Here is a 128461-nt window from a genome sequence, read left to right as displayed (position 1 = left end):
CCCTTATGTTTTTTTATTGCTTTTTCTTTTAACACCTCTTGTACTTGGGAGTTTTTGCCTCTTTTTTTTAAGGAAAAATTACATACATATTTATTATACTTTACGTTATTATGGATACATCAAATAGTTTCTGTTATTACATGTATGCCCGTTTTTTATCTTTTATAACGTAATTTTTAAAAAAAAAGAAAAAAATTTACCTTTTTTGGGATGTTGAACATCCGAAAATAGGCCAAAAATTTAACGTTCACATTCCCATTTTCAGGCGGTGAACATCCGAATTGAAGGGTTTCTCGGATGTTCAACATCTAAAAATAGCCCGAAAGTTAAACAGTCACATTTTCGGTTGTTGAACAGTCACATTTCGCAATCACATTTTCGGATGTTCAACATCTGAAAATGTCAATATATTTTTGGATGTTCAACATCCAAAATGGTTTCGGATATTGGACATCCAAAAATGTCATATTTTCGGATGTTCATCATTCGAAAATGATTACGAAATTCCAAAGACCTTCTGGAACTTCAAAGTCATATTTTTGGATGTTGAACATCCGAAAACGTGAACATAAACGTTAAACTTTTGACCTATTTTCGGATGTTCAACATCTGAAAAAAGGTAAAGTTGTCTTTTTTAAAAAATTACGTTACAAAAAGTAAAAAACGGACATACATGTACTATTTGGTACATCCATAATAACATAAAGTATAACGGATATGTATATAATTTTTCCTTTTTTTAATGATAGTAACTGTTAACAAAATAAATAAATAGTCAAGCTTATGCCTTTCTCACAAATCCTACTCTTATTGACATATCAATCTCTTAAGGGTCATTTGGATACCTAAAAATATATTGTCTGTAAAATATATTATTGCCATAATACATTACTATGTAATACATTAGATGTAAATGGATGGTTACTGTTTGGGTAGTATTTAGATGCAATATAAGAAATACATTACTCTTACTTGACACGGTTTAATATAGAATTGTCTACACTACACCTTAAATTTACTCTTATATTGCTCTTACTAGACATAACAATTTAATATGAAATTGTCTACAAAGAGACCATTTATCTTTTATACTCACAATCATTCTTGTCTTTTAAATTTCAAAATGGGTGGTTGTAGTGTCATTGAATAAATACAAAAATTTCAAAAACGAAATTCACTTCATGACTCACCTCAAGCCATCCAATTTGACATCTAATATTTGAGAATGATTGTGACCTCCATTCATAAAAGATAAATGGACTCTTTGTAGACATTCCTATTTAATATTGAAATGCATATGTATCTCTTTGTAGATAACATGACTATACGATGTTTGTCATGCCTCAAAGAATACTAACTTTATAGTGTGAATTAATATTGATCAAAAAAATTGAGTAAACTATTTTGGTTACAACATTTAAATATCATTAATCTGTAGTTTAAATAGTAAATGATGATATATTTAAAAAAAATTATTGTGAAATGGTAAAGTATTTTAAATTTTAGATTGATATTTATGTGTATCTAAACCCTAATCCCAAAAAATCATTTTTTTTCTAAAGAATAATCATTATAATTTAAATAAAATATAATTTATCATTTTTTTCGATCTAAACCCTATTCTCAAAAAAAAAAAAAAAAAAATTCAAAAGATTTAATAATCATTATAATTTACCCATACGGCTTGCTTGTAGAGAGAGCACATATACGGGAGTTTCGAAGAAGAACTCAGACAAGGGAGATTCGAAGAAGAACTCTCGCAAACATATAACTTTTGGTTGTTGAGATCAGAAGAAACTTGGAACATTTGGTTTCCATGAATAGCTTTGAATATGATGTACGACACGAAAGAGGGAAAATGGTTTTTTAAAGTCAAAATGGTTTTTAAAGTCGCTCAATAGATTACCCGTAAACACGTAAAAGATTTTCCAGGGCTCCTGTATAATAGATTTCACGATATTTGAGGAAATATTGTAAATCCTAAATTCATTTTTTTACTAATAAATGCACCCATACGGTGTAAATGTCATATTTCCTACTAATCTATTTTCTATAATATATTTTTAGATACCCAAACCGCCTCTTAGTGTTCAGTTTTTCAAAATCCTCCTCCCCTCATCGACTATTCGATACGCTACTGAGTACGTACGTTACCGGACGTAGTGAGCTCCTTGACAACAACAAATTCAAAACCTCAAAACTAATTTACTACTTATTGGAAATCTGATTTAAGATACGCATATGCCTAAGAAAATCATCCAAGAATTTATGAGAAACCAAAGAAAACCCCAAAACCGGAAACATAATTAAAGTAGGCAATATATGAATCAAGATATATTGTTAAGTTTCAAACATGCATCATTGAGCTTCTAGATCAAATACCAACCTCCCACCCAAGATTGTCTATGTAGCTAACTAGATATGAAATAAATAATTATAAATTATAAATAAGGCGAAAAAAAAAAACAAAAGCAAGAGCATATCATATTCACAAGATTTAGATCATTTAGGATGCATCTCTGAGCAACTAGTAAATAGAAACTGTTAATTCAATGAATAAATATATATTTTGAGTTATAAGATACCTGTTGAGCAAAGTTTGCCAATCATCTCTTCTAAATCCTTTTTCTTCACAGATAACATCTACCAAGCTGGCTTCCCTCTTTCCCATGCTAAAGCGCGCTGCTGTAAATAGCATCGGGATACATTCTTTCTTTAGGGTACATTTGGTAAGCTTGAAAATACTTATATGAAAGTAGTTTCATATCAAAAAAAAACTCCCCATGTGATTAGATGTAAGTTTTTTTACACCAATAGGCTACCAATTGAAATGAAAAAATTTGATGCAAATCATTAATTGAGGTAAAAAAAAGTCCCACACCTAATCACATGGGGGAGCTCTGTATGTGCGTGAGACTCTTGGAGTTTGATTTGTACTGTGAACCAAACATGAAACACTGTTGCAGTAGCATAAGTTACCATTTAAACATTGGCTCTCTTGAGATGAGCAAAAAATGAACCATTCATGATATGTTGTGGAAAAATAAGTGAACGAAAACTAAGAAAGGGTTGGAACTCCAAAACTATGACTATTTTTCTTTATTTTCTAAGTATTACTCAATACCATATTATTAAACAATTTCCAAAACGAAAATGGTATATGTGTTGATCTATTTGACATATATTAAGTTATAGGAAAGGATAGGACGTGCTGGTCCATTTAAACAAGACCCTACAGTGGGAGAGTAACTTAAAGTAGTGTTAGGGTATGAATTTCAAAGGAGTTTAGGACAATGATGGATCCCCTAAGCATCTTGGCCTACCTCTCTTTACTTGAGTATCTCTAAATCCTTGACAGTTGACACTATCATGTCAGATCAGTTGCCCTTAAATCACTCACTCAAAAAGAGGAACTTCCACCAAAAATTACCACTGATAATTCACAAACTCTAGTTGAGAAAAGGAAGGAGAGGATAGGGGCAGTCTTGTTTCAAATGGCAGGGGAGTTTCAAATTAACCACTTGTTCGCAAATCCAGATGATTCAAATCTCTACTTGATCTTGTGAGCAATCTACAACAATAAATTCTAACACCCAAACAAACTACCCAAGAATAATAATATGTATAATATATTTAAGAAAAATATAAAAACAAAGAAAACCAAGTAAAATGAAAAATCACCAAATCACAACGTACGTATAAATAGAATGAGGTTTACCCAAATGGGTTATATCTATGGGCAAGGGACAAAATCAAAAGAAAAAATTTATAAATTTGGAGTTTTGTAGAAATTATTTCATACATTGGCAACAAAAAAGAAAAAACAAAAAAAAACTCAAATAAATATTTCCTATCACAATACCATCATCAAGCTACTCATCTCTTCCTCATAGTCGACCAAGACCACCGCCGTGAAAAAGTGCCGATAAAACACCGGCTCAACGCGAGGTCACAATAACACCAGAGTTTGTGTAGAAACCCCTATTTGTATCCCTCAAGCTTCTATGCAGCTTTTCTTGTATTTTCTCTCTCTACCCATGCACTTTTATGGGCCTCCATTAAATGATTTTTTGTGTGATGAAAATACCCTTCTAGAAAAAAGAAAATTTCAAATGGGGTGATTTGCATCACCATCCCAACAATTTATACCACACGACAAAATCATAATGTTTCTTGGCAATGGAGTGAGCCAGCCTTGGCCTAGTCCCATAGAACCGGGCCCGATCAAATAAAATCGTCAAAAATAAAAAGGAGAAAAAAAAAAAGCAAATAAAAAGAGGGTCGGCCCAATCATGGCCCACGGCAGGCCTGGTCCTACTTTCAGGTCGTGGTTACCCGGCCCTTTGGGAACATTTTGTGTCCTAGGCTCTAGTTTTACACGGTCGGGATGACTTAGCCGGATCACCCGGCCCATTGCCACCCTTAATCTGATGTTCTTAATTGATCATTTAAAGAAACAGTGCCGAGCTCCTGACAACTGAAACAACTATCTTTACATACGATGGATGCTCATGGTGAAATAAAGCGTGAAAATGAACATGATTCATGTCATCATGAAAACATGGAAAGATGAGAGACAGAGAGAAAAAGAAGTATAACTAAAAATGAGAGAGAGAGATGTATAAGTCAAAATGAACTCATACATGATTTATGGCAAAGAAGGCCTAAAAGGGCCTTGGGGGCTTCTCTAGCACAGCAGAGAAGAACACCTCATCCCCTTCTTTATCAACCTTTGGCACCACAAGCCAACTGTGTTTCTTATACCTAAATTGCTCAAACATATGCAAGTAGTCATTCAAATCCCCCCTAGAACAAAAGAAGCTATCAATCCACAACAATCCCCCTGGCCTGAGCACCCTGTCCCAATCAAACAACACAAAATCCAACAATTGGAAATCGATCCAACCGTCCAAAAACCTCGTCGTGTGGATAATATCAAGCGTGTTATCGAAGAACGGTAGCCGTTGATTCAAGCTTAGGTACAGAGGAACAAGTCCTCTTAATGCTATCATTTCATTGAATGGTGCACCAAGGTTTAATGTAGCGGAGACTATGGTGACATTGAATTCTCTCATTCTAGCTGCAAAAGTTCCGGTGCCAGCACTGTAATCTAAGCCAATTCTTATCTCTCCAGGCTTGATGTTTAGAACATCTGAGATTAAGAAGTCGGGGCTCGGATTTTCAGTTGAGTTCTCTATCTTGATCCATCTAGGCTTCTCATGACCTGGAAGAGAAGAAGCATGTACGGTCATAATTTGCAACAAGGTTTTTAAAAAATGGATTGGTGATCTAGATTGCCTCTGTGGACTTCTTACTTGATTTGGCAGATCAATGATCTAGATCAGTGATCCGGAAAAATTAAAAAAATTAAGTGGGGCCAATTCTGTCAAAAAACTATCCAAAGTTTGCCAGAATAGGCAAAAACTGGTCGGTTCAACAATTAAAAATTTAAAAATCCATAAACAATCGGTTCGTAGGGGAAACCAACTGATTCCTGATATCTTACAGGATCCAGATCGGTCCGACCAATTCCTGTTCTAGATTGGTTGGTTCCAATCTGAATCACTTGTTTTTTAAAATATGGGCCGACTAATTCGGGATCGGTCACTAGTCGATCCCGATCTGGCCCGATTCCAACGGTCATATATATAGCAAATTTTTTTCAATGCACTTATCGGCCGACTAATCAAACTAGATGGCACTAATCGACGATTGATCTAAAAATCGGCCGATAAGTGCAATGTCATTGTGCATAGTCTGTAAATTTGTCCTTATAACATTGTCTATATATTTCTCTTTTTTTTCTTTTCCTTATTTTTCTATGGACACGGTTTCTGTATGGGCAGCCCACATATTGTAGAAGTGCGGGCTTGGCAATAAATATATATTTTAAATATAATTTGATCCTAATTTTTAGAGAATATATAATCTTTAACATGGGGATCATGAATATAAAATAATAATAATAATTTGAAAACAAGAAATAATAATTATATTAAAAATATTTAGACCCTTAGTTACACTTGTTTTTCGATGGACTATCTATTTGCATCCATCTTTAAGATGGATGCATTATACTTCTGGACCACATATTGTAGAAATACGGTCCAGCCCCGCATGAAACAATTTTCCTTCTTCTATTTCTCTACTTAAAATTTAATGTATTATTACAAATGTTTATTTGCTAACTGTGGGGTTTGCCGACTTGGGTGAGTAGACTTAGATGCACCAGAAAGGGTGCCAAGCCCGTAGGTCCCTCAACTCGTGGGATATAAAATATATTTGTTGTTTATTTGATTTGATATTCAATCTAATACCACATAGACATAAAGAGATGGAAATTTATCAAAATTGTCACAAAGAGACGAATAATTTTATATTCTACCTATATTTTTAATTGAATTCTAAAATACCCAAAAACCTCTTGAGTTAAAATATCATAATATTTTATAATATTATATCATATGATATTATATATTTATTTATATTATTTAATTAATGTAATTTATATTATATATCATTGATTACATATTATATATAATATATAATATTAATATATTTATTATATATTGACCACTGAAAAAATATTGCTTCAAGTACCTAATCATTTTCTCCGAAACCCAATTATGCTTATGCTATTTATTTTTTTACGTGCCAATATAAAAAATAATGCATGTAAATTTCAAACATTTTTTACAATTTTTTTTAGCATTTTTACCAAAATTACATTTTCTAGAAAAAATCGAGACATTAATCGACCAATCCAGTCAGAATCGGTCGAACCAATCCAATCACAATCGGTTGAACTAATTGGATCGGGCTGGGACTGACTAGTGGGACTGATCCATTGTTTTGAACAATGCTTAGAACAAAACACCAAGACGCAATATGCTCCCAGCGTCTTCAAGGTGTTAAACGCCTCGATTCTCAGTATGCGAATCAGATGGACGCAAATACCTCTAGGAAACAACTAAGTACAATGAATCATTGCGAAATCTTTTGAGTTGCATGTTCAGTAGAATTATCTAAAAACACAGTGACTGAATTTATTTGCTTTTTACATTTTAATCTATAGAAAATCAGCTCGGCCAAGGTACTTGGCCTTTAAGTACTTTGGCCAAGCTGAATAACCCACCCGAGATAGATACACCCCAAAAAAAGTGAAAAATATAAAATAAAAAGGGCGAAAATAATTCCAAAAAAATATTTCAAAAGTTTAAATAATTAAGTAAATCGTTAGAAGATAAAAAAAGTGAATTTATACATCGAATATCTCTTTTTTTTTAAAAAAAAAAGAGATATGAAAGTTTCCAAATGAAATTAAAAACTAACAAAATCATCTAAAGAAGTATTTCTACCATTATGCTAATGTTCTTTTATTTTTTATAGTTTATATTTTTCTTTTAGCATTTATTTAGGCCTGGGTTGTTGAATACTTAACACACTAGGAACTTAACTTGCCCAATGGTTGAGGCTGAGTTATTCTGCTGAGTCCTGGCACACTGCTATATTCACTTGGTTCAAGGTTGGTTTTTATTCAAAATCACAAGGGAACAAAATTTGAAGGATAAATTCCCAACTAAATGTGGACTTCTTACTTGGTCACAATAAGAAATTGCAGGTTAACATATAACCATTGCGAGAAATTGCAGGTTATTAGCGTGGTTGGTGAGAATTCGTTATAATAAGGGTTTAAACTGAATTCAAACACAAATTGGGGTATTTATAGAGAATTATACCAAGGGTGCAGTTTGCATACAGACGCCTCTGTACGTTTAAAGGTAAGGTGCCCTTCAAAATTTAATCATGGTATATATTTTTGATGTTAAATGTTCTTAGGATTATCTCAAAATCTATTTTTATATCTAATTATAAAATTTGAAATTTTAAAAATGGTTGAAATCAAGTAGAGCTGTAAACTTATGAAAATCTTGAAAATGGACGGTGTAGATAATATATTCTAAAATGCACTATTTCTTAGACTTAAAATCTTTCCATTTTTCATAGTCATTGCCAATCCTAAGCCAGATGAAAACAGGAGAAGGGTTGTGTATGGTTGCGAGCAGAAAATTTTGGCCACAACCTTGTCATGAATCCTGATCCGACATTAACACAATGATGGAGCAGGATTCGAGTTACTCGACTGAGTCCTGGCACACTGCTATATTGGTTACGGTTTGGTTTTGATTCGAAATCAAAAGGGAACAAACTTTGAAGGAGAATTTCGCAACTAAAATGAGAGATTACACGTTATCAGATAACCATATAGAGAAATTGCATGTTATTAGCTTACTTGTTGATAATTCGTTATAAAAAGGGTTATTCAACATAAACTGGGGTATTTATAGAGGATTCTAACAAGGACCGGTTTCTATGCGGTCAAGCCCGCATATGTAGAAATTCGGGCCAATTAATTTATTTTTGAGATGGATTTTTAGATTTAATTTATTTAAAATACGGGCCTATTAATTTATTTTTGTGATGGATTTTTTGACTTAATTTTTAAGGATATATAATCTCTAACATAGAAATCATGAATATGACAAAAAAAATAAGTAAATTTTAAAAATTAAAAATAACAATACTAGTATGAAAACATTTGGACCATTAGTTTCCATTGTTTTAAGATGGAACACCTACTTGCGTCTACTCTTTTTGGACAGCATATGTAGTTATGCGGTCCAACCTGCAAGAAACAATTTTCCTTATAAAGGAAGAGGGTTTTGTTAGGACGACAACGGGCTAGGTCGGGGCCGGGCGGACCTAGACCTAACCCAAAAATCACAATATCTATGTATTTAACTATATTTCAATATATTTCGAATATTGGGACCCAGAAAATATTACTGAACCTAGACCTGAGTAGTATTCTGGACCTGACCCATCGGGTCCAATTTTTGGACCCATATCCGGACCCGGATTGGGTCTAACCATCGGGTCAGGTCCTGGTCCATTGCCATCCCTAGGTTGTGTAAGGTTTGCAGCAAACAGAAAGCTTTTGCCACATCCCTATACATGATTCTAAAACCTAGGTTTGATTTCTATTTATATAGAAATTCAGAGAGATGAATTACCTGGTAGATCAAAGCAAGAAGCACACTTGAAGAACCCCTTCCTGGTCTCATTCCTGGCCAAACAGGTAAAATTCTTGCAAATGTACCCATTCCACCTCACATTCCTATCATCAGGCACCCTCCACATTGACTCATTGATTGCAAATGGCTCTGTGTACCACCTTGGTGCCCTAGCCAAGCACCTCCTCCTGGGCAACGGGTCGCACCCACCCACCATCAAACGCTGACCCACCCTCCAATCATCTTCACATAACTCACCAACATCATAATCCATGTACTCCTCCATCTCTCTCTTCATGCTCCAGCACCAGTGGCCCATGCTCAAAAATGTCGAATTAGCCCCCATGAAATTTTTCCGGTTGCTTCGGTTTGGCCGGCCGGACGAATACTTGCGGAGCTCTTCAATGAGGAAGAAATCGGGGGTGGAAATGCCGGAGTCTTTGGGGTTGGCGCTGTCGGAGATCTCGGTTGCGCCCTTGAGGTGGGCCTCGAGTTGGTGGGAGAGATATTGCAGGAGGTGGATGTGGGAGAGGGTCTGGGGGGAGGGGGACGGGAGAGAGAGGAGGGAGGAGAGGGTGGTGGAGATGGAGGCGGAGACGGGGGAGAGGGGGTGACTTTGGTGGGGAGGAGAGGAGGATTGACGAGAGAGAGTGGGGATGGTAGAGAGAGAGGGGATGAGGGCGAGGAGGGCGAGGGAGAGGAGGAGGCATGGGATGCATCTCCTTGTTCTTGACCGGGTGAGGAGAGAGAGAGTTTGCTGGTTTTGTTGCATCCCCTATCTCTCTCTACTGTGATGGGTTGTGTCTCGCACTCTATGATCCTTCTCTCTCACACTGTCAATGAAGATTGAGCACACAGGCACAAGCCTTTTGCAGAGAGTGATCCTTCCCTCTCACACTGTCAATGAATATTCAGCACACAGGCACAAGCTTCTCTCTCACACTGTCAATGAAGATTCAGCACACAGGCACAAGCCTTTTGCAGGAATGACGAAATGTTTTAGTTTTGATTAACTAGAAACCCAATCACAACTCCACCTTATAATTTTATAGATTTTTAACTATCTTTATTTTTTATTGTTAAATTAAACTCTATTAATTTCTCTAAATATTAGAAATAGGCTCCCAACTTTTTCCTTTACTATTAAAATCTTCTCTCTATCTTATGTTAAATAAGCAGGCCTACCAATTATATTTTGAGTTAATAATGAATGGGGCAATATTATAAAATGTGTAGTAGTCATATATAAAAGGAAAAGTCTATAGAGAGGTTATTTATTCTTTATTTATTATTGGTACTAGGAGCTTATAAACACTTTTGTTCGTCAGGTGATTGTAAGAGTGTAATTTAGTAGACTCGAAGCTCCAATAATTATTTCTCAATCTTCGTGATACACCTCAAGCCATCTAATTTGACATCTAATTGTTAGGTTTAATTGTGATCTATTTGTAATAAAGATAAGAGAAAGGTTTCTATACTTTCCCTACAACATAGAAGATATATGCTTCCTTTACCATCCAGCCGTTCAATTTTGATCAAGAGAGCCACTCACCGTTTGATCTTAAATCCGACATCTCAAAGTATTTTATTTTTAGTTTTTTTACATAAATTGTATGAATATGAATTTGGTACATGTCATCTTCTCATTAGGGCACACCTATAAAAAAATATTAAAAATAAATTTTCGATAAAATATAATAACCAAAATACCCCTTGAATCATTTAAGGGTATTTTGATCATTTTATTTTATTAAAAATATTTGTTTATATTTTTCACTAGTGCAAGTTTAATAAAGGATTGGACGCTCAAAATTTGGTGTCAAAATAGTTTATAGAAAAAAACTTTAAAATAAAATAGTGGAGAGACGTGACATTGTGATTGGGACAATATTAGCCCATTCAAAATGGAAGGCTGGATAAGGAGAAGTATATAAGTTTTATGCCGTAGGGGAAGCATAGAAAGCTTGTTGTGAAGATAAATGGCCCTCCAATACATAATGCTAGTATAAAAAATCAAAAGATTTCATACTCCTGCAAGAGCATATTATCTATTTACTCCCGTAGGTATGACACATGCTAAGAATATTTTTTAGTTCTCAAATTTTGGGGATGCAATCTCTACAACCCATAAACTAAACTCATTTAAAAAAATTTCCCAAATGAATTCTCTATATACTAAAAATAATAATGCTTCAAGATTGAATAGAGACTATCCAATTGTTTTTAAAAACTAGATCCAAGTGACAAACTCAACATTCTAACTTTTTTTCTTTTAAAAATATCATATAATAGATCTTATGTGGTTCCTAAAATTGTAGACTAAAATAAATTTTCTAAATAATAAGTGCTTTGTACTACGGAGCAGACGCATAGCATACTCTGCAGGAGCATAATATACATGAGAGTTGAGAATTTTTTTGGGATTTCCCTTATAATTGTGCCATTTTTTAATTGAAAATGGTCAATGCATTTACATCACATAGTTTTTTACTTGATTTCGCAAGCTGCGGGTCCGGTCTCATGCATTTCAAACTCCGATGAGCATAGCTTAATACTTTGATCAAACGCATTCTAAAACGCCCGTTTGAGTTGTGGAAATACCACGATTGCCCTCCGATGCATGTTATGAGTGGATGTTGTATGTATGTATGAATACATGCGCAAATATTTTTATGTCTTTTATTAACTTATTAACTAACTCTAAATAGCTAAGATAAGGCGCGAATGATGATGATGATTAGCCTATTAATTAGGAAGAGTTGTAAATAGGTGCAATGGATTATGAAGACCATCCGGTAAAAAACTAAAAATATGCATCTCAAAAATCTAATGTTATAAACACTCAGAAGGATGAAGATTTTAGGAGTGGAATAGAACATGAATGGCTCAGATTAATCTATCTTAACTGGTGGATCCGATTAAGAGATCTGGATGGCTAGATTAACAATATAGTGGGAGTATTTTGGTTTTATTTAGTATTCTTTGTGTATTTTTTAGTGTGCTTAAATAAGGCACATTATACCTCCAATGTTTTATCTAATAGATGTATGAAAAATAAATTAAAACAAAAGAGTTTATGGACGGTGTCAACTTTATATTACTAAGGTGAAGCTTAAAAGCCGACATAAAAAGGTTGTTTCGACCCTGAAAAACCCTCAAGTTGATTATATCGACCTCCATATGTATGGATATGAAAGAAAAAATGGATTTTGAGTTCCAAAAATGGTGCATCTTGTTGCATATTATCAAGATAGTATATTTTCAAATTTAGAGTACTTATAGATCCTGTTTGATTTACACCATTTTTTAAACTTAAAATTTTATATTTAGGGGTGGATATAGATGTTTAGCTCATCATAAAGTTTTTGGTACCGGATCTACATATTTTGGCAAACTTTAAAGATACATGTTACTTTGATTGATTAAGGTGAAAACCTTATACAAACCTTAGATTAGCCATCATATTTACCTCGATTGAATCTGATCCGTCCAAGCGATAGGAATAGGCCCAGCTGCTTCATTTAAAAATTGATGCTTAATTGCCCTACTCGGAAGTTGGTTTTCCCCATCCCAAACATTAAAAAAAGGGGGATTGTTAATTTATTATTAATTAATTTAATACTTAGTAGAGGTTTTAGGATACATGACTGATGTTTTGTGGAGTCCAAGAGCTTGTGCACGCGGATTGTTAGACTTCCATCTCTTGGTGCTGAAGATTAAACTACAGGTGACAGAGAAGTGAAATGGAAGTCAAAGAAACTGGGTTAGTCTCTAACGAGCCCATAGAACTGGCCAGGGCCTGGGCCTGGTCCAGCCTAGACTGGATTGAGGAGGCCGTGGCCCTGGCCCTATGCAAGCTAGACCGGGCAAGTAAACCCACATAAAAACAAAAGAAAAAAAAAAAAAACTAAACAATAAAAGGCTAGGTTGGGTTGGGACTTGGGACAAATAGGGTTGGCCCATGCCCAATCTTGCCCCGGCCCTACCCTCAAGTTGTGGTAGCCCTACCCTGAGCCCATATTTTGTGGCCCCGGCCCTACTTTTTCAGGGCTGGGTCGATTGGGCTGGGCTAGGCTACCCGGCCCATTGCCACCCCTCTTTAGGGTAATATTTTATGATTCCAACATTCAAACGAAAATTTAAAAGTTACATCTAGTCTGAAATACCGGGTTTTTCTTTCTAAGTTAGTCGAAACCTGAGTTTTCGGCATATGATATTTGGAGTAGCCCAGTTTTGTAAAACTTAGGTTTTTCCCTGACATTTTTAACGAATACTTTACTTTTTGCTTTTTTTAAATACATCCTCTTTATGTCTATCTTTCTAATTAATTTTTTAAATTGTGAGGCTAATTGCTTTTTTCATATTTTTTGCAGTTTTATTTTTTTATGATCTAAATTATTTCTTTGAAGATGGATAGTTTGCATGGCTTACTATTTTAAAGTGAACGAATTGGACATATACAAAAAATTTATCAAGTTTGAATCCTCTTTATGTAAAATATAAACTTTTACATACAATAAAAAAATTAAATTGACCCGAGTGAGGCCCATTGGTCACCAGCAAGCTCAAGCCAGCGCAAATCAAAAACTTTGCAACCACGGTAAAAACTTGTCCACCATGATGAAAATGTTTTATGTGGCGAAAAACTATGATCTTCGGGTGACTTCCTTAAAGTTGTAAGGAGTTCAATGGATTTTGATTAAACTCAATATTGAGTAATAGGGGACTAAAATTTGTGGATCCGGATGCATAAGAGAATTCGCTTTCTTCAAAATGTTAAACTATGTTTATTTGGCGGAATTTCGAGGTGCAATTGGACCCATCTAGTATACCCCCGGCCCCAAAATACAACCAAATCACTTTTATTTAGTATTGGACTACTTGGCTACTCGGGTTCTCCAAGTGGGTTGGTGTTCCACTTGGGTATATTAAAAAACAATTGAAAAATATAAAAATTCTCAAAAAATGAGGAATTAATTTATGATTTTTTTTATATGTTTTCTATCATTTTGGCAAAGATTGACCACGAATACTTGTCTGCAACACCTCCCCCCCTTAATTGTGAAAGACCTATGTGATCTTTTATCAAGGAATACATTTTTTTTTTTTTCCTTTTTTTTGGCAAAAGATTACGTACAGGTGGTCTTTATTATAATAAGATAAATTTCAAAATAAAATCAACATAACAATAAAACCAAAATCTTATCAACTTGATGTCATTAAAACAACTATGCACTATGCTTGAGAATAAAAGATAAGATTGCAAAAAACAAAAGGAAGAGTGCCCGAGATTACGTCAACCGGGTTTATTACACCCAACACCGAGTCACCACCATCCAATGGTGCTGGATCAACGGTCTAACTTCAATCTCAAACCGAGAAAGCAAATTTCGACCAAGCCACACCAATGGAACATGAACCCTTTTGATCACAAACTCAAAACCCTAGGTGAATTCTCTTAGCAACCTAGTTTGAGAGAGATAAATTCTCTTTTTGCTAAATCCTAAAACCCTTAGCCGTAAATCCATATTTGAGAGATAGGAGAGAAAAACTCCATAACCTAAACCCTTAAGTTCTTTCACAATGTGGAAGAGAGAAATCAAACATCTATATTTGAGAGATAGGAGACTAGAACTCTATAACCTAAACCCTTAGGTTCTTTCACAATATGGGAGAGAGAGATCAAACATGAGAGAGATAACCTTTCTTGTTGTCTCTTAAGAGAGAGAGAGAGGTAGAAATATAAGGTGTAGAGATTTTTTGGTAAAGACAATCCTTTTTTATAGGTTTTGAATAAGATTTTTTAAGGTTTTCTTTGGCTTGCTTCTTCTTGTGAGATTGAACATAGACCGTCGATTAAGGGTGACTTGTGGGGTGAGAGATCTTAGTCATCCATTCCATAAATGGGCCCTCAACATTATGGAAAGTGTATGAACCATTATCCCCCTTTCTTAAACCATTTTCCCATTAATATATTTAAATAAAATAAATATCATGCATTCTATATTTAAATAAAATAAATATCATGCATTCTATAAAATTGCACGATCCATGTCACATATTCCATAAGGATATGTCAAATAATATCAAGTAGATAAATACTACCAAATATAAATAAGATAAGATCTATATCAATTCAAATTGACCATATCTCTTTAAAACAAACTTGCTACAAAATAGATAAAGCCATGGTCAATATATACGTTCCAAGATTTGACCACATGCCACAAATCAAACTAACTTTATCTTAAAAGCAAACAAGAGAATCCAAAGAGGGTGGGGGCGTGCCACCCTTTTGTGGCACATGTACGCCCCCACTTACATGCCATATGTTGGGCCCATGTGCACTATGGGTTCCCATGGAATATTATCAAAAATATGTAATTTTTAAAATTGAATAAAACAAGTTAAAATGTATATTTGAATTTTTATAACTTTGTAAGAACAATAACTGTATTTTTAGAAGTCCAAAAAACACAAATAAAATATTGAGAGATTCATAAAAATTCAAATAATAAAATTAAAATCATTTCAATAATAAAATGAACACAATTAAATTAATATGATGGGAAAAGAATCTATATGGTTTTAGGAATCCCATCTGTAATAACGGGCTACTCCACCTTCAACTGTGGACTACATACCACACTAGCTTTATCGAACCGACCCAATATTTTCCATGACCCACAGTCCAAGCAGTGGCTCATTAGCGGGTCACCAAAGTCAAGTCGATGAATCAAAGGGTCGCAATCCCAGTCTGTGGATTACAGGTCCTCTCCTAAAGACGAGTCAAGGTCACCACGACCTGATGCACCACAGCTCTATGGCGCATAGGGGTATCTCTCGCACATGCATACGCTTCACCCAAAGGTGGATATTTGGCTTTTTCGAACGATCTATCAATATACATGCCGTGTGATGACACATGGATGAGGCTTTGGCCCTCGTCTCTATAAGCCACCATCATACACAAGGGCCACACATCCATCGGCTCACTCATCCGGGCATGTTCTCGGACCTCATCAAGGGCTAACTCATAAACCCTCATCGGTTTGTTTTTCATGCCTAGGTAACATGGGTTTTTCCCAACCGACTGGCCTAGATCGTTAAGCACATATCGATATCAGCATATCATCGTTTGCTTAGTATTATCCACTAGGGACCACACTCCCACTGAGTTCATGTTCTACTATATCATTTCATTTACAAACACTCATAAGGCCTTTAAAGGCCACATAAACCCAACAAATTGGCACCTGAGATCAAAGAAATGGAGAAGCAGCTAACTGGTAACAACATTCCGTCTCCATCTTTATATTATTTAAAAAATATGCCTGGTCACAAATTGATTTTTCAAAATCTATTTTTTTACTAATTTTTTAACCTCGTTTAAATTTTTTTTTTTTTTTGCTATAGTACTCAGCCCTTGTAGTGGTTTCAAACACTAGGTTTTTTTTTCTTTGTAAGTCTCAGTTTCATGCTCAAGAAACTCGCCTAAAAGTACAACCAAAACACCGATATATTTGCCAATTGATAAAATATCAATAAATAATGATTGGAAACAAAATTCTGAAATTAAAACCAATATCTCTCTCATTGTAAATACTTTGAACGCATAATAACATCTAGAAGACTTTGATTGGGTATGCGTTGCATGAATAAATTTGTTTGTATCTACTAATGGATGATATAATAAAAGATTCAAAAAATTGCATCGATTAATGGATAATACAAAAGGATTTCAAGCCATCACAAAGTTCCTAACATTGAAACTACATCTCCAAACAAATTTTAGAAATGCTCCTTACTTCTACAATATAAGGCAAACACCTTATGCAAACCTCACACATATAAGACTGGAAAAGTGTTTGGCGAGTCGGCCGACTAACACTATTTTTGTGCAATCTCCCTACAAAATATATCTCAAAGATGTATTTTCGATTCAAAATTTTAGAGTTCTATAATCTCAACCATGACAATGATATAAACTTAGAATTTTTCTTTTCAAAAAATATAAATGTTATTTATTGAATTCCTTTCTTCGCCATCCATTTTTAATTTTTAGTAGATGTAATATGTTTGCCAATTGGTAAAATATCGATAAATAATGATTGGAACAAAATTCTGAAATAACAACCAATATCTCTCTTATTGCAACTACCTTGAACGAGTAATAACATCTAGAAGACTTCGATTGGGTATGAGATGCATGAATAAATTTGTTTATATCTACTAATAGATGATATAATAAAAGATTCAACAAATTGTGTCGATTAATGGATAATACAAAAGGATTTCAAGCCATCACCAAATTTATGTTATTGAAACTACATCTCCAAATAAATTTTAGAAATGCACCTTACTTCTACAATATAAGGTGAACACCTTATACAAACCTCACACACATAAGATTGGAAAAGTGTTTGGTGAGTCGGTTGACTAACACTATTTTTGTGCAGTCTCCCTACAAAATATATCTCAAAGATGTATTTTCGATTCAAAGTTTTAGAGTTTGATAATATCTACCATGATAATGATATAAACTTAGAATTTTTCTTTTCAAAAAATATAAATGTTATTTTTTGAATTCCTTTCTTCGCTGTCCATTTTTTATTTTTAGTAGACGTAACATTTTCTTAACATCCATCTTAAAGATGGACGTTCGACATATAGTAGTAGGTGAGTTGGCTGACTTACCAAAGTTGTGTCCATTAAGAATTGCACTTTATGTCCATGACTCTTTGGGTTGAGAATTTACCCGGTTTGGATCCAAAACCCGAATTTCGGACCCTATCTGGATCCGGGTACAGATCTAAGATTTGGATCCAACTGGTCAGCTTTGGGTCCAAAATTTGGATTGGAATAGTAATTCGAATTGGATTTGGGTACAAGTGGATCTTAATTAGATCTGACCCAATTATTAAAGTGTTACATATTATTCTATAATATTCATATATTATATAGTATTATATATATACTATTTTATATATTAAAATAATATATAAAATAATTTTGTTATCCGATTGGGTCTGGATCCTAATCCAGATCCCGTGTATACTTTTTAGATCCAGATCTCAATCTGAATATTCTATATCCAATCGGATATGGATCCAAATCTAGATCCCATGTATACTTTTCATATCCAAATCTGAATCCCGGTGGATCTGACCCATTCTCAACCCTAATGACTTTCCAACCAACTAATTGAATCGATTTAATTGTATTGAGACAAAAAAGTAAGAGTCATAGTCCTTGACCCCTTTATCCTCCTACCCACTTCTAGAGAAGCCTATACCTAGCCTAAAGCAGGGGTGGGGGCACCTTGAAACCAGTCTTCACAAAATATAATAGGAATGATTAACTAGACATGGGGCTGGGAGCTATTAGAACCAGAATCGGGCTAACTAGTCAATTAACCAGACCAAACTGGTTCGGTTTTTTTAAAATGAGTCAAAGCCCCAAAAAAAACGAAAAGAAAAACATATATTAAGTGTATACTATCTTATTAGCTTACATTTGTCTTTAAAAAACAAAAATGAAACAAATGTTTATATAAATTAGTATATAAATACTATGGAGATATGCAAGACAATTTATAATTTGACATTAATTCAATTGAAGGAGTTATAAAGTCTAACTAACAGTGGTTACTAATAATGAGAGTGGCGAGGGGGGTCAGGGTACTGTCGTGTCTCACTATCAGGGTTCACTGAGCGAAAAATTTGAGAAGGACCTAGTGGATTATGTAGTGCTACAACTGTGCCCCCTTGCCCGTCAGGAACATTTCTCGTGGTACCCCCTTGGCTAAGGTCTCCTAGACTCGTCCAACTTTCGTGGTATCCCTCCACCTTGTTCTGTGTTATGGCCCTCAGCAGCTTCATCGTCATCATAAATAACGGTATCAACTAAGGCTTCATCTCTTCCTTGCCGAGTAGCTACTACACCTAGATGCCTGGACTTCATCCCGAGCCAAACTCAGTGGATCATCTTCTTGTACATCAGACACCTTATCATATTGTATCCCTTCACATTCCTAAACGTCTGGACCTTGCCAATCATTTTCCATTATCTCATATGTCTCCTTGTCATCCTGCTTCTCATCTTCGTCATCTGTGTACTCATGATAGTCAGTGTCCATGTCCAATATTGTGTCTCCTTCATTGGGTGCTACAATGTCTGCATTATCATCCATATTAGCAACTGCCCCTCTAAGGAAATCTAAGTTTAATACTGGGATCCTTTGTGATACCCACTCATTGGTGAGGTCCTTCCAAATGATGTTATAAAGGTTGATCGGAGTGTAGTCTGTGGGGGTCTTCCTTATTTGCCTCTCGCTCAATTTCAAGTTTTAGTGGATGTACACTAGGTTATACAACTTTTGAGTATTTAACCTATTTTGCCTCGGAGTATGTATCCACTGGAATGTACTTCAGTTTCTCTCATATCATGAGGAAGCACAGGTTTGACTCAAAACTCTAACTGTAATATTTTATAATTGTTTTGTTTGAATTCAGTATAATGTTCATCATTGTGCTGACATGGACAAACATAGAAATTTTTAACAATAGAAAAATATTAGCTTTTAAAAACCCACAAATAATATCGTACTAAACTATTATAATTTATAGCTTATGATTAACCTGGGGGCAATTTTGCAACTACTTTTTTGTCATTCAACAATGCAAATTCCCCATTTTTTTTCTAAGGACACGACAAGCTACAAAGAACAAGATGCACATACAAGAAATTAGTACAACAAAGGAATGCAATTCGTTATTCTGAATTAAAATTTTTATTACAGACATGTTTTGCTTAAGGTTTACTTGCGCCATATACTTCATTTGAATATCATGATTAGGCTCAAACCTGTAGATACAGTTTCTCACCCCCTCCATGATATATGGATCATCTAAGGTGGCATTGGAGTACAAGTTATGTGGGTTAAGGAAAAACCCTGCACATGGTTTATTATATTATTAATTATAATAAATTTACTCAGAGTTGAAATAGATTCATGAATTGCAACGATGAATCATAAATTACCTGCCGTATGGATATCACGATGCAGTTGGTCTCTCCACCTACGATCAACGATCGCCAATATCTCATCAATCCATATGTTATTTTGAACTATGGCTTCCCTTGCGTGACTGTTTGCATCAAATAGAAACCACATTGCTAGCTTATCATCAGAGTCAACTAACCTCAATACTTGTACTAGAAGTTCAATTACTAAAACAACATAGTTGCATCAAGCCTAGAACCTTCAATCAACAATGATGCTTTCAACCTCCTTTCCATGTTGACTCGTTGCTACCCTATCAGTTTGCCACTCGTTAGAGCCTATCATTGATCTCAATCATGGCTTGTTGCCCAACATTGACTCCCTGAGAATCTCTCGCTTGCGATGCTCCCTCATTAAAGCATTGAGGTACATGTGATTGTATATGAATATTGTAATCAGCTTGCACTTCAAAATACAATTTTTAATCCTCTTTAGCTTCCCTATGTTCTTAAGCATCAAATTAACACAATGGTTAGCACAAAGAATCCAATAAATATTAGGTATTCTCTCTATTAGCAACAAGCATGTTTTTCTATAGTTCGCAACATTGTCAGTCACTACTTGGACCATATTTTCAGGCCCAACCTCATCTAAAATCTTATTCATGTACGTGCTTAATAGTCTTGCAGTCTGTTTTTTTCTTGATAGGTCAATGTTAGAGTGGTAAACAATCCTCTTAGGGGAACCTATTAAAAAATTGACAAGATGTATGTGGGACGTGTCCTTCCAACCATTTGTCATGATGGGCACTCATATGCCTGGTCAGCAAACTTGAACTGCGCAATATACTTATCTACATCATGGACAACAACTTTTAAACATGGCCTTGCAAGCTTCTTTGCAGTGGGGCCTATGACGTTCGGCCCTGCATCAGTTATAGCAGATACCATCTGCAGGTAGTAGTCTGAGTTTGTATAATTAAATCGCAATGCATTAACATACCAAAACATGCTAATACACTTTCTCTCATTTTCTACTAATTTCCTTGCTGATGGAAATTTTATTTTTTTCTGATGGTATTATGGCATGTGGGGGCCAAGTCTAGCGGGTTCGAGGGTCATTGGTGGCACATCTATGGGTTCAGGTAGGTGAGTAGTAGATGGCTGACACTACGGGTTGTTGAGGCTGGTGGCTAGTGCTTGCACCATCCCTTCTACCATACATATCTTGAATTTCCATTTGTCTATAGTTCAGCTCTTGGAGACTGGCAATCCTAGCCAGTTCCATTTGTACCTTGAACTCTTTTTCTTCGTCATCAACCTCATCTATGAGAACTTTCGTACCCCCTCCCTACCTCGTCCGCATCCTTTTGTCTCTACACCTTTTTTCCTTTTCCATCTGTAATCAATTTTAACATTTTTTCTTTTACTGTTGGTGGCTCATCGTTATAACCTATGACATTACCTTTTACCTTAGCAATGTACTCTTTTAGGCATTAAACATCGCCACCCATTTCCTTGTTATAAAAATTATATCTAACTTTGTCCTTGTAATTCACTTTTACGCCATATTGCCATGTCAAGTCTTCCCCTCTTCATCTTTTTATTTTATTGTAAATTGTCCTAAACATAAAATTTCGTTAAAAAAGTATTACCATTAAATTTTAGTTTTCTTGTACATTTTACCATAAATATCAAATCTCTTTGGGATATGTTTGCCTCAATACTAAGCATCATTTCAAATGGCATTTGACATTGTTGTACCTAGGAACATCATTTTTAATAAGTCATACTTCACAATTGTTTTTCATGCCATTGGCATTTTCATACTACCATCATCGTTAAACTAAGATATCTGCAACTTTAAGTATATATTGTCTTATTACCTACAAAAGCATACAAGTCTGGGCACCATATTATGCATACATATGGCAAGAAAGTAGACTCCAGCAACCAAAAAACAATGTTAGCAAGTTGAGTTCTTTGAAGTAGAAAACTTGACAAACATTAATACCTCATAATAAAATGGTTATTTTAAGATGGGAAAAGTTTATATATAGCCGAGGCCCTAAACAATCAAATTAGAGCCTTCCTCAAAAATTTCAGTAGAAGAGGTTGTTTTGATGCCCACATATCCTCAAATTGATCATCTCGATATCAAGATACATGGACATGAGAAAAAATGAATTTCAAGTTTTAGAAATAGTATATTTTGTAACGTATTTTTGGACTGTCAATTTTCAAGATTTTCAAGTTTTCATAGATATGTTGATCTACACTATTTTGAAGCTTTAAACTTTATAAACAACGATGAAAATATATTTTAAGGCTATGACGAAGATTTCGAGTATTGAAACTACATTTCTCGAGAATATTTAGAGGTAAGCTCTAATTTGATTGTTTAGAGCCTAGGCTCTATACAAACGGCACCCTTTTAAGATAGATTAAGTATTGCACAAGTTACTTCAAAACAAATACATGCATGCTTACCGTCTATCAAACCAGAAGCACCCGAAATTACTCAAACTAGGCTTTTCCAAGCCCTTGGTTACTTAAATCTATGCTACCTGATTTCCCAAACGAACATGATTCAAGCCTTCAATTCAATCTCTCTTTCAAGAACATTTCAAGATGCTTATTTTTTTGCTACAAAATATATTCTCACCGAAGGCTCTAAAAAACAAAGTATAGTTGTCTTTCCATGACATTCCAAAAACCTTGATAGCGAAATGAAAAAAAATAAAAAAAATTTGAAAAAAGAGAAGAACCAAGCACATACAAGACAATGATGTAGTGTTTCATTGAAAAGAAGGTAACAAAAAATTTTACATGCACTAAAAAAAAAACAAAATGTCTCATTTCCATTAGGACAAATGGAATTATATCATGCACTTAAGAAAAATAATTTTTAAAAAATCAAGCATATCTTACATCAATAGATTTAAACACCTTACAAATCTTACCTCAATAGATAATCAAGAGAAAATCAAGTGGTTGATAAATGATGTTGAAAGGAGCTATTGTGTCATTCTATAGAGATTTGTTTAGAACTTTGACATCCATTTGTATTTTGTAATGAACATGGGATGGGGTTTAGAATGTATTGAAAGCCTAACAATGAAGGACAGATTCTTTTCATTGATTTATAGGGATAGATGTTATTTTGCAAGAGTTATCTAATGTTGGAATTTGGCAGTAAGGATGTGGCCTTGGCCAATACTTTTTCATAGTTCTTTTTTGGAAATTTGAATTAACAACAAGATTTGATAAATAACATGAAAAATTCTAACATAAAATCAAATATCTAGGATGATGATAATTTGGATCAAATCCAACCCAAACAAGTTCTAACATAGAATCAAATATCTAGGATGATGATAATTTGGATCAAATCCAACCCAAACAAGAGAGACACAATGTAAGTTTCAAAAAGAGCAAGAAAACTAAGCACTCATCATAATTATATGGGAAGAGAGAAGAAGGGGGTTCACTGAGTAATTAAAAAAAATCGAGCAAAAAAAATCGAGCAACGTTATCATGTACTATATCATACACTTATTTTTTTTGTTAGAAACAAAAATATAACATTAAAAAAATAACAATCGATTTTTTTGTTATATTCATCAAAAAACCATATTTTTATCAAAAAATATATTTTATTAAGAAAAAAAGAAAAATACTTCCCATATTCATCAAAAAACATAATTTTATCCAGAAAAATAAATTTTTTTTTTAGAAAAACCAATTTCTCAAAAACCTTAAAATCGAGCAACATTTCAAGCAAGAAACGACCCTCAATGTTCTGATAGTCGAACAAATCAACACACATGCATTGTAAAGGCTTTGATCGTAACACACCAAATCTCAAAAAAAAATATTCGATATTTTTTATTGCATTGAACAAATGGCAGAAATTTTAGATCTAAGAAATTTTCATGACATCGAGCAAAAAAAAAAATCTTATAAAAACATTTACTCTATCATAAATAAACATACCTATTTTATTTGGTAGATGAAGCCTTGATGATCAAAATCCACAACTCAATTTGATGAAGAAAATGAGCAATAAATTGATCAAAAACCTATTTGGATTGAACAAAAGTTCTTTGAGCATCAGCATTTCAGGCCAAAATCAGCCCGCAATCTTTTGTTGTTTGAACAAATTGAAACATGGATATAGTAAATGCTTTGATTATCTATCAAAGCCCCTAAATTTCATAAAGGAACATTCAATATTGAAGATATGATTGAAAAAAGGCATAAATTTTAGAAGTTGTGAAAATCTGTCATTTCAATCCACAAAAAACTCTTTCTTTTTCGATCTTTCATTCGAGATTCTTTGTTTCATAGAATTTAAATAACGATTTACAACAGTAATGCATGAAAAAAGCCAAAAAAATGACAGGAAAATGATTAAAAAAATAGCGAAAAAGTAGATCACAGGTGCCTCCAATATATAACGACTTCCATTGGAAAATAACTCCCATTATATGTTAAAAACGCCTGATATATCAGCTAACCGGTCTGGTTAGTAGAAAACCAGTCGATTACCTATAAAAACGGTATGTTCGACCCCTAACTGGCTAGTTTTGGGCCGAACATTTTAGGTGGGTGTCCTAAGGTATACTATACACTCGAAACCTGCCTAACTGAAGTCGGGACCCTAGCGGTGCCGGAACTAGCTGGTTTTTTTAACACTACTTGAAAGGTGGCTTGCTTACACCACTGTTATAAAGAATTCCCTCCATTCATTGCAAATAAAAAAGGTGGCTTGCTTTCTTTCAAGCCACACTGGAGATAAGGAGTGAGCATATCGGGTCATTTTCCGTTATACACGTGTGTAGATACTCCCCTCGAAATTCTGGCTGAGGGAATTCCTAAAAACCTCGATTCTGAGCTAAAAGGACCACAAAAACCCTAGTAGACCATAAAAAACCTAGACCCAATATAATTGCCCCAAAACTGACCAAAACTATCCCAAATCAAAGTAGACCCGTAGAGCTTTCCAACGGTCTAAGAATTCCCCAGTTTTTCCTCCTACCTTAGGAATCTTAGATCTAGGTTAAAATATATTAGATCTATTGATTCAAGCAAGCATATGCATCCAAAAGGAGATGGTAGCGCAAATCAGAAGAAGGGTCTGATCCAAGCGCGAAACTCTAAGTTTCGTGTCCCTAGAGGTAAGTCTCATTTTCTTATTCAATTTTAGTTAATTTTCCCATCTAATTTAGTTTGATTTTCTATTTTTTCTTGATTTATAAAGTTTTAAATGCAAAATGCACATATATAGAAGCTGGCACTGCCAATAGACCCAAGAAATAATCACATCTGAATATATCTGTACCATTCTTAGGACCATAATTTGAGCGACCCCACTCTCTATTTTTTACAAAATGAACTAAATTTTTACTAAGAGTTTTGAGCAGATCTCACCCCAGAGATCGGCATGGATCGGACTGTAAACAAAGTGTCAGAGTTTCTTGTATAACAACACATGGTTTATAGCTAGTACCACCATACGAACACAACATTGACATGTACGGAACGGACTACAGAAGGCATTGTGGTGCACATATTTACACCGTTACACCATGGTGTATCTTTCCCAAATGAGAAGAGACCTATATGGGCTAGCCTTAATTTATGGGATTGTATATTATAAGACTATTTATTTTAGGAAATTATAGAATGAGACTATTTATCTTTGGTACAATGTGGTCACTATTAATCTTGACCATTTGATATGAAATTGGGTAGTTGTATCTATTTCATTGACCAAGCTCAAAGTTCATAAGAAATTTCTGGAACTTTGTAACACATCCAAGCTATCAGATTTCACATCGTAAAGTTGTAAGTATGACCACCTTGTACCAAATATAAATGGTCTCATTGTATACGTTCCCATTTATTTTTTGTACAAGGAGATCACAATCACTTTTGACCACTAGATGTTAACTCGAATAAAGGAAATTGTGCCACAATAAGTGATTTAAATTACATCGGGTCGGCATGAAATCATCCGGTCCGCTCGAGAATCACCTCATGCCGATTATATCAATATATCGGAAATCGTCGAGCTTTAGAAGAGAATTGGCGATTTGCTACTATAACAATACTAAACTTTCAAAAAAAAAAAAAAAAAAAAAAAAGAAGGAAAGAAACTTTTAATAAGTGATGGTCCATATGAGCATGATGGTCCTTAGGGACCATCACTACTTTCAAAAGCTTTTACCTTCATTTGGTTCAAGCTTTTGTTGCCTTGCCCCGTCCTTTAGTGGATATGGTTTTAAGGTGTTAAAGGCGGTCAATTACGCGATACCTCATACATGAGATGGAGGCATTTTAAAGAAATTAAATAGGACGAAAGGTAAGACGTCGCCTAATAACTCCTTTTTCGCTCTTCCTCTTACAAACGTAGTGAGCTCCTCTCTCTAGCCGAATTTTTATCGGAAGCTCATTCTCAAATATTTTAGGTAAGTGACTTTATTATCTTGAAAAAATAATCCGTTCTTTTTAAAAATGAAATGAAATAATTACTTCTGCTTATTATCATAAATTTTAGGCGCGATAAATTTTATGCGCAAGAGACCTCATTATTTTGAAAAATAATCTTTTTTAGTAAAATTGTGATATTTTATCTATGTTAAAAATTTTAGATACTGTAAAATTATTAGAAATAAATGTGATATTTCTGCTTTTAGTAAAATTGTGAGATTTCTTTCTACTGTTTTTTAATATTTAGACATTGTAAATTTAATGTGCAAGTGGCTGCCTTATTATTTGAAAACTGATATTTTTGCAGTTAATTATAGCATTGTCTGTGAAGTGTTTATTGGCGAATTGACATTCCATAAATTGTGATAATTTCGTATTCTTGAATTTCTATAAGAGGTTTTCTATACATATTAGATTGGCAATTATGCTAGAATGTCTTTATGAACTGCTACTTTCCTAAATTTGAGCCCAAAATATTTGACTGGTTATTTTTGAAATGTTATTGAAAGTGACTGTTATTAATGGTTTCAGTGAAATTCATATTAATAATTTCAGTGATATGTTAAGTACATGATATTGTTGCTTTCGAATATTTAAAGAGATTTAGAAATACTTTAAGTATGCAAGTGGACTCATCCGGTTCGCTGGTGAGGTATAAGTGGATCTATCTGGTACGCCGGTAGACATTAAGTGGACTCATTCGGTACAGCGGTGAGGTATAAGTGGACATGCAGGGATTAAGTAGACCTATCTGATACACCGAAAGGGATTAAGTGGACCCATCAGGATGCTGATGGGGTATATAAGTGACCTACTTGAGACGCCGGTAGGGTAATTTGTGAAATCCTTTGAATTATGTACTGCCGTTAAAATATTATATGCATTTCAATTATTCGGATTATACTTAATTATGCATTTTTGAAAGTGAAACTGTTAATGCATTTCTGTTAATAGATCTTCTTTTGAAAATATTGATATCTTTCAACTATTATTTTTAGGATTATGATGATCACTTATTGAGTAGCCAAACTCATCAAATTATGGTAAACATTTTTTTTTTTTTCAAGATAACTGCGGTTTCATTTTGAGTGCTTGTTAGGATCAATTCTGGAATATATTGTAGTTGTGCTTAAACTTTCTTTTGTTACTTTGTAAGAATTTGCCATCGTAAAGATATATATATGTTTTGACTGTCACATCTCAAGAATATCATTATTGTAAATTCTTGGGGTGTGACAGCTACAGTAAAACGAGCATTTTCCCATAGTAAAAATGCCGCCTTGCTTAGTAAAACATCGATGCACTGATGTAGATGGGTTTTTGGTGGGTTCACTATTTTATGCATGTGTTTTTTAGCTGGTTCGCCTTTTTTTTTTTGTGCAGTAAAATAGCGATCCAGACCGCCGATACAACAATCCATACCAATTTTTGCGATGCCTAATCTGAGTCATCAATCCGATTTTTAAATTGATGGTCACAACATTTAAGAAAAATTGTTTTGGATACTGTGGCGGATCAATGACACATGTTCAACCACCCTATCTCAAATCTAATAGTCGATAATCATTGTAGCCTCCTTATATAAAAAATAAACGGTCTCATTGTATATATTTTCTATTATTGAGTAGAGCCCCTCAATAGAGAAGCCCTTAAATACATGGTTACAAGGTTCAGATTGAACAAAGCTTCATCCAACGGTCACAAATTAACTATATTTATCTAAAATTTAGTGTGTTGATTCATTTTTCCATCATATTAAATAAAAGTAATAAAAAAATAATTTTTTACTGAATATTTGACCAGAATTCCCTTAAAACAATTTAAGAGAACTCTAGTAAAGTTATTTCAGTTAAAATAACTTTATATCATTTTATTTAGTGCAGTAAAGTGCAATTTACACCCTAAATTTTAGATAAATATATATTTTAAAAAAAAAACAAAACAAATTTAGTTTGACTGTAGATGAGACTAGGTTCAATCTAAAACGTTGCGTCCACATCATGCGGATGCTACCCCATCCCTTATTTTTTATAGGAAGTTTTTAAAATCATCTTTATGAAAAAAAAAAAAAAGAAGTTTAAATTCTTGATATCCTAGACCTTTAATCCCAATAATTGACGATCTAGAATTCGTCATTGACTTGGAGCATTTTTGCGCTCTAAATCAAGATTTTTACAGGAGTCTTGTTCTCCAAATCAAAATTTTATTACTCTTCTTTTTTGGTGGAATTAATTTCCAGAGGTTTCTTGGTAAAAAAACATTTCCCTAATTATGCTCTCGAGGGACAAGACCATTTAATTTATATGGTCTGGTTAGACTAGCGCCCATTTGCTAACATGGCACAATTTCCTCAAATTTTTGTTTTGCCACCAAAAACATGGTGTACCATCATGCATTTTAAAACCTATATTAGTTGGGGTGGATCATTCACCTACATATCTATATCGGATTGCTGGATTGGGGGTCTGAATAAGATTTGGATCAAATAGAGTCAAATTCAATTTTTCAAAAAATGATGTTTCGGATCTCATAAAATATCGAATCTAACTGTTTCCCATATGAAAATGATCCCACTACCTTTATACTTCGCACTTTTGAAACTCGTTGGATCATTCACCTACATATTTAAACTTGTTGGATCATTCACCTACATATTTATATCGGAATGCTAGATTGGCGGTCTGAATAAGGTTTGGACCGGATAGAGTAAAATTCAATGTTTTAAAAAAGGGTTGCAACATTAAACTATCCAATTAAAGTGCACCTCCAAATTTTATCATAACAGGTAATTTTGAAAAACATTCTTAGGATTATCTCAAAATCCATTTTCATATCTAGTTACAAATTTTTAAACTCAAAAAATGGTGCAAATCATGTAGATTTATAAACATATGAAAATCTTGAAAATGGACGGTCTAGATAATGTATTGCAAGATGCACTATTTTTGAGACTCAAAATCTTTTTTTGTTTTTTTTCATATTCATACATCTCAATATCGAGATTACATATTCATATATCTCAATATCGAGATTAGAGGTTTTTTCAATATTAAAACAACCTTTTTCAATGGATTTTTTAGGTGCATGCGTAATTCTACATTTTAAAGTTGCAACTTTATATAAACTATGGTGGTCCGGATCAGCTAAGCCATGGATTGATGATCCAGATCAACTAGGCCATTTCGAATCCCATAAAATATCGGATTGGATAGGTTCCCATTTCAAATTAAATGTTTTAAAAAAGGGTGCGGTTTGTATAAAGACGAGGCTGTAAACAATCAAATTAAAGCCCACCTTCAAATAGTATCAAGAAATATGGTTTATGTTGGAAATATGGCCTATCAGGCCCTTTTTATCCTGGGAATTTATTTTTCAATAATGATACAAAAGCCATATTGTATAGTATATCTAAAATCTCATGTAGTTGACATGAGGCAATGCTATATACTAAGATCCATTTTGGAGTTTTTATAGGACGGTACACTGGAGGGCAAACCCAGTGATGTATTTGGATTCTTTATAACAATTGTTTTTTTGATATATATTATAAATGTACAAAACTATTCAATTTTTAAATATCTTTTATCAAATTGTAGGAATGCTTGGATGACATCCTATTGTGTGAGTCATTAATCACCAATATCATGCTTAGCTCATTATATAAGTTAACAATTTGGTGACAACTTGTTAATCCTAATTGGCTACACTTAAGGGAATTAAGACATGAGTTATACTTGGATCTCAACTCCTATAGACCATGAATGTGAGAGTTACAAAAAGACGAATATCTATAAATAGAGGTTAACCCCTCAAGTAAAAAAAAAAAGAAAATGATGGAAAATTGGTGAAGAAGATGTACAAAAAGGACTCTCAAGGTTGTGTGTCACCGGATGGTTTGGTCTATAGGATTTGGTATTGAACCTTAGGTCCAACGTGTGATTTAAGGACAGATCTGAATAAGTTGTTTGTTGATTTTTATTTATTTATTTATTTTATTGGGACTAACAGTTTCAATGCTAGAAAGTTTTGTGATAGCCTTAAACTATATTTTTATCTTTAGTTATAAAATTTAAAACTTCCAAAATAGTGTAGATCGAGCAGATCTATAAAAACTTAAAAATAAAAAAAATTGGCAATCTAAAAATACGTTACAAAATACACTATTTATAAAACTTGAAATCCATTTTTTTTTCTCATATCCAAGCATCTTGATGTGGAGATGATCAGTTTGATGATATTTGGGCATCAAAACAACCTCTTCGAATAAAAGTTTTGAGGTAGGCTCTAATTTGATTGTTTATATCCTAAGCTCTATATAAACTTTCCCTTTAAAAAATGATATCGGATCAGGTCGGCGAGAATCCTATAAAATATCGGATCCGAGGTTCCGATGTGAGAATGGTCCCGCGAGGCAAAAGTAGCGATACGTCATTGCAAGCTCATCGTTAAGTCACGTGCATATAACGGAATATGCCCGTTATACGTGACAAATGGGGCACATGTGATTAAATCGGGGATTAAATGGGGTGTGATCAAATATGGGTGATTGAATGAAGTTGGTAGAATAATAAATTTTGAGATAAATATATGGGGGTGATTTAATAGGGTGGGTAGAAGAATAAATTTTGAGGTAAATAATGAAATATAGTAAGTTTGTCAAATAAAAATTTTTTGAGGTAAATAATAGTTATTTACTTTTTATTTTCATTAAAACATGATTACAAATTTATATTTTGAGCCATAAGCATATTATATTTTATTTATAACTTTATTTGTATTTAAATTATATAATGTAGTATTTTTTGTTACAGTTGTACATAAGATTTTTTTTTGAATTAGATGATATTATTAAACAATTTAATTTTATTCTTATTGGTATAGTAAAATAATTACAAAATATAAATTAATAATTTCAATTTTATTATATAGTATTACAATTGGTTAGGTTGTGATATTTTAGGATGATTAGAGAGAATTAAAAAATGTTTGATGTGATATTAATTTTTTTTTATAAAGGGTATTTTTTTTTTAATCTTATAATATGTAAATGTATTTTAGTATTTTTTGAATCATATTTAATGAATTATCATAATATTATATTATAGTTAATTATTATACAGACATCCAAATAAGGAAACAATGTTTCAATATTCATGTATGTTTTGTAAATAATGAAAGTACATAATGCAATCACTCTTAATTTCTTCCAGAAACTAAAAAAACACTGTTTTTTTTATATTGATAGTGATTTTTTAAAAAATTTTGAGACAGAATTTGCCGATTCGTCTGATTCTCTGATCTTCGATATCAAGATGTATGCAAAAAAAAGATTTTGAATTAAAAAAATAATGCATTTTGTAACACATTATCTTGACCGTTCCATTTTCAAGATTTTCATGTGTTTATAGATCTACTTTATTTGAATTAATTTAGGTTTTTAAAATTTTATAATTACGGATGAAAATAAATTCTTAAGCCATCTTAGTAAATTTTGAAATCTTTTGATAAAATTTAAATGTGTGCAATGGCATTGAATGTTTAATGTTGCAACTTTGTTCAAACCACACCAAAAAATTATATATATATATATATATATATATATATATATATATATATATATATATATATATATATATATATATATATATATATATATATATATATATATATATATATATATATAGAGAGAGAGAGAGAGAGAGAAATGATACTACAAGACCCTCTTACACCTATGTAAGTAGGACCTCAAAATATCACTATTAAATTTAGACATGGATATTTAGAAAAGTTACCAACAAACATATTCACTCAAGTTTCACACCTACATGTGATAACCTTTTTAAATATATGTGTAAAAATTTAATGGTGATCTTTTGAAGTCCTACTCACATTAATGTGAGATGTCTTATAATGTCGTTACTCTCTCTTTCTATATATATATATACAAAACACACCAAAAAATTATATAAAATAGGACTTGAAAGGGATTTTTATGGAACATGGATTTAAGGAGACGTAAGATAAAACTAAATAAGTTTGAAAAGATAAAAAAATAGAAAATAAAAAAGCGATCCTAAGGGGAACTTCGGCCTCCTCATTCGGACTATCTGGATTAGAAATGAATAAACACTTATACACCGTGTTCCAATTGGACAAGTGCGACATCTGAAGCTCCGTACTATATGCAATTTTACTAAATTATCCTTGGCGATTTTAGCGTCTCCACCAACCCCAGCTGCCGGCCCTCGATTTCTCTCTGCACATGCTGCTGAATTCAGGGAAAGAAAGTCAGAAATAAAGTTTTAAAGAGAGAAAATTAAATGGCTGGAAAGTTTAGACAGAGACAGAGACAGAGACAGAGACAGAGGGGAAAAAATGATGAGTGTTTGAACTTTGAAGAGAGAGTTTCAGAGTAAAGTTTTTTCCATTTCTCTTACTTTTGAACTGCAGCGATGCTTTAGGATCAAATCCAGCCATGAAGAAGGCTCCACTGAACAAGCTGCCCCTGACGCTCTCGCTTCCTACACCGGAAGTCTCCTACTCCAAATTCCTGTACTTCTCCTTCTTTGCCATCTCAATTTCGAGGGTTTGTTTTCGCGAATGCTAAGTTTCAACCGATTCCGAGGCTTGTTTCGTGTCACAAGTGCTTGAATTTCTGTTCATGAGCTTCATGCTTGATGTTCCAATGGTTTTAAAGGTTTTTTAGGGTTAATTGTGAAGTGTTTCGTTAATTATGGGCAAAATATGCCTCAATTATGTTTAAATTTAGGATCCAATTGCTATCATCTCATCCTCGCTTGATGAATTCAGGATTGAAATTTTAGTTCGCAAGTTGGTTTATTTAAATCTACCTTTTCTGATGGGTAGACCTTATGCCTTTCATGTTTTGATAGTAAAGCTTATTTCTTCTTTGATACCACTGTATTTCTTTTACAGTACCCATTTTCAGTTGAATTCCAAATTAGGCAGTAAAAAAAAAAGAGTGCTGTTATTGCTATTTCTTTTGAAGTTTTAGTTTTCAGCTGAATTTCACTCGAAAAGTCAAATTTAAACTTTTTTTGGGTAATTGGACTTATTTGGTTGGATCTTGTGTTTAGCACTGCAAGTGGAACTTTCAGGGATGGGGATCTCTTTGTAAACAAGGACGGTCTCCGCATAGTCCCTCAAGATGAAAATGATCATGTAAGCCGTTTAATTTTTAGTTTCTTATTTTTCATATTTCAATCTGGTTTAGGAAGGCAATTCTTACAATTTTGTAATGGGACAAATGATCATGACTGGGCTTGACTAAATTGAGTATCACTTGGAGTGATGTCGATATGGGTTCATTTAAATTGGTGGTTAGCATTTTGTCTCATATGATGGATGGGGTGAAGAATAGAAGCATAGTTACTTTTGGTAGTTAAAATTTGCTTGAGTGCACATTCTTTTACTTTCTTTAGAAAGTTGATATAGTTTTGTATCTCCACATTTTAAAGTTTCCATGCTATTAAAAAACTTGTGAAGCATCAAAATATGGCCATTGAAACTTAACATAATTTTTGGGAGCTAGCTTTTTTTATTTAATGAGTTTGTGGTCCAAGTGATTTTTCAAAACTCATTGGTTCCCTCTGTTTTAATGACGCTTAGTGGCTGATTTGGTTCCCTTTTGTATTTGTCTTACAAATAAGCAATAAACATTGAGAAAGGGTGTTTTAGATTTCAGTTCAAATTATTGCACCATAAATGTACAGACAACATGATTGCCTCTTTTACGCTGATGGATTATACAATTACCGGCACACCATTGGAACCTTTTGTCTAACTTTCTTTTATCAGTTAATGTTATGTAACTTTAGGGTGTAGATGAATTTCGTCGATGTTTGATTTTTGTGCATTCATGGATGCTACACTGTTTTTGTTCCTTTGTTTGATAATTTCTAATATCTCAGAAGAGAAAGGGTACAATATCCAGATTCATCACCCAAAATATAGGTTTGACCATTATATGATTTAGAAATTCTTGGATTTGTCCACCCAAAATATAGTCATATGTGTTCCACTTTGTTGAATCACTCCAGCCTTTCACTAAGACATCTGAATTTCATGCCATTCTTATTTCTGATCATACATGTCTTGAACTGTGCATGTTTAAATATCATCCCCAGAGTGCAAATTTGTTCCTGTTCCGCATGTTAGCAAAAATCAGGAATAATGTAGCTATAATCACTGTTTTACGTGCCATTTGTCTACAGCCACCGCCTATCCAGCCATTGGACAACCAATTGACATTGGCAGATTTAGACACCATTAAAGTGATTGGAAAGGGTAGTGGGGGCATTGTGCAACTTGTTCGCCACAAGTGGACAGGGCAGTTTTTTGCATTAAAGGTATTATTCGAAATTACAGGTGGATATGTTTTTTGGATTTAAAAAACTTTATCGTTCCTCAACTATGCTGATATTTGAGAGGCAACATTCTATTTATGTTAAATGAACTGAATTGAAATATGTTTTGAGCATTTATGATTGCTCATTATAAAAAGGAATATCAGTTGAATTAACTGTTAAATAAGAATGTACGATCTGTTAAAAGAAAATGCATGATTTGATTCCTGACACAAAAGACTAGATTAATCCCTTAAAATCTCTCAATGACTTCAGCTGCTTTAGTTATGCCTTTACGAGTAAACATTGAAGAACAAGAATTATGTTAGAGATGGTCCTGGCCAATAGTTACATCCATTATTTGATCATGGAACATCGGCCGCATAAATATGGTTTTCACACAGACTTACCTTTCTGTAGATGGCGAGATTGAAAAGACTGTGCATTTAAATAGCCTCGTATGCACTGCATATCTAGTGCATTTGTGTGTCAGTTTGCGTTCGTGTGTGCATTTATATAACTGGGAAACCATTGCCACAACTTCACAAGCTAATACAACTTATGAAAATTTAATAGTGGGACCTGAGAATGGTTGTCACTACACTAGTAGGGGTTTTTATGGGAACCCCACCAATGAATTAAGATTGAAGAGTACGTACATAAGGTGAATGACTACGAACTCCATAGTCTTGTCGTTAGTATTAGTACAAAAAAGCATGTCATGATGCCTATCTCTATACTCTAATTAAGTGATTCTATGTTGCACTATGGATGTAGACTTTTTGTCTTCACTGTCATTTCGGTCCTCCTATTCATTTCCTTATTGAGCTTCCAATTGTGCTACCCTTTCATCATCTGACCTGAAAATTGCCTGAGTTATTTGGGAATTATGCTCTTCAATATACTTGAATCAGTGTTAGCTTGTTTCCAGATTGTTAATGCTGTGTACACTTGGCTTGTTTTACTGACTTGGATTCTGTGATTTTATCTTCATGTTTTTTTTGGGGGCATAGAAGTAGTGTGTAGGGCAGATTTTGGTGCTTCGACATTACTTCGAAATGGAACAAATGACATAGTAATGAGATTTAGAATGATCACCTTTTAAACTTCTAAAAATATGCCCATGTTGATTAAAAACAATGAAATTCTAGTGGTCGCATAAGTCCCTCGTATCTCTGTTGATAAATACTATTAATCTAATATTTTTATTTCTTACTGTTCATTCCATTGAGGATCATCTCACATTTGCGGATTGATTAAGCAGATTCTCAGTGGTATTCCCATTGTTTTCTAATCCTGCAGATTATTCAAATGAACATTCAAGAAACTGTTCGGAGGCAAATTGTGCAGGAGCTGAAGATAAATCAGGCTTCTCAATGTCCACATGTTGTGGTGTGTTACCATTGTTTTTATGACAATGGTGTCATCTCTATAGTCTTGGAGTACATGGATGGTGGTTCTCTTGCTGACTTTATAAAGAAAGTTAGACGTATGCCAGAGCCATATCTTGCTGCCATTTGTAAGCAGGCCAGTTCTCTATTTTTTTAGCTACTGAGATACTTTGATTTAAACATAGGCTCCTTCACTAACGAGTTCTATATTTGTTACGTGCAGGTTCTTAATGGTATGATTTATCTCCATCATGAGAAGCACATCATTCACAGGGACATAAAACCATCTAACTTACTGGTCAATCATAGAGGTGAAGTCAAGATAACAGATTTTGGTGTCAGTGCTGTGTTAACAAGTACCACTGGCGAGCGTGACACGTTTGTTGGGACGTACAGTTATATGTCTGTGAGTGCCTTATTGCCTTCTGTACTCATTCTTCATGATGATTTGAAAGGTTTTAGACAAATGTAAATGTTCATTGAACCTTTATAATTCATGAATGAGTCTTCTTATAAGATTTTTGTGGTCACTAGCCAGAACGGATCAGTGGGGGCTCATATGGTTATAAAAGTGATATCTGGAGCTTGGGAATAGTCATGCTGGAGTGTGCAACTGGCTCTTTTGCATATGTACCACCTAATCCAGAGGAAGGATGGACTAATTTTTATGAGCTTTTGGAGACAATTGTTGATGAGCCTGCACCATGTGCACCTTCTGATCAGTTCTCACCTGAGTTCTGTTCTTTCATTTCATCATGGTAAACATAGTGTAGTATGTCTATCTGCATTTCAATATAGTTAAAAAAAGTGCAGTTTTTTTCACTGAAAATATTGAATTCCATCAATGTCCATGTGAGAACATGCATCTTTTTTATTTCTACTTTATGGCCATCTAAGGTATGCAGTGCTTGGTATGGGGCACACATTAGTTTTAAGGACCATAGTCTTAGTTTTAAGGAGTCCTACAGTATATTGCTTTATGATAAGAGTGGAATTTGGTTATAGTGGGTAACATTGCTTTGCTTGTGAGCTATGAGATATTGGCGGAGTTTCTTGGTTCTAAGAGCCTATAACAATGAAACTAGCTGTAACTGTTTATCGATTTTGTGATGCACTTGCCTGAGCTCCTCATGTCACAACCTGCGAACTTTGTGAATGCTCATACCAAACTCGTACATCTCATTCAAGAGCTCATATCTTATTAGCATAAACTTTCCAGAAAGCATTTATGAATGAAAATTCTCAGTATTTATTTATTAACTCTATAGCCACCCCATACCAGTTTGATATTGTAAATGAAGTTTCTGATGGCCTTCCATTCTATTCTGTTTTCAGTGTACAGAAAGATGCAAAGGATCGACCATCTGCTCAAGAGCTCAGGGTACGGATTCTTCTTTTCTAGTTCACTCCTTTTTGAGTCACAGGTTCTATCACACACACCACACATGCATGGGGACATGTCTGTTTGTAAGGATTTTTATATGGCTTTGTGTATCTATATATATATATATATATAGAAAACTCTTCCCAATGCCTATAGGCGAAAATGAAGAGTGATTTTGCTTACCCTCATCACCATCCAAACTTCTATCGTACGGTCACAGTTGTCCGGTAGTGTTTCAATTTTCATTTTTTTTTCTATGAATCCAAATTACTTGAAATTTGGAGCGTGTGTATATCTTAGTGAGGCGCACCTAATAAAAATATAAAAAAAATAATTCGTAAAATATAAATTGACCAAAATAACTCCGTAAATTTACGGGAGTATTTTGGTGAATTTATATTTTGAGAATTAATTTTTTCATATTTTTATTAGGTGCGCCTCACTAAGATGTACATACGTTGCAAATTTCAAATCATTCCGATTAGTAAAAAAAAGTTGAAAATTGAAACACAACCGGACAATTGTGACCATGTGATGAAGCTTGGACAGTGATGAGGATAGAAAATCACTGTTTATTATCTTATATATATATATATATATATATATATATATATATATATATATATATATATATATATATATATATATATATAAAATATAGAATGCGACCATTTATCTTTGATACAAGGTGGTCACATTAATCTTGACCATTGGATGTGAAATTGAGAGGTTACAATTATTTAATTGACCAAGCTCAAACTTCAAAAGAAATTTTCTCGAACTTTGTGACACATCCAAGATATCAAATTTCATATCAAATGGTTGTAAGGAATTGTGACCAACTTGTGTCTAAGGTAAATGGTCTTATTGTATACAATCCTATATATATATATATATATATATATATATATATATATATATATATATATATATATATATATATATATATATATATATATATATGAAGATACTATAAAACGCCTATAGGTGAAATCGAACAGTGATTTCGCCGACCTTCATTACTGTCAACAATTCATCACACAGTTACGATTGTCCGGTAGTGTTTTATTTTTCTTTTTTTTTTCCTACAAATCGGAATGACTTGAAATTTTGAGCGTATATTCATAAAAAATAGACAAATCTACGAAAAATATCAAAAAAATATTTTACATGAAAATATTAACCAAAATACCTTCGAAAAGTTTTGAGGGTATTTTGGTCGATTGTTTTTTTGAAATTTTTTTTTTTTTTTTATATTTGTTTTAGGTGCGCCTCACTAAGATGTGCATACTCTCCAAATTTCAGATCATTCCGATTTGTAGAAAAAAAATGAAAAATGAAACACTACCAAACAATTGTAACCATGCGATGAACTTTGGACGGTAATGAGGGTAGGCAAAATCACTGTTCATTTTTGCCCATAGGCATTGGGAAGATTTTTCCATATATATATATATATATATATATATATATGAATATGAATATGTACCAGTTATGTGTATATATGTATTGAGCGTTTGTTTGCTTATATGTTTTCAGGAGCACCCTTTCATTGCTAAATATGATGATTGGAACATTGATCTAGCCTCCTATTTCACTAGTGTGGGATCTCCGCTAGCTACGTTCTGAACCTCAAATCTGTTTTTTATGTATTGCCATCTGTTTTTGATGTAACCAACCTTTCGAGTGAGACTTACATTTGATATTAGCTCAATAAGAGATGAGGAAGAACATATTGTTTGGTTCATGCTCAGATTCTTTATTAATGATGCATGTAACTTGGTGCGGTTATCTTTCTATAGTTTATAAGTTTTTGCTATTTTGCGACAAGGGCAATAATATTACATCCTTCTTGTTTTTACTGTAACAGTTCACTGGGAAGTATCTACCATCTTTTCTGCAAAGAGTTGTAACCATGGTTATCACTTTATTTCACTAGAACTACGGTTCCTCTCCTTCATTCATCTTCTGAATAAATATTGTTCAGTGGAGGTATCTCTTAGAAGGGATGTGTATGCTTGTTGATTAGCCTCTATGTTAATTTTATGACAGTGAAATAGTTGTTGTACTAGAAAAATTTCTCCAATTTAATTTGCTACACAAAACTACTATCCATATACAATTAGAGTTTATAATGTACTTGAAAGGTGATATTAGGTGATCTGCGAGATGATAGAATCATTTTAGCCCTTGGAAGCTGAAATTCTTGGGCTAGAAGGCATGTTAATTAGGGCAGTGCAATCGGGTTGGTCGACCAATAGAGACCCGACTTGGGTTTGGCTTCCTGTCCAGCTTGTGGACCTGGGCAGGTCAGCTCACGGTCCAGAAGTATGGACTCAAGATTCGGTTTAAAAAATGGTGATCGCAATCGAAATGTTGTTAAAAAATTATAAAAGATTCTTAAAAATAGGAAAATATGTTTAAAGTAATATTAAACAAAACACATCTTAAAAATGGTAGTAACAAATGGTTTGTGACAAAAAAAATCAATTTGTGAATGAGGGTATTTTAAAAATAATCCAAAAAAAAGAAAATGTGAGGAAAAAAATTCATGTCTTTTTACAAGGAATATAATAAGCACATTGATTTTTCATACAAAACATTCCCATCACCTCAACTGTCGGATGTCAACAAAAAATGGTTAAGTTGTATTGTTCCTCGGCAGCATGTCTTTCAATTTTTTGGACAGAAAAAGTTTATATAAAGATGCTACCTTATAATGTAGAACTACGGATACCCTTCAAAAATCCATCTGAAAAAGTAGTTTTAATGTTGAAAAACCTTTTGATTGATCATCCCGAAATCGAGATGTATGACTATGAAAATTAAAAAGATTTGAAGTCTCATAAATAGTGCATTTTAGAACATATTATCTATACCGTCCATTTTCAAGATTGTCAGATGTTTATAGATCTACTTGATTTTAACCATTTTGAAATTTAAAATTTTATAATTAGATATAAAAATAGATTTTGAGATAATCCTAAAAACATTTTACATCAAAATTATATACCACGATAAATTTTGAAGGTGCACCTTACCTCTATACCTACGGGTGTACCCGTATGCGAACTGCACCCTTTTTTGACAGACTATGTGAGGAGCGATATGCCCCAACCTAACTATTACTGGTTGACATTTAAAGACTTAGATAATGTGAAATTACTGTAGGAAAACCAGTGTGTTCAAGGAATATATTTTCTGCCGAGAAGAAAGGAAAAGAGGGAGATGAATCAACAATAATGAAAAGTGAAAACACTTGCTGGGAGACATGTGCTTTAAAATATTGAAATCTCAAACAAGTGCTTGGACAAATGAATTGCACTTTAGCCCATGGTACATAGAAAATGATAAAAACCAAAGGGCAATGCACATTTTACCCTAATGTCCATTGCTACTTGTAATGTAATTTTCATTTATTCTTGAGAAATTTATCAAACTAACTTTAAGATGCACTATTTTTACATTTCACCCATTTCCTTTTGTCCTAATTTAAAATGCCAATCAAAGGGCATGCCAACATGATAGGCAGTTTCCAAGTTAGCTTTTACACATCAAAATGAAAGTAATTTTTTGGAAAACCACAAAATTGGTGTGCATTGGGAAGGATTTTGATTCAAAAATAAAGTTTTAGAAAAAGCACATGGGGGGTGCTTCGAGAAAAACGAAAAATTTGGGGATTTGTATGAGACAATGGGGATGCCTATTGTATAGATTATGATTTAGAGGGGAGGGATATAAATTTATCTTTTTCCTTCTTATGCATTTGCACAACAAAACAATGCTTTATATGGTTATATTGTGAAGTTGTGGCACTATATATAGTAGGAGTTAGCATTGCCTCCCATTTCTTTTGTTGACAAAAATCACAATTAAGAAAGCAATGACCTGCAAAAGAAATGATATTTTTTTTTTTTTTTTAACAAAAGGCCTAAAAGAGGACTCAATGCCTAGTTTTGGTAAGTCTCACCTTCTACCTATTATTGCACATCCAGGTGGTGCTTACACTCATGACCATAGATGTCGTGTAAGCCATTTGATCATAAGTCATGTTGGTTACAGTACATTTTCTCTTTCATGAAATACAAAGTGGTTTATCTTGTAAAAGACGTTTTGGACTGTCTATTTCATGTATTCATAACTCTATTGGCTCTATACCATTCTTGAATCTTAAAAAATGATGTATCTTGTAACACATTTTTAGATTATCTATTTTTAAGTGCTTGCAGCTCTACTAAATAAGCAACAGTTTGAAGCTTTAGATTTCATAATTAAGGGCTGAATGAATTTAGAAACCTATTCACAAAGAGCCTTTAACTCTTAGCAAGATATGACTTTAAGAAATATTGCAAGGTTAGGAACTTACAAAAATTACACCTCTAAGGGGAAAAAAAAGTATTAAGTCATATTATGAAAATTTTAGGAAAATTTATCAAAATAACCATAAAAGATAAACAATTTAATATTTTACTCATATCTTTCGGTATAATTACAAAAAACCAATAAAAAACACATGGCAGTAGGTTGGAATAGTTGCAAATAGGTAAGATGTTAAATTGTTCATCCCTTATCACTATCTTGATAAAGTTTTATTTCAAAGATAATTATATGTCTTGGGCATGAGATTTGAGAATTTATTTCCATGTCATCGATTCGGGGAAGGGATGCTTGAAATACTAACAAGTAGTATGAGATGAGATAGCTTCTTACAATTTTGGAAACCAGTTCAATGGTGGTCTGATTTTTACCTCAGTGTATCTATCTAACAATTTCCACCACCATTCGAGGTTTTAAGTGGATCATCATCGAAGGTGCTCAATAGCTACTTTCACAGCTACTTATAGAAACAAATTATGTATATGTATGGACCAATTTTTTTACCAAAATTACAGTAAGGTCCATATTTTTTGACATTTTATGTGAAGGTCTCTCCTTTTTTTGCTTTTTTATTCTCGTTTGGCCTTCAAGTTGATGTTGCAAATATCTGACTATTTTTTATATTCTAAAAAAAGCATAAAAGATATCCACTCTTTTTTTCTTTTCTTTTTTTTTTTCTTCTAAAAATTCATTTAAAAACCAACTTCTTCTAAAACTATGTCCATACCCACTTTTCTCTATTTTTATAGATAAACAAGTAGGGTTCTTCAATGAAGAAGGCTTTACTTTGAAATAGATAGATAGATTTCTAAGAACCTTTTGTACATTCTCCCTTAGTAGATCAGCTACCAATTCACAACCCATAAGAGCCCCATATAAAGACAATTAAAGCTTTGCATCACAAACCCCATGATGAACAAGCGCTGCAACCCAAGCTTTACATCACAAACACCATGAAAGCTCTAAAACCCAACTTTCACATATCCAAGCATCAATACAACTCACCAACATGTAACGATTCAAAACCAACTCGTTTAAAACCCAAAACCCACTTACTTGAAAGAACAAAAAAAGAAAGGAAAAAACAAAATGCAATATTCAAAAAAGAGAAAAGTTTATATACAGCCAAGGTTCTAAACAATCAAATTTGATCCTATATCAAATTTTTCACTAAAAGAGGTTATTTTGATGCCTGAATATTCTCAAATTGATCATTTTGATATCAAGATGCATGGACATGAGAAAAAAATAGATTTTAAGTTTCAGGAATAGTGTATTTTGTAACACATTTTTGGACCGTCAATTTTCAAGATTTTCATAGATTTATGGATGTACACTATTTTTGAAGCTTTAAACTTTATAAATAAAGATAAAAATATATTTTAAGGCTATCACAAAGATTTCCAGTATTGAAACCACATTTTCTCGACACTATTTGAAGGTAGGCTCTAATTTAATCGTTTAGAGCTTAGGCTCTATACAACCTGCACTCTTCAAAAAAGGGAAAAAATTTATATAGAGCCGAGGCTCTAAACAATCAAAGTAGAGATCATCTCAAAAATTTCACTAAAAGAAGGTGGTTTTGATGCCCAAATGTCTTCAAATTGATCATCTTGGCATCAAGATGCATGGACATGAGAAAAAAATAGATTTCAAGTTTTATAAATAATGCATCTTGTAACGTATTTTTGGACCATCAATTTTCAATATTTTTTTCAGTTTTCTCGATCTACACTATTTTTAAGCTTTAAATTTTATAATTAAAAATAACAATATATTTTAAGGCTATCGCAAAGATTTCCCGTTTTGAAAACACATTTCTCATCACACTATTTAAAGATGCATTTTACTTTAAGGCCGTGTTTGATAACTAGAAGATACTTGCCAGAAGATGAAATTTCCTGTTTGATATAACAAAGTAAGTTAAAAAGGTAACTTACTTGCTGTTACCTTTTTTTAGGCTTAAATAAAAAGAAAAATTGCATAAAATCCCACAAATGGGCTTTCAAAGCAATTTACCCCAATGTAACTGTTCCTAGCAACTTTTTTCAAATACCCCCAACTAAAATAAAAAAACCTAAAATTACCTTTCCTTTTGAAAAAAAAAAATGACTAAAATATCGCTTGGCACTTCACCATGGCGGTCTCACGTTTGGAAGAGGTGTTATGACACTTAAGTCACACATTTTGAACCGTCCGGCACTCCACCATGGTTGTCTGACACTTCACCATGGCGGTCTAGTGTTTGGAATAGGCAGGCCGACGCTTCGAAGAGGTCGTTTCGGTATTTTATAAGTGCAGTCTGTTATCTGTTTCTGGATTAATGAGCGGTCCAGCATTTGTGAGCTAGCTACGGCTGGAATAGGTGGCCCGACAGTGTACAGTTTCGATCCGACATAATGGAAGGGTCTGGTAATACATCGCAATTTACCTTTTTTTTATTGGGATCCGAAAATGATTTGTTATGTATAAAAATAATATTTTTTTTAAAAAACAATTATTATTATTATTATTTTTTTGGTATGGAGCTATTTTGCTATAAAACTTGATTTTTTTAAAAAAAAAACATGTTAAAAAGCATTAGAGTAGGAAAAGTGCCTAAACAGTCAACGGGTCTATACAATTTTCCCGATATAAAAACACGTCACTGGAAAAAGCGTACCTCGCTTAAGGGTAAAAGTAAGTTACCCACCCCCCACTGCTCAGCGAAGAAGAGGGTGCTTGCTTGCCCCAACTGCCCTAGCCGCATAGCAGAGACCATCTCGCGTTTTCTCTTTGCGCGTACGAGCCTCCTTACAAAGGTACATCTCAGTTTTTTCTCTCTCCTGCTTTTTTGTCTCTGATTTTTTTCTTTATCCCATGTTTTTTTGGTCTTTGATTTTTTCTCAAACGTTCCGAACATGGTGAAAATGGATCTAGGGTTTTCTCTGAATATTATTTTGTGGTAAATTGTTCTATGTAAGGGAAATTTAATTTGGCTGTTTTTTTGGTAAACAGTCTTGGCCCTCATCCCTCCCTTGAAGCCTTCCTCTCTCCACTCGATCTAAATTTCACAGTTCTCTCATTTTCTAATTCTTTTTTTCATCTGGTTTCTTCTACTACACAGGTGACAATCATAACCATTTGGTGTCCCCTTTTTCTTTTTTCTTTTTCGTGACTGCTATCAACTGAAAATGAGATAATCAATGAGATTGCTTACATTTGATTGATGGTTAGCTTTTTTTTTTCTTCATTGATAGTTCTTTTGTTGGTCGTGAAGAAAAGAAAGAAAAAAATTTATAGTATTGCTTTCCTTTTTGCCATAGGTTTAGATTAAACTTACTTTTTATTTTTCAATATCAGGCATTGGGTTTTATCTGACCATTGAGATTGTCGTTATAGAATCAGCGAACAAAAAAAAAGAGCACAACGTGTTATAGATTGACTGGAATTTTTTGCAAATAACAATATTTCTCAAGGAAATCAGCAGGAAATTTGTTGAGTTTGTGGTGGAATTTTAGTACAGGAAATAGTTGAAGAATCCAATAGTCAATTTAATTAATCCTGACTATTTGATGTATAGAATAGTTTTTCTAGGCCAAAGAAAACAAATCATTGCCAGATATATATATATATATATATATACATTTATTGCTTCTAAAGTTTGTATAACTACTTCATATGACTGAACTATCCTATATATATATATATATATATACATTTATTGCTTCTAAAGTTTGTATAACTACTTCATATGACTGAACTATCCCATATATATATATATATATATATATATATATATATATACATTTATTGCTTCTAAAGTTTGTATAACTACTTCATATGACTGAACTATCCCATATATATATATATATATATATATATATACATTTATTGCTTCTAAAGTTTGTATAACTCCTTCATATGACTGAACTATCCAAAAAAGAATGTCAATGTTGCTCACCATTATAATGTCAATGCTGCTCACTGTTATAAAGTTTATAGTATGTTATCAGTTGAAAACTGGCCATTCATATAGCTGTATTGGACTTATTTTCCTCACGAATGAATATATTGATGGTAACATAGCTTTAGATGTTTGATGCTCTCTTTTGGTCTTTTCTAATGATGTTTGATAAACACATAATAATAATAATATGGTTATAATGTATATGTGTAGACTACAGAGTAAGGCCTGTTATGTAACTGATTAAAGAGTATTTTGTCTGTGTGTAGACTACAGTGTAAGGCCTGTTAGGTAACTTAGAACTTCCTTATATTCCAGTAGATTATCAAAGAGAGACCTATAACTTCTTTAACGTTCCAGCAGGTTATCAAACATAGAAACCCATGACTTAATTAAGATTCCAGCAGGTTATCAAACACAGAAACCTAGAACTTCTTATAGTAACTTCTTTCTTCTTAGCAAGGAAGAACTTCCAAAATTATCAAACACGCCCTAATTGTTTAGCGCCTCGGCTCTATACAAACTGCACCCTTCAAAAAACCAATGTCATCATAACTCTGCAACTCAAATAGTGCATCATGACCTAACAGTGTTGTGATGCCTCATCAAGTCACGGACTTTGAGTATCATAACCTGATGGCTCAGCACCACACTAATCATGCCCTTATGCCTCCCATGAGGTGCTTGTCAATAATGAGGCATTATAACACTGTTAGTGCCATGATAAAGATGAAGGGATCCTGGTTCTATGACACGTGGTTCGACTATCATGGTTTATTAAAATTGTGATTGTCCTTTTAGGACCATATGCATCAAGGGGCCTTGGAGTATAATGGTTCTAACATAACTTTTAAGGGCATTTGGAAAAATAAATAAAAAATCATCTGATGAATGGGTATGGACATAGATTTTAGAAAATTTAAGTATGTTTTAATTTTTATAAAAAACATACATTTTTGTTAATTAAAATTTTAATTTTAGTGAATCACAGGGCAGTTCGATGCCCATGATATCAGACTATCCCATTTTCAAGGTGGTCTGATAGTGGAAAAATCGGACAGCTCAATACAAAAAAAATTTCTTCCTTTTTTTGTTTTAAGTATGGATCGGTCAATGTTTTCAACATCAAACTGGATTTAAAATCAGAAAAATAAAAAATTTGGAAGGTCTGATATCTTTAACATTGGACCGCCCCTTCATTTCTTTTCTTTAATAAGTGCTAGTTGGATTATGACTGTTGCATGTAAAAAAAAACGAGGGGAAATTACAAAAAAACCCCCAAAATATACTTTTTATGCAACTTACCCCCCAACTAATTTTTTCTCTCACTTTTTTCCAAACAACAAGCTTTTTATGCAAATACCCCCCCCATGGAAAAAGTTCATTTTTTTAGACGAAAATGCCCTCCCCATAGCACATTGTCGGAGCGCACTTAAACAGTGCCAGAGCCTTGTGACTCAGAATGCTCCACTGTCGGAGCGCACTTACGTAGTGCGGGAGCGCTGTGTTAGACTGCCGGAGCGCTGTGCCCTTCCCATAGCACATTGACGAAGCACACTTAAATAGTGCCGAAGCCTTGTGACTCAAAATGCTCCACTGCCGGAGCGCACTTATGTAGTGCCGGAGCGCTGTGTTACCCTGCCGGAGCACACTTACGCAATGTCGGAGCGCACTTACATAGTGCCGGAGAGAGGCACGGGTAAAGGGTAAAGTAAGGGTAGTTTCGCCTTTTTTTTAATATTTGGGATGGTTGGGGGGGCATTTGCTAGGAAACATTATTTTGTGGAAAAAATTGAGAGAAAAAGATTGGTTGGGTAAGTTGCATAGTAAGTTTAGTTTGGGGTTTTTTTTGTAATTTTCCCAAAAAAAGATGCAATGACGACTTTCTCATACATATCTATGTGTCTTCTTAATCACCTCATGATCTATCAGTATGCTATGCATATTCTATAGAAAGGCGGTGACTTATTTTAACTAATTGTTTTTTTTCCCCCTATTCAGCTCCTATAACCTGATCAACTTATGAATAATAAACAATTGACAATAGTATTGTATCATATTTATAAGGATGATACATATTAGGTATTAAATGAAAATAAACAATACCATAACAAACAACTTTGTAATAATCAACACCAAATGCTTAATAAGTTGTGTGCTTTCTTATGTCAAACCCATATTACACATTTGATATGAAAGACAAGCAAACCATACTAATAATAAAAAATCTTATTATTATATTAACTATAAAAGATAATGAGAGAAGAGTGACCCAGAGATAAGCCAATATACACTACATTAATATATTTGAGAGAATAGATAAGAAACTACTTTAATTTTCTAAAAGATGAACTCAATTTTTATGAGTTAAAACTCTTGAAAAGGGAAAATTTGTAAATCCACATATCTCTTTATCTCTCAACTTAAAGATGGGTATATCTCTCTCTTGCTAAGGATGGGGGATCCTAAACTCTATCTTCTAAATTAGACAATGTAGATCTCTCTTCTTTCAGCCATATCTGTCTCCCAAATTAGACATTGTAGATCTCTCTCCGTTCTGTTTTGTTATGGAATTGACCGATCTCACACCACTTCTTATTTCCATATTTTTTTGAAAATTTTTCCCATTTATTTTTAGTTTTTTCCTAGCCGATTCACTCAGCTGGATCACTGATTCAAACTGTTGATCTGCTGATTGGGACTAGTTTTTCTAGATAGGTGATTTGGGTCACAATGCCATTTTTTTCAACATTAATACCATCAATCTCATCCCGATAAGCCTTTTTGTCTTGCATACTCTCTTAAGATTATCATTCTCGAGTGTGATGGACTATGAGAGAAAAAGACGCGATGTCAACTGTGATCCTCCCTTGATCACTGTTGATTGTTGTAGTGGACGATGATAACACCGAAGGCTATGGGTTTAAAAGATTACAGTCCTCATCACCATGGATTTTTACAGAGGCTTTGAATTGCAAACTTGCATCCATTGTTTAAAAAAAAAGGTCCGCTTGGTGCCTAGGCGTTTTTTTAACAAAAAACCGCACGCCTCATGAAAAGGCACCTGAAATGGGCGTTTTTACTTGGGCGAGCACTCAGCGCCCAGGTTTGGGCGGGTGCCCAGTGAAGTTAGGCGGAAATTGCTTTTTAAATTCGCCCAAAAGGGCAGAATGGGTCATTTTGACCCCCCAAGTTTGTATAAAAAAGTGATGGGGTTTATTTTTGAACCCTCAAAGTAAAACGTATGTTACGAAATGGAATAAATTACAAAATTTGACACAAATATATGCATATATGTACATTAGGATAGCAAATATTTTTAAAAATGTTATGATTTTCCACTATAGGGAGCCCGAGGATCTGGGCGCTTGCTTAGGCGCTAGGCGTTGGGGGCCAGGCTGGCCGCCTAGCGTTTTTTGATACCTTGTTTGCATCTTGATGCCCATTTTTTGGTCTCTCCCAAGAAACGAGCAGCGGGAAACACGAATACTCTCCGTCCTCCCAAGCTTCTCTCTAGGGTGGCAATGGCTCGGTCGTGCGGCCGGATCGGTCATGACCAAAGGAAAATTAAGAAATGTGGCTTGAAGGCTGAGCCTGGGCCAAGCCAAGATAGAGCCAGCCCAGTTACCCGATTTCTATTTTGGGTGAGGTTTGTATAAGGTGTCAACTTTATACAATTGAAATAAAGTGCGGCTCAACACTATGTCGAAAATGCAGATTTTGAATTATGAAATTTAAAGTTCTAGAAATGATGACGATCAAGCAAATGAAAATCTTGAAAATGGATGGTCTAGATAATGTGTCTGAAGATGAATTTTTTTTAGGACTAGAAATCCCTTTTTTTTCATGTTTATGAATCTTGAGGTCAAGATAATCAATTTGAGGGTTTTCCAGCATAGGAACAACCATCAATAGTGGGTTTTTCAGGTAGGGAATACATTTAAATGGATAAAGCTGCGGACATGTGTGCCCAAGGTCTAGGTCTGCAACTTTCAGGAATATAAACAGGCAAAAGAAATTTGCAATGGGAATAAGGAGAGCGGGGGGCTATAACACGGAAAACTTATTGCAGGGGAATGTAAACGGGCAAAAGAATTTGTCATTTGGTTTTATGCAGTAATGATACCAGTATTCTTTCATTCTTTTATTTTCATTTATTGATGAAAACTTATTTAGGAGGTTATATTATGCAGTAGGATTTAATAACTATTATGCAGTAGGATTTCATTGGCTTCACTTTTTACTTGTTTGCTGTCATATTACCATCATGCGTGGATGTATGGGTTGCTATTCTTTCATTTCTTTTTGTTTATGCTTAAATAGTTACACTCTGTGTGAATTTTGGTTCTTTTTTTTGGGATGATGTGTTATTTGATTGTGTCATTATATATTGATCCTTGTCAATGATTTTTTACTTGCTTGAGGGCCTGTCAATTATGTTGGACATGTTTTGCTATATCATTCTTACCTGTAATCTTCTTTCAATACCTTACTTTGCTATTATTCTTCGGGGTCTCTGTTATATCATTCTTACCTGTAGAACTGGAGCACCTCTTTCTCTTGAACCAGCCTTATTCTTTGTTAGGGTTTATATAAAAAATTTATTTCTCTCATGAATATATAAGTTCGAGGAGAGAGAGAGAGAGAGTTTCAGGGTTTGAAAGCTGATACATTCTTTGTGAAATTTAATGCTCTCTCCCATGCTTGGGTATTTTTATTTACCATTCTCTCTTTGTTTTCTCGTTCTGTTTTCTAGGCCAGGAAATGATATGGCTTTTGAGGTTCTTGTGTTTTGATCTTTTCTCAAAAAACTGTTGACGATTCAGTTGTTTCTCCATACCCATGTTACTTTCATAAATTTGCAGAAACTTTCTACTTTTCCTTTTTAGGGCGACCATTTGTTAATTTAACCTTTTTCCCAAAACTTATGCCTATCTTTTAACTTTAGAGAGTTTGCCATACGATCATTTCTACATCTGCAAATGTATTAGTCTTCAAAACCAAGTAAATACTCTACTGTGGGTATCGTTTTCTACTATTTGTATTTTATAATATTTTGTGCCAACTCATTAATTCTTCATTTGCTTATTGTTGCAGTAAAGATATTAAGGTGGACATTCTAGTTTTTCCTTAAATTTATACCATCCTCCAAAGAGGGTATGGAGAAGTTCCCCGTCACGAATCCAAACCATTAGATTAGTTTTACGTTTCACCTTCGTCTCCTTTGCTCCCAAATGGAAGTCCTCAGGACTCACTCGCCTAACAGTGATCTCAAAGCCCTAATCCATGAAAACTCCCTGTTCTTTGAAAGGCTTGTGGAGCTCATCCCAGCAAGATTTTACCTACCCAATGAAGATTCGGAAAAGAAATGGTTTCAGGGCCTTAGCAAGGCAGCCAAGGCTTCTGCAAAGAAGGAAACAAAAGAAAACATAAAGAAAGCTCGTCGTGCTCGGCTTGATCCTGAGGCCTCAGCAACAACTCTCGATCTCCTAAAGCAAAGAATTGAAAAGGAGAAAACTGAGAATGCCTCTGAAAAAGATGATGAAGATGAAGAAGGTCCAGTGAAGAAGGCAGAAGTGAAGGATGATAAATCCGTGACCTACGAAGATCTTCGGGAACGTCTCCACCGACGGATTGAGGAATTGAGGGCCCAACGCAATGCGGGGGATAAAAAGCCCAATGCCCAAAAGAAGGAAAAGAGAAAGAATTCAGGGGAAGGAAAAAGGAAATGGACTCAAGAACAGGAAGACAAATCCATAAAAAGCAACACCCAAGATGGTGAATCTTCAAAGAAAAAAAAGAAAGCTTCTGGAGATTATGCATTTACCCATGTGAAGATCGGGTCAGGAGAGGAGCAAAACAAGAAGAAGATGAAGATTTCAAAGGAACAAGCTTTAGTGAGAGCGAAAAAGCTAGAGGAAGCAGTGAAAGATCCGATTAGAGGTCCCAATGTTGCTTCAAAGCATTCGTGGGGTGCGGCTGCTAAAAGAGCAGCTGGTATTAAGGTTCATGATGATCCAAAGCTGATTAAGCAAAGCATAAAGAAGGAAAAGAAGAGGCAACAAAAGAATGTGCAGAAGTGGAAGGGGAGGTTGGAAGCAAGGGATAAGATTGTTGATGCCAAGCAACAAACTAGAGCCAATAATATAGCTCAACGGGCCCAGGAAAAGAAGAAGCGGCGCATTGAGAAGAGAGAGAAGAAGCTTTTGCGCCCTGGTTTTGAAGGTCGAAAAGTTGGTTTTATCAATAAGTGATGTTCCATGATATTGGGGGAGCCCTTTTTGGAACTTGCGGGGTAAGATTGGTTGCCTACTAAATGTATTTCCTTTTATATCAAGTTCAGGATACTTTAATTGCCTGTTTTTTTCTAAATGTATTTCCTTTCATTTGTACCTGTTCTATTTTGATTAGTGATCACTGTTCTTCATATATTTTTTAAGAATTTTTATTTTTATTTTTTTTCCTTCTTGGGTCTGCTTCAAATTGGTATTTTCTTTCAGAGCTTCTAGTGATGGCTTAACCTTGAAAGTGTCTACCTATCTATCTATTTATCTCTCCTCCTCTTTGGCTTTTTATTATGGTAGGTAGCCGGGGTTTTGAACATGCCAACTAGTTCAAGAGAGCTGACAAATGTATTGGAATTTTAGTTTCAGGCATGTCATGTAATTTCTATGCATGAATAATTCTAAAAAAAAAAAAAAAACCATCAATGGAAATTAACTGAAGAATTGAAATTGAAATCTTCAAGTGCAGGAGAAGAGATTTAGATTGTCCATTGCGTCCCATCAAATTCTGCTGCAAAAATATTAATGAATGGTATTGATTAATTGTGTAACGTGGGAATTACCTTGCGAATGTTTAAAGTATTCCAGAAGGTTGTAATGGTTTGTAACTTTCTATTGTTGGATTTCATTGATGATCTTTGATATCATGATATGTGAAAGAGGCTTGCGCTCGTGTTTTCTATAGGTCACGGATAACTCATAAAGGAAGCAGTGGTTCTAATTTAATAATGATTTGGAGTACCATGTGATGTTCATGAATGGTGAGACTGATCAAAGCTTCCGTGCAAAAGGCTTTAAAAAAAAAAAAGCTGTGTACCCCTTCTACCCATGTTATGCAGGTATATGGCCATATAAATATATCTACATATATCTATTGTGATAATTGTCATTTCATACAGAACCAGCATATTGAAGTAAACTTCCAGTTTGGCAATGAAGTCGTTTTATTTTAGAATTGTCTTGACTTGTCATTAACTGACGTAGTCATTTGTTGAAGACTCTAGTCAAATAAAAACATTGCATGGATTGCGATAGTCAAATAAAAACGTTGCATGGGTTGCGTTCTCATAGTCTTTAAAAAATTGTAGTTTGAAGGTGCTTGCTTGATCTTATTAGAGAGTTGCACCCCTTACCTTGGCTGGTCGGTTTTATCATTTAGCAAACCTCTGTCCTTAACAATATTTTGTTGAGTTTGTGCGTTGACTATGTGGGACATGTCAGATCCAAATTGATAGATACGGTAGGAAGAATGTCACGAGTGCTTGTGACCATTTGATACGTTAAAAATGTTTGTTCACCATGCATTTTAGTTTTATCTGGTTATTGTGATAGTTGACGAGCATGCTAATTGGGAAATCCATTCCCAATCAAGACTGACGTCCTCAGCTAGATTGGTTTCGAGTGTCATCTATTGGTTGGCGTTTTTTTAATGCTAAATGTAATTGATTGATTTGTGCGTATGTTAATGGCACATTCCAAGATCTCTAAATACACACTTATATTTAAACGTATAGGTCAATTCACATCCACAATGTGGTGTGTCTAATGGCATAGCCAAAACTATGCAAATATCTTCACTGCCTAGTGGTGCTATTATGGCTCATGACCAGTTATTATTGGGGATGGGAGATGCCTAGCTATCGTATGGTACTACGATATTTTTAGTCTTGGTCATCCACAGTTTTCGAATATTTTTTCCCAATTCTTGAAGTTACATGTACTGTATTTTAAGTGAGTTAGCATATGAAGAATTTTTTTCTCACAATTTTTTTGTGTGATTCTGATTCATGTATACAGTGCAACAATTGAGTTGCATTCTGTTTCTTTATGTCACATGCAGATTGCTGTGAAATTTTTGGAGCTGGTTGTTGCGCGCAATGCATTTCAGATGAATATGGCTTCCACTGTTCCACTGATGAGCTTTCTAATTATTATGTGCTGAGGATACCTTGTTTTGTGTGTTAAAATAGAATGTCAGAAAGGAGCTTTGGAATATGTTATTATCAATTCATTAGAAAGCTATGTGCATTTCTAATCAAGTAGTGAATAAGAATGCCCTGTTATGTGCATTCGTAGCGAACCTTGTAACACTGAGCACTTTCTGCTTGTTGCCAGTTGTGAGCAATGAATGGTATTGCAATTTTATTATGGCTGGTAATATTCTCCCAACTAAAGCAACCAAGATACAGTTGTGTGGGAATGGAATCATTACCTAGGAATGTATTTCCATTTTGCAACATAATTATTGCTAGATTTAAAGAACATGTGCTAAGAGAGATCCCCAACGGTTTTTGGGGTTTTAAATACGTATTACTTGTTGTAGGTAGAATGTGTGTTGACAGTTGGCATTGCTAATTTATTGTTTTCATTTTTGCTTTTTTTTTTTTTTTTTCTTTTTTGAATTTATCAGGTAGTACGGACTACATAATTTCCATCAAGATAATTTTCCTAAAGAATTTCCAGTTATAAATTTTGTATGAATGGGCAGTGACCACAAATACAAATGCTTACCTAATAATTGGGTGCGTTTTGTATAAGGTTGCAATTTTGTTTGTAGAAATAAGGTTGTGATACTCTGCACTGTTCATTTTATTTGGATAATGCATATTAGATACATCTTTAAGGTACATAGCTCATCTTTTAAGATAGATGTCTAATCTACATAGTCCAAATAAAATGGACAATGTAGATTACTACAACCTTATTTGTAAACCTTATATAAGTTTTTCCTAAATAATTAATGATAATATAAATGTGATATTTGCAATGCGTTTTCATTTTTATGTTCTCGTATTTTATTGGTTGTGGGGCCCACCTCGTACCTCCAGGCCCCATAGAGGCCAACCACTTGGGACTGCCTGAGGGCTTTGGCTGTCATGGTTAGGTATTGTTCCCTCCAATGCTGGAACAAATGGTTTTTGTTATTTGACAAATCTAAAAGTCCTACGCCCTTAACAATACGCTTAAATGATCCTAAATGCTAGTATATGTAGGGTCTAATACGAGACCTTTTTTATGGAATTATCAAGTGTACTGGAGTTGGTTTTACAGTGCTGTGTTATTTTTCGCATGACGAGTGGAATGTCACTGTTGCTGGTTTGATAGAAGGGATTGATAATGGTCACCACTTTAAGGAATGGATTGGACAAGGGCTGAAGTGTGCTTATGTATATATTAGACGGTTTATAGTAGTAATTGGGAAAGGTCCTTGAAGTGTGAAATAAAATATGATGGTGGTAGTTTGGTAGATGATGGCATCGAGTTCATCAAGTGTGGCATGCGGCGCGATGTGTCAGGGGTGGGCTGGTGAGGGTGGTGGGGAGGGTATCTGATGTGCCATGCACCTCAATGGGGCCGAGATGTGTAAACATGACTTTATGATGTGGGCAATATTGCAAAATAGAACTTTTAATTATTATTAAATTTATAATAATACAAAGAAAATAGAGCAGGCATTCATGTGCTTTCGGTACCTCTCCTGAAGGCGTCTGTTGTATTGGATATGTTGTAGATCATTTAATTTCTTTTGCGGTAGATCTTCATTTGCTATGGAGCTGCAACATAAAGAAAGGAAACAAGTAAAATAAAAAATTGTGTTATAGAGGTGAAGGGAGGGGAGACAAGATTCAAAGTCAGTGGGGATGTTGATCAAGAGAGAAGGGTTATTGAAAGCAACATGGATGTGAGGGTTTAATGACTTAATCCTAGAAAAGCAATACTTCTGGTCGAGATTCATGGACTATGAGGGTTTGGGGGACCACTGCTGGAACACAATCCTGACCACCACTCTAGTCATTTACGAAAATCAGGGAGAGTTTTGGGCAGTTCATTGCCAGGCATCACCTAATGAATATGTATATGTGGTCAAATGATACCGTAATGAAACTAGTTTTATCCAAATTTGATCGTTTTGTCTTGCTAGACTAGATAGGAAAAGTTCATTAATACATGTTCCTTAGCACTATCAAAACCAGCATCTGATCACCTATTGAAAGTACTTGGACACTCCGAGTTTGAATTGATGTGGCTGGTGGATAGGTACCTCCCTTGATAAAAGAATGGTGGTTTTCTTTCTAGGTGGAAGATTGTGAAGGGTACAAAGATCAGTAAGAAACTGCAGTTGCTTAAAATCAGATTCAAAAGGTCAAGTGAGGAATGTTTAGGTAGCATTCAGGTGAAGATTTCAGCTTTGTTCAATGAGTTAGCTGGCTAGACAGTATTGAACAAGAAAGGGAGTTTTCAGCAGGTGAAATCAAATTTAGGCTAATTTATTGATGGGTTGGTTTGCCAACCCAGTTTGTTTTACGTAATTCCTCCCCATTCGCCTCCTCGCCCCCCATCTCTCTTCGGACCATAGAGTCTTCTGTTTAGGAACTCAACCAATCTATGAATCAATAACTGATTGCTTTCTAGAAATCACCTGGAAATTGGATAGCAATTTTCTCGTGGACTTCCAGGCAATCTCAAAAGGAGGCTTGGAAGGAGAAGCCAAACATGTTTCTTGCGACCTGAAAAGCTCGTCTTGTGAGAGCTCAAATGGTGAGAATTGGAGTTTAGCCCGAACTCTTTAACCCTAACAATGATTTGGTGTATATATCTCTTTACGCTATCTTCTACATCATGCTCATTGTACGATTCTGGCAAAATCAAACCAATGAAAAGTTCAGGTAACATTCAAAAGGATAATTAGAAGATTAGGCTTCAAGAGAAGCCCCGCGTTCCTTGGGATCGAGCAAAGAATTTGATGGGCTCTGGTGCGATATCTTGACCTTGGGATGTGTGGGGTGTGGCTCCGGAGGCTGCACGGTGAAGTCCGGGGAGATGAGAGGCTGGTCTTTGGTTTGAGAGGCTTGTATGTATAGGGATGCCAGCTAGAGAGAGCCAGGCCAAGGCCTGGCGTCGGCGGTTGAACAATTTTGAAGTTGCTCAGCTCTGAGCAGATCACATGGAAGTTTTGTATCTTCACAATCCATGAGATTACCAGACCATAGTATCAAACAGACCATGAATAGAGAATTCCTACAAATCCAAAGTAAAGCAAGCTTTCTTCATGTTTGTTTTTTTGGGCAAACTATACTGGGGCAACAGTGGAAGTGCTTTCTCAGGCTTTCGAGATACTATGTGTTTCTGTGAGAAAGCGGTGCTCCAGTTATGCATGTGTTTTAAGTATTTTCCCACGTTGATGGGAAAGCTTGTTCGGGAACAAACTTTCCCAGAAAGCACCTTCATGTGAAACAAACAACCCCTAAAGTGTCTGGGTTAACCATCCCTACTTCATTGAGCAAAACATGTCTGTCGGGGAACATTTTAAATTTGGACAAGGTTTATATGAGTCGGCTGACTCATATATTCATGTGAGTCCTCCTCCTGAAATATATCTTGGAGAGAGATTTTGGATTAAAAAATTTTAAGGATTGATAATCTGTACTATGGTGAGCATAAAATTAAAAAACAATTTAAAAAATAAAAATAATAATTGTTTATGTATTCTCTGGACAGCTGATTTATAGATTTTGGTGGGACCACCGGCTTTTAACTTCTATGTTAGCAGCTTCAGGGAACGCATATGTAGAAATGCGTCCCCTGACACGAGCTACATGCTACATATTTCCTTTAAATAATATTATTTTAATTCACCAATCTTACTAGGAATTAGGCGAGTCAAATTACGTTGTGCACAATTCTGAAAAAAAATCTGCATTCTTTTGCTTTTTCTTTCCTTCTTTTTTTTTTTTTAAGTTTACATCACGTTAGTCAGGTACGAGTCAGATTAGGGGACTCGTAACGGGACAACCGCTGAGTCCGATCCCAACTTTGATTTCCTAAACAGACTTTCACCTTTACCCAAATCCTCAAATTTTGAACCATTCGTAAATTTTATCTAGAATTATGGTCATAGTAATAGGTGATTACCACTTTTCCACTATAAAAACTATAGAGCTATCGACAATGTTCTAGTAAGGGAAAAGTTTATATAGAGCCTTGGCTCTAAACAATCAAATTAGAGCCTACTTCAAAAATTTCATTAGTAGAGGTTGTTTTGATGCCCAAATGTCATCAAATTAATCATCTCGACATCAAGATGTATGGACATGAAAAGAAACATGGATTTCATGTTTTGGAAATAGTGTATCTTGCAATAAATATTTGGACCATCAATTTTCAAGATTTTCAAATTTTCATAGATCTATTCAATTAACAATATTTTTGAAGCTTTAAATTTTATAACTAAAGATGAAAATATGATTTAAGGCTATCATAAAACTTTCAAGTATTCAAACCATATTTCTCAACACTATTTGAAGGTGGGCTCTAATTTGATTGTTTAGAACCTCGGCTCTAAGCAAACCGCACCCATACATGCGCTCTAATTTCATAGATATGCTTGTTGCCATTATTTTTAGTACAAGGAAGTTATAATTTCTCTTCCTATAGAATTCAAATCCGGCGGTTGTCAGCATGTTATTGACTACACTCAAAGTTGATTTTTTTTTTTTACTTCGTAACACACCCAAGCCATCTAATTTGACATTTAATAGCTAAGAATAATTGTGACATCTTTGAAAAAAAGATAAATGCTTTTATAGTATACAATCCCATCAATTTTTAGTCAAACTTTTTTCACACCTAATCCTAGAAATTCAAGATGGGCAAAAAGCTGCCCCCAAAGGTTACCAGATTTCCATTTCCAATTCTCCCAAACAAGATGAAAGCGAATGTCTCATGAGATCAGAAGTGGAGCATTTTTGGGCTGCAATTCTGCGGGAGCTTTAGGGCTAGGCCTGGCCCGACACAAAAAAATACATATCATTAAGATGTATATTATTAAGATTTTTTTAATATAAAAATATGTTCTTGAGTTTGAGAGTTTAAACTAACAAAGTTATTTACATTACTTGGCTTGAATACTTTAAGTAGCCAGATCACCACAATGCCCTTAGGCCTGCAGAATTGCAGCAGGGGTAGTTAGGAGTGAAATGATATTTAATTCCATTGCTCAAGGATGTTTGCAAAACAAGATTTTAATATTTGAACTTTCAAAGATATGAATAAAGGGAAAGGTGTCTATACTTCCCCTAGCATAAAAGATCCATGCTTCTCATACAATCCAGCCATCCAATTTTGATCAAGAGAATCACTTGCCGTTTGATTTTAGAACCGACGTCTCAAAGTATTTAAGTTTTAGTTTTTTTTATACAAATTGTATGAATATGAAATTTGGTACATGCCATATTCTCATTGGGGTGCACCTAGAAACAATATTAAAAATAATTTTTTGATAAAATATAATGACCAAAATGCCCCTTGAAACTTTTAAGGGTATTTTAGACATTTTATTTTATTGAAAATATATATTTTTTATTTTCGTTAGTATGAGTTTAATATAAGATTGGACGTACAAAATTTGGTGTTAAAATAGTTTATAAAACTAAATAAATAAATAAATAAAATAGTGTAGAAACATGATATTTTGATTTAGGCAATCTTAGCCCTCCATTCAGAATGGACGGTTGGATAAAAAGAAATGCATGAGTTTTATATTGCAGAGGAATAGGAAGCATAAAAAGCTTGCCATGAATAAAGACACATCATACTGTTCATGATTTCAAATTACTTATTTTTAATATTTGAATTTTTAAAGATATGAATAAAGTCACGTCATATTGTTCATAGTTTTTAATTACTTATTCTTATAGTTTTGATAATTTTTACTGTATGGTCCTCGAAAATTGAATTTATATGACTGGACAACTTTCGCTTTTGAACCATGACCATGAATGAGTGCCTAACAATCACCACATTCCAATAAATTCAGAAATACGGTTTTCTGTAGTCATTTTATTACATATTTTCAAGCACATCGTAAGTTTCAAGAGAGTGAGCTTGCATCATCTCTTCCTTTGCTTATACAGGAAGCACAACCGATTTAGGGGTGGCTACGGGTTGCGTCGGCCGGACCCGGACCCGGACTTGGACCCGAAAATATAGTGTAGGACTCAAACCCAACCAGACTCAATCCAAAAATTTAAAAATATCTATGTAATTAACTATTTTTAAATACATTTCATATTTTGGGACCCCAAAAATATTAATGGACCTAGACCTGGACCCAAACCCAAATAGTGTTCGGGTCCAAGAATTGGATACAGACCCGACCCCCCGGGTCCAATTTTTGGAACCATACCTGGACTCGGATTGGGTCTACCCCTCGAATCCTAGATAGGGTTTGGGTGCATTGCCACCTCTACAACCGAATGGAGTTGTTTATCATAATGCTTCCACTGCCACTTGGGGAAAAGGTTTCTTAATTATGATAAATCATAATTCTGGTATAAACTATGCTTCCTTGAAGAAGATCATTCCAAAGAAGCAGGTGTTGGGAGCCAAAGAGAGGAGACTGGAGAGAGCTGGCTAGCACTAAATCCTGTCAAACGTTAGTAGGAAAAACATAATGTTGCAATACAACTTTAAGTATAATAGAAAATTCAAGTCAGAGTTGAATCTTTTATAATTCAGATACCAGATGGCTATTTCAATTTTAAAATATACAGTTTGACCCATTAAAACAAGATTCATAAAACTCTCTAATTATTATTATATTGGATTCTATATTATCCGAAAATATCAAGATATTAGAGTGATATCAAACAGGCCCTAAATCAACAGTACTGATTTCTTGAGGTTATGATCATTTTATTTATTTTTCCGTAAAATAATTTGAGGGATATACTATTCATGAAAACATGGGTATTAAGGTTTGGATGAGAACAAGCTATGCACCTTTGAGAGGAAGTACGTTACGGTAGCATGTTTCATACTGTTTGTATGGTGAAACCTGTCATGATAAACGGAACCTATATTTTTTCGTAGGGGAAAATGGTTTAATAGGGCTGCAGCCCTATCACCTCATAACTCATCTATAATTGCAATTCCTGCATTTGAAAACATTTACATCGATCATCTCGACTTGAATATTACGATTGTAAAAAAATTAAAATTTCAAGCTCTAAAAACAAATGTATATTGCGACAAATTATCTAGACTGTCCATTTTGCCTTAAAAATAAGTGTTCAAAGATCCGCAAGATCTGTATATTTTCTGAGTTTCAAAATTTATTGTCACTGTTGGGTATTGATTTGAGAGCTATCATAGAAATTTCCGTTACTCAAGTGATTTCCAGATGAGGATTTGAGGTGAGGCTTTATTTTGTTTTCATAAGCCTTATAAAAACTTCATAATAGGATCATAAGATCGTAGTACAAATAGAGTGATGCATTATATTTCTTACACCTCCACTGGACGGTCCATCATCAAGAATGACGGTTGATATGAACCGGACATTAAGGGTGGGAATGCAACGCAGTGAATTTAAAATGCATCTCATTCTCTGGTTCAAACCAAACTCCAGATCTACTAAAATAACGGATTACCAGAACAACGAATAGCAAAACCATTTGAAGCCTCAGTCAGTGTTGAGAGCAAAGCAGAGGCACGCATTAGAAAAACACCTCTAATTGAGTGTGGAATCACAAACTCCTCATCAACTAACAAAACTGAAGCATTAAACTTCAGCATAAATTAAAAGGATCCTACAAAACCATTTTGGGAACCATGCAATTGTTCCCAGTTGAGCTATATGCGGAAAATTCCCTCACTCAAAACAGGAGGGAAAAAAATCATGATTTGAGTCAATCAATTTGCTTTATCCCAAGCTGACAAATGGGGTTTTTCTTTATGAGACCAAGATCCACCTGCCATACAAAATCACTCATCAGCTTACGAATGAAGCACGAATATCAAGACTGCAAGTTGATCTAAATTGTGTGTGAGAGAGAGAGAGAGAAAGCATACCTTGTGCCCAAAAAGATCTCGGATGTTGTCAATGCCATACAATATCATGGTAGGCCTGGTTTTTAGAGTTCAAAAGGTCGTCAGTAGAGAATCCACATAGTTTGTGGCTCGCTCCCTAAAGAAAAGTGAACGCAGGAATAATCCTAACCAACCTTTCAAGAGATAGACCCCATGCAATCACATTAACATCCTCAGGAAGCCCCATAGGACGCAGCATCTCAGGCCTAAACATGCCAGAATTGCCAACCTCCACCCATTTCTTGAACCCTTCATGGTAGCTGATCAAATAAAGATACACACAACAATGACCGAAAAGATACAGATTTATATCAGAGATTCATTAGGAGGTCTAGCACATAAGCGTCCACATTTCCAGACCTGAAAATCTCCATGCTAGGCTCGGTATATGGATTATACGCAGGCTTGAACCGTAGCTTGGACACGCCTACAAAGTATTTGAGTCCGATAGATCAAAAAACTAGCAAGGAAAAGGGGGATATATATATATAGAGTAATGATCATTTAAGACCCTCCCCCATGCATGTGTGTAGGACCTCAAAGGATTACCATTAACGTTGGCGCGGATCTCTAAAAAAGTTATCACATGGGTGTGGAACTTGACTTTTCTATAGATCCGTGTCAAATTTAATGGTGATCCTTTGGGGTCCTACACACATGGGTGGAGGAAAGTCCTATATATATATATATATATATATATGGGAAATAATGGCATAAGCCTGTTAGACTACAGCTACATATAAGCCCAACGGCCCAAATCTAGGCCGATCCAATGATCACAATTGCATTTCGCATTTGAATTTTAAATTTTTCTATAAATCTAAATTACTTGAAATTTTGGACGTGTGTGTTTTTTAAAAATAGAATAATCCAATAAAAATATCAAAAAACTGATAATTTATATTTTATAAATTATTTTTTTAATATTTTTATTAGATGCGCCTTGATGAAAAGAATAAACGCCTAAAATTTCATGTGATTTTGATTGTAGAAAAAAATTAAAATTAAAATACGAAATGAGATCATGACTGCTAAATCGGCTGTAGGCTAGTGGGGCATACGCCATCATTTTCTTATATCATCATCATCTTCATCATTTTAGCCTTTTCCCAATTAATTGGGGTCGGCAACATGAATCTTGGTTCTCCATTCTGCTCAATTGAAGGTCATAACCTCGATGAGGCCATAGGTCCTCATATCTTTTCGAACTACTTCCAACCACGTCCTTTTGGGCCTACCCCTTGCCCTTTTCAGTCATTCCACTTGAACTAACTAGCACCTCCTAACAGGTGCTGTACTTGGCCGGCGCCACATCATTTCCCTATATATATATATATATATATATATATATATATATATAAGGAAACTCTTCAAAAGAATAGTAATGAACAAAAAACCGGTGTCAAACACTAGTGTTTAATAAGCAAGAAGCCAAATCCAGCTAACTATCCAATGGTTGTCTCCTCAAAGAGGCCAAGTGAATTTGGTCAGAAAAAGATTTCCCTCTTCAATAGCAGAAACCAGAGTTCAACTTGAAAATCATTTATTATATATATATATATATATATCAGGAAGGGGGCAACTTGCAAATCATTTATTAAAAAAAAAAAAAAATTTAAGAAAGGGGGTCACAAGTAGTAGTTTCCCAGTTCAATGCAAGAAAACCTAGGTCAAATTACATATATCTCACTCGGTCTCCATGTTGAAACACAAATGGATCAAAACCCACATGTCCTCCACTATACCCTATATTTCAGTCAAATTCGTCTGAATTAGAAATATAGACACATTTGCTCACATACATAAGTGTCTGTAATTGTCTTCTGTGCGAAATACATTAAAAGAGCCCAAGTTTTGGCAGTTTTCTTATAAATTTCCATTAGGAATAGAATGTCAAAGATGGTTTTTAGTATTAAAAATATATATTTTGAAGTCTGATCTGCAAGCAACATACAAACACCCATGATTTCTCCCCTATAGCCAAATGTGCTTGAAAATGTAAGATCAGTAAGTTTTTAATGGTGCCAAGAAAATCATCAAGTCTCTATTGGACTCCAGCATATTACAATGGGGGATGGTCAGTGCGCTATGAGCAAATTAGCTGGTTTTAAATATTGAATTACCTAATCGTGAAAAGAAGTCATTCAAGACACCAATCAGGTCTCCAAGAGTCAAACCTCGATCACAAACAAGACCTTGGAATAAGATTTAGGAACAAAGTTAGCTTCAACTACTCACAACCTGGAAGTCAAATACTCGTTAATATGGATTTTGTTCATAATAGATAATAAAGCAAGGAAGGTATACTATATCCCAATGGACAACGGCATACTTATTATAGTCAGGCCATCAATATATGGTGGGAGTGATGGATAGAAAGGAAGACCCACCAGAACAGGTCATGACCGGGTCCTACTCTTCATCACTGACCATCATTTCATTGTAAGGTGATCACCTCAATGGACTAACGTCCTCCGTAGTCCATAAGAATACAGATTACTTTCCCATAAAGCAGTACGCAAAAGAAAGCTCAAAAGTTACAAGAGAGTCAAGAAGAAAATAAGAGACCCTCTATCTGGTGAAACTCTGCAAGATGAGTTCGATCCACCGCCTCATTTCTAAAAACTCGATCTATTGAAAAGTACCGCTTTGGTGTGAAAGGTTTCTGAAATGCAATGACCCGCTTATTAGGACAAAACTGAGAGAGGAAAAAAAGAAAAGTGGACCACATGGAGAAAGCCTACTCCTCGAAAGAGACAAGAGACAAATTATAAAAGTAATCAGGAACCACTAAATAAAGCATATAGACTGAAAATCTTCTACACCTGAGCAAGCAAGTAAAGCATCCTTGAGGAAACAGCTGTTGTGTGGGTTCGGAGTAAGTTCTTCTCTGCCTCCTCCCTCTTCCAAACATATCCATAACTGCAAATGTCATTTACTTAAGAATGCCCATTGTGATAAATCAAGTAGACCGTTCTTATAAAACCCACCCTTTAGAACCATAACCACCAGATTCATGAACTTTCTGTACCCTCTCCAAATAATCTTCAGGTAGCTTCTTTGTAGTCGAAGGTACTGCAAGGTGCCAAATCAAAGAAACAGATTAGTAATTTAAAGCTCCAAATACATTCCTCTGATGAATAAATCAAAAAACACAGGATAGTACATGGAAAACCTGCATATATCATGGTCTAGAGACTTTATATATAGAGGTGGTACCTGACCAGATTATTTTTTCTCGAAATGGCTATCTTTTTCCTGATTCAGTGTTTAGATGTAAGAGCACAAAGGTAATCCAGCCATGGTATATTGATCATTTAAAAAAATGATTAGTCCATACTATGCTAATATTCAAGTTTCTGGACCACCTGCATATATGCATGTCTTCCAAATACTGCCCATATGTTTTCCAAAAATTTTAAAACTCTTCTATGTTAATATAATAATGATTACTCTACCCTGTAGAAAGAACGTATCATGGGAGTCACGGGCTGGATGTTGCTGTGGCTGGAAGAGAGCATCAAAGTTCCAAAAGCTGCATCCAAAGCCATATTAAACTGATGAGAACTCATAAACCCTTGGGGTAGTGATGTTAATATATCAATCGAATATGGGAAGTATCACTACTTTCAACTGTGCGATTCAAAGATAAGAAAAAGCAATCCATGTTTCAAAAGTAAACCAATGCACAGGTGCCAAAGTAGCCCCTTAAGTGGATTGTGCTGCATTGAGGATCCTGAAGCCCAAGCGCCTGTCTGCAGATTGATTAACGAAGTTGCATGAAAACTGCCTTTCATATATCTAGAGCATTACAAGATGATTTGATAACTAACTATTCCTGATAACTTTCTTTTTTTTTCAAGGTATAATTATTCCCAAGAACATATTTTTTAGCAAAAAGCAAATAAGATCTTGCTTGTATCTATTATCTGCATAATTTTTTTATCATAATTTCTATATAACACATAAGCCGATGATACATACATACATACATACATAGATATATATATATATATATATATATATATATATATGAAAAACCTTAAAACCGCCTATAGGGGAAGTGCTACAATGTTTCACTACCGCCACAGGCTTGCTATGCCCGAGCGGTTTATTGAACAAATCCGCAACGGACAGCGTGGCATCCATTGAAGTTCCATGTGATTTTTTGACCGTCACGGACCTAGTATGTCCGTGACGGTACTGCCACAGACATGCTCGGTCCGTGGCGGTCGAAAAACGCACGCTGCCTGATTTTTTCGAGCGGTGATGAGCCGATGGGTGAAAGCACTTATCATTTTTGCCCATAGGAGTTGCGTAGTATCTTCCATATATATATATATATATATATATATATATATATATATATATATATATATATATATATATATAGAGAGAGAGAGAGAGAGCAATGATCCAATGAAACGGTTGTATCATAGTATAATGCAATGACACTTCCAGAAAACTATGTTTGTGGTATTTGTATGACCTCAAATTTTGCACACACACTCTCTTCATCTCAATAATCAATCCGCCCAAAAAAAAAAGTTCAATTTGAACCCTAGATATGGTCAAAATGAGTCCCCTCCAAAAACGAATCTAGACCATTCATTTTGTTAATTTCAATATCTTAGCTTTTATAAATGCAAAATCATTTTTTTCTTTTTCAACATTGTTCATCTAATGATAATAAAGCCATCCAAAAAAATTGGAAATGAAAAAATCCTTCTAAGGCCTAGATCTAAGCATTGCACCAAAATGAACGGCCTATGTTAATTGGGCTAAAAAGATACTTTCTAGGTTGTGTTTTCAATTTTTTATTTTTTGTGATTGTTCATTAGAATGAAAAGAGTGTAAATTTCAAATTTTGGATCAAACAAATGGCCATAAGATGGCTTTTTAAGGTTGTTGCATCATATTACTATAGAACAGTTTCATGAAATCATTGCCCATATATATATATATATATATATATATATATATATATATATATATATATATTTGCGTGCGTGTGTCCGTGTGTAGATATATATGTGTGTGCACATGCACACTAATCTTGGTGGTGGTCTGTGCAACCAGAAACTCCACCCATTGTATAACTTGTGGAAGAATTCACAAGAGTAAGGATCCAGTCCGTGGGTTACTATATCTACATATTCCTCTTAATCATTCCATGTATAATAGGGCCACACTACATAATTCTCTTTTATCTCTCCATGTACACAAGGACCTCAATACATATACTACTCCTTCACTGAGGTCATTGGGAATTCGTATTTCCCATCTTCTATATACGAACTTTTCTCCTTCGTTCATTGATGGATTATCTTCTATATATGAACTTTTTCTACTACATTCATTGATGGGATTATCTTTGCTTCCAGGAAACAATTTTAAATCTTTCATGTCATCTCCCTTGATGTCCCTTGAACAGTATAATAATGGTCTTCCTTTCACATGCTTCTTTTCTTAATATTGCCCAAACAAGATTGGAAAGGGAAGTACTCAATAAAGCTTGGCAAAGAACTTCTTGAATTTATATTTGAACTAATTTATAAACAGGTTTGGAATGTTTATACCTGCTATGATTCTATTGTTAAACCTTCCACATGATTGCTTGACAAAACCCCATTCAACAGATTGGACGAACAGATGACCCTGGTCTTTGATGTTGGCTTTAGATAGGAAGCATCTATTGCACCCATATTGACAGCATTTATATATCGACACCATTTATATACTTTTACCAGCTTATTTTGGAAAGCTGCCCATGCAGACCATGAGGCTCTACGATGAATTGGTTTCCCATACTATCTCTATTGTTTTCTTTTTTATCACCATTCCCTTTGACTTAGTTCGTGGGTACATCTTCCCCACTCTGTCAATAGGATGAATCTACTAGGAATTATGGATACATATAAATACATAATTATAATTATGAATACATATAAATACATAATTATAATAATCGTCTTAACAAATGGATAGAGATAATAATTTTCATTTTTATTTGGGGAAACCCTCCAAAATGCTTGAAGCTGCCACACAATTTTAATTACTTGCGTTCTTTTTCTTCAACCCAATGCTTTAAGATGCGTCAAGAATGATTATCAAAGGTGTCAAGAGACTTGTTACACCATAGTTAACGGGATCTGCCAACTTGGTGGAGATCCTAGAATCCCACGCTCCCAAAGCTGCACCTTGGATGGATCTCGTTCCCATATGGCGGGAACATGATCCCAATCCCTTAGGGATCACTCGATAAATTGCACTCATGTTAGACTGATATGAGACAAGTCTTACATGCATATCCATTAAAAAGATGAAGTAATTATGTTGCAAAATCATGTTTTATATACTTGTTAAAGAGAAAAGAGATGTTTTTACCAAATGGCATTCAGAACTTTACAGTTTAGCATGCAATCTCAAAAAATTGGGATCCAACCCTGCAACATATTGGGATCGAGATACCTAAAATTCAGGGTGTATGGACCAGTGTTTAAAAGATCGGCCGACTAACTCGGGGATCGGCCGACTCGTGTTTAAAAATCGGCCGACCAACTCAGGATCAGTCACTGACCGATCCCGATCTGGCTCGATTCCAACGGTCATGCATGCAAAAAAAAAAAAATTCAGTGCATTAATCGGCCAGCTAATCGGACTAATCGGCGATTTGTTCTAAAAATCGGCTGATAAGTGCACAGTCACAGTGCAGAGTCTGCAAAGCTGTCCTTATAACATTTTTTATATATTTCTCCTTTTTTTTCTCTTTTCCCTATTCTTCTATGGACATGGTTTCTATGCGGCCAGCCCGCATATTGTAGAAATGTGGGCTTGGCAATAAATAGATTTTTTAAATATAATTTGATGCTAATTTTTAGAGAATATATAATCTTTAACGTGGATAATAATTATATTAAAAAAACATTTGGACCATTAGTTACCCTTGTTTTTAGATGAACTATCTATTTGCATCCATCTTTAAGATGGATGCTTTATACCTCAGGACCGTATATTGTAGAAATGCGGTACAACACGCATGAAACAATTTTCCTTCTTCTATTTCTTTACATAAAACTTTATATATTATTAAAAAAATTTATTTGCTAACTGCAGGATTTGCCGCCTTGGGCAAGTAGACTCAGACTCATCCAAGTTGGTCAGGCCCGATAGGGTGCCAAGCCCGTAGGTCCCTCAACTCGGAGGGATATAAAATTTATTTGTTGTTCATCTGATTTGATCTTCAATCTAATACCTACACCACCAACTGGGCACATAGACATACGACACAGAGTGAGATGGAAATTTATCAAAATTGTCACAAAGAGACGAACAATTTTATATTTTACCTACATTTTTAATTGAATTCCAAAATACCCAAAAAACAAACATGTTTATGTTTATGTTTATGTTTATGTTTATGTTTATGTTTATGTTTATGTTTATGTTTATGTTTATGTTTATATTTATTTTATTACTGTAAGTTATATGATATAGTATACATTGATTACATATTATATATAATATATAGTATTAATATATATTTACTATATATTGATCACTAAAAAAGTATTGCTTTAGGGGCCTAATCATTTTTCCTGAAACCCACTTATGCTTCTAATATTTATTTTTTTGCTTTTTTTATGTGAATTTAAAGAAACAATACATGTAAATTTTAAACTTTTTTGCAAATTTTTTGGGATTTTTTGAGGTTTTTGGGATTTTTTTTACCAATATTGCATTTTTCAGAAAAATTGGGGCACTAATCGGCCGATCTAGTCGGAATCGGTTGGACTAATCGGATCAAGTCAGGACCGACTAGTCGGCCCGATCCGTTGTTTTGAACACTGGTATGGACAATAATCCCGATCATAGGGAGTTTCTAGCCTATCATGATCCCACGCTCTAAATAGCGCTCCCTCTCTCAATCCCCACAACCATGTGTTCAACACTTAAATGCAATGCATAAATCTAGGACCACGAGGCGCTAAACAGGTAGCCTAACTAGGTGCATAGTGACAATAAAGGAACATGCCTCACATGGCAGTTACTTCTTCTTGAGCAAAAGTAAAGGGAAACATAATGGACATAACATAATTTCCAAAAAAATTGAAAATTCATAATAAAAAAATAAGATTTAGTCATAAACTATGTTTTAGCCATAAAACTTTGAACTGATAATTATAGATTATTCAAAAAATTAAAACTAAATAAAGCTGGTTTCCTTTTTTGGAGTCAACACTCAACACAACAAAAATATTTTCAATTATTTAGAAATTGTAAGAAAAAAAATAAAGGCAGTTATAGACATCATCTTTGAGGGCCTTACTAAAATTTGTTCCAGCCCCAATTTAGCACACATTTTCACTTGGATCCAACAAACAAGACCGTGCAAAAAAATAAAAAATAAAAAAGAACTTGAAACCCCTACAAAAAGGTTCTTTTCCGAGAGAGACAATGCAATGAATGTGGACCATCCATTTAGGTGTTCTAAACTCGTTTTAGATTAAGGCCTTGGGATTTTATTGTACAATGCCACCCAATCACCACCCGAAGAAATTAATTAATAACTAAAAGTGAGTTCTCCATGACCTTGATCTAATCATCCCAAATGTGGATGGTCTATGTTTTTTTTTTTAAACTGTCAACTGTTCTATGTATAAGAAGGGGGATACAAGAGAGCATAGAAGCCAACCACAAGCCGGGGCTCTAGCAAAAATACGCTTACCAAGAAATGGTAGCCCTATACAAACGTGGACGGTCTATGTCCATCTTAGAGGATATCTTCTTTAGGCAATTCTAGGAAATGTACACTGAAATTTTTGGGGGCGCTTGGACGCTAGGATAAGTAACCTTATCCCCAAATTTTGGGGTCCAAAGGATCCCCCTAGTTATGATTCTGAGAAAGGGTGGACATTGTTGAGGCCCACCCTCATATGTGTATGAGAGAGAGCTAGGTTGGACACAGGAGCAGTCCATCCACGTGCATGAGTGCGTGTGATTTTGATCTTAACCTCTCAAGTGATAGTTAAGGCCTCAGACAAGGTCTAATCAAACTTATCAAAAATTCTCATGAGAATCACAATCAAGACATTGACTGATTTCCTTTTCCATTAGTTCACCATCCCAATTTCTCCACCAGTCCAAGCTATGAAACATGGAATGTGTTTGTTTGAAAAAACAATGGCATTTGGGACTCTGGTATTACCTTAATCTCCTGCAACATTTACTTTTTTAAGGAGATGCTTACATTTCCAAGCCTGCAAAACTTCGTTGGGCATGTCATTAGCTCAACAATGCTCATAAAGAGAATCTAGCATTAGTGAAATTTACTCTTCTAAAAGAGTACAGACTTTGTAACCTATAGGAACTATATTGTCACAATGCCCCATGCACATCCACATCCTTGTAGTGAAATTCACTAGCTATGTCTAATCTTATACCCCCCTCTCTCTCTGTCTCTCTCTCTTTCTGCATGGGTGTCTGTGCTCATGGGTATGAGATCAATGTCGCACCCCACGGGTCCTTTAGTCTGTAATTTGAGTATTAGAAACATCTATTTCGGTCCTTTAAAGGAGCCAAGAGTAGTAAAGAGTACGAACTTCAATCCTATAGAAAGAGGAGAAATCATGCTCAGCTTACCTGCTTTCAACAAAGTTATTGGTTGGCATCTCCTCAAAACTGCGACCAAATTGGAGACTATTTCAGAATGCATAATGAGCTAGTATTGTAAAAGGGCAAAGTCATGTAACATAAGCAACATATTTAGTATGAATCAACCAAATTACATAAAGTACCAACATACCCCATTTCCAAAAAGATCTCCCTGAATTGAGCCCTAACCTGGAAAACAAATGTTTGGAAGCATATTGTTAACAACTCGCAAAAAGCATAAGAACACCACTGCCATGCTACAACCCAAGTAATTTCAGCTGCAGAAAGAGTAACAAAGTTGCAGCCATGGAAGAACATCAAATTATCAAAAAAACTTTGGAATTTTGAGATGTTACCACTTTACATGATCTGCCACGTGTAACTATCCTGTAGATAAGAAGACCATCTTATCCTTATTCATGTTTGTGTGTGTGTAGCCAAAAGATGTCATGCTCCTGAACATTGTTTTAAAATGCGGCCCCGCATTGCCGCATATGTGCCGCATCCCACAGCATATGCACCCACATAGTGCATGGCGCATATGTGCCGCATAGCTCGTGGGCTAAAATAGTGCACACGATCATGGGTATTTTTGTCCTTCCCCCCCTGAAAGGGGGGGGAAAGGGTTTTGGGCGTATTACCCCCCAAACACAAAAAATGTGTCTGTTTTTGGATCAAATGAATAGGGAAATAAATTGGCAGAAATTGTTTTTGAAAAAAAATTGTCGATTTGCTCTAGGTGTTGATGGGGTTGTCAATTGGGATTAGCTTGGGCATTATTTTGAAGAAGTTTGATAATATGATGTCTTTTGGGTTCTAATGTCTTCTATAAAGTTAGTTTCAAGTTTCTAGTTTCTAGTTTCTATTTCTAATTTCTTCTATTAGTGGAGACAGAGTCTCCGACAACTGATAATATTAGAGTTAATGAATAAATTATATACCTACAATCGCATAAATTACCTTTTTTCAATGCATTAACCTATTTTTTGAAAAACATTTGAAATTTTTTTATATTTATTGACCATATCGGGGTGATGCACCCGCATCTACACCGCATAGGCTCCCCCAACCACATTAGGACCGCATCCCGCATTTTAAAACACTACTCTTAAAGGAGCGTATTGTCCATTTACTCCCTCGGGTAAAAATTCAATCTAGACGTATCTTTAGGGCCTCAAATTTTGTGGATGTAACATCTTCAACTTGTAAACTAAAATCAATTAAAATAGTCCCCATATCACTCAATATGGGCTAGAAAAAATAATGCTGCTGAATAAAGACCATCCAAATTTTTGGAAGGTGAGAATTAATAGTTGAGAACTCAAAATCCTTCTTTTTTTTTTGGGAAAATAATCATCTAGTGATTCTTAGGCAGATCCCAAAATTTCATATTGAAAAAAAAGCTCTCATATAGGTGTATGTATGTACCTCTATATGCATATATGTATATATACGAAAAGCCATAATGTCTTATAGGAAAAAAAAGATTGTATAAGCCAACAAGTTTAAACTGTAGAATAAGCCAATCGAAAAGAACCCAAATTTTGCAAGAATAAAAAGATTTATTAGGTTTTAAAAGTGGAAGAACACATAGCTTATCATCGTTGCTGAGATTTCAGAAATTTTCTCATTTAAAGCAAATATGTCATTAAGCTTTTTTACAATATTTTCTGGTATTATCCCTAATTATAGTGAAATTAATTTATAGATTCACAAATCTCTTCTACAATATGTTTTTCATAGTAATAATAGAAGTAGAGATGAAGAAGTAGTTAAGATTGACAACCCAAAAATACAATACCTATTGAATGAGCGTAGTTGGGATGATGATGTTGAGATGAATGAGTGGCAAGACAAGGGATAGAATTTGAAATGAATACATTCAGGAGAATTTAGGTATAGCACCAATAGGCGATAAGATGAGAGAAAGTAGACTTAAGTGGGCTGGCCATATGTGGCACAGACCTAGTTAACACTTGTTAGGAAGTGCGAGTTAGTTCAAATTGAAGGCTCAAAGAGGGCAAAGGGTTGGCTTAAAAAGGCATGGTTGGAAGTAGTGAGAAAATATATAGGAACTTTTGGCCTCATTGAGGGTATGACCCTCAATAGAGTAGAATGGCGGACCAGGATTTGTGTAGCCGATCCCAATTAGTTGGGAAAAGGCTTTGACGATGATGATGATGATGAAAATAATTTCCATAGTATCTAAGGACCAAGCATGTGTAGAAGAATACCAAGAATACCAACAACTGCATTTTAAGAATAAAAGCCAGTACATAATACCAAAACACTTAAACATTAGAAAATTACTATTACAAAATCATCATGATAAGGATTCATGATAAGATGTGGCAAAGTTTTATGCACTTAACACAACCCACCTCCTTTACCTGGGCGTAGGACGGGTAAGGGAAAGTTTAAGGTCCTCACCCTTATCAGGCCAAAAATTACTATTACAAAATACAAATACAAATATCATTCACTAAATATCTAAAGGAAACATCACCTTTTAAGTTGGAAATTGAGCTATAAATATCTAATGTTATATGTCAAGACCAATGGTGTCAAGATTAAATCACTTAAATGAAAAATGCTATGGTTCAATTAATGAGCCTAAAATGACAAACTGTAAGTTTTAAGTGATATTTGTAGGTCAAAATATGTCAATCTCTTAAGAAGCTCTAGAAAGAAACCTCATCAAGAACATCTAAGTGACTGAAGACCAAGCAATCAACTATGGAACAAAGAAAGTGGAGAATTGTTTAAGTCATGCCTTCAGCAGAGGATGAAGATGGCCACCTTCCGTGGGTTGGCCTAGAGCACTGAAGTTGTAATCTTTGAACTCCAGATCCTTCCATTCCCCCCTGAAAAGCAAACGTAATGAGATTCAATGACATACATGAACAGTAGCTAAGACCATAGCAAACGATAATATGAAATAAACCAAGCACATAACATGGGATCAAACCTCTGTAATTGCTCACGAGTTAGATCAGTAGCTGCCTTAGTCCTCTTCAGGGCATAATTGGGACCTTTTCTCAATGAGTAGCCCTTCCATGTTCTACTTGTAACAAAAAGCATAACAGCATTACTTAAGGGATTTTACCTTGCATGGAAATACCTAAAAGACAAATGTAAGTTTCTGAAGCTATCTAACAGTAGACCAAACTTATCAATTCAGTTGTAATCATTCACATGACAGCTAGTTTATTGGGATGGGCATTACTGCAAAGCGATTAACTTCCTTCTCTTCAAAGAATCAATCTCTTCCAGTTGCAATGCCTGCATTACCACCAAATGCATCAAGAATATGCCAAAGCACAAGATGCCAAAATGCACGGATGATGTGCAGTTCCTCTACTTCTATCAAAGGGTAAGGAACATGGTATATAACAAGGTTTGAAAGTACATCTTTTTGAAATTTGGAGCCAAAATTCACCCAAAGCATAAAATAAAACATCATGACAAATAAGGTTTTTCCATATAATAAAGTCTCTTGCATTAAAGTATCCTGCATCAAAGACCAGACATGGTTACTTTGATCCCTCAGTGTGCTTCATTTGAAATATTTCTATTGTAAGATCATGGTATCTTGCCCCTGTTCTCATGAAATTCAGAATAAGTCATCAATTTGTTGGTTTAATTCTATGCAGAAACACAAGCACCAAACCTATCTAAAGGGTAAAGTCTAAGGCCCTGTCAGGATGCACGTATAAGCCGCCAAGGGGTTGGACATATACATGTGGCCCTTTAGTAAGGCACTTAGTCCCGCACGAAGAGAAACGTTGTTCTAAGAAATTTGTGAGAAGGCCTCCTTATCAATGATAGAGGGATTTTCGAAAAATCCATTCTGCATTCAACATTGACTGCTGTCCATAGCCCATATCAATTGGCGCAAACAACCCCCAGATGAATTCCTTATAGTGCTTTTAAGACCATTAGATAACTGAAAATGACATGAATTCCCTAGTAAAACTCATTATAAAGATAAGAGAAGCAAACGAGAAACCGATAAGACAAAGAATCAAAAGAAATTGCAAAAATAATTTACTTTGGCACACTCTCAAATCTCAGTTCATTGAAGTTGATAAGAGAGAAATTAGACTCTAATAACTATCGGGAAAAAAAAATGTGACCTAATCGTAAATTTGGCTGGATATGTCTTCCTATAATTTTATTGATCTACATCTTGCATCCTCTTGTGATTATTATGACCATCCACAAGCATCTGAGTCACATGCTCTTCAGTTTGTGACTCAAGATATAAGTTTGGTTTGCATTCACATCTTTTACACATTAGCTCTAATGTCACCATAATGTCATCCGTTTTTTATTCTTGGGATTACCCTCCAATTAACCTTTCGCCTTGTTTCTCAATATCAATTAAGACCTCAGACTCTGAGGCCCCCATCTGCATTCATTTAGTAATTTATTTTGATTTGAAGTCATACTTAAACCTGCCTTATATGGAGCTGGCCCCAATTGAGTCAAACTCCGTATTTATACCCACTTACAGCATTGCAATTGAATTCAAGTCATGTATAAGTAACTTTTATAATTTTTCTACGATCTTTTCTGTTATAAGGAAACCTTTTTTTTGTCCCTCACTCTCTCTTTTTCCTTTTCTGAATCAGAAATTCGAGGAGAAAGATTCACCCAAGCAACACCTTTCCATTAGAATAGGGATCAACTACAAATCAACTATATTTAAATTTTTGTAAAAGGGCACGCCAACAAAACATTAAATATGGTGGGGCAACAAACACAAAGTCGAATCCTACATGTAAATGGAAGCAGTTACTAACTATTACAAATTATCCTAAAAATCAGCTTAATATATACAGCAGAAAACAGTCCCTTGAACTTGGCGCCTTGTTGACTAATAATGCTAGACTTCTTTGAAGTAAATTAAAACCATGACTGGTGGTTGTGTCGCCAGAAATTAACCAGTGACCAGATGATGCACAGCTGCAATTTACAGACCACCAATGCAACCTCCCAAACTTCATTAAAGTGGCATGTCATCAAGCATGAATGTAAAGGCCCATTTCCTATAGTATAACCTATAAATCGATATACAATGTAACAGCACATCCACAAGCGCAATTGATAGAAGAAATTTGGAAGATTAAAACCAGAATTCCGGCACTCGACCGAGTCCACTCCGATGCAGCTGAGTTACTCGGCCTCACACCATGCACAAGGCGAGTTTCTCCCAAGTTTGCTGCGAACCCATGTATGTATTACTTACATACATTAATATGGCTATTTGGACTCAATAATGTTCAAATTGCTTCTTGGGTAGCATGGCATGGTTACTTGCCATCATGTTGAGGGTTTGAGTCCCCTCACAAACACAGTCTTGTTTTTAAAAATGTAGCCCTTTTTAAAGGAGTTAAAAAAACAGTGTTAGAAAAAGAGCGTTCTTGAGGATCAAACCTGAGACCTCTATGGTAAAGAGGCATAGCAAGGGCGGCACCGTTACCTGACACGTCATTGTGGCGTTTGATGCAAAAATTGGGTGGTTATATAATATTTTTTGTATTTTTTGTCTTTATTTGTGTTTTTTTTTTTTCAACGTGGGCTGGACTTAAGGGAGTTACTCGGACTCACCCGAGTAACTCGCCTTGGCCAAGGGCCGAGTACCTTGGCTGAGCCATTTTTCTGTACACTGGTTAAAACTTAAGGGAACATTTAATTCGATTTAAAGGAATTCTTATGTACTTAAAATGTCATGGTTCTACAAAAGGTCTATCTGAAACAAAACTAATCATGAAATCATATTAATGAGAGAATGAGATAGAATGAAATTATCAACTACTGACCTCTCCCATCTGTACTTGCAGAAGTAACTCTTTTACCCGATCCTCAACATGTTGAACCTGCAATTAAGGATCAAGAAGAAAGCTATAAAGATGTAGAGATACGGCCTAATTAACAGAAGAAACTACATATTACTCACTAAAACTAGAAGATAACTTTAATGTCTACTATATCCAAATTGCAAGATAGGTCCAAACTTAAGATGGCATTTCTGGTTAGATTTGGAGTTATGGAATGCCATAGCCACAAAAACATTTATTTTAATAATAATAATAATATGATTAAATTGGATATTTTATTACCTTTCTAGACACTAGGAGCTTCCCAACCTCCACCCATTTGTTTTTCACGGCTTGAGAAAGACCTATTTTGTAAACAGAGGGATCTATCTTCCGCTGCATAAAAGGGGCCAATTATCAGTCAAAAGCATGAAGGCACGAGTGCCTACCAACTAAATTTGGAGAAATCTACACATTACTGTTGTTGCTTGGTTAGCAATTCACATGGAATGTTAAATAACAATAAAGTTGTAAGAATCACAATTCAAACAAGTGTTGAACATTCCAAAATCACTTTAGTTCTCTAATGAGAATCGCATTAAACCTCTCAGAAATCATTGCCCTAAAAGACTTTTATCTTTATGTAACATGTAAAATTCAAGAAATAGATCTTGTCATTTCATCAATAGTTTCCCATGCTTAAAAGGCAAGTTTTGGGAATTCAGTTCAAGTAAATTTCGAAACCAAAAAGAATTTGGAAATAATGGAAAACTGCCTAAATAGGAATGGATGTCCCCTTCATTACAGAAATCTAGGTCAGGATTCTAGAACATGGTTTTTAACATAGGCAGGAAAAGAAAAACCGAAAGTTTTTTCCAATTTTTTTATTTTTGGGCTGAAAGAAGCTGATTTAGAAAAATAGCAAAAACAAAATGTTGGCAGAAATTCTCACAAAAAAAAAAAAAGCAGAATTCCAACCAAATTTCATAATTAACTAGATTTTTCCAAGCAAGAATTCATAACTAAATCTTGAAACTATCTTCAGTAAAAAAGTTAAAAACCGAAGTTCAAAAACTCAGCATGTATAATCCAAGTCAAGTCAAGTTCAGATACAAATGCTAATAATCTATTTTAGACAAAGTACTCCACATAATATTCAGTACATGGATTTACGTCATTGTATCACAGTTCAGCACCAAATTTCAGCTGAAAATTAGCTAATATCAAGAGAAATGGAAAATAACTACTAATCACAAAGCTGAAACAAATAAATAACAAAGCATTCATCACCTGTAATTCTTCCCTAGAGATACCCTCAGGGGGAATCGCAAAGAAAAACTGAACTTCGGGGGAGCCCGCCACTGTGTATGATTTGCCCTCATCTGTGAGAACCCACTTCTCTCTCTTGATATCCTGTTCAATTTCAGTGAAAACAAAGGAAAGTAAAAACTTAGGTTCAGCTTTAACACTCTAGATTAACAGCATAAATGGAGTTCAATGAAAAAGAAGAACCCCATAATCATGCGTAATTGTGTATCAACGCTGGGAACAGAAAAAGAGACAAGAATAACATCTTTACTAAATCAAAAGGCACATATCAACCTAGAGTTCAAATTTCCCACTCAAAATTTTCAGAAAAAATGAAATTAAGGAAAAGGAAAAAATAACCGGTAATCAAGTTTAATTGTGCACGAAATACCTTGAAACCAGAGAGAGAAATTAGACGAGACAGAGATATCGATGGGAAATCCACGGGAAAGAGAAGAAACAACTGAACAAAAAGAGAGAGAGAAACAAGAAGGAAGTAAGAGAAGGGAAGATGGGACCTCTGCATCGACAAGCTTGAAACCATGAAGGCTCTTGATGACATTGACAAGGAGGTTGTGATCGACGCCAAGAGTCTCCGCAAAACGACCAGAGTCTGGTATCTCCTCGTTGTACTGGAGAAACCCTAGAATTGCATTTTCTGCCATTATCTCTTTCTCTCAAAGTTTCTCTCTCGAAAACTCTTTCACACCCCCTCTTCCTGCTCCTGCTCCAGCTGCATCGGCTTGGTCAGGGCCAATCAAAGTTCTCTTTTTGGCGAAGTTCTCTTTTCGGCGAGCCTCTGTACGGGTTTGTCAAAGAGAAAGTTACGTGGTAGTTTGGTTTCTTACTTCTTTATACACGTGGCTTTACACTTTTTTTTTTTTTTTTCTTATGTAAAATGTTCTTTAAAAAATTATAAAAATTCCTCAAAATATACTTTTTATGCAATTTACGCTCAACTAACTTCCTCTTACAACTTTTTTCAAAAAATAAATTTTTTATGCAAATACCCTCTTAAAAAAAAGTTCATTTTTCTAGATGAAAATGCTTTTCCGTAGCACACTGTTGGAGCGCACTTAAACAGTGTCGGAGCCCTGTGACTCAGAATGCTCCACTACCGAAACGCACATACACAATGCCTGAGCGTTGTGTTACGTTGCCGAAATGCACTGACGCAATGCCGAAACGCACAGTACCGAAGTCCTATGACTTGGAATGCTCCACTGCCGGAGCGCACTTACGTTGTGCCGAAGCGTTATGTTACATTATCAAAGCGCACTTACGTATTGCTAGAGCACAGTGTTACACTGCCAGACCGCTCTTACACAATGTCGGAGCCCCTGTGACAAGGCTCCGGTACTGTTTAAGGGTACTCTGGCAACATGCTACGCAAAGGATATTTTCGTCTAGAAAAATGAACTTTTTCCCTTGGGGGTATTTGCATAAAAAGTTTGTTTTTTTTAAAAAAAGTTAAGAGCAAAAGCTAGCTGAGAGGCAAGTTACATAAAAAGTAGATTTTTGGGGGTTTTTTATAATTTTCCCTTCTTTTTTTTTTTTTGACAAATGTCATGAACTTTTATTAGAGCAATGCTACAAGATTATGAGATCACAAAGATTGGATCAAATAGTTAGAAACTTGCAAAAAGGGAAAAGAAACACCAAGTTTAGCAAGCCCAGCAGCAACATCATTGGCTTCGTACCTGGTGTGGCCGAAGCTTATCCTCAAATTAGGCCAGACACTTAGGTATTGAATTTTTAATCAAATAGTAAATATAGATCAAGGTATCATTTGCTCTTTTCTACACCATTTGATAATATTCAAGGAATCCCCTTCAATTATAATATCACCAATGAAACCCCAATCGATGATAATATGAATGCCTTGAAGGAGAGCATCCAATTCAACATGATTAGCTGTTGTAGACCTACCAGGACCCGATAAGAAAAAAGAACCGATCCAAAATTGTTGCGAAGAAGCCCACCAACACCTGCAGGCCTTGGATTTCCAAATGAGCTGCCATCAGAATTAAGTTTGAGGCAAGCTTCTAGAGGTACAATCCAAGTATAAAGGGATGGCTAGAGTGAGAAGATGAATGAGCCAGAAATTTCAGATTGATATAAATATCAGTCCGAATAGCATCACATCCTTCAGAGGTGGAGGAAACCCAATTCCAAAAGTGGAAGAAAACCAATTCCAAAGAGATTGTAAAATGAGATCTTTTACCCTTTCAATACTCTAAGACACCCCATCAAAGGTTCTCCTGTTACGTTCAAACCAAATCTGCCATAAGATTGCACTTCTGAAAATTTTCCAAATGACCACTCATTTTTTGGCAATCTAATGGCAGAAAGATGGTTAATAATATTGATGAGATTCAAATGTATCATAAGGAAAAAAACCCAATAAAGAGAAGACTTAGAGCTACAATTAGAAGCAAAATGACAGTGAAAGAAAAGATGAGAAAAAATTCTTCATCATTTTTTCACATCAGGTAAATATTTTGAAGAATTTTACTCCTCTTTTGCAGATTGTCTAATGTTAAACATTTCTTTTGACATGCAACCCATATGAAGGCTTGGATTTAACTGGAACTAGTCATTTCCCAATAGAACCCAAAGAGGTATCAACATTTCGGACCCGATCCATAAAAATGAGCCTATACACTGATTTGACATGAAAAGTCTGTCAGTTTCTTATTCCCATATGACTAAGTCCTCGACATTAGAAGAGATGTAAACTTGTTCAAGCTGTTGGAAGAGATTATGAAACTGCGAAATAACCATGTCCGGTAGCCTATTGTAGCGGCATCCGATGTTCCAAACCATACAATTAAAGGGGAAAAGATAAATCAACTCTGAAAGTTTTGCATCTGGTTGAGCAACTCTAGCAAAGAGGTCGAGATAAGTAGAAGAGAGAGATGCATCACCAAGTCATTTGTTGAACCAAAAGATAGTGTTATCATAATTGCCAATAAGCAATCTGATGTTGCTGAAAATAGTATTTATGCAGCTATAAATATCCTTCAAAATCTGTGAGGTAAATATGACCCCTCTACCTTTTTTAATTGAGTAGGTGAGATGATCGAAACCATATTTAGCAATTAGCACATCCTTCCAGAGATGAGAAGAGTCTTGAAAGATTTTCTACTACCATTTGGATAGAAGCGTCAAGTTTACAATTAAGCTTTCTGATACCCAAACCCCCTAGCTTTTATGGCATACAAACCTGGTCCCAGTTCACCAAATGAAACTTGGTGTGGTTATCCTCCATATTATCTCAAATGAAGTTTCGCATATATTTTTAATAAGCTCAATTACTTCACTAGGTATTTATAGGACTGACATCAAATAAATAGGAAGATGTGCACAAGTGGATTTAACCAAAGTGATACGTCCACTAAAAGATAAAGTCTTGGTCTTCTATAGGTCTAATTAACTTAATGCCTGTAAATAAGTGGGTCCCAGGCTGCACGAGTGAGCTTACGATCAGATATAGAAACCCCGAAATATTTAAGAGGAAACTTATCAACTTTACAATCCAAAATTGAAGCAAGAGAACCTAAAAGGTTGTTAGAGGAAGAGATACCCACAATTGAAGTCTTATGGAAATTTACTTTGAGGCCCAATGCTAGCTGGCAACATAAGAAGCATGTGCTCAGATTATACATTTACTATTCACTAGCATCACAGAAAGTCATGGTGTAATCTACATATTGCAATATGAAATAATAGGCCCAGATGATGAAACTTGAAAACCTGTAAGAAGACCTGCATTTACAACATTTGTAAACATCAGGCTAAAACCTTATGCTACGAAGATAAAAATAAAATGAGATAGAGGGTCTCCTTGTCTAATGCCCCAAGAAGCATGAAAGAACCCCTTAGGAGATCCGTTAATAAGAATTGAGAAATGAGCCGAAAAATGAACCCTATAATCCAAGAAATCCATCTGACATAGAAACCCATTATTCTCATAATCTCACTGAGCACTTGCCATTCAACTCTGTCAAAGGCCTTCCCCATATCCAATTTAATAACAACTCTCGGCTGCTTAGAAAGATTTCTAGAGTGAATGTATTCTTGGAGAATAAGAATATTATATGTGATCATGCGGTCTCTAATGAAGGCTGATTATTTATCAGATATCACAAAAGGGAAAACTAACTTAAGTATCTCTGCTAAAACTTTTGCAATAATTTTATAAATACCAGACAAGAGACTAATTAACCTAATATCTTTAATATCAGCAATGATTTATATTTTTGAATTAAATAAATATAAATAGAGTTAATGCCCTTGAGAACACTCCCAGTGAACATAAATTTCTTAACCAATAAATAAACATCATCGTGTAGCAGATCCCAAAAATGCTGAAAGAAGATAAGACGGAAACCATCAGGACCAGGGACTTTATCCTAGGAAGAGCAAAAACTACCAGTCTAATCTGTAGTAACATCCCTTTCCATATCAGAAACCAAGAAAGATGGTAGAGATTTAAAAGGAACACCATTTAAAATAAACTCCAATGTTAACATCACTAAAAAAACAAACTCAAAAGGTTGAACAATGGCCTCATCACGAGCTGAAATGTTGCCTTCCGATACACTTGGTAGAGAAATAATAGAAATATCAGTTTACCTTCTACGCTCATTTGCGATAGCATGAAAAAATTTGGCATTTCTATCACCCTCCATAAGTCATTTAACTATTGATCTCTGTTTCCAATAAATCTCATCCATCCTAAAGAGATCATGTAGTTTATTAAGCAGATAATTTTTATTAACTCATCTCATCAAATAAAAATTGGTTTTCCTAAATAGAATTTTCAATCATCCCTAAGTCCATCAAAGTAAAATCAATATTGCCTTTAAGTTGATACTGGTTTTGTTTTTTTCCAATAGATGAGTTTATGCTTTAGGCAGATTACCTTCTTATGAAGATCAAAGCCAAAACTGCTCAAAACATAACAACTACCCAAGTATGATTGATGATATGCACAACTTTAGGCTCATTCAGCCAGTGAATATCAAAATGAAAAGGTCGAGGCCTAGATAAGTCATCCTCAGTATGAAGACAGATAGGGAGGTGATCAGAGGAAAGTTTGGTAAGAGCATTAACCTTGACCAAATGGAATATACTTGCCCAAACCTTTGAGACAATAAAGCGGTAAATCTTTGACAAAATCATATTAGAGGAATAATTATTGGACCACGTAAAGTGATCTCCAATAGTAGGAAGATCTAATAAATCATTCTCCATAATGAAGTCATTAAATAGATGCCTATGCGAATTAAATCGGGACAAAGTAGAAATTTCATCTGGATGGTGAATAAGGTTAAAATCCCCTCCAATGCAAATAGGAAATCCCGAAGAGGAAACAAAATATTTCAAATCATCCAAAAAGGCACATTTAAGGGTAGCAGTATTGGGCCCATACAAATTAATAAGCACCCCTGACACGACCGTCAAAAGCAATTGCCAATAACCTATCATATTTAAAAGAATCCAAGCAAAGCAAAGGTGTTGGGTCCCAAAAAACCCACAAACCTCCAAAAAATCCAATGGCATCTACACCCTCAAAGCACACAGAACCATTACCCCACAAAGTCTTGACATCTAAAAGAGAAGGCGAAGCACACTTAGTTCCTTGCATAATAAAAGCAAAAGGTTTAATTTTACAAATCAAGAAATTGATCTCTTTCTTACGTCGATCATCATCGAGACCACGTACATTCCAACTGATAATCTTCATGGGCGAGATGAAGGTCGCTACCATCTTCATAGGGACGAAAAGAGATGGACGAGCAAATGTTGTTGCTGCAATTATAAGAGGACTGGTTCTTTGAAGTCGCACAGTTTGTCTTGAAAACCATTTCATCTAAAGGAGGAGCTGAAGAGCCCTGAGAGCCACGAGCAGTCAATCTAGTCGATGAGTGCACAACTATAAAGTCCACCTTTAAATTGGGTTTCAGTAGCACCTTAGAGGCAAGTGAGGAGACCTTCGGGTCATCCGTTGGACCAGAATAATGGTGCACATGGAGCTTGGCTAGGTCTGTCCGAGTCTCATCCTTCAAATTTTTGGACATTTCTTGGACCACCTTAACCGCTGTATCCATGGCTACATGCACCACCTTTGGAGGAGCAATGAAAGTAATGCCCATGTGTAGCGTCTATGTCCTTGAACATACGATTGAAAATTATATGGCTGGGGTTGCTTAGTAAAGTCCTTGAATGATGCTAAGTCACGTGAATAGGCTTGGAATTAGTCCTAGCATTTGCCTGAATTTCAGGGGCCGAGCTTGAAGAGATATAGGATGATGAATCTGAAGCTTCTGCAAGGTGTTCTGCAACCATCTCCGTTGGGATAGCTTCATCAGCCAAAGGCTCACCAATAGTTTCCACAAAAAATGATGGTATGTTCGGTTCAACCATAGCTAGAGGGACCGCAGCAAACTCAGGGTTATCCACCACAATTACGGCTCCAAAAGCCACATAAAAAATAGGATTGGCGTAGACAACCTCATCTTCATCAAAATTAATGACATCAACAACCACAACCTGTCAATTGGTAGCAGGCGACGGTGTCAAATTCGGGATTCTAGAACACTGCACAGAGAAACGAAATGGAAGAATCCTCCGATTGAACATGGTGAAGAGAAAAAGAAGAGGAAAACGAGAATGACCAAGAAAGAAAATGAAGCAAATGAAAAGAAGCAGGTCCCAAGATTGAAAGGGCTTGAAAGGGATAAGGAGTCCAGTAGAAGAGGCTGAGGTCACTGGGAGAGAAAAAGGGTGAGAAGAAAATGAAGAGACAGAGGTGGTGAAAACAGATATGAGAGAAGCAGCAATATGGATGGTGGAGGCAGTATTGGGAAAAGGTGCGGGATGGGTAGGGAGTGGCAAGAGAGGTGGGGCAAGATGGGCAGTGGAGGCAAAATTAGGGGGAGGAGCGGCATGGGTAGGGAGAGGCGGTGACGGAACAAAGAGAGGAAGCTGAGCTGAAAACAAGGGATAAGAGCTTGAAAGATGGGCTTTGGACGAAGGCAGGCCCATAACGAGGAGGCGTGAAAACCCAAAGACTTCGAGTACTGCGCACGAAGCGAAGATAATAATGTGAAGAGTCCTAGGTTTCTCTAAAGAGACTTAGTGTCCATTAATTGATATGAATGTACAGATTTGTCTTTTATAGACAAATTACAGATGACACTAATAGAAACTAAATCATAGACAGCTAAACTATACACAAACTTACCATAAAATACATGGCACAATATCTTACCTTTCCTATATTTACTTATTACAATATATACTTTCTTTTCGCACTCCCCCTCAAACTCAAAATGCTATGAAAGAGACCAGCTAGAGTTTGAACAACAAATGATGAAAATGAGCAGTTGGATATTCGGGTGCATATTTAGATTGCTTGATCAATAAGCACAGAAAGCAGCGGCGAATCAACAAGCCTCAAGAACAAATGGCTTCATAAACTCTTGAAAAAGATCAAACAGATCAGAGCCTCCAAACACGACTCGACATAAAGACAGATCAAAGAGTCAAAACACGACTCGACAGAGATGACAGATCAAAGAGTCAAAACACGACTCGACAGAGATAACAGATCAAATAGTCAAAACACGGCTCGACAAAAGTTGTATCGACTGGGTAAGCAACATACTCGTATTGAAAATTGGCAATAATGCTTCAGGGACGAGGAATTGACACAACTAATATGAACCTCGCTCTGATACCATGTGAAGAGTTTCATGTTTCTATGAAGAGACTCAATATCCATTAATTAATATGAATATACAGACCTGTCTTAAATAGGCCAATTACATATAAAAAAATATAGAAATAAATCACATATTCTTATACTATACCCATACTTACCATAAATACAAGATATTGTATCCATCCTTCCTAAATATACAGATTACAGTATACAATAATAACTTGGTAGACAATATATACTTTCCTTTCACACTCCCCCTCAAACTCAAGATGCTATGGAAGAGAGAAGCTGGAGTTTGAACGCTACTTGCGGAAACAAGCAGTTGGATCTTCAGGTGTCTAACATGACCAATAGATGCAGTGGTTGTTATGCTCAAATTGCTTAATAAACAAGCACAGAAAGTAATAGCGGATCAACAAGCCTCAGGAACTATGGGGCATATAAGAGTAGGCTCGATCAATCAGACAAAACTTACAGACAAAACAGTCGAGACAGCTGATAGAACACAATGACGATTGGAAGAGCCAAAAAAACTCGGTGTAGATCTAAGACAAATTCAACAGCTCGTAGACCAGAACAGACGTGATTGAGTAACAGAACAAACAAACTCGATCATACAATTATGAACAAACAACGCAAAGATGAACTAAAGAGGCCAGTCCATCAGAAATTGATGGTTTGTCACTATACCAAATAGTGTGGTCCGTTTGTCATGCTCTCAAAATGAAGTTTTAAAAAGTTAGAAATAAAGAAAGAGAGATGAATGAAACCTAGGACTTCAGTGTTTATAGACAATAAGGTTTAGGGCTAGGGTTCGATGACTCCACAACAACAGTCATTTATCCATAGATATATCCAAATGCAGTCTTGTATGAAATATATTCCACCATTATACAAATATAAACGATGAGAAGCTTGTCGGTAGGAAGACTTCTGGCACAATGATATATCTCTGCCCAGAACAAAACAAGCAGAGTATATGTAAAAAACAACAATAATCCAGATGGATCCAATAGAACCAAGTGGAACACCTTTGGCTCAACCCTAAACACTTGGTGATGAAATCTAAATACAATGGCATGGACTCCATTAACAATGAACTTCATAAAATAGAAAGCTTTATGTGTTGTCCAACCATACACTAGCCCCTGTAGCTCAATACCAATTGTATCAGAAATTGCAGATAATCCTAGAGAGATAGTGGATCCAAAAAATTATTGAGAAAAAATCTTATAAAGAAAAACAGATCAGAGAGTCGAAATCGACTCGGCAGAGAGACATATCCGAGAGTCGAAGCACGACTCAGCAAAGAGTCGAAACACGATTCGACAGAAGTTTCACCGACTGGGTGAGCAACATATTTGTCTTGAAAATCGGCAACAATGCTTCATGGATGAGGAATGAATACAACTAAGATGAATTTGACTATAATACCATGTGAAGAGTCTCAATTTTCTTTGAAGAGACTCAATGTCCATTGATTAATATGAATATACAGACTTGTCTTTTATAGATAAATTACATATGACACTAATAGAAACTAAATCATAGACTCTAAACTATACACAGACTTACCATAAAATAAGAGCACAATATCCTACCCTTTCCATATTTATTGATTACAATATGCACCGTTTATATTAACTGGATATACAATATATATTTTCCTTTCACAAACAATAGTGCTTAGATGGGCCAAGGAAGTGTGGCATTTCGTGGTGAAAATAGCAAATATAAAGCTATAGACATTTGGAAGGCGAAGCACTTGTCGTTAGGGGGCAAAATCACACTGATAAAGTCCTCTTTGTCTAATCTTCCAATATATCAAATATCTCTTTTTGTTATGCATGTTGACCTCATCAAAAAATTAGAAAGACTTATGAGGAATTTTTTGTGGGGGTCAGATCAAGAAGTGAAAAAAATATCATTATGTGAGTTGGTATAGAGTTTGCATGTCAAAAAGGGAATGGGGGTTAGGCATCTGCAAAGTAAAATATGTAAATCAAGCCTTAATCTCTAAATGGTGGCATCGCTCAATGCAAAATGATAATCAATTGTGGAAGGAGGTTTTGGTTGCAAATATGTTGTGGATCATAATAATAATTTTATTGTTAGGGGTTATGGAGGTATGCAACTGTCATTTGTGTGGAAGTCCATCTTTGCCAAGAGATCTTTTGTGATAAGACATACGAGATGGTATGTGGGCAAAGGGGATTTAATTTTATTTTGGTACTCAAGATTAGCATCTAATAATCCTTTCAAGTTGATGTATCCTGATTTATTCAAATGAAGTGCTAATCCATAACATTGTGTGGAACATCAACTGTATTGATAATCACACTCTCCACGTTGCAGTTGATCAATGTGGAATTGTTAAGAGTTTTAGACGAGATTCAAATCTTTATTCAGGGCAACAATGTAATAATATAGTAGCTAGAGCATGACATACTTTTTTCTGTTAAATCTGTGTACCATATTCTCTTTCATTATCATGTTAGATGGAGTCTTTCAGCTCTCAAAGAGATATGGAAGTGGAAACTCCCTCACAAAGTTTATACTTTTATCGGGATAATGGCCTATATCTTAACTGTTGATAATCTTAGCAAGAGAGGCAAATTTTTTGTTAATGTGTGCCTCTTTTGCAATAACGATAAGGGGAATGTTAATCATATTTTTCTTTATTGCATGAACGCTTATTTGTTATGGAGTTGGGCAATGCAGAAATAGGTGTATCCATGGCTCTTTTTTCTTCAATTTCCTACATCATTATTCGGTTGAAGATTTATGGTTTACCAAATGTTAGAGGAATTCTTTGGGATATATTTCAAAGTGCTATTTTATGGGAGATTTGACTCGAAAGGAATAGACAAACTTTTGAGGGAGTGACATTATAATTACAAGAACTCAAGAATTTTTTTTTATTAAGCGTTTGGAGTTGGTTTAATATTACCAAAGAGAGATGTGGGATATCGCAAATTGATATTAGAAATAATTTAGTTCATTTGGCCTCTTTGCGAGTTTTGAAGGTACGGCCCATAAGCATCTGGGTGCCACCAATGAGAATGTGTCTCAAGCTTAACTTTGATGGTTCATTTTTGGGGAATCCAGGAAAGGCAGGGGTCAATGGTGCCTATAGGGATAGTAATGGTATTGTTATTTTTCTATTTATACTGCCCCTTGCGATATCATGACAGCTAATCATGCTGAAATGTCAGCGTTATTACAAGGAGTTTATATTTAGAAAGAGAAACACATGAAGAATTTGTTGGTCATAAAAGGGGATTCCTTAAATGTAATCAATTGGTGTAACCAATCTTCTAAAACCCCTTGGCATTTAAGATCCATGTGGTTGCAGGTTATGAAGATTATGACTAATATTTCTTTTAGCTTTAGCTATGTCTACAAAAAGACTAACTCTATTGCAGATGAGTTGGCTAAGAAGGGAGCTTCTTATGATTCTTTAGTTGTTTCTCATTCCCTGTTTTAGTTCCAAAATGTTTGTAATGAGTCGTTTGATTTAATGAACTTACATACTCATGTAAAAGAAAAAAAAACATAAGGATAAAGGTGGTAAAATGGATTCACCAGAGTGATCCAAATATTTAAGGAAAGGGGGTTTCATCATTTGACAAAGATTACATAGGGCTTAAAAGAAGCGTTGTTATTAGGACTATATTTAATTTGTATGTTGAGCAATATATAATGTTATCCATATCATCCTCATCATGCACAAATGTGTAGGTAAATATGAAAGGGGTCTTTACTCTTTCACATAATATGCTATCAATGAAGTTTCAATAGGTGTCAAAAATTCATTTGAACTCCACAAGGCCTTTGTCGATAAGAAGACCGAGTGATATGAATAATATGGTTAAAATGACATCATAGTGATGAGGTTATCAGTGTCCCACCAATGGATTTGATGGATGAAGAGAGTGGGTCCTAAGTCATACATTATTTTGGGCATCGCATTCTCCATCCAATTGATTTGATTGGTGATGATAATTCCTATGGTCTTATTCTCGTGACCATATTTGTCATGTTGTATTTTGCATAACAAGAACATGCATGAGGATATGTTTTAAAAATGTTACAGTATTTCTATACTTATACTGCATTATTAAGTCTTAGTCAAGGGGTGGATATGTATCATAAAAATAATTGGGACCCTATCCCTAATGAAGATGGAGGATAGATGACCTTATAAAAAAAAAAACAAAAAAACAGTAGAGGAAGAATTATGCGAGAGCAAGGAGGTGATACGTAAAAGTGGAAGATGAGGGGATTCACATGAGAGAGAAAGAGAGGTGTTATCTTATGTCCTTTATAATTCAAATAAAAAAAAGTGGAGATTTTAGGATATGGGTTAGAGATTTTAAGATAGGGTATAGAGAGAGGTGGTCTTTAGAAAGAAAGACAGAGAAGATTAACATGAGAGATATTTTTGTTTGGATGACCTCTAAAAAAAGTAGAGATTTTAAGGTCTAAATAGGATTTTTGGGCTGTGTATTTGAGAGAGAGAGAGGGTCTAAATAGGGTTTTTAGGCTGTGTATATGTGAGAGAGAGACTTGATCGTGGCAGTTTGAGAGAAGAAAATGAATATGAAATTTTAGAAAAGAGAGAGAGAGAGAGAGAGAGAGAGAGAGAGAGAGGGGGGGGGAAAATAAGAGAATGGAGGAAGAGCTAGATGACAATGAGATAAAATTAAGGGAGAATTTTTTTAATTTATAATATGAATTTCATCTTTCTTTATCTCTTAAGATTTTAGGAGCATGAAAAGAGTGAGAGAGGACTTTGGCGGGGAGAGAGAGTACATGAAAGGGAGGGAGGGAGTATGACTACATGAGAGGGTGGGAGGGAATATGAATACATGAGAGGGATGGAGGGAGGGAGGGGGATGCATAACAGGGGCTGGGAGAGTAGGAGGTGGGGAACTCACCATAACAAGTTGATGTTATTTTTTTTTTTTTTGAGAGGTTATACACTTGTCTATCATTGCATTATAATCTTCTTCATATTAATTATCTTATAAGAATCTCTACTTTAGACTTAATATCGTACACTAATTATGATACTTAAGATTGAAAAAGTATTTTTGTAGGAGCAAATATAAACACATATATTTTTGCTTTTCTCTGTCTTCCTCAACTTCTCTACTAAGTCCTTGAGGTATTCTCTACTCTTTTTGCAATTAAGTAGGTCTTTGATTGTTTTGCAATCATATATTTTTTTTTAAACTTCTAAATCCACGTCAGTAATTGAATTCTCTTGTCTTTCTCTTCCTACAACTAGGTATCTCTCTTTGATCTTCTTACACCCACCAATGTCTTTTAATGCACGTCTGGCCTCTTTTTCTTTTTATTTGTAGGATAAAATGTTCTAGGATCTAAGATTGACCTCCTCTTTCTTTGTATCTACTAAGGTTTATGATTGGTCCTTTCTTTCTATATTTGTAATAATATAAGGATTAGGTTTGCAATAGTCTTCTTGATTAATATAAATTACATAGATTAATGTTTTTACAATTGCATGTATTTTTCAGTATTTTAGAAATAATATACATACATTAGTCAAACAGTGACTTCATTTAATACCAACACATTAAATATCATTAGTTTTCATTTACAATCTCTCAGTAAAAGATAATTATCTAAACCATTATTCTCATTATTTGATTTGACATGTATTGGTTTCTTAAAAAAATTATAAGTACTTTCTATCTATGTAAGCAACTAATGAATAATGCACCATAATGCATTTTATTATCTAATATGAGCACAACATGGGATTGCTACAAGATCGTATCATCTTTGATATTTCATAACAGTAATGAGAAACTTTGGCAACTTTCCTCTATTAGTATATTGAATTATTTGTGGTATACTACTATTACAATGTTAGTATAATTTTGTAAACTATACTAATATTAATATAATATTACGATTTAAATATATAATGCATTAATATTAATAAAGTATATTGTTGATATTAATGGTTTTTAATAATTTTTTGCTATGTAATATTTTAAAGAGATTAACGCTTTATTAAAATATTGTCAATTAAATTTACTAATATACAATTATGTTTTGGTTTAATACTATATTAATATCATAAACCACATACCAATTTTTAGTTAATACTAATGGGTTTTACTATTACAAAGCACAAAAATATTAGCATTTATTCAAACAATTCAATAACTTTTATGTTATTAATGTAGCAATGCATTAGGCCTCAAATATAAATAATATTCCATAATTTGAATGTATAAAATAAAACTTAATATTGTAGTATATAAGTAACGAGGAAAAAATTTATATAAGGATGAGGCCCTAACTATCAAATTATGGCGTACCCCAAATACTCATTAGAAGAGGTTGTTTTGATGTAAAAAAACCCTCAAATCGATCATCTCGACCTCAAGATGCATTAGACGTGAAAAAAATGGATTCCAAGTATGGGAACTAGTGCATCTTAGAATGAATTATCTTGGTTGCTAATTTTCAATATTTTTAAGTGTTGATAGATTTGTTCAATCTAGACTATTTTTGAAGTTCTAAATTTTATAATTAGAGATGAAAATAATTTGTCAGACCATCACAAGGACTTTTACTATTGAAAATCATCTTTCGACATTATTAAGAGATATACCTCATTTTGATTATTTAGAACTTCAACCTTATACAAACAACGCCCTAATAACAATGCCCTGAATTACTAATTTTTTATATTTTAATCTATTAATTACTCTCAACTATCCATTAAGCGTTACTAAACGAAATGGAGTGCATAATAGTATGAACATATTATAGTTTGTAATTTATATTTGGGTGCGGTTCATATATTTATATTCCATAATAATTATTTTATATAGGACTTAATTCTAAGCATATTGCTGCTTCAATTTTGTTATTTTTTTTCTCGATAAGTAATACATTTTGTTATGGGTGTGGTATTTAAGGTTGCAACCTTAAACAATCAAAGCTAGGTGCACATTCAAACCACTTTTTTTTTTTTTTTTGACAAAGATTAGGAACTTTTATTAAATAAGTGTTGCGAAAGCATGATTTAACTTTTTCATGAGGTGGCATTGGTGTCGAAAATTCTTATGATGGTGCGAGAATCTATTTCTCTCTCTAATTATAAAATTTTTTGGCCTAAAAAAAAGTTCAAATCACACAGATCTATAAACACAAAAATATTAAAAATGGACGGTCTTGATAATGTGTTGCAAGGTGTACTATTTTCAGAATTCAAATATCTTTTTTTATTCTTACCAATACATCTCGACATCGAGATGATCAATTAGATATTTCTTCAACATCAAAACAACATTTTTTTTTAGGGATTTTAGAGGTGCAGCAGCTTAATTCTATATGTTGAGGTGTCAACCTTATATAGACATTTTCCTTTTGTTATTGTTATTGCTGATTTGTTTCAGTATGCACACAATAGAGCGAGAGATGCATAAAGTTGGTTTCAGCTTAGAGAGGGAGAGGGAAAGAGTGATATTTTGGGAGGACTTTTTTTAATATTTTGAGATCCGTCTAAAAATTGATTTCAAAAGAATATTTATATTTAGAAAAAGTTTATATAGAGAACAATCAAATTAGAGTCTATCTCAAAAATTTCATAAGAACACATTGTTTTGATTCCCAAATATCCTCAAATTGATCATCTCGAAATCATGATACATGAGAAAAAAATAAATTTAATATTGGAAATTTTGTGATAGCTGAGATGGTCCTCATCACAATATACTACTTTATTGTTTAATTTTTTTACAAAATATTTGACACTAAATTTAGGCCATTCACTCTTCTCTTAAACTCACACCTGTAATATATATATATATATATATAAATAAATGTATTTTGCTAAAATAAAATGACCAAAATACCTCTAAAAGTTTCAAGGGTCATTTAATTTTTTTTTGCAAAATACGTTTTAATATTTTTTATGCGAACGATGATGACATTAACAAAATTTCACATTCATGTGATTTGTAAAAACTAAAAAATAAAATACTCTAAGATGTTCGATCTAGATCGTGCCTCATTTGTGACATTACGGTTGAAGCCATCCCAAGCATCCATTCAGATCAGATGGATGGGAGATAGGGGAGGTAGAAAAATATTTATTGGTGAAGAAGTATAGTAAATATAGTCTACTGCCATATCCCCAAAAATTAGAGTAGTTAAAATTTAGGTAGGTGCTCCTACACTAGGCATATATAGACACTATGCTTCCGCGGGAGCATAGAAACGTTTCTCTTAGCATCATTTGAATCGTCTTAGGGCTCTGGGTCATTTCCCCCTCTCCTCGCTGATTGCCTGCCATTCTATCGCGCTCTATTCATCTTCTCAATTCCTGTAGAGAGAGACTTGTTGTAAATTTAGAGAGAGATAGAGGAGAGAGATACTTGGGAATTCAATGAGTGAGAAACCCTAGAACTCCATCGTTCTGTAGGATTGAAGGCAGCTGCAAGCTGGCAGAGTTATGACTAAAATAGAGCTTCCTCTTCGATGGAGAGGTATTGTAGAACTAGAAGACCAAGCAGCCTCTGATTCTCTCAAAATTAAGCGTTCGCAGAACTATGGAAGAATGGTATCTCTCCCTTTTCTTTTTTTTTTTTGTCCCCAATAAATACTACTTTTCCTTTTGTAGTTTTTTTAGTATTGATATTCTCTGTCATTATGCTTTTCGTGTTGATGATGGTGATGGATTCAAATGATTTCTTGTTGGATGATTAGTTTTTGCAGTTGGAAAAATGTTTTTATCTGATTGTAGACTGGTACATATAATTCATATAGTGGGATGCATTTGAAGCCAATGGAGCTTAAATTAGTTTAGATTTTTGTTGGTCTGAATGATTACTAACTTTACAAACTTTAACTTAACAGTAGAATCTGGTCAATAGAATCAGTTTAAATTGACTATTTAATGGTCAGTTTGTTAGCCTTCCAGTCTAATTTTTTGTTAGGCTAGGTTGATACCATGATGATTGCTTCAAAGTTGATCATTGATATCATGATGTTTGCTTCAAAGTCGGATGATCAACTCTTACAAATTAGAAAGTAATTAGTTCCCTACTCTTTCTTTATTTTTTTTATTTTTTTATTTTTCTCTTTCTCGGAATTTGAAATTAGTGGTTTGCAATTTTTGTTTGGCAACCAGCTAATAGTTTGGACTTTGGAGGTTAGTCTTCTGCTTAAGTTGATTGGAGTTTTAAATGACTATGTGCATTCGCTGTTCTCCATAGTATGTGGGAGATTGGGACTATCTCAATGATCATCTTCAATGTTGCCCATGGGGACTGGAAAGCATTTTGTTGATTTTGGCCACATATTACAATTTTCATTCTCTGTTCTTTGTTCATTGCCTCTGCTCCATCTTGTTGGAGCAATAATGCAGTCAACAATTTTCAGTATACTATTTTGAACTCTATATTGATCTTAGGAAGCATCAAAGATGATTTGAGAAGATTGTATTATCATCAACATTTGCAAGCATTCAGCCATTTAAAACAAAAACATAAAAAGTGTTGTATCAATATATAATCATTGCATTATCTAATAATCTATACACAAATATACAAATTCAAGCCATATTGGGCTTTCCCTAAAATTTGGCTTTCATTATGTTCAATTAGGCACATAAAAGAGAACTCTCCTACGTTTCTGAATGATAGAAACTAGAGACCAAAGGGCTCCAAATTGTAAATTGTCTCCTCTTAAAGCTAGATCGTCCTAGTAGGAAAAATATGGATTTGGAAAATCAGTCACAGAACCAACTATCATAGTTGATAAATGAAGTCTACAATGAAGGAATCATGGGTGGGCTTCATTGGTTAGTTGCTGAGATGGCAATCCGACATCCCAAGTTCGATTCCTACCACTGGCTCACTCCTTTTTGTTACTTCCAATGGCTCAGAAATTCCAAGAAATGATAGAGAATTTGTTGCATAAGCTTTTGGGACTTGCATAGAGGGAAGAGGTTAATTTGGAAACCTTATTGAACTTTTCAGTGGAGTGAGCCAACTCTCTTTTGTCGAATTTGGAGACCCAACTTGTTCGATTCAGTGCCATCACAAAATTAGAAAGGCCTCGTGTACGCCTCTCTAGCAAGGCATTGCATTTGCCCTTGGAACATGAGCCAAGGTTGCGAGTGTGCTCCTGGTCTTAAGTAGGCCGATTAAAACCTATTTGATAGAGAGTCGATTCATTAATCTTGAATGATTTTGGGTTTGTAGTGATCTTGGCTACTTAAGGCTATGATCTTTATCCTTTTTCTTGCCTAATTTGGATGGTTGGAGGGTTGGATGGTCTATGAGGAATGGCATCTCTCAATAGAATTTAGGGTTTTCTCTCACTTGGCTCTCACAAGTGTATTACTATTACAATCTTTCTCAAGCTGACAAATTGTTCGCACCAAATTTTCCCACAAGAATCTGTAATAAAACTTCAAACCCCTCATATGGCCCATGCTTGGGGTAGTTAGAGTGATATGAAAGTAGGGTGAAAAGTTAAATTTTACGCCATTTTAGATTCTAGGGGCAAATTTTTATGATTTTCATGTGGAAATATCAGTGGTTTGCCCTTGGAAACTTGAGACCACTTTCCACCTTCAATTTGCCCTATCAGTGTTGCCAAAATTTCATGGTTTAATGTCCATTTTCTCCCCATAGATCTATGAAGAAATGAGTTGAATTTCTTTTGGTTCAAATTTCATCCAAAAACTATTCATATCCCTGGAGTTATGATTCTTTGATTGACCAAAGGTTACTGTGCTGCAGAATTTGTTTTAGTCTGCATTTGGGTGTCAATCCACTTTTCAACTTGCAGATAACCAGCAAATGGTTATATTGTTGTTTAGGGGATTGATTGAGGAGCTTATATACAAATTTTCAGCTCCAAATACTTTGCAGTTTGGTGGCAGAAATTGATGGAGCAAGGGCCAAAGGTCATGCTACTTGCAACCAGCAAGGCATATATATATATATATATATATATATGCACACACGCACACATGGATGGAAAGATGATTGAGTGTAGAACAATTCCTCCAACTTCAGCTTGTTTCACTCTAGGGTTTGGGAGATATGACCAGAAGAATCCTGGAAAGTCATGTTGTTGGATGCTATTTAGGTCCCTAGAATTCTTACCAGTGGTGACCTCAAGAACACATTGGAGGCGGCTTTGTTTTAGATCTTTGGAAAATCATATTGCATGATATTTGATGCCTCTGAAATTTTAGACATACTGTTGTTAGGACTTGATCTATGTCCCGTCAAGTTTTTAGTCAGTTGAACTCTTTCTGATAGGTGGCCTTTGTAAAATGGTCCTCTGTATAGTGCAACAGCTGTGGCTTCAATTTTGAAACTTTGTTTCGCGGGGATCTGACATCGGAATGCCCTGATTTTTGGAGGGTAACTTGGGGGTATTAAACTTTGGCCAGTTTTGATGGCATTCTGAGCTCTTTTGATCGGGGTTTAACTCATTTCCCCTCAACCACCGTTCATGTGGTAGTATGTGTCATGATGACGTCCCGAACTCATGATTTTCTACTGGGATATCCCATTTCACACATCATGAGAACTCTCTCGATTTCATCTCAATATGAAGCTGTTTTGATGATCTTTAGCGGGTGTCGGCAGTTCCGGCATTTATGATACAGCCTACCTGTTTGACCGCTCAACCTATGCATCTACAATCGATGGGTCACCATTGTTTGAATTTCCTCATATTCACTATCTTTTAAGGGGTTGTTGTGTCACATGGGATGTGCATCCGTAGGTTTCAATCCCTCGTTGTTGGGATAGGACAACCACATTATAGGGCAGCCTGCTACTCCATATATGGTTTGACTGGTTTGATGTCAATTTGGATGTTTTGATACAAAATATATCAAACAGTTAGTTGTAGCTAAGTTAGTAGATCATCATTATCATCATCATCCAAGCCTTCTCCCATCTATTTGGGGTTGACTACACAAATCCTGTTTGCTATTCCACTCTATCAAGGACTATAAAATGCCCTAGCATGAGTATATAATGTTGGATCGGGATTGATAGGGATGTGGCAAACGTTTTCTGCTAGCTGCCAACCTAGCACAACCCTCATTCTCTCTCATTTGGGCTTGGGACTAGCAGTAGTGGAGTTAGCTAAGGTGGCAACTAAGATACAGAAATCGAAATGTGATAGATGTTGGAGGAAGACTAAAAGGAAACCTGCCACATAGATGTGTCACAATATTGGATACACACATGTGGGCCTTCATTCTAATCTAGTCAGATTGGAACCACACAGTTTAATTATGCTTTGAGGTGTTTAATTATTAATCAAGTATTTGTGTAGTTGTTGGGCATTTGAATTTTATGATTATGAATGATTGCTTAGTTTTCTATTTGTTTTTATCAATACAAAAATACACTGGAGTTGGCTAATAGAAAGTCAGTTAAGTTCTTGTTCTCTTTAATTTATTTTTGTTATGATAAAAAAATAATATACACAGGTCATTCAACGAAAGTACTAGAGATATTGTCTTGCAAGAACAGCATAGGTATGATGAAGGTGATGAATGGAGGGCTAGAGGGTTTGCAAAGGATATTGTAGACATTAGGTAGTGTTGGGATATTTATGGTCAATGAACCATTGAACATCTTCTTTTGGCTTATAAAGCAAGCTCAACATCAATATAGAGATAATCATCAAGGGGAATGGTGAAGCCCTGATAATTAAATGTTATATAATAAATGACATGGGTTCTATAAGGTTTTTTTAAGGAAGGTATTAAGGAGCACTAGATGATGGTGCTTGGCAGTGGTTTCCACACCAATAAGTGGGTTATGTCCTTGACATTATCCTTTGTCTCTATATATCTAAGCCATAAAATTATTAAATGATGAACACAATGGGAACATAATGGTAGAAGGTACTGTTGGTACAAGTGACAGAGAAGGTCATAAATACATTCATAGGATTAGGATGTCGGAAGTGAAAGAAGCATTGAAAAGGATGAAGATTGGAAAGGCTTTAGTACCCGATAGTATCCCGATAGAAGCTTGGAAGTGCATGGAGAAAATTGGCATTGACTGACTGACGAAGTTGTTCAACAAGGTGTTGAGAACAATGAAAATGCTAGACGAATGGAGGAAAAGCATTGTGGTACCTATTTACAAAAACAATGGAGACATACAAAATTGTGCTAACTATCGCGGGATCAAATTTATGAGCCATACTATGAAGCTCTGGGAGAGACTCATTGAGCAATGACTAAAGCATAAAACGAGTGTATCTGAAAACCAATTTGGTTTATGCCAAGAAAGTCAACAACTGAGGCAATTCCTACTTAGGCAACTAATTGAGAAGTTTAGGATGAACGGAAAGACCTCCACATGGTTTTTATTGATCTAGAGAAAGCTTATGATAGAGTACCTTGAGATTTGATTTGGCAAGTGTTAGAAATGAAAGGCGTCTCTAGACACTACATCGACTTGGTGAGAGATATGTACGATGGAGCGGTAACTAGTGTATGAACAACTAGTGGAGAGACGAGTGAGTTTTCAGTGATAGTGGGTCTACATCAAGGGTCAGCATTGAGCCCATACCTCTTTGTCTTAGTTATGGACGACTTAACTAGGCATCTACACAAAGTTAGAACTTTGGAGGGATGCTCTAGAATGTAAAGATTTTAAAATTAGTTAGACTATGATAGAGTATATGCAGTGAAAGTTTAGTAATAATAAGAGTAGAGACGAGGAAGTAGTTGAGATTGATAGCCAGGAAGTACAAAAAAGACCGCACTTTCGATATCTTGGATCGATAATCCAGGAAAATGGAGAGATAGACGAAGATGTCTCACACAAAATTAGAGTTGGGTGGGTGAATTAGAGATGTGCAATTGGAATTTTATGTGATTGCCGCATACCAATGAGGCTTTAGGGCAAGTTCTATATGATAGCGGTGAGACCAGCTTTTCTATATGGGGCGGAATATTGGGTGGACAAAAAATAATATATTCATAGAATGAGTGTAGTGGAGATGAGGATGTTGATATGGATGAGTGGCAAGACAAGAAGGGGTAGAATTCGAAATGAATATATTCGAAAGAATTTAGACGTAGCACCAATAGGCGATAAAATGAGAGAGAGTAGACTTAGGTGGGCTGGCCATGTGTGGCGCCGACCAAATACATCACCTGTTAGGAGCTGTGAGTTAATTCAAGTGGAAGGACTGAAAAGGGCAAGGGGTCCGCCCAAAAGAACGTGGTTGGAAGTAGTTCGAAAAGTTATGGGGATTTGTGGCCTCACTGAGGATATGGCCTTTAATAGAGCAGAATGAAGAACTAAGATTCATGTAGCCGACCTCAATTAATTGGGAAAAGGCTAAAATGATGATGATGATGATGATCTAAGCCATAAAATAGTGATGTTGCATTTTTAAAGCAAATGAGGAGAGGAAAGCACTTGAATTTGAGGTAGTAAGAATTTTGCATGTATTCTGTTGCTGTAGCATTTGAATGTAGAAAATACTAAATAGTTGTTTGCTTCTCACGTCTGAACATAGGGTTACAAAATGAAGGCGTGATTGTTTTGGTGCTTCTATAACATTATGTTAGCTATGTGTTGTTGCTTCTATAACATTATGTTAGCTGTGTTTTTTATCCACCATTTCATTATGTTTTTAAGTAATAGTGTGATATAACTCTTTTTAACATTTCTCTACAGCTTCCCAATTAGGCATTATATTCTGTAGATTGTTACTTCTTTACACTTATCTTGTAGCTGTTATTCAGATTCTGATCCTTTCATCTCAAAAAATTCATAGTCTAGATGCTAGAGTGAGTTATGTTAGAAGTACTTTTGATTTGAGCTTGCTTCATATTGACCTTTAAGAGTTGTTGCTAGTAAGGTCGTTTATATTCTCGTCCCACCATTATAGGTTATTTCATGTGGTAAGGAAACATCACAAATGGTTGAGTGAACTTAACTTTCTGTACCTTGAATACTTCTCTTGGAAACATCCATTCAACAGTGTAGCTTTGGTCTGACATCTTTACCTTGGTCGTCTCATCTTTCATAATTCATATAGTCAGAAATGCAGTCATTAGAATGCAATGGGTTTGAAGTGCTGAAATTAATCCTGGACGCGCAACTATAAACTTTTGAATTTACATGATTTTGAAGTAGAAAGGGGTAATAAACAATTGACAGATTTTTCGCCCAATGCCCCAATGAAAGAGTAAATTGCCCAAACATTGGGAAATGTGGATTTTCCATCAATTTTTGGACTGTTTTATCATTTTGAAAATGTGACAAAAACATCAAATATTTTTATTTATTTCCAAAAGCGATTGAGATGAAATGTGGAGGATATGTGAGCCTCATTGGGTAATTCTTATAAAAATATAAGAAAATGATTTATTATAAAATAAAATGACCAAATTACCCCTCGGATTCAGGGCACATTGGCCATTTTATCTTTACAAAATATTTTTTAGGGAAAATATCTCCATGCCCCCCCTTTTTAAGTTTCATTTCACAATAGACCCAGGCTTTAAAAGATATCATGGGGTATAAAAATTATAGATTTTTTTTCTTCTAACCCCCTAAGATACTTTAAACCTATTTTTTTTAGGCCAAACAAATCTAAAAAGGCTTGCTTTTTCTAAAAGCCATCCTCCCAAACTTCTCTATCTTTCTCTCTCGTTGAACCCCTTCTCTCTCTTCGTCTTTCCCATCTCTAACCCCCTACTCTCTCTCTTCACATTTCCCATCTCTCTCATCTCACTCTCTCTCCTCCCGAATACACAGTAAATGTACGGAGAGAAAAAGAGAATGCAGATAGAGAGGGAAACAAGTGAAACTGAAACCGAAGAATACTATAAAAAATACGAATCTATTCTCAATATAAATCCCAAAACCAAGTATCCGTATTTTGTAAACAGTGTTTTAAAATGTGGTCGCATCATGCGGGATGCGCTCGCATCCGCATCGCGAACTGGTGCATATGCGCTTTTGACAGATGCGGCCGTATATGCGCCGCATCAGGCCGCATCCCGCATCGTACCGCATTTGTTTCTATGGAAATTTTTTTCAATTTTGCCCCTTGAGGAGGGGCAAAATGGTCTTTTTGTAGTTCCAAAGTTTAGGGAAACTGTTTGGGGGGTTATTATACCCCATAAACGAAGATTTCCAGCCACTTTGTGGCTTTTTTTGCATCAAATCAAAGGAAACATAAAATTTGGCGAATTTTTTTTTTCATCCAAATATTTGATTTGGCGATTGTTTGATACTTGGATGTTCATTTGATGCCTTTTATTGTTGATTTGGGGATGTTAAGGTGAATTTGTGATAAGAAATTGGAGATTTCAGAGGCTGTGAAGAAATCGAGCATTACTTCACAGAGTCGGTAACTTTTTATTCCTTCTTGTACAATAATACTATTATACTTATTTTTAGGGCAATGCCTTCTTCCCAATCTTCTAGTAACAAGGATCCGGCTTGAAAATATGCTAAACGAAAAAAATTCGAAAGATAGAAATTGTGTGATATGCTTGCTCTGTGGAAATACTTACATGGGTGGTATTTTTCGACAAAAAGAGCATTTAGCCGGAATTTTTGGGAATGTAAGAGAATACCCACAAGCTACAGATGATATAAAAAAGGAGATTAGAGAATATTTGGATAGATTGAAACAAGATAAAGAGAAAAAAGAAAAGAAAAGAAAGGAATTACTTGATGATATGTAATTATTTGATGATGCTGCTGATGATGATGATGATATGTCTGAAGTTGCTATGAGGCAAAAGGGTACTCATACTCCAACCTCAAGAGAGAGGGTTATAAATATTGGTGGTAGTGCTGAGAGAAGAACACCTCTCTCTAAGGGGCCAATGGATTCTTTTTTCACCCTTAGCCCCGAAATTGTGGTTCAGGAGAGAAAGAAAAAAATAAAACAAACCACAATTGACAATAAATATAAGAAAGAACAAAGGAAGTCGGTATGTAAGTAGATTGCAAAGTGGATTTACATGGCCGACATTCCTTTATACTATAACTCTGGATAGTTTTGCATGTATTGTCCAGGCAATTGGGCAATATCGCTTAGGACTTATTCCTCCTTCACTACACGAGGTTAGGGAGTCCTTGTTGAAGGATGCAGTATTTGATGTGAATAAAATTTTGATTTCCTAGAGAGAAGGGTGGGAGAAATATGCGGCTACTATTATGTGTGATGGTTGGTCCGATGGAAAATCAAGGGCATTCATTAATTTTTTGGTTAACTGCCCAACATGTACTTTTTTTGTTAAGTCTATTGATGCACCAGACAAGTCACATGATGGTACATACTTATCTGGCTTGATGGATGAGGTTGTTGATTTTGTTGGGGAGCAAAATGTGGTACAAATGATCACTGATAATGGTGCCAACTATGCTGCAGCTGGGCATTTCTTGACTTTGAAAAGGAAGCATATGTTTTGGACTCCTTGTGCAGCTCACTATGTTAATCTTATGCTTAAGGAAATGGGTACAACATCTTTATTTAGTGGGGTGATGTTTGTTGTTGGATTTATTTACAATCACACCACAGTCCTAAGCATGATGAGGTCTTTTACATAGAAGAGAGAATTAGTGAGACCGGGTATCACTAGATTTGCCACGTTATTTCTCACTCTTCGAAGCCTAGCCAAGCAAAAAAGTGCCTTGAGGACCATGTTTGCTTCAGAGCAACGGAGTCAAAGCAAATGGTGAAAGCCTAAGGATGGGAGAAAGGCTGAAAAAATTATTCTGAATACATCTTTTTGGAGTCAAATAATTATTGCATTGGAGGTGGCTCGCCCTTTAGTGAGAGTGCTTTGACTGGTTGATGGTGATGCGAAGCCCGTCATGGGCTACATACATGAGGCAATGACTAAGGAAAGAATTGAAATAAAAGATGTTTTAAAGGATGATGAAAATATGCGCAAGGCTATATTTGAAATTATTGATAGGAGATGGGATACCCAGCTTCACAGGCACCTTCATTCAACCGGTTATTTTCTAAACCCATCTCTTCACTACAAGCACCCATCCATTGAGTCAGATTGTGTAATAAATGGTGGGTTCTTAGATGTGCTGGAGAGGTTGGTGCCAGACAAAGAATCCAGGATGAGATCCAGAGCCATGAATTGATTAAGTTCAAGTTAGCCTTGGCCTTGGAAAACTTTGGGAGAGATATTGCCACTCGAAATAGGGACACTACTGATCCAAATAAAGGCCAAAAGCCCAAAAGTAATCTTACTTGTCTCTTACTTTATTTATAGTTCCATTGTTTATTTTATACCCTTAATTTTTAACTATATTTTAAATTATAAAATATTATACAGCTGCATGGTGGGCATTATATGGAAGCGAGATACCAAATCTACAACGTCTCGCTATTCGAGTATTGAATCTCACATGTAGCTCATCTGGTTGTGAGCGCAATTGGAGTGCATTTGAGCATGTAAGTCCTTTACTCCTAATTCCTTAATCCTTATTTATTGAATTTCAATTTTCTAATCTAAAATCTAATTTATCTGATTTCAAATTTCTACCATAGCTCCATGTAAAAAAAAGAAATAGATTGGAGCAGAAAAAGTTGAATGATTTGGTTTATGTGCGGTATAACAAGCAGCTTAGGGAGAGGTATGAAAGTCACACGAAGCTCAACCCTATTCAATTATATGAAGTTGATGTGATTCCATAAGTGAGTGGACAATGAGTGGACCATGAATCCAAGACAAGAGCGTACGTTTGAGGGTGAGGATTTTGCATGGCTTGATGTCGAGCTAGCAACAGGGGCTAATGAAGAAGATCGATCTAACACTAGAGCACAAAGGAGTAGAGGAGCTGCTGGGTCTAGTCGCACTCGCACATTAGCTTCAGAGGTCGAGGAGGAAGCTGACTCAGAGGAGACTGATGAAGAAGAATACATGGAGGTCATCGAGGATGATATTGATGATGCACATGACGACTCTCAAGATGACTTGTCTGATTGGTATTTGAAAAAATGAAGTTCAAATTTCAAAATTGGCTCTCAAAATGGATGATTGTATTAAGTTATTATTTATTAACTATTAACTCTTCTTGAGCTTGACTTTTGATCTAATATCATTATTTTGTGCTTATGGTTGTACTTATGGTTGTTGATGGTTGTGCTTAATTATAGTTGTGCTTATGGTGCAAATTTGTGCTGATAGTTGTTGATTGTTGAATGCTTTATGAAGCTGGTTTCAAGTTTTTAGTTTCTATCAGGGGATAGTGGATAACTGGATACAGAATCTCCGACAACTAATAGTTTTGAAGTTAATCATTAAACTAAAATACCTACTATCACATATTACCTTCATATTTTTTTCTATGCATTAACTTATTTTTTTAGATTTTTTAGAATTCTTTTACATTTATTGACCGCATCATCGCGATGCACCCGCATCCGGGCCGGATCGAGCTGCATCGCCCCCCCCACTGCATCAGGGCCGCATCTTGCATTTTAAAACGCTGTCTGTAAACTAGAATTATTAATCCGAACATAAAATAAAAAAGTAAAGCAAGCATACTCTTACTTTGCAGAATGAGGAGTTAAGCCCTCTGAAAAACACAGAGGCGATAAAAAATCGTCGAAGAAGACTTTGAAAATGGCGAAAAAAGGAGAATAACAGTAAAACCTGAGATAGTAGAGAAAAGAGACAGAGAGAGAATTTGTGGGCAATGACGGTAAAACCCGCCTTATAATGACGATCAGAAAGAGAGAGAGTGAATTTCTAGAGAGAATTTCTAGATAGAGAGAATGTGTTTTGGTAATTTACAGGTGGTGATATTTCAAAATACTAAAAATAGGCCTTTTTTCACGGGAGGAGAGAGAGAGAGTGAAAGACGTACCAAGAGAGAGAAAGAGAGAAGTTCAGGGTATATAAATGAAGAGAGAGAAGGGATTGGGTTTAGAAAGAGCATGTCTTTCTCACATTTGTTTTGGTTAAAAAATAGGTTTTAAGTGGCCAGGGTGGTTGAAAGATAGTTTTGAAATCACGGGTTTTTTAAGAAATGAAATTTAAAAATAGGAGATACTAATATATTTTCCCTATTTTTTATAGGTACGAGTTACTAAGATATATAGAGGCCCAAAATTTCAGCTCCATCCAATATATACAAAAAAAAATTGAAATACTCAAACATGCTCTGGACCATCTAATCAAGATCTGACTGATGAATCAATAGCATTTTAGGTGAAGTATAAGGTGGAGTTTCAGGTGTGTTTCAGTCATTCTATTTTTTCAAACTGTATTTTATATTTTTTACAAGTGCGTGAGGCGGAGAAGCATAGATGCCCAAAATTTTAGCTCAATCCAGTGTACAGGAAATAAAATCAAATTGAAATACTCAGGCATGCTCTCAACTGTTTGTGAGGGTCTTTCAATCATAATAATTTTCTAAATTATTTTTTCTATAATCTTTATAGGTGGTTGAGCGTGAGAAGTATAGAAGCCAAAATTTTTGCTTATTCTGATGTATAAAAAATAAAAATAAAATTAAAATACTTAGAGATGTCTCAACCCATCCAAAATATGTTTTCGTTTTTTGTGATTTAAACTGTCCATTTTGCGAGACCTACCATGGATGAGCTATGATTTTGAAATCTCATTCATCTAACAAACTTTACCATCTCATTAACAAGAACTTTAATGAATGGTTTAAATTGGCTAATTTTCAGATCTTGTAATTTATAAAATGAAAATTTATAAAATGTCAGCTTAAACCGAACATAGTTTTCTAAAATCCTCACATTTCTTGACACGGTAATCGAACACAGTATTTTCCATTATGTTGTACTAAATTTTCAGCCTTTCAGATTTCAGAATCGGACATCTCCAATTCTGATTCCTGCTTCCAGCTGCCCAATGTCCCCATATTGTTATAGAAATCTACCTTGTTTAAGCACAATGTTTAAGGACTGATGGGTCAAACGGTCACCTGCATGTTCCAAGCCGGCTTGCAACCACCTGAGCCTGCTGGCCAGTTTTCTGGGGTTCTTTTGTATAAAAATAAATAAATAAATAAACATAGGTAAGAATTGGTGGGAACTAGGGCAAAATCAAGGAGTCTAGAACCCATAGCAGTACCTCACCAGTTCCAAGCAACTCAAGTGGTTCCGACCAGCTCGCATTTTTGAAAAGCATTTGAGCATATGAATTTGCAATCTGCCAAAGTGATTTGATGCACCAGCATAGTATACAAAGATGGATCAAGCTGTTAGTTTGTGCCTTTAGGCACAGTGGGTTATGAGGTGCCTTCTAACCGAATTCATGTGTAACTACTTTGTTCATGCCTTTAGGCACAGTGGGTTATGAGTTGCTTTCTAACCAAATTCCTGTGCACTTAGTTACACTTGACATGGAAATTGCTGAAATCTAGTCAACTTTGATTTTGGATTGAGCATTCTATGAAAGTACTTCCTCACTGCACTTGATAAGAAGCACGTCGAGTTGGAGATTTGACCAACCCAGCTAAGTCAAGTGATTAGTGGAGTCCTTAAACCTTGCCTTTTCTGTTTGTTGGATGCCGTATGTGCCAAGTGAGGTGGTCACTTGTTCCCCCCTTCTAAATGTTTGTGGGGATCTTGCCATAAAGGCACACATCTATCAACGACCTTGTGAAATTGTTTGACATTGTTAAAGTTTACTTTTTATCAGCTCCTACTGTTTTATGGGTTTTGATTGTGTATTATATATATATATATATATATTATAATGCATTATTACAATATTCCAATGTATAGTGTATTAGGTATTCACCACAAAGCCATGTCTAAAGTTTGTCATCCACTGGGGCAAGGATGCAATATTTGTTTCAGATAGACTATATAATTGGAATTATCATATTTTGTATATAATGTCAAAAGTTCCTCATCCATTAGGGCAAGGCTGGATTACCGTCTTTCAGATTTACCTAGTGAGAATCATTATAAGTATTATATATGGGAGGCATCTAGGCAGTTGATTGTTTGGGTTGTGTGTGTTAGCCTTATTGTGACACCCTTCCTCATGGTTGATTTGTATGTTGGGTGAAGTTTGGTATTCTTAGTGACACTTAGATTTTAAGAGAACTACATAGGCGAATCATGCATGAGAAGCTTCATGGAATCTGATAAAAGCAGAATATTCTAATGTCGATCCTTCATATCCTGGTTTATGTATTTATTTCTATTAATAAAGTATTGTTAGCGATCATAAAAAACCTTTGGATGCTAGTAAGGGGAAGGGCACTCCTTCTAAAAGGTTTAGAAGAAAATATAATAAATATTTAGTTATGAAGTATGTTGTATTGGCTGAATGGGATGCATGTGTGCGAGCTTTGATGTGGATCTCTTCCTCGTCATTTGTTTGTGTTTGTTGGGTCAATTGTACCATGCTTACAAAAGCTTAGATTCTGTTAATTACAAAAACTTACAGAGCTAGTGTACGTATTTTATTATATTGATTAAGTTACTATTAATAGAATATGTTAAAAAGTCTTTCTATCTTTATTTCTTTTTCATTTAAGTTGTTCTATATGTCCTATTTTCAGTTTGTATAGGAAGTATTGCCATTTTTCATATTTCATTAGTATAAAAAGAAGATGGGAGAGGTGCATGAGGTATATTGGACTCTCAGATCACTCTCTATTCAACTCTCTCTCCTCTTTCAATCTCTCCCTCACCCCCCTCACCCTTTTTCCTTCTCTTTTTAGCAAGGTATCAGAGCATTGATCCTCTTGCTCTTTTTATCTTTGTTACCTTTATTTATTTATTGATTTATTTACTACTGCTTGCATTGTTTTTGCCATAGCCCTAAGATCGATTCTTGGGGTGTATGGCTTAAAAAAAAATGTTTCTTCCTAGGACTGTTCAATCTAAACCCTATATTGTTTCCTAGGGTTTTGTGCACAGAAATCCATGTGGGTTGCGTTTACTATTGTGATGCTGTTGTTTGTTTGATTCCTCCTTAAAGCTCGAGATCAATAGAGGAATCTTTGCCTAGTTTCGAAGTTTATGGGCAATCTCTTCTTTAAAGATTGAGATCTAAACCCTAGGCTGTTTCCTAGTTTGTGCACAAAAATCCATGCATCTATGTTTAGTGTGGTGATGCTGCTATTTGTGTGTTTCCTATTTAAAGATCGAGATCAATAGAGGAATCGTTACCTAGTTTCGAGGTTTGTGGGCAATCGTGGATGTTCCGCCATAGTTTTCTCTCTCGAAATTTTTCTGTGTATAGTTGCCGTAGTCTACTCAAAGAGTGGCAACGTGGTGATGTTCAGATTTGGATGGTGTAGTGTTGCCCTAGTTTCTTCAAGTGTGAGAATTTGACTCACACCTCAAGAATTTACAGTACTGTTATTCCTGAGATGTGACAGACAAAACATATATACATCTATTGATAGGACAAATTTACAGTGGCGAGGTCTTACAAAATAAATAAAGAAAGCTAGCACAACAACAGTATCTTCCAAGGTTGATCTTGACTAGCACTCAAAATGAATCCGTAGTTATCCTGAAAAAATGTTTACCATAGTTTGATGAGTTTGGCTACTCAGTAAGTGATCATCATAATCCTAAAAATAATCATGATTGAAAGATATCAATATTTTCCAAAATGAGATCTATTAATAGAAATGCATCAACAGTTTCACTTTCAATAAATGCATAATTAAGTATAATCCGAGTAATTGAAATGCTTATAACACTTTTAACGGCAGTACATAATTCAAAGGATTTCACAAACTACCCTACTTTCGTCCCAAGTAGGTCACCTATATACCCCATCAGCGTCCTGATGGGTCCACTTAATCCCTATCGGCGTCCCAGATAAGTCCACTTAATCCCTGCAGGTCCACTTATACCTCACCGGCATACCGGATGAGTCCACTTAATCCCTACCGGCGTCCCAGATAGGTTCACTTATACCTCACCGGCGAACCGGATGAGTCCACTTGAGTCCACTTGCATACTTAAATTATTTCTAAATCTCTTTAAACATTCGAAAGCAGCAATATCATGTACTCAACATATCACTGAAATCATTAATATGAATTTCACTTAAACCATTAATAACAGTCACTCTCTATAACATTTCAAAAATAACCAATCAAATATTTTGGGCTCAAATTTAGAAAGGTAGCAGTTTGTAAAGGCATTCTAGCATAATTGCCAATTTATTATGTATAGAAAAACTCTTATAAAAATTCAAGAATACGGAATTATCACAATTTATGGGATATCAATCCACAAATAAACATTTCACAACAATACTATAATCAAATGCAAAAATGTCAATTTTTTTAAATAATAAGGCAGTCATTTGCACATGAATTTTACAATATCTAAATATTCAGAACAGTAGAAAGAAATATCACAATTTTACTAAAAGCATAAATATCACATTTATTTCTAACAATAAACAAGAAAAATAAATAAATTTATTTTTTTAATTTACAGCATTCAAAATTTCTAACATAGATAAAATATCACAATTTTTATTAAAAAGATTATTTTTCAAGATAATGAGGTCACGTGCGCATAAAATTTATCGCGCCTAAAATTCATGATAATAAGCAGAAATAATATTTCATTTCATTTTTAAAAAGAAAGGATTATTTTTCGAGACAATGGGGTCACTTACACACAAAACTTATAAAATAAGGATCCTGGACGGAAATATCACTATTTATTAAAAACAGACTATTTTTCAGGAAGACGGTGTCACTTACTCACAAATATTTGAGAGGGAGCTTCCGATAAAAATTCGGTTCGAGAGAGGAGTTTACTGTGTTTCGACCAGAGAGAGAGAGAGATCTCAAAATTTTCTAGGGTGGGAGTGCTCACCTCCCCTATTTAAATTCTTATAACGTATTATTATATTATTTTATTACGTTCTACCTCATACCTGAGGTGTCGCGTTAAGAGTCTGCTTTTAACATACGAAAACCACGTCCACTAAAGGACGTGGCAAGCAGCAACCAGCAGCAGGCAAAAGCAGCAGGCAAAAGCAGCAAGCAAAAGTTTAAACCAAGTAAAAACTTTTGAAAATAGTGATGGTCCCCAAGGACCATCATACTCAAACAGACCATCACCTATTTAAAAGCATCTTTTCTCCCTTTTTTTTTTTTTTTTTTTTTTTTGGAAATTTTAGGATTGTTACATTGACTATGCTCATATTTGAATGATATCTCTGTTTCTCTCTCTCTCTCTCTCTCTCTCTCTCTCTCTCTCTTTTAAGCTGTTCCTAGCTTTGCACTAGGCTTGATGTGAGTGATTTTATTTTGTTGACCCTGATTGCATCCTTTATTTGTTATGTCTCACATTCATCGCTAATGAAATGAAGTCCAAAACCTTCAATCTTCCAGAACATGTCGGAATACAAATTACTTCAGCAAAATTAAATGAGTCCAATTATGTTGTACGGGCTCAATTTGTTAAAGCTCCTTGGTGCTAGGGGAAATTACAATACTTAACTAAGGACAAGTCTGGTCAATCTGATAGTAAATATGAAGAGCCGATGAGAGAATTACACAATCATGACTTGGTTGTGGAGTAGTATGGAAGCTTAAATAAATGCAAATGTGATGTTTTTCAACTCTACTATAGAAATTCGGGGTACTTCGAAAGAAACATATGCATCAGATACGAATCTCTCTCTCTCTCTCTCTGTCTCTCTCTCTGTCGTATATGAACTATTTGAGAAAATGTTTCAATTGCAACAGAGTAATAAGAGTGTGAGTGACTACTGTAGTGCCCCTAGAGGTATGTAGAAAGAACTGAATCTGTACTAGCTTGTAATAGTGATGGGGGTATTACAGAAGAAGCAGAATGAAGAATATATAGTTGCCAAATTTTTATTAGGTCTTAGTCCTAAGTACCATCATGTATGTGGACAGACTTTGGCAAACAGTGAGCTACCATCCCTTCAACAATGTGTCTGGTTACATTTAAAGTGTAGGAGTCAGAAATAGATTGACATTGAATACATTTGTGGGAAAAGGTGATAGAGGCAGAGTCGAAGGATATGGTCGTGAATCAAGAAGAGGTCATAGTAGAGGTGATGGAGGCAGTCGTGGAACTCGAAATTGTATGCATTGTTGGCATACAAAACCTACAATTGGTAAGCGTTGGGATAAGGTTGGTAAGCATGCTTAGGCAAATCACATTACTTATACATCTGAGAGTGATGATGTTTATCTAAATGGATCTAGATCATCAACAACAGTCAAATTCTGCTGGTGACATTACTATCCTTACAGGAGAAGAATATAATAAACTTGCTAAACAAGTACAACAATCTACTGTCCACCCTTTCTCTTCCACTGCCAGTCTGCCACCCTTGCTAACTATGGTACATCCGTGCTTCATGCATCTTAGAAACCAACTCCTTGGGTTATTGACTCAAGAGCTTCCAACCACGACTGGTGAGTCCTCTTCTTTTGTATCTCTAGATAAGTGTATTTCTAATTCCTCTTAGTTTGGTTGGTGGATCAGTGTAGTGTCTGTAGATGGTATAATTATACCCTATTTCCTTTTGTCTGTGCTATGTGTTCTAAAGTTTCCTTTCAGTTTGTTGTTTGTGAATAAATTAACCAAATCTCTTCATTGCTCCGTAATATTTTATCTTTCTTCTTGCATTTTTCAGGATCTAAGGATGAAGATGAGGAAGACGATTAGTGGCTGGTATTAGTCAAGTGGCCTTTACTCTTTGGGTCCTAACATAATTGGCGTTGCTCTTCACTCTGTTGATTATCGCTTCTTATGGCCTTGTCAGTTGGACCATCCTTCTCGCAATGGCTTGAAGTTGTTAGTTCTTTCTCTCCTTTAGAGTATGAGGCTCGTTAGTTAGTGATGCAACGAAAAAAAGAAATTCAAAATTCAAATTACAATTTTATTATTATTAATTTTTTTTGAGTTTATCTTTTAAATTAGGAGGAGCGCAGGGATAGTCGGGCATTGACTTTGTGCGTGAGTTGATATTTATGGATTGGGTTAGTTAGTTTAGGAATGTAAATAGGATAAGGTTAATATGGTTAGTTTAGGAGTATAAATAGGATAAGGTTCAAACGTGGGGGTTTATCTTTTCAACAATGGGTAAAACGTGGGTGGCACATGAATTTATGAGAGAGAAGATAGGGATGAGAGAAAATAGGTTAAGGGAGATAAAATAGGAAAGTCAGTTGTTTATCTTCTTTTCTTTTTGTAGTCTATTTAAATGGACGTTTTCCTTCATTGTAAATGTGGTGAATGAGTTAATAAAATTTGGTCTCGTGAAGAGATTATTTTGGGGTGGATTCCCTTGCAGACCTTTGAGAGAGGGTATATTCTCTTAACTTTTTTTTATTATTTTTTTGGTGTTATTTTCTCCCTACGTCAATTTGCATCAAGTGGCATCAAAGCAAGTTAGGTTCATAGTTTACAATGCCACCAAAAGCAAATCAAGCTAATCCTGCTTCGGTTATAGATGATCGTTGGGGAGAAATTTTGACTAAAGCCCTAGAGGATTTTCGAACTGAAGTACATGAGATGAATCAGGAGATGAATCAGAGGATGCAACGGTTGGATCAGAGGTTGCAGCGGTTGGAGAACAATCTTTATAGTGAAGAAGGTACTCGTAGCCACATTCATCTTGTACCCGTAATTCCACAACAAACCGAGAATGTTGATTTCAAGCGTAATGAAAAAATTTACAGGACTGATCCACGTCCTATAGCGCAACCACGAGATTTTGATATTAAAATCGATCTCCCAAAATTTCATGGTCAAAAGTGTTTATCGATTGGATATGGTGCTTCTTTGGAGTTGGATCTATTTCTAGTTAGGAATAATCAACCCAAGCTCGTAGTCGACAATTACTTTTGGAACACATTTGCAGGCAAAGAGTCTTACAGAAATTGAAGGAAAAATATCGAGGCTCTTGGTGGGACTTCATCACCAACTTTTGAGAAGGCTCCTAAAAGATTTGATCTTGATAAGCTAGAGGTCGAGCTTCTCCCAACCCCGGGAGAATGATGCAGCGAAAAAAAGAAATTCAAAATTCAAATTACAATTTTATTATTATTAAATTTTCTTTGAGTTTATCTTTTAAATTAGGAGGTGCGCAAGGATAGGTGGGCATTGAGTATGTGCGTGAGTTGATATTTATGGATTGGGTTAGTTAGTTTAGGAATGTAAATAGGATAAGGTTAAATATGATTAGTTTAAGAGTATAAATAGGATAAGGTTAAAACGTGGGGGTTTATCTTTTCAACAATGGGTAAAACGTGGGTGGCACGTGAATTTAAGAGAGAGAAGATAGGGATGAGAGAAAATAGGTTAAGGGAGATAAAATAGGAAAGTCAGTTGTTTATCTTCTTTTCTTTTTTTTAGCCTATTTAAATGGACGCTTCCCTTCATTGTAAAGGTGGTGAATGAATTAATAAAATTTGGTCTCGTGAAGAGCTTATTTTAGGGTGGATTCCCTTGCAGACCTTTAAGAGAGGGTATATTCTCTCAACGTTTTTTTATTATTTTTCTGGTGTTATTTTCTCCTTGCATCAATTTGCATCAGTTAGGCAAGCATCAGAAGGTGTCATTTTGTCTTAGAACTTACAAACAAAGACCTGTTCTGCTTACAGTTCTTCATTCCGATACCTGGGGTCCTGTTCGAATACAAAGCATGATTAGTCATAGATATTTTTTGAGTTTCATTGACGATTATTCACAAAGGATTATATTTAATAAAAGAGAAGTATAAGATATTCTCCATTTTTTAAATTGTTTTCAAAAGGAGATTCAAACCTAGTTCAATAAGAATATGTGTGTTTTACGTTCTAATAATGCTAAAGGTATTTTTTTCAGAGAATTTCAAAATTATTTTCTCAAGATGGAATTTTATATTAAACTTCTTGTGCTTATACTCCTCAACAAAATGGGTTGATGAAAGGAAAAATCAAATTTACTTGAAATGACCCATACACTTCTAATTAATATATGTGTTCTAAAAGTCTATTGGGAAAGTACCTTGCTGACCTCATGTTAAATTAATCATATGCCCTCTTCGGTTTTGAATGGAAAAACACCACACTCAGTTTTCTTTCTTGATACTCCATTGTTTGTTGTGCCTCATCGGGTATTTGGGTATGTGTGCTTTGTTCATGTGTTAGATACTTGTAATGATAAGTTGGCTCTTCGAACTGTCAACTATGTTTTCCTAGGGTATTCATGCTACGAGAAAAGTTATCGTTGATATCATCCTGGTTTACAAAAGAAATTTTTTTTTGCTGATATTACCTTTTCTGAAAATACTCCTTACTTTTCAGAAGTGGGTTGTGTGTCTGGAAGAAGTTTCGAACTCCTCATTGTTTGTGCTGATGTTATCTTTTTTGAAAATACTCCGTACTTTTTCAGAAGGGGATTAGATGCTTGATGCAAATTTTTTTTATCTTGTTCTGGAAGAAGTCTCGAACTCTTGATCTGCTAGAGCTCCTCTTCCTATTCCTGTTGATACTTCTTCTTCACTTAGTTACCTAGATCTGCTAAATCTATTTCTTCTACACATCATCATGCCCCTTAGGAGCAGCCAATAAATAAAGGTTTACACGAGAGGGAAAGTACTAGTTGGACACCCTCCACGGACTCAGCTACCCATTCAATCATCATCTTCGCTACAGATGCACTTCCTGCTTCTAACTCATATTCTGTATCTGGTGATGATAATCTATCTATTGCCATCATAAATGTATAAGGCCTTGTGCTCAACATGTTATTCCTCATTATGTTACCTTTACAAATTTGTCTCCATCTTGTCAAAGTTTTACTTTAGCTCTTTCATCTATTTCTATTCCTAAGTCTTATCAGGAAGCACTTTCTCATACAGGATGGAAGAAAGCAATGGAAGCAAGAACTTGAATGATGCATAGGAGCTTACTGAGTTACAAGTTGAAAAGAGGACTGTTGGGTGTTACTGGGTTTATGCAGTAAAATATCAACCTTATGGCACCATCGGGAGATTAAAAGCTAGATTTTCTGAACGATACACCCAAACCTTTAGCATTGATTGCTCTGAAACTTTTGCTCTTATTACTAAACTTAATTCAGTTCGAGTACTTATATTTGTAGCAGCAAACAAGGGATGGCTACTGCGGCAACTTGATGTGAAGAGTGCCTTCTTCAATGGTGATTTACAAGAGGAGATATATATGTAGCGACTGCTTGGGTTTGTTGCTCAGGGGGATTCAAACAAGGTGAGTAAGTTGAAGAAAGTTGTTTACGGGTTGAAGCAGGCCCCACATGAATGATTTGTGGGCATATGGATTTTGATGCAGCAATTCAGATCATTCGGTGTTTATTTGGAAACAAGACTTAAAGATAATTGTCTTAGTTGTATATGTTGATGATATTGTCATTGCAATCAATGATCAAGAATAATCAATTATTTGAAGAGATATCTAAAACAATATGTTCAGACAAAGGATTTCGCCAGCTAAGGTATTTTTTGGGAATTGAAGTCGCTAGATCAAAGCATGGTAATAACTTGTATCAAAAAAAGTGTTTGATTGATTTGTTGACGGAAACTGGAACGTTAGGTGCTAAACCACTTGGTACTTATATGGATCCAAATACAAAATTATTATCTGATAAGGGGTAGTTGTTAACAATCCAGGAAAGTACGAAAGGCTGATTGGCAGGCTAATTTATCTAACCATCACTAGGCCTAATATGGTTTTGCAGTAAGTGTAGTGAGTCGGTTTATATACACTCTAGGATTTTTCACTGGGCTGCTGTTCATAGAATTGTGATGCATCTGAAGGGAGCTCCAGATTGAGGTCTGATTCACCAGTCAAATTATCATTTAACCATTGAGAGTTACTCTGATGCTGATTAAGTAGGTTCTCCATCTGATAGGCGGTCTACCACCGGCTATTATACATTTATTAGTGGAAATTTGGTTACATGGAGAAGTAAGAAGCTAAATGTTGTGATTCGATCTGGTGCAGAGGTTGAGTATAGAGCAATGACACATATTACATGTGAATTAATGTGGTTGAAAACATTGACACCGGAAATTAGGCTTACTATTGCTGGGCGTATGAAGATTCGTTTCCATTTAAGTTATTAGGACCTATATGTCCTATTTCCAATTTGTATGTATTTTCACACCGCATATTTCATTAATATAAAAAGAAGATATGAGAGATGCATGAGGTCTGTTGGCTCTCACTCCACCCTCTATTCAACTCTTTCTCTTCTAATCAAATGAAAAAGGAAAAAACATGAAATTTCAGATGCTAAATTTTGGGGGTGGAAAATACCTAAAAGGTTTTAAAAAAAGCTTTAATCGATATTTAGTTTGAGAACCGTGCTGTATTGGGATGATGGCATGCATGTTTGCGAGTTCTTTTGTGGTTCTCTTTCTCGTCACGTGTTTATATGCTGTTGGGTTAATCTCAGCATGCCTATACTGACGTGTAGATTTTGTGAAGTACAAGAACTTGGTGATGTGCCATGCCCAGGAATAGTTCCCTACATTTGTTCTTTAGGGTGCATATATTTGTACTCTTCGGTGGGGCTTAGCATGCATTTTGAAGTTCAAATTTTTGTTAACACCAAATGTGGTTTCAGAAATGTGGAAATTTTTAATGATACTGTGTGATCAAGTGTAAATAACTTGATACTTATTTTGAGAATCTAAGAGTTTCCAAGTCTGGCTAGTTCAAATGAGTTCAAATGAGTAATACCGTATTCCTACTACATATAATAGATTTTAAGATCGACTGGGGCTTTGTGAGAGTTTTGGGACTCTGTTTCATATGTCTGAGTGTGTGCTATTGGGAAGTAGGTACATCTTTTAATCTTCAATCTCATGGAAATCATGGGGGCATGTGTGATACTTATGTTTATCAAAAGTGTATATGTTTGTTTCCTCTTTTTTATTGGATCTGCATGTGCCATAGTAGCTACATATGCCCATGCCCTTTGGGGCCCTTCCGTGCATGATTTCATTTGCATCATGTGTGAGAGAATTGTGTAGGCCATGGACACCCAGATGGTCTTTTTTAATGGCATGCATAATCAGGGTATTCATAGTTTCTAGTTTGTAGAGTTGTGGAGCAGAAACTTGTTGGCACATGGCCAGTGAGTTGCATAAAGTGACTCTTTATTGTGAGTCATTTTCAAATGTTGTTTTACTTACAGTAGAATAACATGATCATGTCTTGTGAATAGTTTTATAAAAGACTTTGCAAAGAAAGTTTAGTGACTACAGCATTGGATGCTCAATTTTTATGTTAAGCTTAGACTTTAACTCCATAGATTTGTCATGTTGATCCATGTGGACTCCTTAGTAGCGCTAGACCTGGCTTTCCAATACATCTCTCTCTCTCTCTCTCTCTCGTGCATGGGCAAACATAAAACTGTCTAAAACCTGAAAACTTGTTGCAATTTCTGAATATCAGTCTTTGGAATTGAAGAAAGACTATCCAATTCATCATTCCAATTATTTTGTTTTCCAATATAAATTACCTCTTTTTTCTTTGATTATGTGGAACGATATTCTGTCATTATGTGTTTTTTTGTGATGATGGTGATGGATTGAAATTTGGATTAGTTTTTTTCTGTTGAAAAATTGTTTTTATATATTCTGGTGCACACAATTTATGTTGTGATGCATTTGAAGCAAATGTTATTCAAATTGGGATAGCTTTTTGCTGGTTCGAATGGTTAATAATTTTTCAGAGTTCCTTTTAAATGGTAGAACCCAGTCACTGGAATCGGTTTAACTATTTAACGGTCAATTTGTTAGCCTTTCATTTTAATCTTTTTGTTTAACTAGGTTGATAGTGTGATGCATACCCTTGTGTGGTTTTTGCTTCAAAGATGGATGATTAACTGTTACAAAATAAAAGACTATATGCTTGCCTAGTTAATTGTCTTTCTTTTTTGAATTTAACTTTATTTTTTGCAATCTTTGCATGGCAACCATCTAATTCATTGTATTTTAGTTGTCTACTTAAGTTTATTGAAAGTATCAATGCTTTATGTGCATTTCTTGTTCTTCCTACTATTTGGAGCCATCTTGTTTGTCATCTTAAATGTGTGAAGAAATTTGTTATTTTGACCACATATCACAATCTTTTATTAATTGTCCCTTGTTCACTACCTCGGTTTCATCTTGTTGGAACCATGATGCAGTAAACAATTCTTAGTATAATATTTTGAAATCTAAAATTATCTTATACAGGTCTTTGACGCCTTCAACTATGTGATTTTATTGTCCAAGGGAAGCCTTATATGATGTGGCAATTGGGAACTAATGGGCCCACTTTCCGAGACCTTCCATGACTAGTTGGACTTCATGTGATTTAAGTGTCAGAGAGAGAGAGAGAGAGAACTATCTCTGAGTGAGAGAGAGAGACTTCATGTTGTTTAAATGTGCTTGTGAGAGAAACCCAACCTACTGCATGTTCAAGTTTTTCATTTGTGCATGAGAGAGAGACACTAGTCCAACTTGTCCATCTAAGAGAGAGAGAGAGAGAGAGAGAGAGAGAGAGAGAGAGAGGAGAGAGAAAAGAGGGGGGGTATAGCATAGAATCCAGTCAGTTGCATCTAACTTCAAATTTCCTCAATTCCAAGTTTGACATATCCTGGGTTTATAAGGGTCCATGAGAAAGCCCCAAAAGAAAGCCATGTACCCATGGTTACAAAGTTAGGGCAGCTGCTCCAGACCACGATCAGGCGCTTCTCTAGGCTATCTAACCCTGTAATTCGTGTGGATAACAATATAGCGAGCCTTGGACCTAAAGATGAAGAACTGAAGGGCAGGCAGCTCCTGAGTTTGCCTCCTTTTTCGTACAGCTGCCCACTACCTGGAAAGAATAATGAAGCTGCCCGAGTGACTGCCATTATTTGGCTCAAGCACTATTTTGCTGAAATTGATAGTCTTGTTATTTACAGACATTTTCAGAGGGGTCAGGTTAGTTTTTTCCTTAATCATTTACTGCTTTTGCTATTTATCTGATAATCTTATTGTTCAACCTTTTTTTAGCATAGTTTACAATGTATTGTGAGTTTTGGTTTGATGCGGTCAGTTGCCCTAATTTTATTTATTTTAATTTCTGATATTGTAGTTTAACCCCATTGTGTGGTTTAGAGAGGTCAGGGGCCCTAAATTTAGTAATTTCTTAGTACAATAAGTTAAAAAATATTTAGAGTATTTGTTTGATTATCTCCTTTTCTTATTTGATTTTTAAATCGGAGTAATGTTAGTGGAATCTAAAATGCTTAATATAGGCCGTACCCCCTGCTGGAAACTGAAATACAAAGACCAACCAAAAACATAACTTGTTTCTTTTATCAAACGATTTCTGTGAAAAGCTATTTTCAATTTCCTCTGATTTCAGCTAATTTTGGTTTAAATATGTCCATATTGGCACATGTTCATCCAGTTCTTTGGGGTTTTCGGAAACGTTCCTCTTTTAATTGGGAAATCCCTGGAACTTGGACCATTTTTTGCATAAATTTTGTATTTTGACTATTTGTTGGTCGAGAGTCTGGTGCACCGAGGGGCTTAAAATCCATTTTGTTTGTGGACCAAATCTTAATTTGGAATTTAAAATCTCTACCATAATTGTGGGTAGTAATGAAATGGTTGTTGGAATAAATCCAAGTGCTGGTTTGCACATTTCCATCATGATTTCCGTCTTTTCTGTTTTAAGTATGTTGGGTTTAACAGTGTTGTTTTTTAAATCCTGTCATCCATTTTAAGGCCTATAATATTTATTATGTTTTAATCTAATAAGTTGCTATTTGTTTTTTTGATGAAAACTAGATGTCCCTTATGAGTTCGAGCTTGAACTTTGTCTTGTTTAGGTTCTAAGAGAATGCTTGGAGGATGGCGATCCTTCTGAGGGAAAGCACCATTGCATGTTTATACATCCTTTAAAGAAGGTAACAATATTGGTTTACGTCGTAATTTGTTTCGATAAATCTGACCCATATCTCTTTGATGCACAATAGCTTTTTATTTTTGAGCAAATTATGTACGGACCATATTGGGGTGGGGGGGGGCGGTGTATTATCATTTGGTGTCCAATATGCCCATTATTACGAGCACCCCTTCCCGCCTTTTTTTTTCCTAAGTTGTCACCCTCTCCGGCAATGAAAACACCGGATATGAGGCTATTCTTTCCATTCTTAGTTCTTTGTTGTCCGGTGTTCGAAATACCGGACAACTACCTCTCTTCTTTGCCGGCAAGATACCCGGCCTCTCTCTTCCCCCATTCTCTCTCTCTCTCTCTCCCCCTCTCTCTCTACTCGTCCTCTCTCTCTCTCTACCCACCTCTCTCTATCTTTCTCTCTCTTTCTACCCACCGGGTTTCAGGTTTCATCCCATTGATGATGAACTCATGAAAAGAACATGGCGACTGTAGGGGCTGCAAACCCGAACTCTGATCCCTTGAACAAAATCCCGGCCTCGGGGTGTCCGGTCGAGTTCAAGTAGGCCTTTATCTTGGTGCCTGCATATTAGTCCACATTAGATACATGCAAAATATGAGATTCGAGCCCCATGGCAAACCAATCAATTTCCATATTCACAAGTATCATGGCTGCACCACCAGCTTTTTTTGATGGCATAGCCCTTTTCCCCATCGCCTACTCCGCCAACCTCATCACACACCACCACCTTGCCTGAGATCGCAGCCGTGCTTAGGTTGCCTCTGCGTAGTGTTGGCCTAAATCCTTTTGGCTGGAAGATGGATTGGCCTGCAATTATTTCACCATTGCCGAGCTTTGTATCTGACTGTAGTTCCCAATCCAATGCGCTGGTGCCCACGGTAAGAACCCATGGTGCTGAGTTTGTGACCCAGTACTCCTGTGGTCTAGAGTTCCCTGCTGCACAGCTCACAAATATACCCTTCTGCACTGCCGCAAATACCCCGATGAGGATAGGTCTTGAGAAGTTGATATAAAGGCCACCTAACAAGAGGGATAGAATGTCCAATTCGGTCCTGTGACGAATCTGAGACATCAACCTTCACCTTGTGGGCACCCTTTTTTAGGACTTGGCGAATCCGAGTTCTTCATCAGCAGGGTGAAACCTGAAACCAGGTGGGTAGAGAGAGAGAGAGAGAGAGAGAGAGAGAGAGAGAAAGAAAGAGAGAGGACGGGTAGAGAGAGGACAGGTAGAGAGAGAGAGGGGGGTTGAGAGAGAGAGGCCGGGTATTTTGCCAGCAAAGAAAAGAGGTAGATATCCGGTATTTCGAACACCGGACAACAAAGAACTAGGAATGGAAAGAATAGCCCTCTGTCTAGTGTTTTCATTGTCGGACAGGGGGGTAACTTAGAAAAAAAGAAAAGAAAAGGCTATAGGGGTTGGGAATTGGTGCTCGTAATTTGCTCTTTATTTTTTGAATCGTACTGCACACTAGCTATTTGAATAGGTTAGCCTGTTTATTGAACACTGAACAATGCAATACTACAGGTTGGTGCAAATGAGGTTATGAAGAATGGTTTACAGATTTATGTACCTGTTTCGATCTGTGAGTCTAAAATATCGAAGAGATATGACACCATACCAAGTGGAACTTTGCATCCAAATGCAGATGAGATCGATTACTTAAGGAGGCTTGTAATGTACAAGGCATGTTGTCCTGATTTCAGTTAGTTTCAATTCTTAAGTCTGTTACTGTTAATTAATTGCCCTTAATTTGATTTGGGTTTTAAATTTTCATGTGGCTTCTTTCTTTTGTTTTTGCCATTATTTGCGCATTTTTTCTATGTTCCCCTAATTGTTCTTTTGTTTCCCTTTTTCATTCGGAAATTTCAGGATTCTGCTATTATTGTGCTGAATAAGCCTCCAAAGTTACCTGTTAAGGTAAAAAGGTGATACATCTTCATTTTTCAAGTACACCTTAAGAATGTGAAAAATTGAATTGAATGATTCTTGAAATGTTGCTCAGGGTAATCTACCAGTTCATAACAGCATGGATGCATTAGCAGCTGCAGCTTTATCATTTGGCTATGATGAGGGTCCCAAATTGGTAATTTTTTGAAACTCCTGTACTGCAACCTTGTCTCTATTTTGGATATTAAACATGTCATATGAAACCTCCTCTTACCATCGTTTGATGTGGAATCACTGTAGAATTCCCTGGATATCCAATTCTGTTTCATGTGGCAAGTTAAATTGCGTTGGAGCCTGGGAAAGGGACTATTTAACACTTAATTTTCAAATAATTTGACTAGTTAACCACTTTTTTTATTAGTTACCATGTAGAATATTTTTTTTTCTTTTTTTTAATCAGGTTTTTGACTTTTGCTCTTTTGAAATTGCTTTTATTTCATTCTTCTTGAACTCCCAATAAACTCCTAATCTGATGAGGAAAGACCAATTGGGGATGTGGTATTACAGTGTCTTCAACTTGGTCATGGCCTATGAATATAAAATATAACATCCCAACAGTAAAGGTCCAAATGTTCTGGGCAAAGCTGCAATGAGTAGCAAGTGCCCTGATATCTCATCATACACTGGTAATTGGTTATAAACAGTAGGTTCTTTCCATATATGGGTCTATTTTTTATTGGACCCAACATCCGCATGCGGTGTATTGGACATATTTGAATTGATTCCCTAGGTGAAGAGAATTAGTTGGCTCATTAACTCATCAATCTGCTTTAGGTGTAAGATAGAATTATATTGTACTTCTAAACAAAATTCTTCGCTTGTACTTGCATTCATTCATGTTTATGCTCATGCGCTTATGCAAGTGCATCCTTGAGAGAAGGGTGGGGGTGGGGGCAAGGGGTGTCTCATGATGTGTGGTGCATTTATGTGTGTATGCACATGGATTTGTTTTGTAATTATTTAGAAGTATCAGTTTTTCATGGTTGTTTTCAAATATAACATTGAGTGCGCACATGCATGCCTTAGAATTATTTTGTCTACCTTCCATGATTGCCAATAAGAATAGCATTTATTTTGTTGAAAATCTAATAAACATCTTGGTGGCTTTCTATGATAGGTGCACCGTCTTGACCGAGAAAGCAGCGGTATCATATTGATGGGAAGAACTGATGAAAGCTTTAAGCGACTTCGCTCTTTGTTTAATTATGGAAGTAATGGGCTAACCTCTGAGGTACACAACTCACCTTCCAATTCTTAAATTGATGATCTCTTTGAGATGTAAATCTTTAGTTGTCTACTTATTTTTATAATTAGTTATTGGGTGAGGTTGAGTTCTTGTATAAGCCTGTATTTCCAGGAACTTTTCTATGTTATGCTTGATCTTGTGTTGTCAAATAAAAATAGCGAGCTTCTTAAATAAAGTATACAGCGACCTTTGTTTTCATGCATATCTGAACTCACATGGTTGGTTGGGCTGTTGGAGTTTTGACTCCTCTTACTATATTCGTATTTGGATGTTGCATCTTTTGTTACATTTGAATGTTGGGAAAATGGCAAAGCCATCATGTGAGGAATTTATGGATTTTCAATTTAATAGAAGTGTGGCTTAAAAAGCATAAATGTTCTTTTATCTAACCTTTAAAACAAATGAAGTTTTATTGGTTTGTCATGTTGCATTTTCTCTTAATGGTGGACCTCATAGACAAACATGTAAAGACAACCTCAGTGATAATCGGCATTGCACATTACTTCTTGCACTTTTTATAAAATTCTAAAATCCATGAGCATTTGGTTTCACTATGAAAAATTGGGGAAGCTACTGAAGTTTAACCTTATCTGAGTTTCTCTTACATAATAATAATCGGCAAATGAATTTGTGTGATTTAGAGTACGGGTGATCGTTGTAAAGGAGCAATAAGGAAGTACTGGGCTTTGGTCATTGGTTCTCCAAAGGAAAAACAAGGTCTCATCTCAGCTCCCCTCTCAAAGGTATGCAAATGGACCTTCAAATTCATCTCTCTTCTTTTTTGTTTCCTCGTGAAAGATGTAATATCATTGGTCATTATGTGGTGATTTCTAATAATTGACTGGTAATTAGTTGAGTAATTGGTGTTCCCCTGAAAGAATTACTTCTTGTTGAGGCTGGTTTGGTTGAAACTTCATTGTGATTTATCAGTTCTTATAAATTATAGGTTCTTCTGAATGATGGGAAGACTGAGCGGCTTATATTGGCCTATAATTCCAGCTTAGATGGAGCCCAAGAAGCAATTACTGAATATCGAGTATTGGGGCCTACAATCAATGGATGTTCATGGATTGAGCTGTGTCCACTTACTGGACGTAAGCATCAGGTACATTGTGTTTTGCCTTTTATATTTCTTCATGGACTTCATCCGCATTTTCAAAAGTCTCAGAATTGTAAAGATAGTGAAATCCCCCTCCACTCTTTCCTAGAAATGCTAAAGATTTTCTTATTGAACGAAAAATCATAAACTTCCATTCTCACTGATTTAGTGGCAATATCATTTTTCTGTTTCTTAGCCAGCGCCTTATTTCCTATATTAATTGTTGTTTTTTACTATTAATTGGATCATTGTATTTAATTTAATTGCTCACTCTTTATTTGACCCACCCTCTCTTTCTCTGTCTCTCTCTAGACTCCCTCCCTTCTCTCCTCTCTCTTACTTTTTTCTAGACTCCCTCACTTCTGTCCTCTCTCTTACTTTACTTTTTTCTTTGTATTGCAGCTCCGAGTTCACTGTGCTGAAGCTCTTGGAACTCCCATCGTTGGAGACTACAAATATGGTTGGTATGTTCACAAGTGTTGGAAACAGATGCCTAGAGCCGATTTTGACCCTGAAACTGGAAAGCCATACAAGATGCGACGACACCATAATTTGGCTGTTCAAAAGGGGAGCGTCCTCTCTAAAGTCCCCTTGTTACACCTCCATTGTCGAGAGTTAGTGATCCCAAATATTGAGAAGTACTTCGAGAAATCGCAAGATGCTAATAAGCCGATGAAGTGTAAGAGCAAGCAAGATGTTCTTAGGTTTGTTGCGCCAATGCCTTCCCACATGAAAATCAGTTGGAATGTTATGTCATCTTGCTTGGTATGAGAGAGATTGGCTTGGTTGCTCCATGAGGAGGTTTGGTGGCTCTGTGGGTGCTATAGAGGTTGGCTGGATTTTCTCGTGAAAGAAGCATTGTATTTATATCCATTATGTTTTAGGAGTGGATTGCCAATCATTAGAGTCAAGAAATCTGGATTGGCGTTCTTATTTTATTAGTTATTGCGTGGCTGAGATATAGTAGATTTTTTTTTTTTTTAAATTGTTGACTGTTGTATTGAGAGATATAGTAGAATATTGAAATAATTACTAATACTTGTACAATTTGAGTGCAAAGATCATAGACAGGCTGGGGTGACTGGGCAATTTGTTCGAGGATTTGTGTATTTCATGGCCAATTTGTTCGAGGATTTGTATATTCCATCGAATCTGTCGACCTTTTCATTTCTCAGAGAAACCCACGGTATGCTCCTATTTCTATTTGGGATACATGCCGGAGAGAGAGTGCCTGCCCTCTTGCATGTTATTCTTCCACTTCGAGGAGTGACTCAAGAGAGAGAGAGGCCTCTTGCATATCATTATTCAATTTGAGGGATATATATATAAATAAGAGAAAAAGTAGGATTAACCCATTAGCGGATATATATATAAATAAGAGAAAAAGTAGGATTAGCCCATTAGCTTATATGAACATATAAGCTCAATATCTCATATTGAATTTGGGTCAATTTGATGATCACAGATGTCTGATAATGTTTGAATTTTAGTTTTTTTTTTTCTACAAATTCAAATCACTTGAAATTTTAGGCGTGTGTTCATAAAAAATAAGTGAATCTTCGAAAAATATCAAAAAAATATTTTATATGAAATAAATTGATCAAAATACCTTTGAAATGTTTGAGGGGTATTTGGGATAGTGTTTTTTATATTTTCATTAGATACGCATTGATGAAAAGAACACACATTTAAAACTTCAAGTGGTTTGTAGAAAAAAAAAAAAATTTCAAGCACTACCGGACATCTGTGATCGTCAGATCAGTTCAGATTCAATCTGGACCATTGGGCTCATATGTTCATATGAGTTAGTGAGCTAATCCCATCTTTTTCTTATATATATATATAGGAAGATACTACAAATCGCCTAAAGGTAAAAATGAACAGCGATTTTGCTTACTCTCAGTACTATCCAAATTTCATCGTACCGCCACAATTGTTCGGTAGTGTTTTAATTTTTGTTTTTTTTTACTAATCGGAATGATTTGAAATTTGAAGCGTGTGTACATCTTATTGAGGCGTACTTAATAAAAATATAAAAAAAATAATTCGCAAAATATAAATTGATCAAAATACTCTATAAATTTTTAGGGCTATTTTGGTAAATTTATATTTTACGAATTATTTTTTCATATTTTTATTACGTGCGCCTCACTAAGATGTACACAGGCTCCAAATTTCAAGTAATTTGGGTATGTAGAAAAAAAAATGAAAAATGAAACACTACGGAACAATGGTTACCGTGCAATAAACTTTGGACGACGATGAGAGTAGCCAAAATCACAATTCAATTTCACTTATGGACATTGGGAAGATTTTTCCTATACAGTTATTTCACCTCCCCTCATTATTCTCCAAAATTCATCCCACGGTCACGATTGTCAGGTAGTATTTTATTTTTCATTTTTTTTTTCTACAAATCCAAATTACTTGAAATTTGGAGCATGTGTACATCTTAGTGAGATGCACTTAATAAAAATATAAAAAAAA

General features: G+C 35.1%; 5 protein-coding genes across 34 annotated transcripts; 3 read left to right on the top strand and 2 right to left on the bottom strand.

Moving 5' to 3' along the window:
- Positions 1 to 4595: 4595 nt before the first annotated feature.
- On the bottom strand, positions 4596 to 10749 carry LOC18433025 (putative methyltransferase At1g29790). Its single transcript, XM_006843121.4, has 2 exons — positions 9075 to 10749; positions 4596 to 5224 (listed from the first exon to the last, which is right to left on the bottom strand). Exons 1-2 carry the CDS (start codon positions 9844 to 9846, stop codon positions 4665 to 4667), a joined length of 1332 nt encoding a protein of 443 aa, XP_006843184.3. The 5' UTR covers positions 9847 to 10749; the 3' UTR covers positions 4596 to 4664.
- Positions 10750 to 32605: 21856 nt separating this feature from the next.
- MKK2 (MAP kinase kinase 2) lies at positions 32606 to 39461 on the top strand. Of its 2 annotated transcripts, XM_006843119.4 has the most exons (8): positions 32606 to 33125; positions 33671 to 33755; positions 34808 to 34942; positions 36242 to 36466; positions 36554 to 36736; positions 36865 to 37088; positions 37666 to 37711; positions 39254 to 39461. In XM_006843119.4, the coding sequence occupies exons 1-8, from the start codon at positions 33049 to 33051 to the stop codon at positions 39341 to 39343; spliced, it is 1065 nt and encodes a 354-aa protein (XP_006843182.1). In that variant the 5' UTR covers positions 32606 to 33048; the 3' UTR covers positions 39344 to 39461. The 2 variants fall into 2 exon arrangements, with proteins under 2 accessions (XP_006843182.1, XP_088723978.1); XM_088867852.1 differs by lacking the exon at positions 36865 to 37088.
- A 5299-nt stretch (positions 39462 to 44760) lies between these two features.
- Positions 44761 to 54469, top strand: LOC18433020 (Surfeit locus protein 6). 14 transcript variants are annotated; one of them, XR_002280712.2, is made up of 5 exons: positions 44761 to 44892; positions 45089 to 45197; positions 51135 to 52332; positions 53007 to 53160; positions 54162 to 54469. XR_002280712.2 is itself a non-coding variant. In XM_020666488.2 (4 exons), the coding sequence occupies exon 3, from the start codon at positions 51272 to 51274 to the stop codon at positions 52289 to 52291; it is 1020 nt and encodes a 339-aa protein (XP_020522147.1). In that variant the 5' UTR covers positions 44761 to 44892; positions 45089 to 45197; positions 51135 to 51271; the 3' UTR covers positions 52292 to 52332; positions 54162 to 54469. The 14 variants fall into 14 exon arrangements, 9 of the variants coding, with proteins under 9 accessions (XP_020522147.1, XP_020522148.1, XP_088723976.1 ...); XR_002280713.2 differs by having other exon boundaries at positions 54119 to 54469; XR_016056233.1 differs by lacking the exon at positions 45089 to 45197 and having other exon boundaries at positions 51140 to 52332; positions 54119 to 54469.
- Positions 54470 to 61794: 7325 nt separating this feature from the next.
- LOC18433019 (phenylalanyl-tRNA synthetase, putative / phenylalanine-tRNA ligase) lies at positions 61795 to 79720 on the bottom strand. Of its 2 annotated transcripts, XM_006843117.4 has the most exons (18): positions 79494 to 79720; positions 78958 to 79080; positions 77971 to 78063; positions 77671 to 77727; positions 75072 to 75127; positions 74814 to 74906; positions 74619 to 74709; positions 71997 to 72034; positions 71834 to 71872; positions 65650 to 65726; positions 65182 to 65266; positions 65017 to 65113; positions 64760 to 64856; positions 64315 to 64386; positions 62552 to 62618; positions 62326 to 62451; positions 62174 to 62228; positions 61795 to 62073 (listed from the first exon to the last, which is right to left on the bottom strand). In XM_006843117.4, exons 1-18 carry the CDS (start codon positions 79638 to 79640, stop codon positions 62011 to 62013), a joined length of 1476 nt encoding a protein of 491 aa, XP_006843180.1. In that variant the 5' UTR covers positions 79641 to 79720; the 3' UTR covers positions 61795 to 62010. The 2 variants fall into 2 exon arrangements, with proteins under 2 accessions (XP_006843180.1, XP_088723973.1); XM_088867847.1 differs by lacking the exon at positions 75072 to 75127.
- A 15369-nt stretch (positions 79721 to 95089) lies between these two features.
- Positions 95090 to 127033, top strand: LOC18433018 (Pseudouridine synthase family protein). 15 transcript variants are annotated; one of them, XR_016056225.1, is made up of 12 exons: positions 95090 to 95315; positions 113391 to 113551; positions 116604 to 117214; positions 119967 to 120698; positions 121595 to 121672; positions 123207 to 123365; positions 123552 to 123599; positions 123685 to 123765; positions 124747 to 124860; positions 125517 to 125618; positions 125875 to 125980; positions 126377 to 127033. XR_016056225.1 is itself a non-coding variant. In XM_088867845.1 (12 exons), exons 4-12 carry the CDS (start codon positions 120420 to 120422, stop codon positions 126743 to 126745), a joined length of 1389 nt encoding a protein of 462 aa, XP_088723971.1. In that variant the 5' UTR covers positions 95090 to 95315; positions 113391 to 113428; positions 116604 to 116970; positions 119967 to 120419; the 3' UTR covers positions 126746 to 127033. The 15 variants fall into 15 exon arrangements, 10 of the variants coding, with proteins under 10 accessions (XP_088723971.1, XP_088723969.1, XP_088723964.1 ...); XM_088867845.1 differs by having other exon boundaries at positions 113391 to 113428; positions 116604 to 116970; positions 125822 to 125980; XM_088867843.1 differs by having other exon boundaries at positions 113391 to 113514; positions 116604 to 116970; positions 125822 to 125980.
- The last annotated feature ends 1428 nt before the right edge of the window (positions 127034 to 128461 follow it).

Source organism: Amborella trichopoda, chromosome 5 (genome assembly GCF_054954075.1).
Source record: "Amborella trichopoda isolate Santa Cruz 75 chromosome 5, AtrichopodaSantaCruz75HAP2 v2.0, whole genome shotgun sequence".
Taxonomy (NCBI): Eukaryota; Viridiplantae; Streptophyta; class Magnoliopsida; order Amborellales; family Amborellaceae; genus Amborella; species Amborella trichopoda.
The sequence above is the reverse complement of the archived record's forward strand: the minus strand, read 5'-3'. Positions and strand labels throughout refer to the sequence as shown.

Excerpts from the sequence above, each read along its gene's own strand:
- LOC18433025 (XM_006843121.4), bottom strand. The coding sequence starts at position 9,846 with ATGCAACAAAACCAGCAAACTCTCTCTCTCCTCACCCGGTCAAGAACA. Across the intron at positions 5,225-9,074 it reads TTCTTGCTTTGATCTACCAG|GTCATGAGAAGCCTAGATGG; the intron begins GTAATTCATCTC and ends CTTCTCTTCCAG.
- MKK2 (XM_006843119.4), top strand. The coding sequence starts at position 33,049 with ATGAAGAAGGCTCCACTGAACAAGCTGCCCCTGACGCTCTCGCTTCCT. Across the intron at positions 33,126-33,670 it reads GTCTCCTACTCCAAATTCCT|CACTGCAAGTGGAACTTTCA; the intron begins GTACTTCTCCTT and ends TCTTGTGTTTAG. Across the intron at positions 36,467-36,553 it reads TTGCTGCCATTTGTAAGCAG|GTTCTTAATGGTATGATTTA; the intron begins GCCAGTTCTCTA and ends TGTTACGTGCAG.
- LOC18433020 (XM_088867850.1), top strand. The coding sequence starts at position 51,272 with ATGGAAGTCCTCAGGACTCACTCGCCTAACAGTGATCTCAAAGCCCTA.
- LOC18433019 (XM_006843117.4), bottom strand. The coding sequence starts at position 79,640 with ATGGCAGAAAATGCAATTCTAGGGTTTCTCCAGTACAACGAGGAGATA. Across the intron at positions 78,064-78,957 it reads TCTCTAGGGAAGAATTACAG|CGGAAGATAGATCCCTCTGT; the intron begins GTGATGAATGCT and ends CCTTTTATGCAG. Across the intron at positions 71,873-71,996 it reads GAGATCTTTTTGGAAATGGG|TTTTGAGGAGATGCCAACCA; the intron begins GTATGTTGGTAC and ends ATTTGGTCGCAG.
- LOC18433018 (XM_006843116.4), top strand. The coding sequence starts at position 120,420 with ATGGTTACAAAGTTAGGGCAGCTGCTCCAGACCACGATCAGGCGCTTC. Across the intron at positions 121,673-123,206 it reads TTATACATCCTTTAAAGAAG|GTTGGTGCAAATGAGGTTAT; the intron begins GTAACAATATTG and ends GCAATACTACAG. Across the intron at positions 123,366-123,551 it reads GGAGGCTTGTAATGTACAAG|GATTCTGCTATTATTGTGCT; the intron begins GCATGTTGTCCT and ends CGGAAATTTCAG.